The 108,088-nt window shown below is 37.4% G+C and overlaps 9 protein-coding genes and 1 pseudogene across 15 annotated transcripts; 7 read left to right on the top strand and 3 right to left on the bottom strand.

Annotated features, from left to right (window-relative positions):
• The first annotated feature begins 1,579 nt into the window (after positions 1 to 1,579).
• On the top strand, positions 1,580 to 5,006 carry LOC149002986 (uncharacterized). The gene is made up of 2 exons (XM_089138352.1): positions 1,580 to 1,889; positions 2,154 to 5,006. Exon 2 carries the CDS (start codon positions 2,514 to 2,516, stop codon positions 4,821 to 4,823), a length of 2,310 nt encoding a protein of 769 aa, XP_088994478.1. The 5' UTR covers positions 1,580 to 1,889; positions 2,154 to 2,513; the 3' UTR covers positions 4,824 to 5,006.
• A 3,698-nt stretch (positions 5,007 to 8,704) lies between these two features.
• On the top strand, positions 8,705 to 9,484 carry LOC149002985 (agamous-like MADS-box protein AGL61). The gene has a single exon (XM_089138797.1). The coding sequence runs from the start codon at positions 8,774 to 8,776 to the stop codon at positions 9,482 to 9,484; it is 711 nt and encodes a 236-aa protein (XP_088994923.1). The 5' UTR covers positions 8,705 to 8,773.
• Positions 9,485 to 14,191: 4,707 nt separating this feature from the next.
• Positions 14,192 to 16,388, bottom strand: LOC149002984 (uncharacterized). The gene is made up of 2 exons (XM_089138796.1): positions 15,413 to 16,388; positions 14,192 to 15,292 (listed from the first exon to the last, which is right to left on the bottom strand). The coding sequence occupies exons 1-2, from the start codon at positions 16,386 to 16,388 to the stop codon at positions 15,054 to 15,056; spliced, it is 1,215 nt and encodes a 404-aa protein (XP_088994922.1). The 3' UTR covers positions 14,192 to 15,053.
• A 3,268-nt stretch (positions 16,389 to 19,656) lies between these two features.
• On the bottom strand, positions 19,657 to 37,199 carry LOC149002983 (protein NAR1-like). The gene is made up of 11 exons (XM_089136392.1): positions 36,791 to 37,199; positions 36,246 to 36,328; positions 35,283 to 35,436; positions 34,894 to 35,080; positions 34,283 to 34,409; positions 30,113 to 30,293; positions 29,974 to 30,023; positions 29,717 to 29,888; positions 22,672 to 22,798; positions 22,442 to 22,533; positions 19,657 to 20,126 (listed from the first exon to the last, which is right to left on the bottom strand). Exons 1-11 carry the CDS (start codon positions 36,917 to 36,919, stop codon positions 19,974 to 19,976), a joined length of 1,455 nt encoding a protein of 484 aa, XP_088992518.1. The 5' UTR covers positions 36,920 to 37,199; the 3' UTR covers positions 19,657 to 19,973.
• A 1,729-nt stretch (positions 37,200 to 38,928) lies between these two features.
• On the bottom strand, positions 38,929 to 48,285 carry LOC149002982 (OBERON-like protein). The gene is made up of 3 exons (XM_089137212.1): positions 47,967 to 48,285; positions 45,721 to 46,890; positions 38,929 to 39,820 (listed from the first exon to the last, which is right to left on the bottom strand). Exons 2-3 carry the CDS (start codon positions 46,859 to 46,861, stop codon positions 39,339 to 39,341), a joined length of 1,623 nt encoding a protein of 540 aa, XP_088993338.1. The 5' UTR covers positions 46,862 to 46,890; positions 47,967 to 48,285; the 3' UTR covers positions 38,929 to 39,338.
• Positions 48,286 to 51,495: 3,210 nt separating this feature from the next.
• LOC149002981 (uncharacterized) lies at positions 51,496 to 53,681 on the top strand (annotated as a pseudogene).
• A 7,859-nt stretch (positions 53,682 to 61,540) lies between these two features.
• Positions 61,541 to 65,826, top strand: LOC149002980 (TMV resistance protein N-like). The gene is made up of 5 exons (XM_089137576.1): positions 61,541 to 62,275; positions 62,425 to 63,610; positions 63,722 to 64,048; positions 64,145 to 64,780; positions 64,896 to 65,826. The coding sequence occupies exons 1-5, from the start codon at positions 61,776 to 61,778 to the stop codon at positions 65,343 to 65,345; spliced, it is 3,099 nt and encodes a 1,032-aa protein (XP_088993702.1). The 5' UTR covers positions 61,541 to 61,775; the 3' UTR covers positions 65,346 to 65,826.
• A 5,194-nt stretch (positions 65,827 to 71,020) lies between these two features.
• On the top strand, positions 71,021 to 75,596 carry LOC149002979 (TMV resistance protein N-like). Of its 3 annotated transcripts, XM_089138340.1 has the most exons (5): positions 71,021 to 71,673; positions 71,835 to 73,005; positions 73,113 to 73,439; positions 73,536 to 74,876; positions 75,289 to 75,596. In XM_089138340.1, the coding sequence occupies exons 1-4, from the start codon at positions 71,174 to 71,176 to the stop codon at positions 74,151 to 74,153; spliced, it is 2,616 nt and encodes an 871-aa protein (XP_088994466.1). In that variant the 5' UTR covers positions 71,021 to 71,173; the 3' UTR covers positions 74,154 to 74,876; positions 75,289 to 75,596. The 3 variants fall into 3 exon arrangements, with proteins under 3 accessions (XP_088994466.1, XP_088994464.1, XP_088994465.1); XM_089138338.1 differs by having other exon boundaries at positions 73,113 to 74,876; XM_089138339.1 differs by having other exon boundaries at positions 73,113 to 75,596.
• A 7,404-nt stretch (positions 75,597 to 83,000) lies between these two features.
• LOC149002978 (TMV resistance protein N-like) lies at positions 83,001 to 88,534 on the top strand. 4 transcript variants are annotated; one of them, XR_016170266.1, is made up of 5 exons: positions 83,001 to 83,897; positions 84,038 to 85,151; positions 85,232 to 86,287; positions 86,420 to 87,011; positions 88,038 to 88,531. XR_016170266.1 is itself a non-coding variant. In XM_089137575.1 (5 exons), the coding sequence occupies exons 1-5, from the start codon at positions 83,392 to 83,394 to the stop codon at positions 86,867 to 86,869; spliced, it is 3,030 nt and encodes a 1,009-aa protein (XP_088993701.1). In that variant the 5' UTR covers positions 83,002 to 83,391; the 3' UTR covers positions 86,870 to 88,533. The 4 variants fall into 4 exon arrangements, 2 of the variants coding, with proteins under 2 accessions (XP_088993700.1, XP_088993701.1); XR_016170267.1 differs by having other exon boundaries at positions 88,093 to 88,530; XM_089137575.1 differs by having other exon boundaries at positions 83,002 to 83,897; positions 85,232 to 85,555; positions 85,652 to 86,287; positions 86,420 to 88,533.
• Positions 88,535 to 102,004: 13,470 nt separating this feature from the next.
• On the top strand, positions 102,005 to 106,638 carry LOC149002977 (TMV resistance protein N-like). Of its 2 annotated transcripts, XM_089137573.1 has the most exons (5): positions 102,006 to 102,841; positions 103,003 to 104,167; positions 104,283 to 104,600; positions 104,697 to 105,332; positions 105,450 to 106,638. In XM_089137573.1, exons 1-5 carry the CDS (start codon positions 102,342 to 102,344, stop codon positions 105,894 to 105,896), a joined length of 3,066 nt encoding a protein of 1,021 aa, XP_088993699.1. In that variant the 5' UTR covers positions 102,006 to 102,341; the 3' UTR covers positions 105,897 to 106,638. The 2 variants fall into 2 exon arrangements, with proteins under 2 accessions (XP_088993698.1, XP_088993699.1); XM_089137572.1 differs by having other exon boundaries at positions 102,005 to 102,841; positions 104,283 to 105,332.
• The last annotated feature ends 1,450 nt before the right edge of the window (positions 106,639 to 108,088 follow it).

Genomic DNA, 108,088 nt, shown 5'->3' with positions numbered 1-108,088 from the left:
TGATGGAATCAACAAACATGTTGCTCGTTGTTGTTACATGTAAAAAAGTATAACCGTGAAATAACCTTTTGATTCTTTAATTCAAAATATAGAGTGTGTATCTTCTAGTTTCTGTTAGATGAAGAAGAATAATGGAGAGATCAAAATGATAATATAGTGATAAATAATTTTTTCTCCTTCCATGGGTTAATGAGCATGATCATATTGGTAGCCAAGTAGACGAAGTCAATTTCTCGAATGTGATTACAACGATGAATGTGACATCGTTGGACTCAAAAAATTTGCAGATAACACTAAGGTGGTTGTTTTAAGGTTGAAAGATGACATGCGAATAAAAACTCTCTTTGATTGCAATGATGAAGGTGAGATCATGGTACTTAAAAAATTCGTGAATAACACTAAGATGATTGTTTTAAGGTTGAACGTTCAAGTTGATATGGAGATTTCTAATATGGAAGTAAATGAAGATGGATTTTCTGGTAAGAAAAATATTTTACAGAGACAATACATTCAACATACCCTACAACCAAGGAGATAGGGGCCAAAACGACGTGCTTGTCAACGGAAGCACCCTTTGGGTGAGGGCATCAACAAGCATGTTGCTCACGCTTTTTACATATAAAAATGCATAGTAGTACAATCTCTATTTAAGAACAACAATATAGGAAAGAAGATGGCAAATATTGGTAGGAGAAGGCGTATCTCGTTGAATACACTGCACAAGCAACTAATTATTGGTAGCAATAATCACGTCCAGGATGAACTGAGTATGTAACTCCTGTAATGCCCAAGTACGCAAATGGGCTTACCATGAAGAACTCCGCCAACCATATGCGGCTTAAAGAGTGCAAAGAAAGGGTGGCCATTGCTATCGCATCAGGAAAGCACCTACGCCAAATCTCCCATGCATACTATTGAACAGAACTTCTGAAAAACAAACATTCTAGTAAGATGATGCTAATGCAAGCTTTTCAAGAGGAGACATGGATACAATATTTAAAATGCAATCGTGGTCAGCTTGGTCATGAAAGAACAAATCTCACTGTTATCAAAACTAGTAAATATACATTATTCCTGCATGGATTTATTCTTACTTCTCGTAGTTCGAAGAACGTAGCTACTCTTCTGTATAAAAACACTTGACTCCAACATGACTATTACTCCAACATTGACCAAAACTGCTAATATGATCGTCATTAGGATGAGTCTTTAGCTTTTAATGCTTCAACTAACAATCTTTTTTCTTAAGATTGGGTCTGGTTTTAAATGCAGCAAGATTCCAGATAAATAATATTCTTATATTTTCACGCGATCTTATCTTAATAGTTTTTGTTGAGAGACTATTTTGATACGTCGATCGTAGGCCACTGTAATTTCAACTCCTCACGACGATTAATTTTTACATAAAATGGATTATAGTAGATGCACATTGACTAGGTATTCTGCATTGACCATGGGTGAAGAGAAATCACCACCTTTTGATTCATTTTTTTTTCCAAAATTATTTTATTGGTGCTCCTCACATATTAAACGGAACCGTTTCTTTCTTTTCTTTACTTATATTATTACAGTGGTTCAGTGTGGTTCGGTTAACTTTGGTCTGCAACAGTAGTCGACGTCTCTGTGCTGGTCTGACTCCTCACTCCGCCATGGACGAAATCTGAATCACAGAGAGTCTTCACTGCAGGCCAGTTTCCAGCAGGTCTCACTCCGTTGAATTCTTCGTTTTTCTTATTCTCTCTCTTCGTTTCCGTATCACCATCACTTGTTTTACTTCAACAATTTATCCATGTCATCCATATTCGAGGAGCAGATTCTGTGCGTGATCGTGTCTGAATTTGTTAGAACTCCGAAGAGACAATGGAGATGATCGGATCAGAGACTGCACGGTAAAGATTTCCAGTCCATCTGTGTGTGTGTATTTTTTAATTTTTTTAATTTTTTGATTTTTAATTTTTGATATTTAGGGTTGTAATTTTTCTGTCTTCTGAATTTGGGTCGTTTCGGTAGTAGCGGCATTGCTCCCTTCCGGATGATTCGTTTCATTTCCCCCTCCGGTTTCCTAGGGTTTTGATTCATCTGGATTTGTTTCGGCAAAATTAGGGTTTTTCATTTACTAATTATGGTTCAACTGTTTGTTTTTTTGGTATTAGGTATCCGTTGGTGATGAATTAGGTTCTACTAACTTGTAAGTAAAGAGAATCTCCGTAATTTATTGCAGCGATCGGTCAGATTATCCCGGTGGAGAGGTCGTTGGGTTGATCAGCTCGAAGTCAACTTGTTATGGCATTTGGTAATCAAATCCTTCCAGTTGAGAACCTTCCGATTTAAACCCTAATTCCGAAGGTTTCGGTGAGGAAGGATTTGGACAAGATTTGATTTTTATTTCTCCTGATCTTCGTTTATCCATATCTGTTTTCCGACAAGCGAGTGTTTCGGATTGATGACCGAAGACCATTCCGTGGCGATTCGTTGAGAATTGGGTTTCGTGCCATTTCATTTCTGGAGTTTGGATGGATTTCAACATAGAAGAGGCAGTAAAAGCCAAGGAGGCAGCAGAGAAGAAATTTGGCGTTAAGGATTTCGCAGCTGCGAGGGAATACGCAGTTAAAGCTCAGAAGGTGTATCCTGAACTGGAAGGCATTACTCAAATGCTGGCCACCTTTGAAGTTTATGTTGCTTCGCTGGTTAAAAATAATGGAGAAATCGATTATTATTCGGTTCTAGGAGTTAATCCGGTTGCAGATGAAGATACTGTTAGGAAACAGTACAGGAAATTGGCGCTGATTCTTCACCCTGACAAGAATAAAACCGTTGGTGCTGAAGGAGCATTCAAGCTTGTTTCAGAAGCATGGACTATGTTATCTGACTGTGCTAGAAGAGCTTCTTATGATCTCAGAAGAAGCAAGAAATCCTCTACTATGGTCAAAACCACCAAGTCTTCAGTCAAGAACCCCAAGGTTAACGCGCGTTCCAAGTCTTCTAATTCTCGCAACCAATCCAATCTTCAAACTTTCTGGACCATATGCACTACATGCCAGGTGCAGTATGAATATCTCCGTGAGTATGTGGATATGAGACTTTCCTGTAAGAACTGCAAGAACAGCTTTCTGGCTGTAGAAACAGCAAAGCCTCCGGAAAATGTTTCTGTTCGCCCTTTCGGCTCTTGGTCAGTTTCCCCTGAGAAGAAGGCTAATGGGAATCATGGATTAAATGGTGTGACATATTATCCGGCCATGACATATTATCCAGCCAGCAATGTAGTTTTCACCGGAACTGGGGTTCAGGGATTCCATTCTGGAGTGGGTCACCAGTATCCAAATGTGACATACCAGTGGAGTCCTTTTCCTGGAACCCCTGCTGGAGTTGCAGGTGTTCATACACAAATCCCAGTTGCTCCGACTGCGTCTACTTCTTCATCTGCTTCTGCTGTTGTTCAACCCAACGGCAAGAATGTCAAAAGGGATGGAGAGAAGATCAAGGCAGCAGCTAGAGCAGCAGCTGTAGTCAGGGTTGAAAAGGATCATTCTGAGAATGACAACGCAGTGAATATTATTGCTTCCTCTGGGTCCTCTGTTCCTAAAATTTCCAATCAAAATGGTGGGGTTGAGAAAAAAAGGAAGGCAGATGAAGGTACTATGGCAACCAGGTGCAAAGAAAGAAAAAAGACCAGAAAGTTGAGATCAGACAATAAAATGAGCAATGGGGTCGGAAATGGTGTGAAGGATGGCAAGCTCCCTAGCACAGGGGAAGCTCCAGCTAAACGTGTCTCTTCCAGACCTGCTTTTAATGCTGTAGAGCTTCTAGTTCAAAAGGCAAGAACAGAAATCAGAAAAAAGTTGGAAGAGATGAAATCCACCGCCGCCACCACTGAGAAGTTAATGGTTCAAGTGAAAGGCGAAAACCCAGCAGAGAAGCTACCGAGGAAGGTTGATACCAACCAAGCTGGAGGCACTGCTGAGTTGCAGAAGAACGAAAATGGAGCCGTTCAATCGGTCTCTATAATCGTCCCTGATCCTGATTTTCATGACTTCGACAAGGACAGAACAGAGGAATGCTTTAAACCGAAACAGATATGGGCTATTTATGATGGCGAAGACGGCATGCCTCGCTTATACTGCCTGATCCGACAGGTTATATCCGTGAAGCCCTTCAAGATACGAATTACCCACTTGAACTCTAAAACCGATAGTGAATTTGGAACGGTCAATTGGTTGGATTCCGGTTTTGTGAAAACTTGCGGCCACTTCAGGACCTGGGAAACTGAGGATTTGGAACTGGTGAACATGTTCTCTCATGTTCTTCAAGGAGCAAAGGCTGGCAGAGGTGGTTGCATTCGGATTTTCCCTAAGAAAGGAGAAATCTGGGCTATCTACAGGAATTGGTCTCGTGATTGGAACAGAACCACGCCAGACCAGGTGAGGCATCAATACGAGATGGTAGAGGTTCTTGATGACTACAATGAAGATTTTGGAATCTGTGTCACTCCACTCGTTAAGATTGATGGGTTCAAGACAGTATATCAAAAGAACCCAGATCAGAAAGCTGTGCGGTTGATTCCTAGAAAAGAGATGTTGCGGTTTTCGCACCAGGTGCCATCATGGTTGCTGGAAGGAGAAGGGTGTGGTAACCTGCCTGAAGGATGCTTGGAACTTGACCCTGCTGCAACCTCGCTCCCTGTAGAACTGCTTCAAGCTGCAAGAGCGACTGCGAGTGTAACGGAAGCAAAGACCCATGCAGATGATAAACCAGAACTAGCTCTTCCTGATAAAATTTGTGAATTGGGAAGCAGTGTAGCACCAAACAATGGGGAAGTAGTGTAGTACCAAACATATAATTATAGGGTTTTGGTTGATTCATGTATTTGGAAAACCAAAAAGAGAATAAAAGTTGAAACTGATTATTGATTCATCATTCCAAGGCGTCTGGGTTTACTAATGCTTTTCCCGTTTTTTGTTTTGTGTGTCTGTGTTTGGTCCTAAAACAGTAATATTTATGCTTCTTAATCCGGCACTTTGGATAGTTGGATTTTGTCCCGTTTTCAATTGCCCAATGATCTTTGCCTTGAAATAGAACAAATGATTCTTACCAAAAATAAATAAATAGAACAATGATTCAAAACTTTTGGCGGAAGCATAACAAGGGCAGGGCATTCATTGGGTGCGTTGGAAAACTCTTTGTAAGAGGAAACACGAGGGAGTTTGGGATTTAGGGATATCAAGTGTTTCCAGAAAGCTTTGTTGGTAAAACAATGTTGAAGACTCTTCAGTAATCAGGGTTGTTTATGGGCCTAGTTAATATCTGCAAAGTACCTTAGGCATCAGTCCTTTTTGAAGGTTGAAACCTCTAGATATTGTTCCTAGGGCTGGAGGAGTGTTTTAGTTGGTAGATATCTACTAATTCCAGGCCTTAAGTAAGCAAGTGGGGAATGAATCCGGATCCTCCCCCCGTCGGGGTAGCACAGAGTGCTTCCTGAAGGGGTTCTCGACCACACAAAACAGTGGGGCCTACGGATGAAATTTTAAATTTTTTTATGTTTTTTCCAAAAAGTGTTTTTCACCGTGGGCCCCACTGTTTTGTGTGGTCGGGAACCGTCGGGGAGCACACGTCGGGGGAGCTAATTCGGACTCGTGGGGAATAGCCTGGAAGCTCTCATCTACAAGGATCTATGGCTACCCTCTTCCCATGTTAGGGCTGTAATTTTTATTTTTTATTAGACCATGGGTTTAAGTTTAGCTTGAACCATCTTAAACCGGTGTCTATACTACTTGTTCAGGCTATGCTATTTGTACTTGGGTTGGTTCATGTATTTGGGTTAGATTAATTTTTGGGTTCATTTATTACGGGCTCTCTCTCTTATTGTGATCGCCGATGTCGTTCTTTGACTGTAATTTTTGTACACAAATTTGTTAGGTTTCATATCCTCTATTTTAGAGGATTCAACTTCTTTCTTGAGCCCCCAAGATGTAGGTCGCAAGACCAAACTCCATCATCAAATCTCTCACCTCTTATTTGTGGTTTTTTTTTTGTTTTACATAAGGATCAAATCTCTTTGACCTAACATTCCCTTTTCACAAAGTCTACTGCTTCTCTTTGTCAAATGGACCTACAAAAGTGAATCAACTGATTGAGTGGCAGACCATACAATGGAATGTTCCTATGCTTCTGTCTCTATTCTCGGCTCAAGAGGTGGAAACAGATCCGGACATTACCAATTCTTTCATTTGACACTCGAGACCCTTGGGTTTGGAGCAAATCATTAAAAGGAAAACTTGCTATAAAACTTGCATATTTTATGTGCCTCTCCATATCTGATTGCCATGGTAATATTGCTTCTTCATCCTCAGTTTCTTCTCATTTGAAATATATTTGGAACATCCTCACCTTAACCAAGGTTAGGCATTTTATTTGGAAAGTATCTCATGAGGCCTTATCTGTATGTGATATTTTATTTTATAAAAGTTCTCCCCCTCCCCAATATGTCTTTTGTGTGCTTCTTCTAATGAATCTATATGTCGTGCATTGTTCTTTTGTCTTTATGCTAAAGAATGTTGGCAATTATCTCCACTTAGAATTGAAACGTCTGAATTTTTAGGTTCTTCAATAGTGGAGTGAATTTCTTTCATTCATTCTAAGTTTCAAGGATATGAGGAAATGCATGTAGTTGATGTTTTATGGACTACTTTGGTTTTGTGTATTTGGAAATCAATAAACAGTTCTATTTCGGTTCCTAATATTATGAACTGGTTCTCTTCTCAAGTTCCTGAAATTTTGGCTGCAAATTCACACATTGTTGGTACCTCTAAAGAGTTTTTCTTGTAATCCAACTGATAACATCTGTATTGATGATATTTTTCAGGTATACACGGATGGAGCATGGTGCAAATCCTCCCAAAAAGTGGTCGTGAAACCATTTTCTGGGATCCTTTAGGCACCTTTCTAGCTGCTCAAACCAAGTATTGCCATGGTTTCTTGGCCACAACAGTTGAGGTGGAGGCCACTAGGGATGGAGTACTTTTTGCTGTCTTTACATGTTGATAGGCTTGTTTTGTTTTGAGATTGTCAATCACTTGTTACTTCTTTAAATTGTTTTGGTTAGTCCATTGATTGGGCTAATTTGAGTCTTGTGAGAAAAATTCAACGATTTTGCTCTAGTTTTTCTTATATTGAGTTCAGGTCTGTTTAATAGGTCTTCCAATTCCTTTGCAAATACAATTGCTTGTGGAACAAGTCGGTTTGATTTTGATAGGTTTTGGTGGTTTGTCCCACAATGTTTCTTCTGTGAAACCACTCTTTTGCTTCCAGGGAGATTACCCTGGATGTTAATATAATATTTAGTATTTGGGCAAAAAAAAAAATTTATTTTGATCCATGAGTCATTTTTCAAAGAGGTTGGACATTGTATTGACACAAGTCCACAAGCCAAAGAATGGAAATAGGTTATGACAGACTTATCCATCATAGATGTGGCCTTCGGAGCTAAGTGGTTTGCCATGTTATTATCATTCTTGGGACAAAAAAAAAGACTTATCATATAGGGAAAATGAAGTGAATGTGAAATTTTAGAATGAATAATGTTGTTTCTTTCGGACATTCCTAAAGGAGTCTTTGGCGTAGGAATAAATTTTTTCTTTTTAGTGTTATTAATTTATATTTTTGACTTTTTTTTCGGGGTATGAAAATGGGATCACAGACCCAAAGAGAAAAACAAACATTACAAGGACTCAGTCAAAGCATTTGACTTTAAAATTGCCATGAAGTCTTGGGGCGGGTCCTGGAAATTTACCACAGTAATGCCTATTGCAAGCCTCATTATTCATTCTTGAAGCCCAATCTGCTGCTCCATTATCTGCTCTTCCTACATAGGAAAATCTAACATGGCGCCTTGAGCCATTAGTTGCCGAATAGAAATTACTAAGGATTGATATTTCCTTAGATCCATTGCTTGAAATTCAAGCATAGTAACTACCTTTTGAGAATTCGTCTCCATTTGAATTAGCCATGCTCCCATGTCTAGAGCAAATCTTAGTACTTCTTTAATCGCTAGCAATTCTGCTTCCAAAACCTCACACATCCTCTCTTTCTTTGCAAAACCAACTCAAAATTTGCCATCTTGATCACAAATAATAGCCCCCTAACTGGGTAATATTATCCCGAGTGCTCACCGACACATCAGTATTGCACTTGAACCATCATCTACGAGGACACATCCAACCCTGTCGCCTCTTTTCCTGCAACGGGTGGAGAGTAGCTGTTATACTTTACTCCCAAGCGTTCTTTACCATCATATAATACTCTTGTATGATAGTATACCCATTTCCGAGTCTGATATAAGCTTCATCATGAACATCTTTATTCCTCGAACCCCATAAAAAATATACAATACATCTAAATTTTTCCACCCACTCAGTAGCGTTGCATGTCCACCCAAATTCACATTTAGCCATTCATTTTTTACTTTTACTCAAGTAATTTTTGACAGTGTTTAGTACAATTTACACCATCTAATTATATTTACCACGAAAAAAATATATACAAAAACTGTAAAGACAGCTCTCTAATTGAGTTAGTTGAAAAGCAAAGTGTTACCAAATTTGCAAAATTAGAATATTCAAGAGAGAGGAAAATCCAAGATTTGACCGGAAAAAATCTTAAAAGGAAATCCCACTGCAACGGTACTTAAATTCAAGATTCTAGAAAAGCTTCCTCGTGCTTGGTGATTAAAGCTTCTGCAACTTGGCTCCTGTTCCTTTGAAGAAACCATTGCCGCGTTATGGCGGGGAAGAAGGGTAAGGGAAAGCAGAAGATCGAAATCAAGCGCATTCAACACGAAAAACATAGACAGGTTACATTCTCAAAACGACGGAATGGGTTGTTCAACAAGGCAACCGAGCTTAGTATCTTGTGTGGAGCAGAGGTTGCATTGATGGTCTTCTCTCCGGCTGGTAAAATCTATTCTTTCGCTCACCCCTCTGTTCATTCGATGATCAACCGCTACGTCGATGGGGTAGACTCTGTTGTCCCGAACAAAGATGCTGTGATTCCACACGGAGATGATTTTGTCCGAGAACTTAGCCGGCAACTCACCCAAGTAACACAAGAACTCGCAACTGAGAAGAAGAAAGCAGAGACCTTAAATGGGTTGAAGGCAGATCAAGTGCTGGATTGCTGGTGGGAAAAGCCCATTGACGAACATGATGTGGCTGAGTTAAAGAAGTTGATGGTGGCTATGGAAGAGTTTAAGAAGAATGTGAACAGACGTGCTCATGATTTGATGTCCATGGAAGCCTCTTCTTCATCACCTTCACCATCGTTCTCCCCAGTAAATCCTGATCCTCTGGATTTTGTTATCCCTGCCTCAACAGTGTCTGAGGTAAATACTTCATGCGCTGCTCATGATGGATTTCAGATGGATTTTGGTCTTAATGACTTCCAAGGCCTTGACGACTTCGATTCTTGTTCTTGGTCCTCGTTTGAAGAGTAGTTTGAATGTAGCTAGGTTGATTTTTGAAATCAGTAGAGGTAGTCTTCAGGACTTAGCACCATTAGTTTTCAGACTTGTATCCTGGATCTTCTAGCCGGAAACCATTTGTATTTTCTTGCTTCCATCTTTAAATATTTAGTGTCTTTGAAGGAACAAATGGAATTGTGTATACTTTCTGAATTTGTGTTTGTTCTTTTTATGAGTTTTGGGAAAACTAAGACAGATATGTTCTATTTGTTGATGGAAAATAGAATTTTATTAGATTCTTGTACTACTGGCTTGTTGGATTATTGGGCATATTTACTCACTTTTATTGTGTTTATGGTTGCTTGTGATGGTTCGTTGCCTCACATTAAATTTTTGTCATGGAAAACTGAGTTTTATTAGATTCTTGTACGACTCTTTAGCTTAGTTCCTCACATTAATTGTGTTTATGATTGAATATCAGAAGTGGGTTGGCATGTTTTTTTTTCATTGGTTGGTTGGTTGATTGGTTTCACTGATGTATGAAAGAAGAGAGGAATACCAGACCACATACTTGATGGGGGTATTGTTGACATGATCTTGTAAAAGGTTATCATTTATTGGAAATCAATGATATGCATAGCATTCAGGTCTCAACCCTCTTTGGATTGGTAAAACTGCATTCAGGAGCATTTGAGGAGTAAATTAATAATCTCCCCCTCTCTCTCTGCCATCCCATGAAGAAGAAGCATGCAAGTCCAACATCCTTACTTTTTTGTTGCTGAAAACCCTAAACCCAACCCTTTCCCATTCTAAAAGTTTTGCTTCAGATTCTAATTCTAATAATATTGAACTCTGGCCAGATTTTAGTACTTTATTCCTGCCAAACTATGAACTCTTGAATTTTAAGCACAATTCTTAGAACTACAGAAGCATGTTTAGATGTGCATGCTTTGCCCACTAATTCTAGTCCTCAAAATCACAACAGTGAAGTGATCGTATTCATCTTCCTTTTCAAAGCCTTAGAGCTTATACGCATAGATGCAGATTCAGAGCCTAATTAGGCTGTTTGCTCTTGGAATGTATAAATATCCATGTAATATGACAAGATTCAAGCTCTTGTTGCTTTGATTGTATTGCCTTTTGCAGACCGCATCTCACAAGGATTTAAAGCTGCTGCTTTTGTCTTCATGCTTGTTGATCCGCCTAGCTTTCACATTCTGTGATTCTTATCATGCTATTGGTCCTAAAGCTGATAATCTGAGATCTTTTGTCATTCTTCCTGCCCAAGTTTTATGGGCTTCGAGTTGTTGCTATTACTGTTTGTCTTTTCATGGTTGGACTTCTGGTGCTTCTGGTGAATTTTGTCTAAATCAAGAGCTGTGGATCACCAAAAGGAGAATCTTTTCAACATTGATGAGATCTGCTGCTTGAATTGTAAGTTTCTGTCTTATGATGAAGAGAAGATGAGATCAGATGCAAAGCCATCTTCAATAAGGCACACAACAGCGGGTTTTATTGTTGAGGGCCTTTTGGGTTCTTTGTTGATTGCATCATAGTCGTGGTCTTTATACTCTGTTTGACTGGATTAGAATTTTTTAGATTATCTTCTTCTCAAGCAAAAACTAACCAAACTTTCCTTCCCGTCAAGGAATGGGCCTTCCAGGACAGGGAATCATTATATGGTAATGGTTGGATTCCCTGGGAGCAAAAAAAAATGCAACTCATAAACTTACAGGCCAAGTACTGATGTCTTCAATAACCCCTCTCACCCCATAAGGAACAGGGGAGTTGCTGTTCAACATGTTAATCGCTGCTTAGCACTTTATTTGATCATTTTGGTAGCTTTTGCTCTAATCAATGCTTTTTTTTGTTACACTTGGTCAGTTTTAATTTGCCGATGTCTCAAACAAAGAATACATTTTCCGGAGGATAAAAACACTAACATTTCTGTTTGTGGAAGAAAAATCTCAATCTTTCTAAAACAAATGATGCATTTCCTTTCTAAAAATGCTAATAAGATCATATAATCAGACTTTGCATGTTAATGATCAGTTGTAAAGCTCATCTGCTAAGCACTTCTCCTCCTCAAAGAAATGTTGAAGAGGCTGAACTTCCCTCTATAATAGAAAAATACTTTTGGAGGTCAAGTGACCACAGCAGACTGCCTGAAGAAAGGTTTTAAGCAAAGGCACATACTGTCAAAAAGAATAGTGAAACCCTAATAATTCAATTTAGCAAGCCTTGGATTTGCACTGGAGTCAGTTCCAGTTCCTATTCAGTCTGCACTTTGATGATTTAACCTTTCACTTCTACTGTAGAGCATAGAATTTACATGAAAAGGATTAAAATAATCAAATACATTCACATGTTTTGAGTATACCATATTGTAAGCATTTCCAAAGGGTTGGTTGTAGGTCACATTCACCATTAGGTAAGCATTTCCAAACAAAAACCTCATTGTTTTCCACATTCATTAATTGTTTCTTGAATTAGATACATTCCTTTTTAAGTTTTCAGCAGACCTATAAATTTTCTTCCATCCCCAAAAGAATTAGTCCAAATTTCACTGGCATTGTCCGATCTCACCCCAATACACAAAGGGTTGGTTGTAGGTCCAACAGGCCTCTCCTTTCCATCCAATGAACTTTTGTCACAAGCATTCACAACCTTCACATTTGGGACCATCTCTGCACTTCCCCATGCTCTTGCATCCAACCACTTCCCCTTCCACTCCAACCTTCTCTCAAATTCCTCCAACAATGCTGCAGCTCCCATTTTCAGTGGTTGGTTGCCTGATTTCTTGTGATGGTTGGTTTTTAATGGGTTCATTAGATTCTCTCTCAGACACACACACAACTCTGACATCACACAAAGTCCAAAATTCCTTACTTTCCAGCTGAAAAACTCCTAACCCCAACTCTTCCCCATTCTAAAAGTTTTGGTTCAGATTCTAATTCTTATAATTCTGAACTCTGGTCACCGAGTTTCTGCCCAACTATGCTTGAATTTTAAGCATAATTCTTAGAACTACAGAAGCATATATAGATGTGCATGCTGTCACCACTAATTCCAATCCTCAGAACTTAAGAAGTTCAATTTAGTTGCTGAATCAATAGTAGGCTAAAGAATGGAGGTTGAACTTAGAAGAAAAAAATAAGGAAAAAAGAGGAAAAAAATATTATTAGTTGCAAAATGAGAAAGAGAACTTCCAACAGTGGGTGTTGGGTGGGAAAAAAGTTAAATACTATGAAGTACATTATCTCCCCCCCCCCCCCCACCCCAACCCCCTGTTCGTCCAAAATTCTTTTTATAATTTTTTCTTTAAACTCTGAGGATTTGTGTTCTTCCTGAAGATGTTGTTCATCTCTTTTTCAGCTACTCGAGACATTGTTCCTCATCTCTTGCTCTTCTCTATCCACTTATCTGCAAATACGTTGGCAGGGGACTTACTTTTCAGGCATATGAACAGTAAAGGTTTGATTCCATTTCTCTTTTTGATTATTTATGTATAGGGATGAGATTCTATTGTCGATTCTGTTGGTTTATTGTGTTTCACCATCCGTTGCACCAAGGCCCGCCCCTTGATTCTGTTGGTTTATGTAAAATATAAAAACTAAAAACATTGGTCTTGTTTGTGAGTGCCACAGTAAGAAATTGCATTTTACAAGTTCTCAGAGGCTGTGTAATTATTGTACTCTGACATGAACTTCCTAGTGTTCTTGTGGTTTGATTACATCTCTATCACTAAATTCCAACAAATTTTTTGCACATTTAGAAATACCTTCTAATTTGATTATAATAGAATGAGAAATCCCCTTATGGTGTCCTTAACTGCCCTGTATGTTTTTGATCATATACATTCCAGTCTTGAGTCTCTGTTTTCTGTACTAGATACTGAAGTAGAAAAGGGGAAAAAAGATCAAGGAGCAGAAAAGAAAAGCAGGCTTTACTGGTAAACCTATGGGTTTATACAGTGAAGAACATATCCTTCCTGCCAATGCGGTGGTGCCTGTCCCATCTTCCATAGACCCTATTGTTGCAGCATTTTGTCTATAACTCTGTGGGAAAAGATACATTTGAGGTAATGTGATTAACAAGTGTTTTACCACCAAATGATTTTCCCCGGAGCATTAAGATGGCTTTCTAACTTGGTAAATGCTGTTATCCAGGTGTCACTAATAGGAAGTTTATTCTCATCTGCCAATTTCAGTTGAAGAAGGCAGCACAGGCTCAAGAAGGCCTTGAGAGTTGGAAAACATCTGGTTCTTTGGTGTTGATACCTAATGATGCAGAGCTGGTTGTTTGTAATTCGGATGTTATTGTCTGCACCACCTCAATTTCCCAATGAATTAGCTTTTTTGTCTTCAAGTTTCTTCACTAATCATATTTCTGCAAGTCTCTTTCTTTCTGCTTTTGCTTCCTTGTTCATCGAGGAATCTCAAAGCTTTACCGATTGATTTCTAAAACATTGAAGCTAAACAGGAGGAAATTCACAGATTAAGCTCTTTATTATTACTTGAATTTCATTTTTCTCTTTTTTAGTGATTGGACTGTGACTTTTCTGGTTTCAGCAATGGTCGATCTTTCAATCACAACACTCATAGTTCAAGTTTTCGTATGATCATTTAAGATTCTATGTATCGTGATTGCGTGCTTCACCAATCCAACCAAATTTTACCAAAAACTGATTTAACCAGATTGATCTAAGGAAAGAGAGAAATAATTATTTATTTACTTAGGATAAAAAATAATTGCATCATTATCTGATTAATTGAATCATTAATTAATTAATAGAAAATCCTAGCAGTATCCTTCCATAATAACAACTAACTATGTCCAAGACTCAGCTAACCAACATCTTTGTTGCTATAGAATTTGGGGCATGTATATCAATACTGTGTCCATCTCCATTCCAAATTCAAATGTGGATGCGCATGACCAGAATCTACCGAAACACATTTGATTGTTTAGGGCCAAAACATCCATATAATGTATCAGTCTATACGAAGGTTTTGTAAACCATTTAAACAATACAGATACAACTTCTAATCCAATCATGCACAAGAATTTATCCTTGATGTTCCCTAATAAGAGTACATTTAGTAACTCTCTCTATCACAAAATGTTTCCTCATTCTCAAAACATTAATGCCATTAGTTCTCTTGAACCTCAATCATAGTGAGCCAAAGAATGTGTTCGCACTACACAATAATAGGGTTGTCAAGCACCTAGCTAATAAATGTCTATCCCTTTATAGATATCCAACACAAAGTAAATCTGGTTTAGTGATACATATATCCAAGATATACTGAATCAAAAAATCCATGTAAGTTTAGAATGCATCATGAGCATAGTATGCCACACTTAAGGTGTTCTATATCAACAAAAGGAAGAATAAAAGCTTAAGTTTAGCCACAGAGATGTAAGCCACATTTAAGGTGTTCTATATCAACAAAAGGAAAAATAAAGGCCCCAAGTGTAGCCACAGAGATGTAATATACCCATATTAAGAGGCACAGCAAGCAGAATCAAGATGTAAATTTGTTAACTGTAGTATAATATAGACTCCTACATGCCCTCCATCAGTATATACTTGAATCCATCAGCACCTTTGCACCTCCCAGACCTTGTTTGGCTTGTCAAACCTCAGGATCCATTCATCAGTTATGCGCTGAGTCACATGACCCTCCTCTTTGCATCGCTCAGTTGCAATGTTGATCATTGATTCGAGGTCTAATGCCTGCTGCCTGAATGTCCTGCTCTCAAAAGTTGCACGGCTCCTTATCATAGCACGTATACGGGGAAGAGATCTGGTTTTGAACGTCGAAGCATTAACCACTGCTGCAAACCCAGTGAGCATCACTTTAATGTCATCACTGATCTCACTGGTCTGATATTTAAAAGCATTTATCATCCCACTAAAAAGAAGACATTCCAAATCCTCAACAATATAAAACTCACCCCAGTTGTTAAAGATCTTCCCAATTGTCTCCATCGTCATACGCCTATGTGGTTCACTCTCATCTTTAAGCCCTTCAACTATTCTCCATATTGTATCAATGGCACCAATTCTCTTTGCAATCTCCAGAGTTGTATCTACAAGTTGCTTATCATAAATTATATTATCTGCTACCGTCTTTCTAGGCCAGAAGCAAGGAAAGAAGTAGGGCACAATCGTATTACTAATGTAGTAGGCCTCTACTCCTTGTGTGCTCACACATTGCTTCACCACTATCAACACAGTTTTCTTCGTCTCTTCATCAGAAGTTTTAAAACACCGAATAAGCCTGTTCATCAGTTCTTTCGTATTATAATTAGCAGATTTTGCACTCATAAGTGGAATTATAAACCCAACTGCCTTGAAAAAAGGAGCTAATACGTTTTCATTCCAATAGTCTGAGCAAATCCCCTGCCACAAAAGCTTCAACACTGAATGAAAGCTTTCTATTCCATATGGTGCAACTACCTCAGCAAGAGCAGACACAGACAATGCAGTAACTATTTTTACTTCATGATTTTCATCCTTGAGACCCTTTTCTATGATTTCCAAAAGGGAATTAAGATGGGGAAGAACTTCACTTCGCATCAAGATTGCAATCTGCTGCACAATCTTGATTCCTATATAACGAGATTTCGAAGATACCTTACTTCGACAGAAAATTTTCAAGAGGGGAAACAATGTAGGAATTCCCAACGTAGATGCGACAACACCAAAAACCCTGGTGACGATTTCAGTCCAAGATTCATCCTTTTCCTTTTCGATTCTAGCTTCTTGTTCTCGTTTGTCTAAAACCTCCCACTGCCTTCTCGTCCTCTTCTGAATTGAAGGACGTTGCTCTGATTCTGTCCCGATAGCGATTTCTGGTTCTGGTTCTTCAAAGAGGTCGAACCCGCTTCTTCTACGCCTCCTGCTCTTCTGAATTGACTGTTCATCCATCATCATGTTGGGTGTCTTGAATTATTTGGATGTTACTATTTATAGTTTTCGTTAAATAGAATTTAAGTTAATTACAATCACCGGATAAAATCGAAATTAACACTAGAATTAGGGTTTTAAGTTTCCTTATAAATAGTCTCTAAACAATTTAGGTGAATAGGCAAAACCAAGTTGACAACAAGACACTGTAGACAATTACGTATATTTTTTCAGTTTTTTACTTCCCACATGTGAAATATCACTATTTGACCCTTTCAATATTGAGAATAATTTTTAAAAGTAAAATAATGAATATGAATGTCATTCCTAATTAAAATCTAACTCCTCAATCTCTATTTATTTTCTCCTACCACCTCATCTCTCATCTCTTCTTTTCAACTTGTTTATTCTCTTCTTTTCTATAAGCTTAAGAAAAATTTGGAAAAAAAATATTTTCCACAATTAGGTATTCATTTTCTTTCTCAATTTATTTCTCGTTTCTCCTTTTCTCTTTGTTTTGTTATTCTTCTTATTCGATTAATTCTCTATTTCTTTATTTATTTTGTAATTTTTGTTATTTGATAATATATTGTGAATAAAATGTCCATAGTTAGTAGGGTAGCTAACTATCATTGGTTTGCATCTCTTAGCTTAAAAAACAATTTCTTTGATTTGAAATCTTCCTTTACCAAAGAAATTTTTGTTTACATCTAACTTTTATGTATATAATATTTTTGTATTATTACTTTAATTTACTTATATTTATTGAAAAAATATCATTATCAATAATTTACCTATCTTTTTCAAATATAGGTGGACCCCATAAAATATGGTGGGCTTATTCCATAATATAATAAAATAATTCAGAAGTAGAACCCTCAATAGGTGTTATAAGAGTCCAAAATGCAGAAAAGCATTACTTCCCCAACAAAAAGGTTATCTGAACTTTTATTCTTTGCCCCCCAATGTTGAATCCTGGTTTCGCCCCTACTTTAAAGTTTCTATCACATTAATTTTTTCCCCTTTTTTTGGAGAACTCTTTTTCACTTAGAAGAAAAAAAAATCTTCCAAAAAGATTTTTCATCTTGTATTCACAATATCTTCTACTTAGAAGTGGAAAAAACTCGCAACATTTTTTGTTTTTTTTTTAAGAAACTCTCAACATGAATGTCATAAAATATAAAACCAATGATCAGATTGTGGATCATAGCCTTCCATCATACTACATATTTAGAGATCAATAAAATATCTCATCAGTGATTTAATAACTTGGATTTGAACTATAGTAGTATGAATCTTTATTTTTATAACCTGCCAGTATGGGGTCTATAAAACCTTTGAAGGTTATTCCATTGGTAATGACTAACATTTCTTAGTGAAGAAATTACGACCATCCTAGGATTGTTTAATTAGTAAGACCAACGCTTCTTTTATGAAGATATCATTAATTCGACTCCAACTTATAGTATATGTATATCCCCATTGCCCTCCCTCCACCCCCACAAAAAAAAAAAAATTCATGCATTCACCTTTCTAAGAAGGTATATATTATACCCCTCCCCATCCCCAAAAAAAATAACAATAAAAATAAAAATATTCTTACTTACTTTGGAACAGCATTAGCGTTGGAGGTAATTTACACGGCTGGCTTGACTTAGAAAAAATGGAAAAAATCAAAAGAGTATTTAACTATTCCCTGACCCTTGTCGAGGAATAGTTAAATACTCGTATTCAAATTACAGACATCCGTTTAGGAGAACTTATACTTAGCAAATTACTAAAACTCAGAACAGTATTATTCTAAAAAACTTTTTATAGTCAGCCCATAAGTAGAGGTGCAAAATTGACCCACCCACCCTAAGCACCCTAAGCCACCTGAGCCCCATTAGGGCTTAGACTCAAGATTTTAGCCCTGATGGCAGGTTAGGACCAAAATATTATCACCTTGCTTAGGGAAAGGCGGATCTAAGATTACTCTTTGGGCTGCCGGGCCTGTCTCTATCCGTCCTGATGCTTGATCTCAATAAATTAAGAACATGGACAAAGATATGACCGATCAAGGTCAGGGCTATGTATAGGGTCAATCAGGGCTAGGGACAAGGCGAATCAAAGCCAAGGACAGAGCCAAATATATGACCACTCAGGACTAGGGCTAGGAATAGGGCCAAACCAGGGCCATAGACAGCACCAATCAAGCTGAAAATGGACTTCACTTGGCTTCGTGAGGCTTAGAGCCCAAAGACAATAATCATTGACCCTGAATTAGGATCAAAGCGAGAATGGATATAGATTATAAATATAACTGAACTTGAAATTGCAAGAGCCCGACCCGGCCCGACCCTGTTACGGCCCTACCCATAAGCAAATAAACCAAGCTACATAACAAAACTGTCAAAATGATGAAAAAACACACATCAAATATTAGATCTACATGATTCACCTAAAAGCCACACCCATAAGCAAATAACGGTCTTATTCATGAGAAGCATTTACATAGATTTTTCTTTTAATGCCCACTACCATCCTGACACACCAACCATCTTCCTTCACTGGGATTGAGACCCACAGCAAACATGAAGAATACAGCCCTAACTCATTTATTCCCTCCCCCCCCCCCCCCCCCCCCCCCCCCAAAAAAAAAAAAAAAAACACACACACACACACAAAAACCCTATTTACAAAAGAATGAGTGAAGCCCCAACTCCAGCAAAAAAGACCAAAATAACCATCTTGAAACACCCTCAAACCCATCCTCATACACGTTACGCCACAACACACTCTATGACAACATATAAGTGTTGGGGACTTGGAATCTGAAACACCTACGAAAAATCTCAAGATAAGACAAGCCTCCATTGCAAGAAAATTAAAACTGCCGTTCTAACTTAATTGCACGGAGAACCAGGCTAACAAAATCCAATCAGACCGGAGCTTCATAATGGCCTTGCTCATACATTTTGAATAGCTGTTTCAAGATCAAAATGGCATTACGTAAATCTTACTTGATTACTTTTGACAACTGCAGGTATGGAGAAACGGAGCAATCACATCCCATCAGGAAAAAAAAATTACATCCTTGATGCAAATAATTACATCTTATGTACCCAGTTAATGCATAATTTACTCAACAATTAGGTATGCTTGCAGACCCCCTGTGTAGTATCTGAAAAGAACTTGTTCACCGAGGGGAAAGGGAAAAGAAATGTTGGGAGGGGGAGGGGGAGGGGGGAAGGGGGAGGGGAGTTTTGGAGTGGCCGCCACGGCAGCACCTGTTGGGGGGTGGGGGTGGGGGTGGGGGTAGGGGGGTGGTGTATTGTGTATGGGGGCGTGTTCCTTCAAGGGAGGAGATCAGAATATAATCTTAGGACGTGCGTGCTATATACATGAGAAGCAAAAAGACATCTACAAGCATGCATGCATGGACACGATAAACTTCTTCCTCCCTCAAAACTGGATCCTCACCTCCACACAGTGCGAAGGTGCGAATGATATAGCAGGCGATCACACCGTACAACAACAAGAACAGTTTTCCGGGGAACGCACGGTTTGAGACCCAGGTGGTCAAACCATCACCTTGAACAGACATTGGAGGCACCAAAAAATTCCTCACCAGTTATGCAATTCAGCAGTAATGCTTTTTACCAGGGGATGGTATGCCGTGTGTATATGCCTGATTGCCTTCTCTGAACCAGGTTCCCCTAGCCACTCCTCATATAAGTTTTTTATCAGGATATTTTCAAAAGGAGTGGAAACCAATATCTGCAAATTTCATAAGTTCCACGCCAATTAGTTACAGACAATCATGTCATACATACAAATTTTAGAGTAGATGTACACGTGCAGATGCAAATGGAAGAAAATCATAGATGCATGGCTTAGCAAAATAAAAGACATCTGCAGGAAAGCAGTTCAGTATGATAAAAAAAAAACAGCAAGCCAAATAACTTTATGACACGTTTATGGATAACAAATTCGTTTCATATTTATTTATTAATTGAAATGCAGAGAATAGTATAATAGATCCGCTGGGCAGTATCCACAACTAATCCTTCATCTCCCAATTGTATTAGACTTGCAACCATCTTCAAAATCGGTGGTTGGGTCATTTATCGGGATGGCCAACCATAAAACCCCAATCCAAAGGAGAGGGAAAATAGTGGTCAAGATGTGTAGAAGCAATGATGGAAAGGCACAATAGAGCATAACGATCAATCATAGGCTTTTTATAAATGCAACCGTATATTGATTTCTAATTTATGATACACATCGACTCCTTCAGAGGGTAGAAATCCAGTGTCAAACATGTCACAGAGCCTGGTGTAATGCTTTTGGATTTCTTCTGCTCCTAAAATTTATCTATTTTTTCCTTTTTGCTCGTCCCACACTTGCATGACAAAACCATGGATCAACCATTCAGAATAACACTAATTACCCATAACCAAAGAATGAAAGGACAGGGGAAAAAACAATATAACCCACTCTTCACCACCGTCAAGGAATCAACCCAACATGGAAATTAATCCCTGCTGAGACAACCTGCAATGACTGAGCAACCTCTCAAGCCCAATTCATTATGCTCCCCAACTCCACTCCCCCTCATCCATTTGCTTGACAAGAAAAATGGCTACCCATGCTAAGCAAGATGAGGAGGAAGAAGAAAAGAAACCAAAGAGGGAAATAAATAAATGAGAATGAGAATATACATACATATGAACCACTGCTATTCTATCTCACGAAGTCACCCATGTCCCCCCTCTCACTCTGATTCTGCCCTCATCTCAGGCCCCATAACCTCTGCCAAACTATTCTGTCACTTCCAATTCCATCCTGGGTCGACTCCCTCAATCCCACTCCCCCTCACCTCAGGCCCCACAACCTTTGCCAAAACTCTTATGTCACTTTTTATTCCATCCTGGGTTGACTCCCTCAATCCCACTCCGCTTTTCCTTTTGTCTGTGACTTGGTCCTTTCCCGTCCCTGCATCCCACTATCTCTGGCCCCACCTGCCTTAACCTAGAGTGTCTCCCCCTCTTGCTCCTCAAGCCAGCCATTGCTCTTCTCCCCCCCCCCCCCCCAAAGCCTAATCCTTTCGTCAACCTGTGGCCCAACAATTTCCCTCTCTTATGAGGCCAGTCCCTCTCTGATTTATCCCTCTCAAGCCCCTCCATCTCTCCCACCCTCCCATGGTCTTTTCTTTGTTCAACAAGGATGCAATAGAGAGTTTGGCCAAGATTGATACCCTTTCCCCATTATACGCCTTGGAGTTTGATGATTGTAGGAGACGCAACCGCTTCTCCAAAGGCGCTAAAAAGCAGATGGCAGTTTCATTGTCGATTTCAACTTGACAAGAAAGAAGAAGAAAAATAATAAAAAGAAGAACTGATTCTCGTTGTTGCCCAGCCTTGTAGCTATTGATTAGGCTTAGTGCTGTCTTTTGTTTCTCTGTGTTGCAAAGGCCTCACCCTTTACACCGTTGTATTCTTCCCCTTCCCACCCACCCCCTTCCTTCGGTTAATGAATTATTTATTCATCCCAAAAAGAAAAAAGAAGAAGTCCACTACACATGACATGCCTCTATATAGGGGTGCAAAATTGGTTCTGATGGCCCCAACCCACCTTCGATTGCCTTGAGGCTGAACAGCATTTGGGCTCAAAATTATAGCCCTCAGGGGCAGATCAAAGGCAAGCCAGGATTATGTACTTGACTAGGGCCAGACAAAACCTACCATCATGCAGGATATTTTTGGCAAAAGTAGGGTAACAATATGGCATTATGCATTGTTTTACTGTTTTCTGCTCAGGGTCAAGGTCTAGGTTAAGTGTCTAACCTAGCTTGCCCCAGCCCAGTAAGGTCAAATTCAGGCTCAAGGCTGGGTCGGGGTAAAGTTCAAAAGCCCAGCTCATTGTTGCAGTCCTACCCCTATACATGGAGGTGAATATAGACAATTGCAATGATTTATGGGAGTCACATTGAACCAAACAACTCAAGAGAATAATTTCAATAATGACACAAGACTCTTCCACAAAAAGAATAATGATCGAGAAAATCATCTAAATTTCCAAAGGAGACTTACACTTTCCATATATGCTGTTTCTAAAGACTGAACTAAATCCTTTGCAGATTGGCCAGCCCTTGGCTTGATTTGACCTCCACCATTCAAACAACCTATAATTCAAAATGAATGAAAATTATTCTGATGCCTGACTTACTGCTGCTTCAGTCAGGACAGACTCCTTAAATTCACTACCAATCCATACAATACACTAATACAGAGAAAGAAAAGAAGGGGGAAGGAAAGCATACCAGACGGACATGCCATGACCTCCAAAAAGTCATAATCACATTTCCCAATTTTAATTTTTCTGACAATATTTTGCAGGTTCCGGAAGCCATAACAGAGTGCGAATTTCAGCACTGTTTTCCCTTCCACCTGCATGGGATCAATAGAACTAATAAGCAGATACACTTAAGCATCACATAAATGCAACCACGAGGTTTGCATGGTGTAGGCATTTATAGAAAAGCCAAGAAAAGAAGAATAGCTGGTGATTTCAGATGTTTCATAACCCCTAACTTCTCCAGGAATCTAGTCTCACTGGAAATCCTATTTCCTAATCTACTAGAGCTCTATTTAAGTAGAGTTCTGTTTTTTAGTTTCTTTCCAATTTGACCACGTTTATCTGTGCCCTGTTCAGGCTGGATTGGGATTCTATAAGTTGTTTCTTGTTTGTCGGTTCCCTTTATTCTTTTAAGTCGTAGAAAAATTACAAAATGGAGTCAATAGTACATCCTATCTGTTTTTGGGTCATCTTTGTAGTTGTGTTATTCTGAGCTTCATTAAATTTATGTACCAGCCATTAAAGCACATAAGCTTGATAAACTAAAGCTAACTTTTTGCCCCTGATGTTCTGTATGATTCAGAATAGCTTTTGTGAGATGCAGTAGCAAACCTTGGCGAGATGCTCAGGTAGAATTGATGGGATTCCAATCTTGTTCCAAGTAAGATTCTTTGTTCATATCAAGCTTTCTGTCTAACATTCTTCATCAATCTATCTATCATCAAATCAAACAAACCCACCCCAAAATTCTGTTCTTTTCCTGGTTTATACATTTCATTTTCATTCATATTCTAGCATGTGAATATCTGTTTCATACAGCAATTGTTCTCATGACGGATTATCTGTTTCACAGAGTGTGGTTACATCTCAAATTCAGATTCAACTCAAGCAACCAGCACGGTTCTTATCCTCAGTTTCAAGGCCCCATTAGGAAAAACCACGGGTCAAGCTTGATTGGTTCAGATTTTGATGAGTATAAGTCATTTAAGGTGAGCAAAATCTATCACTCTTATCCATAGTTTTCAAGAAATCACCTAGGTGTCCAGGCATTTCTCTTGTGGCTTAGGCGCCTGCCACCACGGGTATTCAGCACAAAAGGCTCCTACTGCTTCAAGCTCTGGAGAGGGGCATAATGCCAGCAGCCTAGTTATTACTAGTACAAACTTTAAAATTCAATAGAACCAAGTAGACTGCTAAAACGCAAGAGTGCAGTTAAAAAAAAATTCTAAAACGAATTTCCATTCAAAGTGACATTGACAGCATTTGTGCACACCCATAAGGTTTGACCAAGAGGCACCTCCTTTCAAAATATATAAGCAAGCTTGAATTTGTAGGAAAGTTGGCTTTGTGCTCTATCTAATATCGATAGAAATATCTGAAAATTATTCAACTAGTCAAATTTCTCACAGAAGAACATGATCATATGTTGTATTACTAAAATATCCATATGATTAAAGCTTATTGCCTAACATGGTATTATAATAGGTTTAGTCAGCATTTGTTTCTCTCTGTGATTGCCAGTTTGAGAGTCGTTCAGGTTTCTAGTTTGAAGAATAGAACCCTGGTTCAATGAAGATGATAAACTATTCACTGAACTACAGTTCCCATGAGGATTTAACATGGAAATAAAAAATAAAAAAATTAATTAGGTTTCAGCTTTCGTTTCTCTTTTTCCCTCTTCTTTTTTTTTTTCTTTTTTTTTTCCTTTGGAAGTTTTGTTGCCAATCTCTTCCACTGAGATCTGTGATTTGTGCAATCTGTGCCAGGTGATGAGCATGGTAATTGCAAAGTTTTGGTACGAAGTTCATCTGCAGATTTTTTTATTGATTGCCTGTTTATTACCGATGGCACTGCTGGTTGCTAGGTTTCAGTGTTTTCTGGATTTGAGTTTCTTGAGTTTTTTTTGAAAGTTTATTCAGATCCCGAGTTCAAGATCTGTTTTCTGGTTTCGTTTTCTTCTGCCATCTTAAGAGTTTCAAGCTGCGATCATTGCAAAGTAAGCTTAGTCCCTTGAATCTGGTTCCAACTGCATTGGAGAAATCACATTTTCACTAAGGAGGCGATGGTTCAAGATCTAACTGCAGTGGACCATCATTGTTGTTCAAAGTCAACATCTTCAAAAGGGAGAGGGGGGAAAAAGAAGAATGCAGGAGAGATTGCAAGTGTCGTCATCTTCGATTTTCAGGTTTGAGGGCATTCAATTTTGGGTTCAGATTTGGATCAGTTTTGGGTTCAATACCTGGTCCATTTTCTAATTCTACTTTCTTTTCTGTTCCTGATTTAGATTTTTTTTATTTTGATTTCTCATCCAGTTTCTCGATTCCTAGACTTACCTTATTTTATGTTTCCATTATTGGAGTGTTTCCTCTAATTTAGGCTTCCAAGTTCACTCTTTGGGTTTAATTTGTGTTACCTTCTGGAGAATTCTCTAATTACATTTATGTCAGTCCCGTTTCATTTTTGGGATATTTGCAGATTTGCCATTCTTTTCCTTTATTTACCAATAACCCCCTGAAAAATTATTACAATGTTGTCATTATCTTAGGCTCTTTTTGGTATCAATTCTCATTATCTATTATGCCTATTTAAAAGAAATAAGTACAAGAATTCATTATTGGTCAAGTTATGAAAAATGGTGTGGTGAATTTTGTCAAAACAAATTATGGAATGAAAAATAAATTTGGTGTCAAAATAAAAAATTGTTAGTAAATAATAGTGAACAAGTGATGAAAGAGGAAAAATATATGTTTTTTATTAAAAATAAATAAAATATGTATTGATTATTTTACCCTCATCTTAACCATAAAATTTTAAGTAAACTTGTGCATAACTGAAGAGAATGAAATTCTCACCATAATTCATAATAGACAAAAAGTTCATTATGGATTTTGAAAGTTTTTCTATTATTTTAAATAAAAATAAAACTGATAATAGATGCCAAACAATTTAAAATAATGAAAAAACCTCATAATTAAGAATGATAATTGATACCAAAAAGAGCCTTAATCTACTATAAGGACAGTTTGGAAATTGTTTCTTGGATTCGAACTTGCTAGAAGAATAAAGATTGCATCTACCATAAAGGGCACATAAGAAATTCTTGTTTGGGATCTTTTTATACTGGATATTGGTTGTCATTGATTGTCCACGTGAGAGGGGGATTAAATACTCTTTATATACCTAGTCAAGATGTGTTGAAGAATATTATTGGTGAAGAACTTTATCCTCCTAAGATGGTATTCTACAACAACACCCATACTACTTTTATCTACCTACTTGCCTACTTGTGGTCCGTAGTAACCTACACTACCTTTTACCTACCTACTTGGTCCGTAGTAACCTACACTACATTTTACCTACCTACTTGGTCCATAGTAACCTATACTACTTTCATCTATCTACTTATCTACTTGCAGTCAGCAGTAAACTATGCTACCTTTTACCTACCTATTTGGTCCATAATAACCTAAACTACTTTTACCTACCTACCTACTTACCTACTTGGTCCATAGTAACCTATACTAACTTTTACTACCTACTTGGTCTGTAGTAACCTATATTGCATTTTACCTACCCATACCTTTGCCTACTATGTTGGCTCCTTGCAAGAGCTTATGTGTGGACATTGAAGCTACAATTTTTTCCTACTAGTATGGGAATTCCTCCCTAGTCCCTACTTCGAACATTTTTTGGATAGTGCCTTCAATGCTGCTATACTTATGGATCGTTGATTGTTCTCATTATTAGATGGGTTGTTCAACATGAAGAATTGAAGTTTTTTTTTTTTAAGTTGATTATCTCATGGATGAAGTACTCTTAGTGTTTATTGGCGTTTTCCATTGCTACACGGTTCAAGATTTATGTTGTTTTTCAAGTTTATCCTCATTGTCCAAGCTAGAGTCTTCTTTGTGTATACTCCAGCTTGATGGAGAGTGTTGAGAATCGGACCGCTTTGGTTGGCAGGAATTGTGGTTGCTGCCTTGGTGCTTAAGTTATTGAGTTTCTAATTTAGAAATGCTGACTTGGTTCACAAGTTTTGAAGAATTTGAGTTTCATACTTTCCTTTCTTGGAAAATGTTCCTTGCTGATTAAGGTTTAGGAGAATTAGAAAGCATAATTTTTATTTTCAACATAATTACTATTTTCATCATAGATTCTATTTTGAACTTTCTTTCTAATTTCATGTACTTTGCTTTTTGGTTCTTCTTATTCTGAATAGATTCATGAATCCATTAGATATACTTTTTTATTTCTTTTTTTAGAGGGCAAAATGGCTTGCTTCTCAACTTGTGATCTAGACTATTGAAATCTATAAATAAGAGGTTGTGATTCTAGGAGTTCTAAGCTAGAATAGCAACTGATTGTTGCTGATTCATCATCTTCTTCTTCTTCTTCTTTGGTTTCTTCTTCATTCTCTTTCAAGTTCAGCTGTTGTTTTGGTTGATTAAGGCTTATTCCCTAACACATGTGATTCTTTAATTTTCTTTTTAACATATACATCAACATAATTTCTACGATGCCATTTTTGCCAAATAAAATGGTTATACTGTAAAAAAGAAAACCATATTGCTTCAGTTGCTTCGCCACCTTGATAAGGGCTGAGATTTTTGCCAAAGACTCTTAACTGTTTCCCCCAAATCACTTCATTAATCACCAGTTTGCATTCTCCTACGCATTCAACTGTTCTACACCTGAGATTCATTAATTAGAGCTTGAAGATAACACAGTTGTTAAGGCAATGCCTAGGTGTCCAAGCGGATGCATAAGGGTCTAAATGACAACCGCTCAAGTAAGGCATGTTGCACTGGTTTAATTGATCTAATAACATGTTCTAGTGCTTATTTATGCCAAATATCACTAGTAACTTTCATAAATAAGACGATACCACCTTTATTTGAGTGCAATAGAACAGTAAAAATAAAATTCCAAAAGGATAGAAGTAAAGCTAGTCCCAACAAGCCCCTTAATTGTCTATATGGATTTGATTATAGACAGCCAAACCAATTCCTATTCTGATCAATGATTAACTAGGACCGGTATAAGGATTATTCAGAAAGCAGTTGATCCAACTTAATTCTCTCTCAAGATAGCCATTGACCAGAAATAGTTGAAGAGTATTTTACCAGATGTTGCAGCCTGCAGGTCCCTGCCAGGCAATTGCATGGAGTTTACTGGATTTTTTTTTTTTTTTTTTGGGGGGGGGGGTGGGTTTAATACACTAAAGAGTTTGTTTCCTTGATTTGGGAGGATTCTTTGAACATATTTGCGTGGGCCACAGGGAAAGCTTGTGTGCGAGAAGTTTGAGTATGCTGAAATTTACAAAATCTTGATATAGTTTCTATTTTCATATTTCTTTGTAATTGCTATGAAGGTGCAAATTAGGCAGCTTTCATGTTTCAGTTTCTCTTTTTGAAAAGTTGTAGTTCTTTCATCATAATAGCAATCTAGAAGTTTTTGGCTTTCCAGTCCCCCATGGATGGAGTGTTACTTTGTAATTGTTACCATGGATAAATTTTCGGCCCAGCAAAAAACCGAAATTTTCAGGTTTCAACCAAAATTTTGGTGGAAACCTAGTACCTTTTTTTTATTTTTTATTTTTAATTACAACCATAGGTTTCAGGTCTTATATGACATCCTTTTCATCTACTATCTTGTCATCTATTTGAAGCATAATAAACACAATGGCACTAGTATTTTACCCCAAAAGACCACTCAAAAGTTATCATATTCAAGTATACTAACAAATGATGGGTTCCTACAAGTAAAAATTGTATTGCATACATGCATAGAATTATTGCCATCCAAATGATTATTGGCCAAAAGATGGCCGTAACACCAGACCATTTGTAATATAATTACGTTCATCTGATAGGGTTTTTCAGACAGCAACATGTTGAGCAACATGTTTTCACTTTTTGTCTTCAATAATTCCAGAAAATTGATTGACTTGATGTGTTGATAGGTTGTCATCATTTTCGTCTACTATTTTTAGCCCCCACAAAAAATTCCTCTACCATCAGATGGCTGGATTGGAGGTTATAAAATATATTTCCTTAACTAATTTATTCTGTTTCAGCTTATTTCTCCCATCCCACACTGGATGATCCTGGATTCTTAGCTGTGTCAGCATAATAATACCTTTTATTGACTAAAATATCAAGCCCATCAATTGGTTTGTTTTGCTGATTTAACTCATTGATATCATGTCCACACATTCTATGGGTTAATTAAATAAAAATAATTCAGCATAGCAAGAACCCCCTTTAACTACATCATCAGTTCTCAGTTCTAGAGAATTGTCAAGCAACTCTTTTGTAATTTGGAAATTTACAGTTGGACTGGTTTCAACATTTATCCTTCATTTCTGCCAATAGAATAAACAGTGTACATTGAATCTCGAAGTGCATATGACAACGTGATCCCCCTAATGAATTCCTTCAATTCCAGCCATCAACTATTCACTGTGATTCCAGTCCGGCACATCCTTTAGGCTTCTGGAAATCCCCCTAATGTCTAAACATAGTAATCCAGGACAAGCTATGCAAGCCAAGATCTAAAAACAGCTTACCACTGGAATCACGTTGGAAGTACTGGAACACTAGTTGTCCATGAAAAGTTAAATGATATTATACATTCTTAGAATAGCAGTTCTGGAGTTATGTTCTGGCCAACATTCCAGAATAGTAAAATTGTGTCCAACTAAGCATGCCCCAGAGCTATATAATAAGGTAAGTGAAATTTTGAATGACTTTGGGATGTAACCTTCTTACTACTTATTTATTTATCCTTATTCAGTGTGATTCTGGAAGTAAGCCACTATAATCCACCCATGTTACTCCTACAATACCGTGTGTTACTGCAAAATATTTACCATCCAAAAGGAAAAAAGAGGGGGGGTGACTAAGGTGGGAAAAAGTGCTCACCCCTGAGAGCTAAGTATCACGCATTAAACCCACTGGTACAGTTCAATGCAATTTCCTAATCTAGAAAGGAAGGAAACAGAAACTTACTTCTAGCTTCACTTCTCGAAAATCTGAATTCCGTACTGTTTTGAAGTCAATAGGACCTTGAATTTCTTTGTTAAAGAGCACTTTAGCAGCATGGCGGAAAATTGTTTCTGCATAACCACCAGAGCTTCCATTGACCCCATAAATACGTCCTTCTTCATCAACATTTGTGAGACTGGATGTAGCATCACAGTACAGCATATTAATTAGTAAATTACAGAGGCATGAAGGGAATTATAACAACATGATGAATTTCTTACAGTCTGTCCAGAGGAAGCTCTTCCAAGGCCTTGAAATCCACAGTTTTTGACTGCAGTAGTAAACAGAAAGGACCATTCAATACCTTCCAAATGTAACATACCATGACACTGGCACATAACAAAGCATAACAAAATTCACCTGCATCAATTCCAAAACCTCTCCAGTTGTCAAAACTGAATCCACCTCTGTAATCCTCAGGCTTGCATCTTCAGGGCCATCTTCTCCTTGAGGCTCCACTGAAAAAATAAAATCATCCCTGGCAGCTTCAAGCTTCTTATCATAACATGGCATCACAGTCACATGGTAGACAGTATGTGGCCTATCAAACATGAATGGGATTGAGTTAGTAAAGAAATATATTCAACTCACCTCAACAAAGATTAATCCAAAATAAATGGGGTAACCAATGTCATCAAGAGAGAATATAAAAGTACCCATTCAGCACAAAGCTGAGCTGTCTATATCAAATTTTAAATTAGCTCACACAGAATATTTGATGTCAGAATATAAAGAGCTAAAAGCAACAGGCAGGAAGTGGATAGTGAGGTGTTCCAAAAGGAAAGCCATCCTACCATAGAACTTTAGTAGGTAACGAGATACATAACAGCATCTACCCAATGATTATGGAAATATTGCATTTATGATGATGGATACTGGAGATTGGTGCCAATAAATCGACATTTATGCAACAGTTGGAATTCAGCTGTTAAAATGAATTTAAAGTCCTTATAGATTGAATAAAGGAGAATAAATATACAGCCAACAAACATGTCTGAAAATATTAGTCCAATAACTTTTGTAGATAAATATAACATAAAATTGGAACCGTTATCTTTAAATAAATAAGATGCTACTGGAGCTACAACTGGCCCACGGACATGTAATTCAGACTCTGAAGCATATTACAACCAAATTATTGGCTGAATGTGACGGGAGTTATTGTGACGGGAGTTATCATCTGCTTCAGCATAACCAGCCAGATGTTCTTTGGAATAGGATAGTCTCGTGAAAATAAACTCCCTTTGATGACTGCTTATGGAAATACCACATCTTGAACTGCAATCACTCCAACGGCCAAAACATCGCTTTCAAAATACTACAATTCCTCAATTCCAGATGGCTCAATATTTTCCAGAAACAGGCAACCTCTTTGGCAAGCAATATGCTATTGCCATAAGCTTCACACTAAAGCTGGCTCACCTCATAAACTGCTAACCAACCCAATGGACCATAGGCCAACCAGGCTGGACCACTCATAATGGGCAGAGAGTTTGTTGGGTCTCTCAAACCCGAAGTCATGGGATCAAAACCATCAATTGTCATTGTCTTATTTGAGTTCCTCAAGCTGACCGATGGGTTAGATTAAAGGTGGAAGAACACTGGCCGCAACACTTGACAAGGAATCTTCAATGGTGTCCACAGAAACAGAAGGTCTGCTGCTTACTTCCAAAGGACTTAACAATCTTATTTACTCTCTAATTTTATTCAATTCTAGATTCTACCATAGTTTCTATTCTGGAACATTGCTAAAATTAAGAATTCTAATTTGATGTACACAAAAAGAAAGGGGGAAAAAAAAGAGAGTTCTAATTCGTGTGCCAGGGAAGGCAAGATATTGCTGCCCTTTTCAGATTATAAACACCAAGCAATACCACAGCCTAGAGTTGGAATACAAGCCAATCTAAGCAACAGCTTCCTAAGCTTAAATTTTAACTAAACTATATTGTTGTACTCTTCCTGTGATGGGAGTATTAATAGGGAGCTTAATCAGCCAAAGGACTTCAAATACAAAACAACGGTATTACCAAGTTAAATATTTACTAAAAGTTAAGACATATTTGTTAGCTATTATTTAGCTAAGAATGAGATAAATAAATTGAACCGAACGCAAATCTCCTACCGAAATCCTAGAAGAGTATGGGTTCCTATTTACTCTTTAACTACCAAGTCATGCAACAAAAGTGATCATATGACCTCTAATCAAACCAAGTAGACTCAAATCCGTGATCATCGTAATTCCCACATTTAGGCCCATATACAAAGTAAACTCATCAGACGAAGACCCAAAAACTTGCATGGACCAATACTAGACTCATTTGAGGAAAATAAACCCAAATTGTTGGTAATTCTGCATCATCCTGAATTTCTGAATCCATCCCTAACCTCCTAGTTCCATAAAACCAAAATTAGACTTGATCCAAGCATCCAAACGACAGCATACATATACATAGTCCCCAGACCCTCCTAACAAACCGTCGGAACCTGATTGCACATTGGCAAGCGAAGAACTAGAATTTCATCATTTTACTTATTTTCACAGCACCCCAGGAAAACCCTAATTTTGCTGAAACTTCAAATTTGACATTCAAACTTATCTATGAAAACCCAAACCTTCACCAATAGACTCCCCTCATTTATTAGTCATAATCCGACCATCAAAAACCTAACTACGACCTAACTATTCAAGGGGACACCACAATGATGTGGAACCATCACCAAATAGGGCTTCCTTAAAAATAGTCTAGGATTGGGTCATATAAGTATTGGGCCTTTGATTCTTTTTGGTTTAATTTGTCAACAGCCAATTTAATGGACCTAAAATATGGGTAGAAAATAGGAAAACGGGATTCATTTCATTAATTTGGTTTAGTGTCTATTGTAAATGTATTTCCTTTATTATTTCAACTTACTAGTCAATCTAGGTTAGTTAATGCATTACAGATTGGGTTAGGCATTTCCTTATTAGCATAGGAGTCTATTTTGGAGTTAATTTATAATTTTGAGTCCTAATTTGAATTTGAAGCTATGCAAGCCCATGTAGCCAATTGCTCAACTGAGCAATGAATTGATGAATTGAATTTTGAGTTTTGTTTATTGCTGCCCATGAGGTACAATGGCATTTGAAACTATTTGAGCTATAAAATATTGATATAGATGCAATTGCACAGTTGAGCCATGAATTGACGAATTGAACTTTGAGTTTTGTTTATTGCTGCTGGTAAGGTACAGTCTATCTTTTATGCAATTTCTGCCGGTAAGGTACAGGTTTTCCCCCCTCTTATCTTCTACCAAGAATATATTTTCTCATTCAATCTGATCTTCAACGGAAGTAAGTTGATTTCCCTTTCTTTTTTTCCCCCTTAAACCCAAGCCATTACAACCAACCTCCAGCCCAAACCTAACCATTACAATCCAATCTGTTTACCCAAAAAAAAAAAAAAAAAAAAAAAAGCCATTACAATCCAATCCAATCCATTAAAAATCCATCATATAGTCCATATTATCATCCCCTTCTCCCAGTCTAGAGTCTACATAAAAAACCATCTGAAAACCAAGGTTCTGAACACCTTTCTTGAATTTCCGTACTCCCCGAAAAAACACAAACTTCCAACTTAGGTCTACATCAATATAACCATTGGAATAATTCCACACAGAGGGATCATCCGTACATACCATTACCTAAGTTGTCCCCAAGTTTTACACTAATCTAATAATTTCTCATACCATATCTCAAGAACCTCCATCCACCTGTATAGCTTACTACTATGAATCTCTCCAAAACTATCCAACCACTATAACATTGTTCTTATGCATCACAATTAAATTTCCCAAAATCTTCCAACTCTAAACACTTACCTTTTGAGATAAGATCCTGGAAAGTTGGCCCTACTTGAAACTCTTCAATTTAGGACTGCATTACACACCCTATTTTGACCTACATAAATTAGGTTGGTTCATAGTAGATCTGGGTTACTGGCTCCTAGTTGATCTCCCATCAATCTACAACTGCACCAAATTATCATATACGAAATTCCCTATTTGATTTGAGTAATTACTCTTTTTGAGCATTTTGCAAAGGAAAAAAGTCTGATGTCAAAACAGATGTTTAGGACCTTCAATCAGATGTGCAAGAGTCTGAATGCAAACATCACATGCTTATGTGATAGAGTGTGCAGTGCGCTCAAAATCTAGGAAAATTTGGTATGTGTTGAGAACACCACAAAAAAAGAAAACCATCAATCACCAATCGTCAAATCCTCTACAGGTAGATCTAATAGTAATAGCTTGATCTAGTTACACGAAGGGGAAAGAAAACAAAACTTGATCTAATACTACTCCACACATTGAGTATAATAAAGGGGCATCTCATAGCTACAAGTGTAACATTAAAAAAAGGGTTCTTGAGAACCTCAAAATACAAAGCCTCCATACAAATTTCCACTCCAGCTGGAAAAACAAGTTTTATCATACAATCTTTTGATAAGAAATTATAGTACATGGAAGGAAGATCGAGGATAAAGAACTAACTTGAAACCCATTTTTTGACAGATGTGATGTTTGATGGCAGCCCCAATTGCTTGTTGAGGACTTTTCACAGAGGAAATATAGGGCAGAATATAAGATCCAAGTGTTTTTTCAGCATAACAAACCCAACCTGAAAGCAAAAATTATCACTACATCAGCATCTCATGACACAAATCAAACATATTCTAAACCTAAAATCATCCACCAAAACCTTAAAATCTGCAAATTTTATTTACTCTCGTTCTACCCACATGAGAATTCAATCAAGTTTAGTGGACAACAAAAACATCACAGTATCTGGACTCGATTCAAAGCCCACCCCAAAATCCCCTCAAACCACTTTGACCAGACATCCCTAGATTCTCTCAACTACTATAAAATTTAGGAACTGAAATTCCTCCATCAAAGTTGGTTCTCTAGGCAGCAACATTCCAGCAACAAGGTTCAAGCCCACCGGAACCTATAATAAACCCTTTGCCCCTTTGAAACCCCATGGTCCCTAAATAGTTCTGTTGATATTAAAAGTCCTAACTTTGGTCTTCAAAACTATTGAAGCTGCATTGGCATCAGCATATCATAGACTAACTGATCAAATAGTAGGACATGGAAGATACCTGGGCAAGCTGAAGAAAGCATTGGGAGGGATGAATTCTGGCCTTCTGCATCAGTTGAATGGCGACGTCTAAATCTTGTAACAAATTCATTACAAGCTTCAACAAGTACTAAATCTCTACTGCAGCCTGTATCAAATACAGCCTTTACACCCAATGACTTGAAGAAATTTGTCAGCTTCCTGAAAACCTTAGAAAAAGAAAAGAACAGGTGTTTTCAGAAGCACACATTTATGATAATCCACACATATCAAGCAACCAACACCACAACCCCTAAAAGAGAGGGGGATGCAAATGTACAATTCAAGGTAAAATGTTCATAAATTCGGATGTATTCTTTGCCACAAAAGCAAAGAAAGCAATGAGATGTAAGCTCTTGCACATCATCTTACCTGGGATGGAGAAAGACCAAAATGAACAGCTAAAGCAGCCCTTGATTGTGGAGAAAGAGAGACAATAACAGCCTTTCCAGAGTCTAGATTAGAAAGGAACTCCTCCAAACTTTGCTTCTCAAGCATCACTGTCTCTGCAGATGTTACGCAGCCACTGCATTACAGAAGAAAATTACTTATCTAACTCAAAATTAGAGGAATATGGTTTTTAAGCTGTATTTAAAGATAAGCAGCTGAAATGGAAGAGGAGGAATGAATAATCTGCAAACCAGCCAGTTAAGAAAAATAGAATATAGGTCATAAAGAGGGGGGAAAACGTTCTGTTTTACAATTTCTTGGGAGATAAGCATCCAGCAACCAGGTGAAATCTTCACTGAGAAGAATACCTCGTGAACAATGGTTCCTTTTGCAATTTGTTGGGGTAATTGGGAGGAAACAGCTATCAGTGAAAGAAATCAGATAGATTTGAGAGGGATGTACAGTTTAGTGCAACTGCTAGTAACAGCTGAAAGTGAAAAGGAATGTGCAGCATTTTCCGATGACCAGGGGCGTGGTTCCCAGCAATGATGTTGTCATGATGCTTTTGATTAACCTTTATCCCATGCTTCAAAATTCCCAAATTCCACAGCACCATTACAGATACATATTTAAGCATCTCCAACATAACTATCAATCACATAATGAGGGTTTCCTAATTTTCAATGTTAAATTTTCACCCGATATAAAAGCATAAACAAAATGCAATACAGTTTCACGATCATGTAGTGTAAAAACTTGTTAAGGATAAAGTAGCCAAGCAGTGGTAAGTTTTAAATCTGGACATATACGCGTAGTTCAATATTATGGACAAAGAACCACCACTTTCGTTCATTAATTTTGAAATAAAACTACAAAATATGCAACAGAGTGCAACAGTCATATTCTTCTGAAAGGATAAAAACGGCAATATCTATGTAACATTACCTGCATGCTAAGCAGTCCCTCAATGAAATTTTAACTGCCTCAGTTTGAGATAATTTGCTTGGAAAAGCAGCGTTCTCTTGGTTCTGTATGATAAGATAAGATTCAAACAACCAAAGAATGTTAACAACAACTATAGAGGGAAGTGATGGATTTGCAATACTTTGCTTTTCGACCAGTTCAACATTGAGCTAAAATAACTTAAGACAAACTAGAAATTTATGAAATCTCCACGTTTAAATTAAAAACTCCGATTAAGCAATCATGGCATACCCACTGAGTTCATATCCTACCCGTAACGCGGAGCATACTGGTTGGGTCCACAATAAAAATTTTAAATTTGGAAATGTAATTAAATATACACTCGAAACATACGAAATTGTACACAAACCTCAGTTCTGAGAATTGACCCCAAAAAAACAATAATAATAATAATTCAAATACATAATCAAACCAACAAAAACAAATAACTCGTTAGCTAGTCAGTCGAATTCCTCCATGGAATTCACCAGAATTGACAGAATAATAAACCGGATTAGAACTGTTACCTCTGCTTTATCCTGCTTCGTCGTCGTGTTTGCCTTGAGACCCTTAAGAGAAACAATGCAAGCTTGCGATGGTGCGATATAGTCATTGAGATCTCCAATCCTCAGAGTTGGGGAGAATCTCTCCGACATTATGAGGTGGGAGAAAGAGATAAATCAGAACTCAGAATCAAAAATATAAGCTCGCAGGTTCTGCTAAGATAACCGATTAGGGTTTCAGAAGCTAGAGAAGAGACGCAAAATTGGACTAGAACAGGTCAGTTCCGTGGAAATTATTTCAGTCTCAACGTAGAGTAGTAGGATTTCTTGAATTCCAACGAGAGACAAGGAGAGAGAGAGACGGTAATTGAAGGCGGTGACTTTAAAGCTTCTCGTTTTTATATTTGGGAAGAGGATCAGTTTTAGGGAGAAAGCCGAGAAGGAAAATCAACGAAAGCAAGTGAGACGAGACCTACTATTTTTAACTTCGTGTCGTTAGAACGTGCAGTGCACGTGTGGACCACGAGAGTCAAATGGTACACCTGGCACATCCACAGCCCTAGAAAAAGTATCAATGAGTTCGAATTTTGGTTCGATAACAAACCGATTTTTTTTGTTCATAGCGGTTCTAACATTTATACATGAGTAAATTACACTAGCACTCCAAAATGGAGGCTTTAAAACACTGACATCCCATGTTTAAAAAACACAAAAAACTCAAAATTAGATTTTTATTGGATATACTTTTCAGATTTATTACTGAATATAATTAAATTACTATTTATTTTTAAAAATATCTCTATAATAAATAATGTCTGAAAGGTTTTCATAGATAATTTGGACGGATATATCCAATAAAAATCAAATTTTGGGGGTCGCTATGCTTTTTAAACATACAATGGGATGTCAGTATTTTAAGGCCTCTATTTTGGGATATCAGTGCAATTTGCTCTTTATATATTTGATTGATAATAATCTAACATTAACTCTCATGGAGAAGGAACCTTTTTAGGGTTACGTACCTCTTTATAAAATCTTAATTCTCATTAATTTGTTATTCAATTTATTGTAGATGCCTGTTGATAGGCTACCTATTTTCAGAGAGTTGATTTTTAAATGTCATGAAACATCCATCTACCACATCGATGGATCATACGTACATTGAAACTATTATTAAATAGAAAAAATATGTTTTGGATTGTTCATACATCAAATTTTAATATTAAACCCAATCGAATCTCCCAGTATATTTACATACCAAGTTTGTTCTTGAGCATCTATATTGATATATTGAAATTACTTTGGTATCTTTCAACTCTAAGCAAAACCAAAGGATATTAAGATCCAGAACTAGATAACTCAAATTTTGTCTTGTGATTTTTGAGAAACAACGACCCAACATTAAGATCCATGGCAGCCAATGATACTCATCTTTTCAATCTTTTGTGGCCATTCATAATAGGTCACATATTCTGGCCATTCATAATAGGTCACATATTCTCAAGAGCCTTGGAGTTTGCAGGGATTTACAAGCTTTTTTGCCATAAAAATGACTGCATGTTCATAACTGAGTTTTTTGAATACCCCAGGGAGGCAAATGCAAAATGTCATTTTGTTTGGATAAAGTCTTAGAGTCTAAATGAAAATTACACAAAAAATTAATACCAACTTCATACATTAATAAGAGTTCAATGCACTTAATTCAAAGTGAACTGAACCAAATCTTAACAAGAAAACACAAGTTTAAATATTTGAAATTCCCCTATCAATGATTTTTAAATAACTAATTATTTCTTAGTTTAAAAATAACTTTTCATTTTTATATTGATTTTGCAAATCTTTCAAGGGAAAAGACGTTAATCATGTTATATTGCTTAGTCAATTCAACCATTCAAATCAGCATGAAACTCACACCATTATGCTTATGAGGAAGGTGAGGTATGTAATCAATCAGCAATGAAGCTAAAATTTCTGATTTGATGCATAGCCAAAAATTGACACTTCAGTTTTTCTCAGATTATTATACTGGACATGGAGAAACAAGAAAATGTGAATTCTCTGAGTACACAATCACAATTACCATCTTCAAGACAGGAATGGAGCTTTTAGTAATTGATGCACAGGGTACTCAGCCAACTCCCCCTTTAGGAAGGCTGTGTCAAGCTTTCTCTGAATAGGTTCTAGGCTTAAAACACATGCTAAAGCCATAAAACAGAGAAGAATATGGATTTTATAATGTGATCAGAGATCCAGAATCGATTCATTGAATGGAAACCAATCACAAACCAGAAGGTGTAGAAGACAAACACAAACACAAACAGAACATCACCCGAATAATTATCATGGACATACAAACAGTACAAGTAGGTGCATTTCCCTTTTTGTTTTGGGAACAGATGTCAGTGGGTTCACAAGCCCAAAAATATCATATTTCATGTCTTGTGCGAACAGAGTACAACATTAATAATATAAAGTTTAAAACTCTTGCAAAGTAAAACTGCTGCTTAAGCATGTCCTGGAACTTGCAAAACATCATCATCTGTGAAGGATCACTACTTCCACCACTACACCGTCATGTCCGAGAACTTTCCTGAAGCTTTATCTTCTCAAACAGGTATTTCTTTTCAGCCTCGGCCTCATGCATACGTTGTTTTAGATACCTGCTACCATAATCCTCTACCTTCTCTGACTTTGCCAGAGCAATCCTTTGAAGTCTCTCAGCCTCTTGCCTTGCCTCATTGGCCTTAAGCTGAAACATGTCAGCTTCCGCCTGCTTCAGCCTCACTATACTCTCCAGTTCATCAATCTGTTGCTTCTGAAGCTGCCTCTTCATATTTAGCTCTGTCAACTCCCTGGCCTTATCCTCAAGTTCCTGATTACATTCTTCAACAGCCAAACTGGCTTTTTTGAAAATCAGAAACTTTTCTTCTGCCACAATTTCCATCTTTCTTATGGCTTCCTGAACTACGTCCGCAATTCGGTTACATGCATCTTGAGGAGCTACCAGACGTGCCCCCTCAGATTCAGGATTCTTTGTTGGGTCCACCTCAAGCTCTGCATGATGATAAAAAGTAAAACTTATAAGAGTCCATAGCAGGGAGAGTAAAGAAACCATACTATAAATTGTCAAAAAAAAAAAAAAAAAAAAAACACTATTCGCTGCTGAAGAACTAAATAAACAATATTGGGCTCAATTCAGAATAAGACTGATGGGTTTCCAATATAAAGATAGCTTTGTAATTACTGAACAAACCTTCTGCCCCACCCAGAATAAGACTGATGGGTTTCCAATATAAAGATAGCTTTGTAATTACTGAACAAACCTTCTGCCCCACCCAGTACCTCTACAATCACAACTGAACAGGAAACTCAAATTGGTGTATCAGGAAACTCAAATTGGTGTATCAAGAAACTACCATATCAGTACAATAAAGCAGATAAGAATCTCAGACAATCTCTAAACATTTCAATAGGGTGACAACAGGATGCCTAAAACTCTGGGAAGGTTGGAAGCAGCCCAACTTGAAAGAAATCCAAAATCTACTGAAGGTTGACATTAGTCAACCAAGGCCAGGCTATGCTTGGTTGTAGGGAAGAATGGATTAGCTAAAAGAAGAAAGCAGAAATCTATCACCTTCCCTTACTACAGCTGATATGGGTAATTTGAATGGCATTGAAAGTATCCTTTCAAATTCAGAGATATCCTCCCCCCACCCCAAAAAAACAAAATCCAAACCTAAAAACCAACCTCCTAGAAAAACAAAACACAATTATCAACAGTCAAATGAAGTATTTAGTAATACGAATGTCCAGAGCACCCTCATCATCTGCATTCTGCTCAGCAGTGTACTCCCTCCTTTGTCCCTCCGGGCTCCGGTCACACAATCACCAAATGTAACGACAACATGGTTAGTGGAAAAGGCATACATCCAAGGTCACTATCTTATAGTTCCACGCCCATGCCGCCTCAAGTGGCTCTCCCTTGGCTTGTCTTGAGTTGGTCCAATTCCCAATTCGGATCTAATACAATCATTCTTTGCTCTACTCCTAGTCTTGTCACACATCCTCCTCAACATCCTAACCTCTACTACACTTATTTTTTAAGGCTCCTCTTGGTTGCCAACATTGCCCCATAGATCATAATCAGTCTGATAAAAGATAACTGTCTTATGGAATTTCCCTTTAAGGCTAAAAGGCAAATGTTTGTCACATAAAACACCAGAAGCCCCTCTCCACTTCATCCGTCCTACCTTAATCTTGTGAGAAGTGCCATCCTGAATCACCTTCTGTACTAATGATAGAGCCCAGGTATATAAAATATTTACCTTGTGGCATCTCTTGAACCCAAGTCTCAATACTTCATCACTTTTCACAGTTTGAATGAAGTAAAACATCATATTGCTCTACTTTGTTCTACTTATCTTCTAACTTTTGATTCAAAATTGATATCCATAACCCAAGTTTGCATTAATCCCTTCTGTTGTCCCACCAATCAAAACCATGTCATCAACGAACAGCTTACAACAAGGTTGGCTTATAAGATCACCCTTCATGAGTGCAAACAAATAAGAGCTTAGAGCTGCACAATTGTAGGTGGGAATTCATTTGATGTGAACAAGGTTGAATTTGATGAATAAAATTATGAGTTTGGAGGCAGGTAATGTCATGGTCTTCTTGGGAGGGCCACAGCAGATTTAAGTGTCCTTCAAGTTCAGCCATCCTTCTTCAATTTTAGCAGTCAATCTTGTAAGTACAGCAGCAGTCCAACCCTAACAGCAGCCTACCTTCAACACCAAGTAAGTATACGCCCCTTCCCTACCCTTAGCCACCCTCCCAAACCTTAAAACCATGACCCTAATGCCCTTATCACAGCCTTTCTAATTTTCTGGAAATTTTCTGCAGGTCTCGGACTTTTTCCTAGACCTAAAAATTCAAGATCAGATCTACGACAATCTAGCCGTTAAATCTGTCCCAAACTTTAGCAACATCATTCCCCTAACCCTAATGACCTTCCTTCCCAGTTTCGATCGATCAACCCAAACTCACTAACCCTAGTTCAACTGAAACTCTCATAACTCCCAAACCCCTCAATTAGACTCTAAACCCTTTTAGGATTAGCATCCCACCCCTTCTCGTACACTTGATCCCAGTCCCAATCAAATCCAAGAATCCCAAACCCTTTAGGACTCTTCAAACACATCCCAATCCGTCTAAGACTGACCTAGACTTATAGACTTAAACCTGAAATTACAAAACAGTAACAACAGCCCCCTTTTAAACCCAACCAAACTCTATAACAGCATAGAATTTCAGTTCTGGAATTAAACTACAGCAACCACCAAGACCCTAAGACCCTTCTATTCAGCCTTTAAAATCCGGAAACCAAATCCTATACTTAATTCCCAGGTCTAAAACCCAATTACAACACAGTGCTAACCCCTTAAAAACCATATCCCTTCAAACCTCAAGCTGACCGAAACCTCCAAAAAGTAACCCTAACCTTTGCCAACCTTGAGACTTGAGAGCTCTTCAATTACAAGCTTCCACAACCCCAGAAGACTGTTGGTTCACAGAAAGATGATCTTGGAGTGAACCCAATCTAGGGCAATAATCCCCAAGTCAAACCCTAGAATCTGGGTTTACATCAACATTACTTTGGCCTTTTGCAGTTCTAACATTTGTCATTGTGGCCTCATACATGCATAGTTGTCAAGGCGTCGTCTAAGCGTCCAGGCAGTCCCTGCCCAGTCAAAGCGACCATCACTTTTTCTGAAGTCAACAAACCAGTCGTTTTGTCACTTAAAGCGTCAATTAAGCATCCAAGCGGGTGCTTTGAACGCCCAACCACTGCTTTATTGGCTTCTTCACCTTTTTTTTTAATCTTCTATAGAAAAATATACCAAATCCATGGTATATAGAATACAATTGTATTGGATTCCAATCTAAAGGGTTGTATTGGTTATTCTAACACAAATAAGTGGCATATGCAATATAATTGTATTAGACTCCAATCTAAAGGGTTTTATTGGTTATTCTAACACAGTGATTGTAGGACAATATACATGGAATCAAATCAAAATAGAGTTGGGTGAAAAGAAAAACGAAGAAAAAAACCCAAACTAAAACACTCCTCACGGTTGTTGAAACAAAAAGAAACCTAGCGTCTCTCTCTCTCTCTCTCATGTCTTCTTCCTCACGCTGCAGCGAAGGCTTCGACTTTTGACATCGCTCTCTCTCCAGTCACCGGCAGTAATTATAACAACGAAAATCACTGCCACTTTCCTTCGGCAACTTATTTTCTCTTCCCCCCCCCTTCTTTTTCCTCTGCCACTTTCATCTTTGCTGATTTCTGGTCGCTGGACTTGCAGGTTTGAGCAGTGAGTTAGTTGGAGAAGAGGAGAAAGTTTTACTGGACTCCTTGTGCAGCTCATTGCCTTGATCTTATGTTGGAGGATATAGGTGACATTAAATCTTAAAAGGTTGTGATAACTAAGGCAAAGAATGTGACTAAGTTCATCTATAGGCACACTCGCCTTTTTGAAGCAATGAGATCCAAAACAAATGACCATGATCTTGTAAGGGCTGGTGTGACAAGATTTGCAACATCAATTTTGACAGTTCAGAGTCTGCTCCAGCATAAGGATGCTTTAAGGGCTCTATCCATTTCTGAAGATTGGAAGAAGTCCCCTTTGGCAAACACAGAGGCAGGAAAGAGAGTAAAAGAAACTATAATTGCTATTGTGTTTTGGAATGGAATGCAAGATTTTTTTTGAGCTATAAAGCCTCTTCTTATGGTCTTAGGAATTGTGGATGGCGATGAGAAGCCTGCTTCGTCTTAAGTTTATGTTGCTATGAGAAAAGCAAAGCAAGCTACAAAGGACAACTTGGGGGCAAAGGAAGATTATGGAAAAAAGTCATACACCTTGTAGATTAACTGTTGGGAGACCCAAATGGACCGTCCTTTATATGTTGTTGCATTCTTTCTTAACCCTAGAATATTTTTCCAGTTTAGTGAAACCATTGATGAGGATGGTCTTGTTTTGTCAGAGGCATAGATGGCTTTTAATGAAGTTATTTTAATGTTAATTCCTGATGTAGAGAGACAAGACAAGATCTGTACCCAAGCTGAAGCTTACAGAGAAGGTCGTCTTTCCTTTTCCATGGCTATGGCAACTAGGCAAAGAGCAATCTCAAGTCCAAGTAAGTAACATCCTATATATTATATAACTTAGTTTTTTTCCTGAATTTTATTTATGTCTTTTTAGTTTCTTGGTGGAAATCACATGTTGGTTCATCTCTTGAGCTTATGAAGGTTGCAATATGCATACTAGGTATATGTTGTTCATCTTTTGCTTGTGAACGCAATTGGAGCATGTTTGAATTTGTAAGTAGTTAGTACTAAGTACTTTCTTTAAAATTTAATCCTTAATACTAGGTATTAGAAATAACATACTACTTACTACATACTATGTTAATGCTTACAAATTCAGATTCACACCACTAGGAGGAATAGGTTGGAACACAAGCGCTTGAATGACCTAGTCTATATTCAATACAATCGGCAGCTTGATGAGAGGTTTAGGCTTTGGTGGCTTGAGAACAGAAATTATGATCCACTAGTGCTTCATGAATTCGATTGGAGTAGTGAGTGGATGGTTGACCTATGATCTAGAGCATCCCAACAAAGATCTTAGATGGAGAGATGTTGATAGAGCAATGGGGGCATCCACAAGTGTTCAAGGCAACCGACCAAGTAGAATAATGACATATCATCGTAGAGGCAGTGGGAGTACTAGCGGCCCTAGTGGGGCAACTAATGTTGATGCTACTGCTGGGGATTCATCAAATGGAGAAGGCGATATGGAGATGGATGTTGAAGATATGTGTGATGATATGGATGTTCCAGATGACTCTAAAGTCAATGCAGTTAGGACATCTACTACTCCAAGACAACCACAGGAGGAAGCAGGATTGCCACCAATATCATTTGATGATGACTTTTGAGTTTTGGTTTTTGATTTTATAACATGTATTTGACTATTTGACTATTTGGAAATTGGAAGTACGAACTTTTGATATCTGGGGGAAGAGACCCAGTAGGGTTGTTTAGTTGTTTTGATATTTTGGTTGTTATACTTTGAAGTTTGATTTGTGACTTTGATGTTGTTATATTTGAAGTTAATGACTACGCTACATTTTACAGTTCAATATATTGACTATATGAATGATTCATTAAGTTTGCAAAATGTTCCATACTAGGAATTTTATGTGAATTTTGATATTTGAATCAAATATAAAAAAATTAACACTAGAACGCTTTGACCGCTTAATCATTGCTTTTTTGGCGCTTTAGTACCTTGGGAACCCTCCATCGCTTTGGTCACTTTGTCCCTTTGACAACCTTGTCTACATGTCCTTCACTATATCAATTTAACTAGTTGAGCTCCCTCTCTTACTTTGAATCTGTCGAATTAGCTCTCTAGGGACTCTATCATATGCCTTTTCTAAATAAATGAAGATCATTTGGAGGTCCTAATATATAAACATACTTCAATGAACGAAAGTAAAACCTACTCAAAATGGTGTTTCTAACCAATCATAGACAAAATAACCAAGTTGACAGCATTTAGTTACTACCAGAAGGGAAAAAAATTTAAACAAACAAATGTTACTTTTTCCATTTGACTCACTCAGCAAATATGTTCCTGTGAAATAAAGATCACAATACCAACTGAAAGGAAGGAGTGAGACTGAGTAGTCCAGTAATTGTGCAAATGGCAACACACAACTCCTCAAAGAACAAAATGACATTTAAGAATTCAAGATATATAACCCAGATCTCCATGAAAAGTTATTTCTTTACATGTTAAGCTTCAGACTGCTAGCATGAGTCAATGAGCAACCGCATGTGGTAGGAAATTGTTTTAAAAAGCAGTTTAAGTGAAATCACATACCTTGGAAAAATAACAACATTACTTTGGATGTTGCTGACTCCGAAGCTCCACTTTTCATCTTCTCTATGAGATCCTGACATTTCCTGAAAAGACTCCTTCCTTTGTGATCCTCACTTCCTCGGAAAATCCTACTAACATAATCAAGTTCCCTCATCAAAGCTTCACGATCCCAGCTGGGTGCACAATGTTGGAATATATCTTTGACCCACCCCAACAACTCAGATGTCCTATTGCAAGCTTGGCACTTAAAAAGCATCTCAGCAAGGTCTGTACTGATCTTAACATGCGGGCCCATACCAATATGCCCATTTCGAATTGCACAGTCTGTATGAGTCCAATGAGAACACAAATCACAACCAACCCAACGACATGTGTTCACCTCGAAATCAAACTTGTTGCAAATAACACACATGCAAAGATTGCAGAAACCATTCCTATTGGAGCATATTTCACAGGTACAATCCTCTGCAGGTAGCTGACTTTGACATGCAATGTTTCTGCATCTCTTGTATGCAAAAACCTCAATGAGAGAAGTCTCCGACAGACTGATATTTGGATGCAGAAATGCCTGAATTCCTGTGTTTATTGCAACAAGAATTTCCAGCTGTACTCGATGTGCTCTGACCAATGTCTTCGTCGTCAAATCATTCCTGCTCTGAACAAGCTTTTGCAGAAACAAAAACTCCTCCCTATGCTCCGAACCCCCATTACCTTCAAGGATACCACGAAGCTCGCTCTTAAGCTCTTCTAGAAACTCATCACGCAAATGAAGCATTTGATCAGAGATAGTCTCAACTCTTTCTCTAGCTATATCACGAAGTGACATCTTGTCTGAAGTAGAGAGCCGACGAATGACTGACTGCCCAGGGTAGTCATTCTCTCCTTCTTTCTCCTTCTCCAGCTTTTTCCCCATTAAGGTATCTGCAGCAGGCCAGGTTTCTTGTGAACTAGCACTCTCCGATGGGGACTCCCGGACCTGCTCTGAATTTGATCCAGGTTCTTGAAGATCAGGGGATCCACCAGCATCCATCGATAAAAGAGATAGGGACGTCTGCAACCCACCAGAATGTGGTTGCCGATGCGGAGGCAGCATTCGCGAAGGGGGCTGATGTTGGAATTCGGCACCCGAAGATACTCCCATCAAACACACGCCCCTACCTAAATCAGTAACTGCAGCAGGAGGAGTTCACCAGTCAATCATCTAATTCTGCTTCGTTAACGTCAAACAAAATGCACATATATATAGTTATAAAAAGGTAAATTTCTTGATGGAAGGAAAATAGTAGGAACAAACACAAATAGTATAAACAGCTCCAGAAGACGCAAACCAACTGGGAAGAAGTGGAGAGAGAGGAAAAGAAGGGTAAAACAGACATTCCAACTCTCTGAAGAACCCAAAAGAAAGTTCAAATCAACACCCCCCACAAAAATTTCTCACCTACTTTATTGTGTGCAGGGATACATAATGAACTCATAAACAAGATAGAATGGAGTATGGGACTTTTTTGGGATGGCAATATCCATTTTGTAAGCACAGGGAAAATAGACACCGATACAATGAAGGAGGCGATGGCGCGAGGCATTATTCAAGGCATGAGCAAAGCAAAGGAGTTAGGAGTACAAATTAAAGAAATTTGGTGCCAGGAAAAAGAACTTCTAGCCATGCTCAAAGGCAGTGACAGCAACTTATGGCCTCTAAAGTTGATACCCATTTTGGTAGAAGTTATTAGTATTGTAAGGAATCTTAAGCTGTGCGAACTCTAATCCCACACCCTTAAGAGATGATTATTAGATCTAATTCCACCTAGTACTGTCAAGAGTAATAATATAGAACTCTCTCCACTTTAAATTGTAAGTGTATGCACTACTTCAACTGAATGAATTTTCTTTTATCATCAAAAAATCAACACCCCAGAAAAAAAATTATTACAAATCGCAAACACCTACTCCAAAATTCTACAGCAAAATATTTCACAAAACCTAAACCAAAAACAGGAGGCATCAAAAGTATATGTATTTAATCAAAAACAATTGGAACCCTAAGGACAAGTTTGTGTAAAAAGAAACAAAGAGAACGTTATTTCATGCTCTATTTAACTGAATTACTCACCGCAAGTCTTCAGCAAACATTGACGCACAGATCGATTAAAGTAGAGAAATTGCTAGGGGAAAAATTACTGAAATTAAACTCTAGTGAATGGAAATAGAGGGGAAAACAAGATTTAAGAGTTTTACTTAAGCTTTACCTGGTTCAGACGAGAGAATATCCCCACCACCAGAAAACCCTAATCCAGCTCCACCGAGACACGATCACACGACCGACGAAAGCAGAGCAAAGAACGGGCTGCAAATTCAAAAACCGATTAGACAGTTGACACAGCAGGTCGCTTAAGCATTGACCAATTATGTACAGAGCAACAAGAACGTTTTTCTTCTACGCCGCGTTTTGAGATCTGACGTGGAACGCTGTTTGGTGTCTTTAGCTATGGAAGTCAATTTCTCGCGAGTTGAGTTTGAATTGGAGTCTTTTTCGTTTTGGCAAAAAAAAAAAGAGTTTGAATTGGAGTCACTACCCAAAAAACTAAAATTTGAAAAATATCGCTAAAATTCGATGTTTTGCTGGCTGCCGAAAAGATGAAAACCCCAGCAAAATATTGCCGATATTTCAGGGTATTTAGGTCAGGTGTCTCTACTCTTTGATCTTCACGAGGCTTCTTCTCCTAAGGTGGGACCATACGTATTTGGCCTTTTGTGGTAAATGGGGTTTAAAACTTTAAATTGATCAATTCAAGCCTGATACCCAAGTTCTCCATGATGTTGGTGGTACTTGGTTCTCGTGCTCAGCAAAGTTTGACTCGTAGCTAACAAATGCAAAGAAAAAAGCTCATCGGCTGCTGATGGTGGAGCTAACTAGAGAAGAGTTCATTGTTAGGTTTATTCTAAGTAATATATGGCTTGAATTAATTACTGGAGGTTAATAATTGATGGGATCTCAACACATCGAGCCAATGCACTACCATTAAATTTGAGATAAGCCAAACCGGTCAATTGTGGAAGTGAACTAGGGTTTCAGATTGCTATAATAAATAGTTATGATGGGAACCCTCCAATCCCTTAAGTTCTTTTGTTCTCTTCTCTCTCCACAAGAAAGATATACGGTATAAAAGACGAGGATGTACGGTAGAAAAGACAAAGAGATTGGAGAAGGCTTCGTCACTTGCAGATTTGACATTCAAAGTTCTGATTAATTTTCTTCAACATATGTTGTATGGTATGTCCAATACTTCCTAAATATCATATTGCATTCTAGTATGTCCAATACTTCATAAATATCATATCACATTCTAATTCTTGCATGGTTTTATTATCGATTAGGGTTTTGAGGAAAACCCTAGATGTTCTAACATTCATCACTTAATGAAATGAAGCAAGACAAGGAAGGAGAAGAAGATAACAGAAAGCTGGTGATCAGAAGTAGCAGCGGTTTAGGGCTTTGGTGTGATCAAAGCCATTTTCTTCTTCTTCTTCTTCTTCTTCTTCTTCTTCTTCCTCTTCTTGATCATAAAAATTGAGAAACGCAAAGGGTTTCTTCCTGTAATATGCTTCGATCTTCTCAATTAGTTTAGGGCTTTGGTGTGATCAACACCATTTTCTTCTTCTTCTTCATTTTCTTGATCAAAAAAATTGAGAAACGAAAAAGAGGGTTCTTCTATAATTTGTTAGTTAATAGAAATTAGGGGTTTCTTCCTGTAGATTTTAGAAATGGAGACGGAGATTCGAATGAAAGAAAGAGATACCCGATGAAGTTTACTATGCCTAATAAGTCGTAAGCAAAATGGTGTGGCCGAAAGGCGCATTGCACTTTTATGGATATCGTGAGGAGTATGGTGAGTATAACTAATTAAGTTAAATATCTATGGGATGAAGCTTTAAAAACATCTCTTTATATCCTTAACTTCCAAATCTGTAATTTTAGCTCCTTTTCAGTCGTAGATTAGTTGTAAACCTAGCTTGAACCATCTTAGAGTTTGGGGTTGTCTTGCAAAAGTAAAGTTGTATAATCCACTATTGGAAAAGTTGAAACTTATAAATATTGGCTGCTATTCTATTTCCTATCCATATCTTGTTTTTATCATCCCTGTAGGGACATCAAAATTGTGAATTCTTAAATAGTTAGTTTTATAGAGTTTGATGTAACCAAGAAGGATAGCTTGTGTTCCTAGACTACATAGTCTATCTGGGGTGAATATGACTATAACATTGGCACTATGATTGACCTCGCTACTTATCACAAACTTGTCTTAAATCCTTAGTTAGATTTGTGATTAGGGAGGGATGTAATATAATTGATGAAACACAATGATGTTTGGGAGCTTGTGAAGTTGCCAAAATTAAGGTTGTAAACCCATTGGTTGTAAGTGGGTAAGACCAACAAGGATTTCTAATGAAAGATCAAGAGGTTTAAAACTAGCTAGATTAATAGCTAGGGGATTTACTAAAAAAGAGGAAGCTGACTAGTGAGATTTTCTCACTTGTCTATTCTAAGAACTCCTTCAAGGTGATTATGACATTAGTAGCTCATTTTGAAGTGGAGTTACACTTGAATGTGAAGACTGTCTTCCTGAATAGAACCTTGATGAGGAAGTCCATATGGTTTAGCCAAAGGGTTTTGTGGTCGATAATTTTGATAATCTTATGTGTGAATTCAATAAGTTTATTTGTGGTCTTAGGTAAGTGTCTAGACAGTAGTACTTAAAATTTGATGGTGTTGTGATTTCATTTGGTTTTGTTAAGAACCTTATAGATCAATATGCATATGATAAGGTCAGTGTGGAGAATTTTATTTATCTCATTCTTTATGTTAATGACATTTTACTTGCTAATAGTGACATTGGCATATTGCGTGGGGACCAAGCAATCGTTATTTGAGAATTTTAAAATGAAAGACCTTATCAATGCATCTTTTGTCTTAGGCATCTGTTGATCTACAAGCATGTTCTTGATGAGCAGCTAGTAAGGTATATAGATTTTTGCCTTTGTTGATTGTCAGGATGATAAAAAGTCCATATTTCTTTGATAATAGGAGGGACAATATCATGAAAAAGTACAAAATAGGGTATGATTACTTCTTTTGTTATGTAGGCAGACTTTATAGCATGCTGTGGGTCAATTACTCAAACAATTTGGCTAAAACATCTCATTAGGTAGTTGACAGTTTTTGACTTTGTGGATAGACTTATCCGGTTGTTCTGTGATAACAATTTTATGTGTTTTTCATTAATAACAATAAAGATATCACAAGTTCTAAACACATGAATGTCAAGTATTTGACCATTAAGAAAAATGTTACACCACAATATAAAATATTGATATAGAGCTTTTCATTTATTGTATACGAAATGGAATATACAAAATTGTGATATTCTGTAACTTTTGAATTATATGATCTTCAGTTGGTATGTTAGGATTTGATTAGGCACTGAGCGTGATTTAGTGCCTTCCAGCACTTCTGAACTGGGCATTTAAGCTTTAATGGCGGCTTGTTCTTGGATTTCTTTTTATTTCTCCCTTCTCAACGGCAAAAAAATCCAATTTTGTTGGAGGCACATCTCTTGTGTAACTGTGTTAGAAGCTGATGCATGACCATCCTCTGCTTTGCTGATTCAGGTTTGAAACTTGGTTTCTTTCTTTCTTTCTTTCGACAGTTCTATCTTTCAGACTGGTTTAGTGTTGAATTGAGCCTCCATTAATTTATTTTCTAAACTCCCCAGAACGAACCGAGAATTTTGTATTTCTTCAGTCATGCCTTGCTTTGTCACCTCAGTGACAAGTCATTCCAATAGAATCTGCAGAAAGGCGTGGTCTTGTTCTCAGTTACTGAACTCTTCTGTGTCATGCTCTGTTGAAACGATAGATTTTCCAGACGAAGGAAATATCCCTAACAATAATGGTTGTCTCCCATCTCAAAACCTAAATTTATGTTACATCAAGTTGCAGCGTGCTATGCAGAGTCGTGCCAAGTTAGGTATTTATGATAAACTTTGCACAACTTAAAACTCATGAGTCTTATAACTGGGAAGCCAACTGTGTAGGATTGTAATTCGTTAATGTACTATTATCTTAAGTCAAAGAATGCCTCAATGCAAAATCTACTTGATCTCTATGATCTAATGAGAGGATTTGGATCTCCTTCTAATGCCTTGACTTACAATACTCTCTTGAATGGATTACTCTCTATGGGCACCTTGCAAAATGCATTTTATTTCACAGAAGAGATGTGTAGAAATGGGTTTATGCCATCTTTCAATCTCTTGTCGAGGTTATTGAAAAAATCTATCGAGTTGGGGAGTTTAATGGGTTCTCCTTAGGTGTTTGAGTTGATGTTGAAATGGGTATTCTCCAACCGAAGCCACTTCACACAGGTTGATTTTTTCCCTAATTGGAGCTCAAAATTTTGATGAGGCATATTTTGTGTATTCTATGCTTTTGGATGAGGGTTTTTTCAATACTTTGTGCACTCACAATTCAGTTCTTTGGGCTTTATGCTAATCTGGCAAGGTTCATATTGCTTTGGAATTTTTTATTCTCTGAAGAAAAAGGGGCTTGTTCATGATGTTTCTTCATATTCAGCATTGGTTCATGGGTTTAGCAGAGACCGGCTGTGGGAAGGAGCTTTTCATGTTTTAAAAGAGATGCAGAAGGAAGGGTGTAAAGCTAATGCCATCACCTATACTAACATCATCAGGTTTCCTTGTGATGATGGGAAGATCGATGAGGCACTTTGCCTTTTTAGTAGAATGGAAAAAGAAGAGTGTGAACAAGATTTGGTCCCATGCAATGTTGTAATTAATCATGCACTTTGTTCCAAAGGTAGAATTACAAAAGCTATTTGATCTCTGTCCTGCTATTGATGGAAAATGGTTATCTCCCTGACCAATTCACCTATACAGCGTTTGCTGCAGGGCTATTAAAAGTAGGAGGAATTGGAATTGCAACTGATTTCTTGTGCAATTCCGTCTCCAGGAGCTGTTTGGTGGATGTTGCTACTTGCAACATCTTTTTCCATTGCTTATGTAAGGAGGCTAAGCCGGAAGAAGCATTATCACTCTTAAACACAATGATGAAGCAAGGTTTTACACCAAATCATGTGACATAACACAATCTTGAATGGATTCTGTAAGGATGGTAATGTGGATAAGCATTGGAGCTCTTTGATCACTTTGAATGGGCTAAGGATGGACCTGACTTGGTTTCCTTTAATACCATTCTGGCCATGCCTTGCAAGCGAGGAGATTCTGCAATGCTTCGAAGGATCTTGAATCGTATGGAATCTGAAGGTTTTACACTTAATATAATTGGTTCAACTTGTCTGATTCAATATTTCAAAGAAAGGACATTCTCTGAGTGTTTAAAGCTTTTGAAGAGTATGATCTGCAATGGCCGTATGCCTACCATATTCACTTACAATGTGATTTTGGACAACCTTTGCAAGAATGGGTCCATTGAAACATTTCATACAATATCCTTCTAAATTCTTTCAAAAAACTAGGAGATGATCTGATGGTAGAAGAGTTGTTATGGGATATGCACAACCAGGGAATACAGCCTGATTTGGATTACTTATGGGTCCTTTATCAATTGCCTTTGTAAAGAAGGGAAGGTATCAGTTGCCCTCTGTCTGAAGGACCGGATGATAGAGGCTGGGCTTAAGCCAACTATCACTTTATACAACATGTTATTGAAATCCATGATTCGAACTGGCAAACTGCAGGAGGTTATCTTGCTATTGAAAGATATGGTTGTAATTGGGGTCGAGCCAGATATGAAATCTGTTGATATTCTAAATCAAGCGATTTCTAAAGGCCAGCTGAAGAGATTCCCTAAGATCATGGAAGCTTTTAAACTTGTGATTAGCAAGGACTACAGCAGAGACACTTAATGTTGGCGAAATAACAGGCTGAAAGACTAACAAATCTGGTCTTTTGTGAAATTTACATTGCTATCACTTCTGCTTTGATGGTCAATTAGATTGGACTGGTCTTAAGAAAGCTTCCCTGTAAAATATTTACATGACAAAAAGCATGACCTATATTCATTCTCTCCTTGGCAGAAAAATTGAATCTAAGGAGTTGGTCTTCTGAATCTCTTAATTCCTTTATATTTGGTCATTTTGTTATCAAATCAAATGACATGACTTACAGTGATGTATGATATCCATACCAAATATTCATGAAGATTTGATAAGTTTAGCTGGTTCTGTTCCAATTATTTTTATCATGATATTAGTGTATGTACAACCGACCTTATACCTTTTCCACAGCATCAAGTAACTTATCTGTGTTGTTCTCCAATGATTTTGTACCAACTCAAAGCTTCTAATTATATTTGCTTCTATATTCTGTATTATCAGGTTGTCCTCCAACTAAGAAGCGCTCCACAAACTGATCCCAATCTTGTTTACCCATTATGATCAATAAACACCTATGCTGTAGAAGAGTTCTTATTGTTTTCGATGTGGTGAAGAATGACACATTTGGATAAATTGGTTGGTGGCGGTGTGGTTTTGTCCAAGAAGTTGAATCATCTTGACAACCCGAGATAAATAATTGTTAACTAAGTTGGATATGGATGAAAAACATAAATATAGAGTTGAGATAATGGATGAAAATGGATCTCTTCGACTTTTCAGCCGTCATGTGTTCAGACAAGATCAACCCATAGAAAGCTATGAGCAGCTCTCAAAAAAATTGTACGTTATGCTAGAGGCCTCCCACTAGCTCTTGTGATTTTGGGTGTTCAAAAGAAGTTTGGTTGACTAGGAGTGTCAATTGGAGAAACCAAGAGTGACAACCATTGACAAGGTCTCGGAAAAACTGAAAGTAAGTTATGATGCACTAGATAAATTTGATCAGAGCGCATTTCTTGATATCTCATGTTTTTTCATTGAATGGAACAAAGACCATGCAAGAACAATTCTAGATGCTTGCTATCCGAGCGCAGAAGTTGCAATTAAAAATTTCAAAGAGAGGTCTTTGGTAACAATTGATGAACATAACATACTACATATGCATGATCTAATAAGAGACGTGAGTGGTGGAATTGTTTGCAATGAATCTCCTAGGAATTATGGAGAATGTAGTAGGGTGTGGAAAAATGATACTCCTTTGATATATTGATAAACCTCATTGTAAGTACTAATAGCATGTACAATTCCATCTCTTCTTATCAATAATACATGATGTTTATTGACACACTAATATGAAAATTCATGGTTGCCTTGTTCCTTTTCTTGTTGATTTTTCTTTGGATAGGGAACATATGCCGTTGAAGGCTTTCAATTATTCCTCTTTGATGACGAAGACAAAGAGTTTGGCCAAAAGATTACTAATGGTTTTTCTAGAATGCCAAATCTAAGATTTCTTCAAATTTCTTGCTTGGATAAAGTTTGCCGATATATGGGGGAACATTCTCTTCAACCAGGAGTTGGTTTAAATTCCCTTTCAAATGTACACTATGATAATTTTTATTTGGGGAACCTCATTATGCAGTGGAGCAATCTCAAACTAATTTGGGGGGGGGGGGGAATCAAGGTATGCCAAATTTATTTGCCAATTTCTATTATATTTATTTGAGTGAATTTTATGATATGCAATTTGTGGAAACTACTTTTATCCTCCAATCTCAAAATGCTGAAGGTATTCAATCTTAGCTTATCTCATTTCTTAACCCAATTAAACGCCGAATGTCTCTGGACTCCAAAATCTTGAAAGATTGTGTCTCCAACGTTGTGAAAGCTTGGTCAAAATCCATGAATCTATTCATTGTCTAAGGGCCTGTTTGGTTACATGAGTCTGAAGATTTCAAATATCTAGAGATTTCAAATCTATGGAGTCATAATTTATAAAATTAACTGTTTGGTTGTGGAATGAAATTTGTGGATTCATCCTAAAAAACTATTTGATTGACGTGATTTTTGTGAATGCGCAAATGTTTAGGTTTTTTATAGTAGCAATGAAATCTTTAAATTTCACCATTTACCCATAAATCTACTAATTCACGTTTTTAGTGTAAAAAGATGAATCTCTAGATTTCATGAATCTAGAGATTTTCACAACCAAATAGGTATAATTTTGAGATTCATGAATCCTAAGAATTCAAATCTCTAGATTCATGTAACCAAACAGGCCCTAAGGAAACTTTAGAATTGCTGAAAGGCTGCAACAGTTTAAGAAATCTTCCACATGGCATCAACAAATTGGAATTGCTTGAAATACTTGATGTTTCTAGTTGGCCGGAAAAAGCCGGAGGGTGGGGAATTGAAACATTTAAGAATGCTTGATTGGAGCGGGGGGGGGTAGGGCTCTGGTTCCGAGTCATGGATCGCCCAAAACAAATTAAGAGCCTCCGAGCTCCATCAGTTTGGTTCTCTGTAAAAGCGCGCCGTTGGAAAGATTACCATACTGGTCAAACTTGAAGCAAATAAGGGAGCTAAACCTTGTGGAAAGTAGAAAGTTGAATGAAATTGAGAGCTTAGAGGGTTTGAAGTTTGCAAAAATTATAAACTTACATGCTTTCATCAAATTGGAAACTTCTGTGAAGAAGAGAATCTTTCAGATTTGCTCGTTTACTCAGACTAAGCTACTTAGCTTTAAAATTGGGAAACCACTTCTCTGACGTCTGATTTGGTTTCATGGACAGGATATATGTACAGAATTTGGAGATAAGCTCTGTGACATCTTTCTTCTTGGGAATGAGGTTCCAAATTGGTTTTGCTTTCAGAGAGATTTGCAGATTACTGTTCAACTTCATAACATGGACGATCAAGATATCCAGTGGAGTTTTGGAAATCAATCACTGCTCAATCTATGGATGTTCATTTGATGCTAGGTATCTATCAAGGTGTCCCCAGAGCTTCATGGCCTTCTTGCAGTCTTTTAATTGATGGTGTCATCTTGTTTTTGGGATCTTTGTCAAGTCTACTTATAGTAAATTCTGCCCTTCATTGGCAAATTCACGCCTTAGCCTTCATTGTCAAAATCACAAAATAGACGAGGACCAACATCTAACAGAATTTGCAATAAGCTCAAATCTGTGAATTTGGTTGAGATGGAATGGCATTTCTTAAATCCATTTTCATGAATTGTTGATGAGTGAGTAAACCATCACCTACAAAGCGTCATAGTAAATTTTCAAGAGCTAACATCTTCTGAAAATTTTAAATAAGTTAATTTGGTCCCAAATCCTTCTTATTATGCTGTCAGATGTATATTTCATTACCATCAAGCAAAATCTTTTGATTCTTTCGTTTTCTTGATATTATATCTGAGAATTATGATTTTATCAAGAACAGTTCTTTTGAGAAAGTTGCCAAAGTTGCCAAAAAGTAAGTGCCGGTTCATTGGGCTTTCCTATAGAGATAGTATACAGAAGTCTTAACAAATTCAATAAAAACTGGCAAACTGAGCTGAGAATCGGTCAACATGATTGTTGTGATTACACCAATGGTAGTTATAATTCCCTTAAAAATCCTGCATTACTAAATTAGCTCTTTAATTGAGACTGTTCAATAGGTTTGTTTTGCCTATGTTGCTGGATAATATTTGTCAGACTCATTTTTTTTTTCTTTTTCCTTTTGGGAGATGGGGGTGGGTGAGTTCTTCAACCTTAACCCCTCTGCCTTTGAAGGTTTGGTTGAGCACCTTAGTGGTGAGGAGAATGTGTTGAAGCTTCTAAGAGGAAACCTGGCTGATTGAGTCTGTGCATTCAGTTTATGTCTGTGCTTATCTAGAACATATATTGCACATCCTGATGCATATGGGGTAGCCCATGAGGTATCTCGGGGTCTCGGACTCGGAATGGGCTGAAATTCGCCATGTTGATCCGAAACAAGTTCGTGGGAAGGACTCAGTGTGTTGCGGTGATGAACGTCCCGAATCGTTTTGAGGGTGTTTTAGGTATTTTACTGTTTTCAGTGGCATTTTTATAATTTTATTATTTTTTAGGGTTTTTTTTTCTGCATTAAAAAGCCATGTTTTGCGCGTCTTTTGGAGAATAGCTGAATATTGTTGTTTCTAAAGAAACTTGTGAGAGACAGAGTTCTTCATTTTCTATTCTACCTTCTGTTTGGTTTTGTTCTTTGTCGTTTCGGCACATCTGTTGCCTGAATTTAAGTTATCCATGCACCTAATGATACAAAGTATGCTTCTATGTATTTGTCATTTTGTCTGTGCAAAAGTTCTGTTATCAGTTATGGATTAAAAAAAAAAAAAAACTGTTCCAAATGAGTCTTAGGGATTGTTTTGTAAGTCTTCAAAACAGGTTAAGAGGATGATTTCTTTACTGTCTCCTAAATGTGAAATTTTTAAGAAGGAACGGATTTTTATTTGCGGCAAATAAAAATCCAAGAAGGAACAGGGCTTGAGGATAAAATAGAAATTCCATTAGTACTGGTAAAATGATCATCTTGTACCAACAATTAACAGCCAGAGAACTTTTTCTGAACCAGTCTACAAGAGAATATCACGAGTTTCACGGAAAATCGAGGGTCTGCATGTGAAAACGAAGACAAAAGGCCAATTGATCGTCTTTTTTTGTAGAATCTCTATTTGCTTTTCTGACCCCAGATTCCATCACTCTAGCAATGAGTCCTACCTTCTATATATCTTTTCACATTGCTTTTTCTCCTGCAATTATAGTGTCTTTTTTTGACTTTGGGGTCGATTACAAAATTTTCCATTTGAAAATCGGATAATGGAGAAGCAACTTCAATAATGCACGCTGATCACTTTCCCTTTTCCTTCTGAGCAACTTCCCTTCTGATCTTTTTTGCATGTATAGCTTCAGCACAGTGGGTCTTGCCTTGCCTCGATCTCTTGAGATCTGTAATTTCTTATTCTTTTTGTCTTGGTAACAGAAAGTCATCGTATTTTTCTGATCTTCTGCTGCATTGTCCATGGCAACCAGCGGTGCCTCGTGTCTTCAGGGGCGGAGTCACGATTGAATATTCGAGAGGCGAAAATGAGATTTTGCTTGGGAGCAGTACTTATGGCACCGCTCCAAGCAGTGCTTACGTGGCACCACTCCAAGTAATGAAGGGTTAGATTTTAATTTGGGTGCTTCGATTAAATCTTGACTGCACATTTTTTTTTTTTTGATACCATTCATTAAATCACTGGTATTGCAAGAGCTCTTTTGGAGAGAAATTGATATCACAAGAACATGGTACCCCAATGTCAACCTCTAGATGTCATTTTTCTCTCGAGACTGCATTTCCTATATCCCTTGAGATGGTCAAATTCAAATTGCTTCTCGTGAATGAATTATCTACTTTGATTGTGTTGGCATATACAATGGGTGCATTTAGGTGTTACAATTGCTGACAATGGCTTTGTAGCAGTGAGATGGAGTTGGTAGATGATTCCTTTTTTATTGTTGAGTTTTTGGCATTGAATGGAATAAGATCCTCAATGCAGATTTCTACGGTGGGGATCTTGTGCGACCAACTGTTCCAAATGAGTCTCAAAGATTATTTTGTAAGTCTTCAAATAACATACAACCTTGACAAACATGAAGGCCTTTATGTCATTATGTGTACCATCCAATCAAGAACTGCTATTCTTTGTACCCAGGATTTGCTCTCGCTGTAATCCTGCATTATCCAAATCTTAACACGAAACCTTATAGGTCTATAAACCACAGAGTGGTCCTGCAAGAACCCTAATATTTAGGAAAGTCACCCCAAAGTTTGGCGATGGAAAACTCTTTGTATTCGTCATTTTTATGGTTTGAGGAACAATAAAATTTGAGGTGTTAGGACCGATCTCTTGTGTGGTGCAATGCTGCTCTCAATGAGTCCAAAGCCTCTATTACTAGGTAGAGGATTGTGCTCCCTCACCCCCTTCAACCACTCATATAGGAGGAAGCCCACTCAAGCATTAACAAGGCAAACTAAATGTGGATTTCTCTTCCTAAATATGTGGTGAAGGAGTATGAGAAGAACAAAATCTTCTACTTGCAAGTAGAGCATCTCAGCTTGTTCGCAACCTAGTGAAGAGCAGAATTTGCAAGAACCCAAAATCGGGGTTGTGGCTTATATAGAAGGGCATGTCTTCTATACTTGCTCCATATTATTTATGTTTCCATTGCTTCTTAATTTGATTAAACAAGTGTAGTAACATTTGCATGGTTTTGGGCATGAATAAAGCATCTAATAGTCCAAGGGTTCGATTCATATTGTTTATCTGCATTCAACTGTAATTAGGACAAAATCTGCAACTGGACCAAAAAGTGGAAACTGCTTTTTTTCTTCTTCAATCGAGCACCACAAAGTATATGATTATTTGGTTATTTGGGATTTGAATTTGTTCAATAACTTTTGCATTAAAAATCAAAGGAAAATTTTCAGTGCTACCTCTTGATGTACCCCCTAATATTAATGCCACCCTTGAGTTATCCAATTTATCAATCACTCTTTGTATTGATATCACATCCTTCATTAAATCACTTTTCACTCACTTTTTTCAATTGTAGTTCCCTAGCCCTTTCCAAGCCTTCTAAGGTCGCATAAACTTCGTCATAGTTTATACATAGCCGTATGAATACCCATAATGAATCCACCACTCCTGTGTTTGCGTCCCCTCCATGGCCTTGGTTTGTGATAGAGCTACTATATAGTGCATTCCAAAAAATCTCCTCCAGTTGAGGCTGTCTAGCTTTTAGACCGATTTGTTTTGTAAATAACAACTCCCTTTGGCATATGCACCTTGTTAACTTGATGCTCTTCAAACGCAGCTCCCATTGTAAATTGTATATCATGCCTTCTACATGTGTTGCAACATCTCTTCACACTTGGTGGAACCCTTTTTTTTTTTTTTGGTTGCCAACCCCGGTTCCAAGGCTTTGTCCTGACTAATCCGGTGTTCGACCCGGGTTGCACACCTGGCTGTGGTGGGTGAGTCTCCCAGCGAGAATTTTTTGCATCCACAAGGTTTCGATACCGAAACCTTGCTTAAGTGGACCAAGTTGCTTACCACTTGAACCAACCCCTGTTGGTTGGAACCCTTTTACTCTTCAACATGTTGTTTATTGGTATTTTTCTCTTAAAGAATCACCAAGCAAACAATGATTGACGTGGCCCTAATTCTGAGTTCCAAACTCACCACTGTCAAAAACCACCGATATTTCTCCAATTGCAGTTCCTCTCACGATTTTCTCCAAGCAAAGTTTTTCAATCTCGAGTGGAATTAGTTACCAAAGATTAAAGAGAGAAGTTCAACAAGTAGAAGACTTGGAATGGGAAAAGAAGGGTCTAGTCAAAAGATGAAGTGAAGAAGGTGCAATAGAATTTTGATGCAAAAATTAGGGGTTCCTTTTTCTTGCTTTCATCGGAGACTATAGCTTGCTCATATCTTTTTCTTGATCACCAAGAAATCAATACGTCCATGTATACATGAACCTGTAAGAAAACTTACTGAAGTGAAAAATGGACCTGGAAGAAATTGAAGAAAACGGGTTAAAGACGGATTTCTTCACCATCTCCTAAATGTGAAATTTTTAAGAAGGAACAGAGTTTGAGGGTAGAATGAGAATTTCGTTAGTATTTTTAATCCATGTATTTGCTAACTAATAAGGGTAAAATCATCCCAAAAATTAACAGCCAAGAAAATGTCAGGAGCTTCAGCTAAAATTGATGGTCTGCATGTGAAAACTGACGAATTTGAATAATTGATCGTCCTTTTTTTACTTTTCTGACCCACCTTCTATCTTTTCACATTACATTTTCTCCTGCAATAGTGTCTTTTGTAGACTTTGGGCGTCAATTACAAAATTTTCTTTTGAATCGGATAATGGAGAAGCAAGTCAAGCAACTTCAACAATGCACGCTGATCACTTTCCCTTTCTCTTCTGAGCAACTTCCCTTCTGATCTTTTGCATATACAGCTTATGCAGAGTGGGTCTTGCCTTTGCATTGATCTCTTGAAATCTGTGTTTTCTACTTCTCTTTATCTTGGTAGCGGAAAGTCATCGTATTTTTCTGATCTTTTGCTGCATTGTCCATGGCGACCAGCGGAGCCTCCTCGTCCTCCTCTGGTAAGTGGAAGCATGATGTCTTCTTGAGTTTTTCTGGGGAGGACACTCGAACTAACTTCACCGATCACCTCTTTCACGCACTCGTCCGAGAAGGTATTCTGACCTTCAGAGACGAAGAAGAGCTGAACAGAGGAGAGGACATTTCTTCAGAACTGATGGCAGCCATCGAAGATTCTAAGGTTGCCATTATCGTCTTCTCTCAGAATTATGCTTCTTCCACCTGGTGCCTTGGTGAGTTGCTGAAGATCCTCGATTGCAAAAGAGACGGCCACATGTTAAAGGTTCTCCCTGTTTTCTACAAGATCGATCCTTCGGATGTCAGGAAACAGAGCAACACTTATTCTCAGGCATTTGAGAAACACGAAGAGCGTTTCCAGAATGAAATCGAGAAGGTGAAGAGGTGGAGGGATGCTCTCACAGAAGCTGCGAATTTGTCAGGGTGGGATCAACGAAAGTTTGCTGATGGGTAAGTCTTTCTTATTAATCAAATCCTTTGGTTAATTCATCCTGTTTTACAGTTGCAGCCTTTGAATCTCTTTTTGTTCTTTCTTTCTTACATTCTTTTGTTATTTGTGTTTTTATATATATGGCTTTTTCATCAACATGCATGATCAGGCATGAAGCGGAACTTATAAAGGACATTGTCGGAGCAGTGTTGGCAATAACAAACCCTACCGGAGGATGTTTGGATGTTGCAAAATTTCCAACTGGACTTCACTCCCACGTAGAGGCCATATGCGGTTTGCTCAATGAAGGCAGATCAGATGCCGTATGTGGTCCGCATGAAAAAAGAAGAAAGATTGAAGGTGGATCAGATGTTGTTCGCACCATAGGAATATATGGCCCCGGAGGAATTGGGAAGACAACCATCGCAAAGGCCGTTTTTAACATCATGTCTAGAAACTTTGATGGTAGTTGCTTTCTTGCTGATGTTAGAGAGGTTTCTAGTCAGCAACAGGGTTCTCTGCATCTGCAAAAACAGCTGCTCTCTAATATCCTGAAACGTGAAGGCATTGAGATTCACAATGAACACCGTGGAATCGATATGATCAATAATCGTCTACGCTGTAAAAGAGTTCTCATTGTTTTTGATGATGTGGTGAAGATAATACATTTGGATAAATTGGTCGGTAATTTTGATTGGTTTTGTCCAGGAACTCGAATCATCTTAACGACTCGAGATGAACATTTGCTGACTGAATTGGATGTGGATGAAAAATATAAATATAGAGTTGAGACAATGGATGAGAAGGAATCTCTTCGACTTTTATGCCGCCATGCCTTCAGACAAGGTGATCCCTTAGAAGGCTATGAGGAGCTCTCAGAGGAAGTGGTACGTTATGCAGGAGGCCTCCCATTAGCTCTCGTGACTTTGGGTTCTATTCTTTACAAAAGAAGTCAAGTTGAGTGGATGTGTCAGTTGAATAAACTAAAAGAGATACCCCATAGTGATGTCTCGGAAAAACTTAAAATAAGTTTTGATGCATTAGATAAGTTTGATCAAAGTGCATTCCTTGATATCTCGTGCTTTTTTGTTGGAGAGGACAAAGACAGGGTGAGTATGATTTTAGATGCTTGCTATCCAAGTGGAGAAGCTGTGATTAAAAATCTCAAAGAGAGGTCTTTGGTAACAGTTGAACATATGACACTTTATATGCCATTTCATATGCGACTTCAGATGCATGATCTAATTAGAGACATGGGTAGGGAAATTGTTTGTAATGAGTCTCTCAAGGATCCAGGAAAGCGTAGTAGAGTGTGGAAAATTGATGAAGTCATTGATACATTGAGAAATCTCACCGTAAGTACTATACTAGCACATAAATTTGCATCTCTTATCATAATACATGATTTCCTTTTCCTTTTTTCCTTTTTTTATTTATTTTATTTATTAATTTATCTCTTTTGTCAGGGAACAAGTACCGTTGAAGGCTTTCAATTGTTAGAAACCCCAAATGGCGTAGACCATGAGTATTTTGGCAAAGTGATTATCAAAGGTGTTTCTAAAATGCCAAATCTAAGATTTCTTCAAGTTAGCAGTTTTATGGTTGGTGCAAGAGGAAACGCTATAGATTGGGAAGAATCTTCCCATGAGGAAGTTATTTTGTTCAAAAACTTAGTTTGGCTCAATTGGTTTGCATTCCCTTTCAATTCTATACCAGATAATTTTCATCTGGGGAACCTAGTTATTCTTGAGATGCGGCGTAACTTTCTTAAACTAACTTGGGAGGGAACCAAGGTATGCCAAATTAATTTTACCGATTTGTGTTATATCTATTTGAGTGAATTTTATGACATGCAATTTGTGGAAACTATTTTTTGTCTTATCTTCCAGAATCTCACAATGTTGAAGGTCCTTGATCTTAGCGAATCTCGTTTCTTAACCCAAACGCCGGATTTCTCTGGACTCCAGAATCTTGAGAGACTTAATCTCGGGGGGTGTAAAAGCTTAGTCGAAATCCATGAATCTATTCATTGCCTAAAGAAACTTGTAGAATTGAGACTACAATGCTGCTTCAATTTAAAAAATCTTCCACATGGTATCAACAAATTGGAATCACTTGAAGTACTTGTTGTTTCTTCTTGTCGTCAACTTGGAAATTTGCCAAGGGAATTCAGGGAATTGAGCCGTTTAAAAGAGCTTGATCTGTCATATTGCAACTGGATAGATGATGGTATAGTTAGTGGTCTTGGGGAGCTTTCCTCGTTGGAGTCATTGAATCTGTGCTTCACCAAATTTAAGTGCCTTCCAATGCTTCCATCAAGTTTGTGTTCTCTTCATGTAAATTCCTGCTACCGCTTGGAAAGATTACCACACTTGTCAAACTTTAAGCAATTAAGGGAGCTAAACCTTGGACAAAGTCCAGCGGTGACTGAAATTGAGGGCTTACAAGGTTTGAGGTCTGCCACAATTATAAACTTACATGCTTGCATCAAATTGGAAACTTCTGTGAAGAAGAGAATCTTTCAGGTTTTCTCTTTTACTCAGACTGGGCTACTAGATTTAAAATTCTGAAACCACTTTTTCTGATGTTTTTAATTAATTATATAAAGAACATGGTAGTCTGATTTGGTTTCATGGACAGGATATATGTGAAGAATTTGGAGGCGATAAGATCTGTGACATCTTTCTTCCTGGGAATGAGATTCCCGATTGGTTTGCATTTCAAAATGATGATTGCCAGGTTATTGCTCAACCTCATAACATGGAGATGCAGCCACAACAAAAAGGGCTGATTATATGCACTACCTTTGAACCACTGTCTGGCATTGTCAGCTGCTCCAACTATCCAAAAGACCGTGTTGAAGTTTTCATTTCTTCAAGGAATTCTACATGGAAGCATGCCCAAAAAACACCCTATAATATATACGGACAAATGATTACTTGGGCGATCAAGATACCAAATAGTGTTTGGAAATCAATCGCTGCTCAATGTCAATATGAAGATGGGGATACACTAACTGTGTCAGCCTCCCGAATTAGTGCATATGGTATGAGAATCCCCGTAAAGCAAATTGGGTTCCATTTTTTCTAAATGTGATACAACAGGTGACTTTTTGGGAAGAGGAATGTTCCAAACCTTAAGCTGAAGAAATTTGGGAGACAAGACAGAGGAAACAGAGTTGTTCTTTGGGAGCACCACTGACAATATCATCAACTTCATGAACATCCTCATATTCTGATTTTACAGCTGTATAATTAAGCTATGGGTTGACCTAGTGTTCCAACTTAATACACTCTATAAATGCAACCTAATGTTCTCTCTTATTTAATTTAATGGTTCATATATATGCTTGCTATCAGTTTGTTCTTAATTAACTTCAAATTTTCTCCTCATTCTCAGATTACATTACCCTATGTCAGCCACTTTCAAACTTCCACTGTCTCTTAGATTCGCAAAAAAAAAGGTTTTATTGCCATAAGATTTGAAATTAACCAAATGAAATCTATTGAGTGCGTTATTCAATTTCAATTTAAAACGTGTAATTTTCTTTCATTTGTTTGTTTTCAGTCACTTAACCATGATTTAACTTTTCATCCACCCCCTCCGCCTCTTCCCAATTGTCTTTGTTTGTTAGAAGATAAATTAGTTGAAAAAAGAAAACCCATATTTGTAAATCGATATGCAATCAGAATCCATCTGACATATATGAATCAAATATATCAATCCTCAAACTGGTGGAATAAAAGTCAGAAACAAAAAACATGTAGGGTCTTTAATGTTATTCTCATATAGGGGTTTCTCCTATACACTCACACTCACATGAGTATGCATGGGGGCAAGGGGACACGATTAGTTGTGGGGTAGAGGATCTGAACTCACATGAGATCTTTGGTCTCCTTTCAGTCCTTTATTGGTGTCCTAAGGATCTGCGGTGCAAAAATTAGCAGATGAGAACAACGCCTTGGCTTGGTCCAATAGGAGGGGAGGGGAAAGGAAGGGCCTCCATAGGGACACAGCTACAGTTTTTCATCTTTGGTGGGATAGTGTTGAAGAATGTTTAAAATTTGCATGTATTATTTTAGTATAATTATATATTTATTTATTCTTTTTCCCTTCTATGCTTTTTGTCATTGGATTTTAGTCCCACGTTGAATAGTGATGAGCCCATCATTTGGTTTATATATAGAAAGCTCATATATATATTATTTACCTTTTGTGGTTAAAGACCGCACTGATGCAATATAGAGCGAATCCAACTTGAACCCTAGTACTGAGCCATGGATATATAGCTTATATATCAATAAATATTAATATATTTATATATGAATTGGGACTTGGACCTTAAGACTCCGGACTTGATCCAAAAAGTCCATTCTTGCTAGGTTAAAAGGTGGAGATGCCATTAGAGAGGTATCCCCACAAAGGGAGGCAACCTTACATTTTCATGCATAGCTTTTGATGTTCTATATAAACCAAGAATCAAGCTCCTTTTTGAATAATTAATTTCCCTCTCTGTCTCTTGCTATTGTGTTTCTATCTAACACAAATCACATCTTGAAGGCTCTTGAAGTAGCCTTTCTAGGGTGCAACCTTAAAGGTTGGGGTTAACTGATCCTGGAGGTGAAGATACACATGAAACTTGTGTTGCACAAGTTAGGACGTCTAAATACGTTAAAAAAAAATACCATTGATATGTTTCAGCTCCATCAAGTTTGTCATTACAGCAATCCTACAAGTGATTGTGCAAAGTTTTCTTCAACAAGTTCTCAACAGAGACGAACCAAAGAAAATAGATAGTTTAAGTCTCGATCTTTTGGGAAAATATGAATGTGGTCTCTTTTGGAGATAAGGGTTGTATTTATTGGGGACTACCCCTCTATTCCTTGATAAATATGCGATGTAATAGAAATGAATCTAGATGTATCTCATCCAACTGACTGCGCCTTCATCAGCTTGAAATTGTAACAGATTCCTTGGATCAGAAAACAACCTACAAATCCAGCAACAAATTGTTGATCTTATATATGGTTAGTTTGAGGCATCCAACCCAATGAGCATTGATTGTCCAACCAGACATTTGGTCTGTTAATCATCAAACAGGTAACATGGATGGCAGAGGAAGAAAATCCTCTACACCTCCAGCCATGGTAAATGTCAGAACTCTGCCTCAGGAACGGGAAAATGTTAGACTAACCCAAAGCAAAGTCTTCCTCGCTGATGTCCACGAAGTCCTTCTCCTTGTAGGATTTCAAGTTTTGGATTGCAACCTCATCAATGGGATCAATTATTCAATTTTTCAGTAGAAGACATTGCTCTGCTCTCTGTTCTCGCTCATGGATATATCCAAGATAATATCAAAAGCTTTCCTGATTAGTTGCTTCCTCATCAACAGTAGAAGACAAAAGACTAATTGATTTTCCTTTTTTTAGAATTTGATTTCTTTTCTCAGCCCAGATTCCACCACACTACCAATGAGTCCCACCTTCTATCCTTTCACATTCCTTTTTCTCCTGCAATTAATTATATTGTCTTTTGTCGACTTTGAGTCGATTACGAAAATTTTAATTTGAATCGGATAATGGAGAAGCAACTTCATCACTTTCCCTTTCCTTTTGATCTTTTGCAAATATAGCTTCTACACAGTGGATCTTATTTAGTGAAACCATCTACTTAAAATATACGAAAGTTAGGCAAGCTCATTGAGTTCTTGTTTTAGACACATTTTTTTCCCTTTCTGTTCTCTCCACTTTAATTTCTCTCTCTGTTCTCTTTTTTCTGTTTCAACGCACATTTGCTCTCTCTCACTCTTTTATTTCTTTTCTTTCTTTTCTTTCGCTTCTCTTTCTTATCTTATCAAGATTAAATATATAAAATAATAATATGAGGAAATCTACTTAGGACTGAGGTAGGATGGGAGAGAACATGCGTCACCTCCTCTCTCTCTCCACGTGTCAATATTATATAAAATAATATTAAATAATTAGTGGACCTATCTTATGGGCTTGCGTACCCACACAAAGATGCGAATATTACTAGCTTCGAGTTCAGCAAATTGCGCTGCGCTCTTTATTATCTTGCCATCAGTTCAGTCTAACTCTGCCGTATAAGAGATCAATGGATGGAAATGTACATAGGCTCAATTATAGATAGGAGTTCCAATATTATTAATTTAAAAATTCTAAGAAATTTAGAATATATTGATATAATATAAAAATAATAATATAATGAAATATAGGACATTATACGTTATGCATAAGAAATTATTCCTAACAACATATAATTTAATACTTCTCTGGCTCTTGACTTGAAGCAACTACAGGACATATTGGATGATCCGCTAGAAATCTAGGAATCAAATCAGTTGTGATGAAAGTGAAAAAATCTAACTTTTTTCAAGAAAAAGAAAATAGTGACTTTGAGCTGGAGAGAACCCTGTTCTTCTCTGCAATTTTGGGAAGAAAAAAAAGAACGCAACAGATGAAATTATTAAGATTCTGGAAATTCGGGTAGAAATTGGATGCAAAAATTAGGATTTTCCTTTTGTTGATTGCTTCCATCCATGGCCTTTCATGCACGTACACCATTCAATTAATCTTCATAACAGAGAAACCAAAAAGTCTATGGATACAGGAATTTGAAAGAAAAAATGACCATTGTAAAAAAAATGGAGTTCGAAGAAATTGAAGAAAACGGGTAAGACGAATCTTCACCATCTCCTAAATGTTAAAATTTTAAGAAGCAATAATAGGGTTTGATGGTAGAATAGGAATTTCATTACTACTTTTAATCTATTTAGTAAGTAAGGGTAAAATGATCATTTTGTCTCAAGAATTTAAATACTAAACTCCTTATGACTCGATTTGTCAGTTTTAAATTTTTAATCGTTCTGTTTTTTTGCAGAACCTTTTTCTTTTTCGCTACCACCACACTAGCAATGAGTCTCAGACTCTCACCTTCTACCTTTCACATGGCGTTCTCCGGCAATTAAACCGTCTTTCTTGACCTTGGGAATCAATACGAATTTCTTATTTGAATCAGATATGCCTGGAGAATCAATTTAGTAATGCATCGCTGAGCGCTTTCCCTTTCCCTTCTCCTTTAAGTATCCATGCACATAATGACACAAAAGTATGCTTCAATGTATTTGTCATTTTGTCTGTGCAGAAGTTCTCAATTATAGGTACGTAATATTTGTTTTGTATCAGATGATATTGTTTTCTAAAAATGAGCAGTTCATGTTTTGTAGTTACAATAAGAAAGTAGTCCTGATCATCACTTGATTGTAACTGCTGATACTATTAACTGCTAGTACTTAGTTGAAGTGCTTGTTTATAATGGCATTGGATTTTTATTATTTAATCTCTTGGGTGGTGCAATGCTGCTCTCAATTACTCTAGAGCTTCTATTTCTGGGTAGAGGATTGTGCTCCCTCACTCCCTTCAACAACTCATATAGGAGGAAGCCCACTTGAGCATTGACAAGGCAAACTAAATGTAGACTCCCCTTCCTAAATATGTGGTGAAAAAGTATGAGAAGAACAAAATCTTCGACTTGCAAGTAGAGCATATTAGCTCGCTCGCAACCTAGTGAAGAGCCGAATTTGCAGGAACCCATAATCGGGGTCGTGGTTTATATGGAAGGGCATGTCTTCTATACTTGCTCCATATTATTTTGTTTCCATTATTATTATTATTTTAATTTGTAAACTAGTGTAGTAACATTTGCATGGTTTTGGGCACAAAAAAAGCATCTATTGTCCAAGGGTTTGATTCATATTGTTTATCTGCATTCAACTATAATTATGACAAAATATACAATTAGACCAAAAAGTGTAAGCTGCTCTCTCTTTTTTTTCTTTTTTTTCTTTTTTCAATTGATTACCAGAAAGCTAGATTATTTGGTTATTTGAGTTTGAATTTATCCGATAACTTATACATTAAAAATTAGAGGAAATTTTTCAGCGCCACCCCTTGAATTAACCCCAACAGCTGTGTTATCCAATTTATCAATCCACTAAATCAACCACTCTTTGTTTTGAAACCATGGCCTCCACTAAATCACTTTTCACTCACACCTTTTTCAATTGTAGTTCCTTAGCCCTTTCGAATAAGCCTTCTAAGGTCGCATAAACTTTCATGTCATAGTTTATACATAGTACCAAGAATACTCAAAATGAATCCACCACTCATGTGATGCTGAAGCAACTCCAGAACGTGTTTGGTGCTCCGCCAGAAATCAGGAGTGAAGTCGGGTGTAATGGAAGTGAAAGGATCCATCTTTTTAACAAAAATAAAATATACAGTGATCTTGGGCTTCGGAGCACCTGATTTGATTTTGCAAATCAAGAAAACACAATATATGAAATTATTAACATACTTATCAAAGCTTATCATCTCTTCCTCACTCTGAGAAGAAAGGAACCGAAGCACTGGAGCAAGACCGTCACGGTTTTCACGATCTTCATTGGGTTCTTTCCAAAGTTCTCCCAAAACTTTTCATAGTCGTAAAGTAAAACAAATAAAAATAAATAGATAGATAAAAAGATAAAATAAAAAACAGAAAGAAATGAAAAACTGATTCCTTTTAGATATTAGAAGATGCTCTCTGTGGAATCTTTTTTGGCTTTTTCTGACCCCAGATTCCACCACACTAGCAATGAATCCCACCTTCTATCTTTTCACATTGCTTTTTCTCCTGCAATTATGGTGTCGATTACAAAATCTCCCATTTAATCGGTAATGGAGAAGCAACTTCAATAATGAACTGATCACTTTCCCTTTCCCTTTTCCCTTCTGATGTTTTGCATTTACAACTTCTGCACGGTGGGTCTTGCCTTGCTTGAAATCTGTGTTTTCTTCTTCTCTTTGTCTTGGTTGCAGAAAGTCATCGTATTTTTCTGACCTTCTGCTGCATTTTCCATGGCGACCAGCAGAGCCTCCTCGTCTTCCTCTGGTAAGTGGAAGTATGATGTCTTCTTGAGTTTTTGTGGGGAGGACACTCGCACTAGCTTCACCGATCATCTCTTTAACGCACTGGTGCGAGAAGGTATTCAGACTTTCAGAGACAACGAAGAGCTAAACAGGGGAGAGGATATCTCTTCAGGACTGGTGGCTGCCATCGAAGATTCTAGGGTTGCCATTATCGTCTTCTCTCAGAACTATGCTTCTTCCACCTGGTGCCTTGGTGAGTTGGTGAAGATACTCGATTGTAGAAATGGTGGCCAAACAGAAAGGGTATTCCCTGTTTTTTACAAGATCGATCCATCGGATGTCAGGAAACAGAGAAAGAGTTATTCTAAGGCATTTAAGACACACGAAAAACGTTTCGAGAAGGAGAAGGAGAAGGTGAAGAGGTGGAGGGGTGCTCTCGCAGAAGCTGCAAATTTGTCAGGGTGGGATCAACGAAAGGTTGCTGATGGGTAAGTAGTCTTTCTTATTAATCAAATCCTTTTGGTTAATTCGTCCTGTTTTACAGTTGCAGCCTTCTGATGTAGTAATCTCTTTTTGTTCTTTCTTTCTTACATACTTTTGGTCTTTGTATTTTTATATATATGGTCTTTTCATCAACATGCATGATCAGGCATGAAGCGGAACTTATAAAGGACATTGTCGAAACAGTGTTGGCAATAACAAACCCTACCGAAGGATGTTTGGATGTTGCAAAATTTCCAACTGGACTTCACTCCCACGTAGATGCCATATGTGATTTGTTGAATGAAGGCAGTTCAAACGCCGTATGTGGTTCGCATAAAAAAAGAAGAAAGAATGAAGGTGGATCAGATGTAGATGTTGTTCGCATCATAGGAATATATGGCCCCGGAGGAATTGGGAAGACAACCATAGCAAAGGCCGTTTTTAATATTATGTCTAGAAACTTTGATGGAAGTTGCTTTCTTGCTGATGTTAGAGAGGTTTCTAGTCAGCAACAGGGTTCTCTGCATCTGCAAAAACAGCTTCTCTCTAACATCTTGAAACGTGAAGGCATAGAGATTCACGATGTACACCAAGGAATCACTATGATCTATGGTCGTATACGCTATAAAAGAGTTCTCATTGTTTTTGATGATGTGGTGAAGATGATACATTTGGATAAATTGGTCGGTAATTTTGATTGGTTTTGTCCAGGAAGTCGAATCATCTTGACGACTCGAGATGAACATTTGCTGACTGAATTAGATGTGGATGAAAAATATAAATATAGAGTTGAGACAATGGATGTGAAGGAATCTCTTCAACTTTTATGCCGCCATGCCTTTAGGCAAGGTGGTCCCTTAGAAGGCTATGAGGAGCTCTCAAAGGAAGTGGTACATTATGCAGGAGGCCTCCCTTTAGCTCTTGTGACTTTGGGTTCTCTTCTGTACAAAAGAAGTCCAATTGAGTGGAAGTGTCAGTTGAAGAAACTGAAAGAGATACCCCTTAGTGATGTCTTGGAAAAACTTAAAATTAGTTATGATGCATTAGATAAGTTTGATCAAAGTGCATTCCTTGATATCTCATGCTTTTTTGTTGGAAAGGACAAAGACTGGGTGAGTATGATTTTAGATGCTTGCTATCCAAGTGGAGAAGCTGTGGTTAAAAATCTCAAAGAGAGGTGTCTGGTCACAATTGATGAATATAACAGACTTCATATGCATGATCTAATTAGAGACATGGGTAGGGAAATTGTTTGTAATGAGTCTCCCAAGAATCCGGGAGAGCGTAGTAGAGTGTGGAAAAATGATGAAGTCATTGATACATTGAGAAATCTCACCGTAAGTACTATACTAGCACATACATTTGCATCTCTTATCATAATACATGATTTCCTTTTCCTTTTATTTATTTATTTATTTATTTATTAATTTATCTCTTTTGCCAGGGAACAAGTACCGTTGAAGGCTTTCAATTGTTACATACCCCAGATGGAGAAGAGCATGAGTATTTTGGCAAAGTGATTATCAAAGGTGTTTCTAAAATGCCAAATCTAAGATTTCTTCAAGTTAGCAGTGGTTCGGTTGATGCAAGAGGAAACACTATAGATTGGGAACAATCTTGTCAAGAGGAAGTGATTTTATTCAAAAACTTAGTTTGCCTCAAATGGTTTGGGTTCCCTTTCAAAACTATACCAGATAATTTCCATCTGGGGAACCTAGTTATTCTTGAGATGCGGTGTAGCGTTCTTGAACTAACTTGGAAGGGAACCAAGGTACGCCAAATTAATTTTGCTGATTTGTGTTATATCTATTTGAGTGAGTTTTATGATATGCAATTTGTGGAAACTACTTTTTGTCTTATCTTCCAGAATCTCACAACGTTGAAGGTCCTCGATCTTAGCCATTCTCATTTCTTAACACAAACGCCGGATTTCTCTGGACTCCCAAATCTTGAGAGATTGAATCTCGAGGGGTGTTCATGCTTGGTCGAAATCCATGAATCTATTCATTGTCTAAAGAAACTTGAAGAATTGAAACTAATAGGCTGCAACAGTTTAAGAAATCTTCCACGCCATATCAACAAATTGGAATCGCTTCAAGTACTTGATGTTTGTTCTTGTTGTCAGCTTGAAAATTTGCCGAAGGGATTCAAGGAATTGAAACGTTTAAAAAAGCTTGATCTGTCAAGTTGCAACTGGATAGATGATGGTATAGCTAGTGGTCTTGGGGAGCTTTCCTCTTTGGAGTCATTGATTCTAAACTACACCGAATTTAAGTGCCTTCCAATGCTTCCGTCAAGTTTGTGTTCTCTTCATGTATCTTTCTGCTCCTGCTTGGAAAGATTACCATACCTGTCAAACTTGAAGCAATTAAGGGAGCTAGACCTTTTTGATACTCCAGAGGTGACTGAAATTGAGGGCTTAGGGGGTTTGAAATCTGCAACAATTATAAACTTATCTGCTTGCATCAAATTGGAAACTTCGTGAAGAAGAGAATCTTTCAGGTTTTCTCTTTTACTCAGACTAGGCTACTAGATTTAAAATTGTGAAACCACTTTCCTAATGTTTTTAATTATATAAAGAACATGGTAGTCTGATTTGGTTTCATGGACAGGATATATGTAAAGAATTTGGAGGCGATAAGATCTGTGACATCTTTCTTCCTGGGAATGAGATTCCCGATTGGTTTGCCTTTCAAAATGATGATTGCCAGGTTATTGCTCAACTTCATAACATGGAGATGCAGCCACAACCAAAAGGGCTCATTATATGCACTACCTTTGAACTAGGCCAGGGTAACTTTTCACATCGCACCAACGTCCGTCATGCAGTCCATGTTGAAGTTGTCAATAATTCAAAGAATTCTACATGGAAGCATGCCCAAGTAACTTGGTTTCATGAAAGGGGAACAATGATTACTTGGATGATCAAGATACCAAATACTGTTTGGAAATCAATCGCTGCTCAATGTCAATATGAATATGGGGATACAGTGACTATTTCAGCCTACCGAATTGATTATGAAGATGTAAGACATCCTGTGGACCAAATTGGGTTTCATTTTTTCTAAACGTGATATAGCAGGTGACTTTTTGGGAAGAGGAATGTTCCAAAATCTTAAGCTAAAGAAATTTGGGTTCCATTTCTCCTGTGCCCACCTCACACAACATGAGTGTTTGTCGGAGGAGGAAGATTCAAAAGCATCGCTTAGTAAGTATTTTTATATTTTGGATAATGTCTTGGATCATTTGGTGAATCCATTTTGTTTAGTTTTCATATAATAAACTTAAAGAATAAATATTTTATTTTTGAAATTAACTAAATGACATCTATTAATTCAGTGCATTATTCCATTTGGAACATGTAATTTTCTTTTGTTTTCAGTCACTTAACCATGATTTAACTTTTCATCCACCTCTCTGCCTTTTCCCAATTGTTGTTGTTTGTTAGAAGATAAAATTAGTTGGAAAAGAAAACCCATATTTGTAAATAGACATGCGATCAGGATCCACCCGACATATATAAAATGTAAGAGGGGTTGTTTTCCAGGTGCAGACAATGTTTTATGAAGTTGTTTTAAAAACTGTCAACAATGGATTGTTGAATATCTGTATAATTGTAGGGACAAAGATTGCATGACATATGGATTTGGAAGTTTTGCTGCTGCATGCCTTTGTCGCCACACCATCTAACCACCGATCTACTGTCGAGGCACTTGCCCATTCAGTGATGGAACCTCTCTGCACGTGTGTCTCTCTGCCCTTGTAGCGTGTCATGGTGGATGCGTCTTTGGTAACTAGCTTCACCGAGCCATGCCTTAGCGTAGAAGACCTTGTCTATTGCATGTATAACAGTTTGATCAATTTCTCACATTGATTTTAGATTTTAGTTCGAACCTTGTGTTTGCATGCAATTTTCTTTTTGTAATTTTTTTTTGGTGTAATTTCTGTATTTTTTTTGAGTGTTTTTTCTATAATCCATTGCAGTTGCTATGAATGAAGTTAAAATAAAAAATAAAAAAATAAAAAGTCTCCTTTGATTCACCACAATTGTGAGGCAGAATATCAGTGGGTTATAATATGAATCGGCATCATGAACTAATGATGCTACCACGCCGCATCAGTTTGGCATCATGTTGATGCTGATCTAGTCTTATGGGAAACTGAAAACAGCACATATTTCTTTACATAAAACAGCCATTGAAGTATTTTTTGTGCTTTTTTCTAATTGCTAATTCTCTGTGTTTATGCTGGTGGGTAGACCTTTCTTTTTCCTTTATTATCTGCATAGCCATTTGATATGTAATATATTTGTGCATATCCTGAATCATCAGAAACAGCACGTTTTGTGGTGCAATTGAGTAGACCTTCTTGATAAATGAGGCCTAGTTCTTCTTTTAATTGCTCTCACAAAGAAACTAAGAAAAAAAAAACAAGCTCCAGACGTCCAGGCTTTATTAGTGTTCTTTCAGTTTTTTTGGTAATGAAACTTTATTGAGAAAGCAAGCAAACAAATTCATGGAACAGGACTGCAACCACTGAATGGAAAAGGACCAAGATGTCAAGCATGCCAATGACACCGCCCTCCAAGCCAAGGAATCCACAACAACATTACTCCATAAGGTCATCAATACATAAAGTATGTGAAGATCCAGCATATCGGTTCTCTGAAAAACCAATCAAAGCTTGATTTTTCATTTGGATTAGCATCCCACTGCATATAATCTGCTCTTGGGAAATAAGGCATAGGGATCTCTAGAATCGCCTTTCCCTCCTCCACAGTGAACAATTCCCATAAAATATATATCTTTAATTGAAGCATGCAAAGAGTGGTCATTCAAATCATAAATAAACTCTACCTTAAAACCAGGGGTTCACATCCTTTACAATTCTCACCCCCTTCAATTCCCTGTAATTCTTATATAGGATTGTGACATGTGACAGTTAATTATCCAAGGGTTAGGATTAAAACCCAATTAGGAACTGAACCTAATAAATCGCTAAATTTTCTCCCAAATTTGCCTCTCCTTTTTTCCTTGCACCAGCAAAACATTAGTAAGGATAATGTGATGCTTCAGTTGTCAGCAACATATCCAAAGCTCGTTCTATTGGGAGAGAAGCCAGCAGCATCATGCCACCTCATTCCTGATCCAGGAAAATGTAAATCTTTTGGCTGACTCTCGAAAATAAAACAAAAATCGAGGATAATAGAAAACTCTCAGTCAAGCCACTGGAAACCAGAGCAGTATCATAAAGAAGATCAATAGTTCTCAATGCATCTTGTTCATCTGGGCAATTCGTTCTTGCAGCCTACATCACATACACAAATTTCAAAGAACATCATTCAAAGACCACAAAGCCATCAAAATTGGGCATGGCAATTGAAGATTTGTCAGCTCATCCTACATTCAAGTTCCTGATGATTGGGTGCTCTGGGTTGATCTCAAAGACCCTCCTTCCTCTCATATAATCCAAGCTAGATGTATCTCCAACTGATTGCGCCTTAATCAGCCTGAAAATTGTAACAGATTCCTTGGATCAGAAAACAACCTACAAATCCAGTAACAAATTGTTGATCTTTTGTTGGGGACTGTCACCTCTCCATGTTGGCTGACCAACCAAACTTCCCAGACACAAGGACACAAGTCACACAAGGTGAGGTGCTCAGACGGCTGGAAATCTGGACACTAGCAACTTTATCTCCCAAACGTTTCTTTCTCCAATCACAAGTTGCGCTAAACTCCTGCTTCAATGCCTTTTCCTTTTCCTCATTCTTGTCACCTGCCCAAGCATTTCCCAAGGGGACGAGGATGTTTAAGAGCAAAATTTATATGAAAGTAGACCACCAGATTCCTCATTAACACACAGACAGTGAGCCAGGATTCAACTTCTAAAATAATATCCTGAGAAAGTCCCAACTCCTGACATCTAAAACAATACTTGAAATCTCTGGATTCATGAATGCAAGATTTATACCCCTTTGTGTTGTAAATATGTTTAAAACTTATTTTATATAAATATTTGTTTTTAATTGTGTCTTTTATCTATGGTTTTATTTAGTTCCACATCGGGTTGAGAGGATCTGAATATATGGTTTATATATAGTATGGGCACATGTATTATTAATTTGCCTGAATCCTATTGTGACCCTGCCATGATTATATAGATATTATATATCTATATGACTTGGGACCTGGGACTTGGGTCGTGGGCTTTGATCCGGAAAGCCCATTTTGTCATGGGCCCTAGTCTGGAGAGCCCAATGCTGGGTGAATACGTGGAATGCCATGAGAAGCACTCTCCTGCAGGGAGGTCAGCTGGACAGGTACCTTCATGAAGGGAGTTGAGTTGAAAGGTACACCCACAACCTTTGGGGCTTTATATAAACTCAGTTTCATGTTCATTATGAACATAGAATTTCTCCTCCTCTTTCTTTCTCTCTCTTCTTGTTGTTGTTCTGCTAGCAGTGAACATTACTTGATACACCTTAAGTAACCTTTCTGGGGTGCAACCTTAAAGGTTAGGCTGACTATTCTTGCGGTGAAGACACTGTAGAACCCGTGTTGCACAAATCAGGGTGTCTAAATACCTTAAAGAAAGTACCTCTGGTACGTTTCAGCTCATTTGACAGTTGTGAGAACAATCGTTCAAGTATATTTGCAGATTCCTCAACAGCGTAACAACACTTTGGTTGTCAAAATCTCTAGATTCATGAAATCTATCGATTCATTATTTTAGGGCCTGTTTGGTTATGCGAATCTAGAGATTTGAAATCTCTGAATTCACAAATGGGAATTTCTTGGTTGTGTGAATCTCTAGATTCATAAAATCTAGAGATTCCTTTTTACCTAAAACGTGAATCGAGTTATGGGTTGGGTGAATCCGGAGATTTCTCCATACTATCAAAGCATTAGTTTGAACCTATTCAATAAATATTTTTTAGGATAATCTGATTTCTTCCAAAATTCAACTAACCACCTTTTCCCTGCCTTGTTTGGTCTTGTTGTCTCTTTTCTCCGCTCGTCCCGCCTTCACTAAAAACGTGAATCTGTAGATTTATGGGTATAGGGTGAAATCCAAAGATTTCAACCTTAGTATAAAAACGCTAAACATTTACGCATTTAGTTAATTTTATAAATTACGACTCCATAGATTTTAAATCTATAGATATTTGAAATCTTCATACTCATGTAATCAAACAGACCCACTATTTTTTGTTAAAGCAAGGTTAGGAATAAATAAGCAAATAAACCAACAAGAGTCATTCACCATTAGATTCCCTAATGTTTGGTTATATGAGTCTGGAGATTTCAAATATCTAGAAATTTCAAATCTATGATTTCAAATCTGTGGAGTCATAATTTATGAAATTAATTGTTTGGTTAACCGAATATGTGGAATGACATATGTGGATTCATTTGTGATTTTTGTAAATGCGCAAATGTTTAGCATTTTTGTAATAGAGACGAAATCTCTGGATTTCACCCCATATCCATAAATCTACATATTCACATTTTTAGTGTAAAAAGATGAATCTCTAGATTTCATGATTCTAGATATTTTCACAACCAAACAGGTATAAATCTCGCATTCATGAATCCAAAGATTTGGGCAAAATCTCTCCGAAATATTGGTGAGATTTTTGCCATTTCAACCTGTTTGCTAGATGGCAAATCGGCGATATATAGTGAAATATCGCTTATTGGTGTCAGTACTTTAAGACATCCATTTTGAAATATTAATACAATTATTTGGTTTATTTTTTTTACCCCACAACACAATTCCCATTTTCTATCTTTTCAAATTTTCACATTACTTTTTCTCCTAAAATTAAACCATCTTTCTTCAATTTGATAATTTAAGAAGTAACTTTATTAATGATGCACACCGACCACTTTCTTACAGTCGTTGGGTCTCGATCAGAACAGATTTCTAATGTTGTTTGAATCGAGGTCAGACTTTCCAAGCCTGTACTTAAAATATAAACAACAAGGATGACTATAAAGATTTTTATTCGATTCACCTAAACTACTCTTTTGTCTTTCTTGCTGCATTGGAATTTTTTTTGGTTATTGTTGCATTGTAATCTCAATATTCTATTGAAGCTCTCCTCCTACTCATAGTACCTCGCGTCAATGGTGGTGTGGGTTACGTGATTTTTGATGAGCAATGATCTATTTTGAAGGCCTTCTCAAAACCCACTGTGTTTGATCATGTTCTTACGGGTGAGGCTTTGGCGGTGAGAGCTGCTCTTTGGTGTGCCCTTCAGATTCATGTATCCAGTGTTGCTGTTTACTCAGATTGCGAGGAATTAATTCATCTTCTATGTAGTCAACCTGCCCTTGTGCCTCCGTTAGAAGTTGCCTCCATTGTGGATGATATTTTGGTATTGTACAAGAAATTTGAGTCTTGCTCTTTCTTGTTTTTCTCTAGGGAGGATAATGGGATTGCCCATTCCCTAACCTAGAAGGCCCTCACTTTGGCAAGGAAGATTGAGTGGTCATATTCTACTATGGGCCTCCAGCCTGTTGGAGGTCCATCCCCTTCTTGCTGTTCGGAATGAAAGCACTCTTTACCGAAAAAGAAAAAAAAAAGAGTACCTCGCGTCGGCCATTTTTTAAGGTGTTGCTGGGGCGACACAACATGCCCCATCGACACGACTTTAACATATTATCGGCGATATGTCGCCGAGAAATCGGCCATATCGCCGACTGTCGACTTATTCGAAGAATCGGGGCGAAGATCCTATCGCACGCCAGAATCCGCCTGTGCTTGGCAGCTCCAAGCCAGAGAGCCAGAGAGGATTCCGAGAGACTGAGGGGTGGATAAGTTGCTTCGATGGAGGGGGTGGCGGTGGACTTGGAGGAGGTGCGGGGACGGGGAGGGAGGAGCTTGTGGAGGTGCAGGTGGAGGTCTGGGCGTCAGTGTCGGTGCTAAACAGGGCTAGAGGAGGCGGAGGGTTTGGTGGTGCCGTGGTGGTGGGGGAGGTGGATTGGGTGGTGGAGTTGGTGGCGCAGTCGATCAGTTGCACTTGTTGGGTTTCTATGGGACAATTCTGCTTTTAGCTAGATACGGATGGGGGAGCCCATCGTATGCATGACCATGGTCGAGCCATGATCTACACCCAACAAATAAACTTCCGTATTTTCGCTGCTTGCCCAAGCCAAACTTTCTTCATTCCCCCCAACAACTACACCGTCTCATCCAGTCATCCTACGTCCTACCTATGGGAACTCACCCTTCACGGCTTCACCCCCACCTCTCACGTCGCTGGCACTGAACTACTGAAGGCTGAAGCATCCTTTGGTCTTTCAAAAGTCGCCTGACATTTCGGCGATTGTTGCCGTGTTGGTGGTGTCGCCACCACCCGACACGGCGACTTCAGTCGATGTGTCGTACCTTGCTTCTACTTGAGTAGTTGAGTACTTGGCTTTTCACTTTGTGCGTTGATGGGCACTTAGATCCTTCGAATATCACTTATCTTTGAGGGGTGGAAATGAATAACTGAAATTCTCGCCTCTGTATTTGTTTAGGGATCTTCAAATCTGTCCAATTACTAATATGATACAAATATGATATATTCCTTTCTTATTGATTATTATCCATCCGATTAAATTACTTACTTAAATTTATTTTCTCATTTTTATAAATTTTTACTTGAGATATGTGACTATTTTTTAATATTTTTCATTAAAATAACTACCAAAGTTGCTAAATTTTTAATTTTCAAACCAAGCCCTCGCAAATAAAGTGCTAAAGATGTTAACAGGTAGTCGAAAACTTGTGTTCGATTTATGTTCATACCAAATTAGAAGAACTTACTTGAGAAAATAATTATCGGATTAACATCCAAATCCGATTGAATCCGTTCGATAACCGATAGAATATCATCCGAATCCGTCCGAGTATAATAAGATGCGATATGGATCAGTGCTATCCGATCTGTTTACACTCCTATTGCCTCCCTTTTTACTTGGCAAAGGTATAAATACCTCATTTCTTAGTTAGTTAACTTTTTCAATTAAATTCTACTTTGATGTTGTTAAGTATTTTTTTAGCCCCGAATAACCCTTAAATAAAATAAGTTTTAGTTTGTACCAAAATTTTTTAGTATTTTAGTTTAAATTCTAAATTAATCTCAATTGTCTTAGTTGTAAATTCCTAAATTACTCAGTACTCTCAATTGTTATTATCGCTAAAACACAAAATATTGTCAATTATTGTTACAATTAAAATTCTAAATTACTCTCAATTATGTCATGCGATGGTATGTTACACCTACCCTAATATATAATATAAGAGTTATCGCGTAAACAATTTTGGACGAACCTCCAATCTTAAAAGAAAATTATAATGCAATGAGTCACAAAAGTAGTTGGCATGTATGACAAATGCAATGACTTATTTATATTGGTTACCATGTGCAACATTGGAAGGACTCCGCACATGATGAGAATTATGAAATCTTATTTAAAAGAAGAAATAAAAAATGGTAGAATTATGAGAGAGATTTCAGTTGATTAAATGAGAAGGATATAAGATGTTGAGCTTTTTACAATGCATGCTGAAAAAGTATCGGCTTATTGCATGTACCTTTTTATGATAAATTCAAAATTACACTTTAGTACAAATATATAATTTGTCTTAGTTGTCAAAGTCATTTGATTGTAAAGATATTCCAAGAGGTTATCTCTTTTGGTAAATATCAATAATTCATAAGTAAAATGTTAAGAATTCAAATTTTCTCAAGATTGGGACTTCGTATTGTATATATGAAAGTTATTCCCTACCTCCAACTTATATATAGAACTACTCCTTAACTTTGATTCTTCAAATTTTCTAGAGTCTTAATTTGATATTCTCTTTTAAGCGTAGAGCTTCAAATTGAAATATATGCAAATCATCTCTCTTAATGTGTAATTAAGCTGCAAACAATCTTGCACGATATATAGGGTTGTTAAATCAAGTGTAAACTTCACATTTAGAATTCTAACCCCTATCAAAGGAAAATGGGAGAAAGGAAGCGTGCTTTGTTTGCCACTAATTTAAATTTGTAAAAGGTAAACTTATTTCTTATAACTAAACAGTCTATTTATATAATTATTTGGCTTTTAGACAACTCTATCAAAACACTTCATATCGTGTTGCATGTAATTTGGCTAATCTCTTGGGGATGCATGTCACCTTTGTTTTGTTGAAAAATATTTTCATCTGAACTCCTTCATGTAAGGAGATTCGCTAAAACATAATTACACTTTTTATGAATATATATTCTAATATTCTAACTCTTTCGTTTCCAAAAAGAAAAAAACTATTTCAAGTCTCTCTCTCTGAAATTCAGACTGAAACAGTGCTATTGGGATTACGAGATATATAATTCAATTTGAATCGTAGTAGACAACGCAACCACCCACCATAGCCTGCTTGGATCCAGCTGTTTCTAATTCTATAATGCATGCACGCTGAGCACTTTCCTTTTACCTTCTGAGCAGCTTCCCTTCTCCATGTGATGTCTGATTGTCTCTTGTAATCTGTGTTTTCCTCTCTGTTTTTGTCTTGCACTTTCCCTTGGGATATTCCTATCTATGTCTTGCAGATATTCTCAATTGCATCGTCTCTTGTAGTCTCTGTTTTTCACTCCTCTTCGCTCTTCGCTCTTCGCTCTTCGCTCTTCGGTAGTAGAAAGTCATCGTCGTCTTTGTGATATCTTTTTCTTAACTTTCTCCATGGCGGCCAAGATGAACTGCGGAGCATCTTCTTCCTCCCGCCAGTGGAAGTATGATGTATTCTTGAGTTTTTGTGGGGAGGACACTCGAACTAACTTCACCGATCACCTCTTTCATGCACTCGTCCGAGAAGGTATTCTGACCTTCAGAGACGAAGAAGAGCTGAACAGAGGAGAGGACATTTCTTCAGAACTGAAGGCAGCCATCAAAGATTCCAGGGTTGCTGTTGTCGTCTTCTCTCAGAATTATGCTTCTTCCACCTGGTGCCTTGGTGAGTTGCTGAAGATCCTCGCTTGCAAAAGAGACGGCCAAATGGAAAAGGTTCTCCCTGTTTTCTACAAGATCGATCCGTCGGATGTCAGGAAACAGAGCAACACTTATTCTCAGGCATTTGAGAAACACGAAGAGCGTTTCCAAAATGAAATCGAGAAGGTGAAAAAGTGGAGGGCTGCTCTCATAGAAGCTGCAAATTTGAAAGGGTGGGATCAACGAAAGGTTGCAGATGGGTAAGTCTTACATATTAGTCAAAAAATCCTTCCTTTTGGTTCATTGAGCACGTACTTTTCTTGTTGTTTTTTTTTTCTTTTGTTCCTTTTTGAATTTATATACATTTATATATGGTTTTTTCATCAACATGCATGATCAGGCATGAAGCAGAACTTATAAAGGACATTGTCGAAGGAGTGTTGGCAATAACAAACCCTATTGGAGGATGTTTGGATGTTGCAAAATTTCCAACTGGACTTCACTCCCACGTAGAGGCCATATGCGGTTTGCTGAATAAAGGCGGATCAGATGTTGTTCGCATCATAGGAATATATGGCCCCGGAGGAATTGGGAAGACAACCATAGCAAAGGCCGTTTTTAACATTATGTCAAGAAACTTTGATGGTAGTTGCTTTCTTGCTAATGTTAGAGAGGTTTCTAGTCAGCAACAGGGTTCTCTGCATCTGCAAAAACAGCTTCTCTCTGACATCTTGAAACGTGAAGGCATAGAGATTCACAATGAACACCAAGGAATCGATATGATCAATAAACGTCTACGCTGTAAAAGAGTTCTTATTGTTTTTGATGATGTGGTGAAGATGATACATTTGGATAAATTGGTCGGTAATTTTGATTGGTTTTGTCCAGGTAGTCGAATCATCTTGACGACTCGAAATGAACATTTGCTGACTGAATTGGATGTGGATGAAAAATGTAAATATATAGTTGAGACAATGGATGAGAAGGAATCTCGTCAACTTTTATGCCGCCATGCCTTTAGGCAAGGTGATCCCTTAGAAGGCTATGAGGAGCTCTCAAAGGAAGTGGTACATTACGCAGGAGGCCTACCATTAGCTCTCGTGACTTTGGGTTCTCTTCTATACAAAAGAAGTCTAGTTGAGTGGAAGTGTCAGTTGAAGAAACTAAAAGAAATACCCCTTAGTGATGTCTTGGAAAAACTTAAAACTAGTTATGATGCATTAGATAAGTTTGACCAAAGTGCATTCCTTGATATCTCATGCTTTTTTGTTGGAAAGGACAAAGATTGGGTGAGTATGCTTTTAGATGCTTGCTATCCAAGTGGAGAAGCTGTGATTAAAAACCTCAAAGAGAGGTGTTTGGTGACAATTGGTGAATACAACAGACTTCATATGCATGATCTAATTAGAGATATGGGTAGGGAAATTGTCTGTAATGAGTCTCCCAAGAATCCGGGAGGGCGTAGTAGAGTGTGGAAATTTGATGAAGCCATTGATACATTGAGAAATCTCACCGTAAGTACTATAGTAGCACATACAACTGTATCTGATGATTTCCTTTCTTTTTTAATTTATTAATTTATCTCTTTTGTCAGGGAACAAGTAGCGTTGAAGGCTTTCAATTGTTCAAACCCCCATATAGCAAAGACCATCAGTATTTCAAAGTGAATATCAAAGGTGTTTCTAAAATGCCAAATCTAAGATTTCTTCATGTTGGTCGTGATGTGCTTGAGGCAAGAGAAAACACTAGAGATTGCGAAGAATCTTGTCAAGAGGAAGTTATTTTATTCAAAAACTTAGTTTTCCTCAATTGGTATGCGCTCCCTTTCAAAAGTATACCAGATAATTTTCATCTAGGGAACCTGGTTATTCTCAAGTTGCAAAGTAGCTTTCTTAATCAAATTTGGGACGGAACCAAGGTACGCCAAATTAATTTTGCCAATTTGTGTTATATCTATTTGAGTGAGTTTTATGATATTCAATTTGTGGGAACTACTTTTTGTCTTATCTTCCAGAATCTCACAATGTTGAAGGTCCTTGATCTTAGCAATTCTAATTTCTTAACCCAAATGCCGGATTTCTCTGGACTCCAGAATCTTGAGAGATTGAATCTCGAGGGGTGTAGAAGCTTGGTCGAAATCCATGAATCTATTCATTGTCTAAAGAAACTTGTAAAATTGAAACTAGGAAGCTGCGTCAATTTAAAAAATCTTCCACGCAGTATCAACAAATTGGAATCGCTTGAAGTACTTGTTGTTTCTTCTTGTTGTCGACTTGAAAATTTTCCAAAGGGATTCGGGGAATTGAAACGTTTAAAAGAGCTTGATCTGTCACATTGTGACTGGATAGGTTATGGTATAGCTGGTGATCTTGGGGAGCTTTCCTCATTGGAGTCATTGAATCTGTGCTTCACCAAATTTAAGTGCCTTCCAATGCTTCCGTCGAGTTTGTGTTCTCTTCGTATATATTCCTGTTGCCGCTTGGAAAGATTACCGTACCTGTCAAACTTGAAGCAATTAAGGGAGCTAGACCTTGCAGCTTGTCCAGAGGTGACTGAAATTGAGGGCCTACAGGGTTTGAGGTCTGCCACAATGATAAACTTAAGTGATTGCATCAAATTGGAAACTTCTGTGAAGAAGAGAATCTTTCAGGTTTTCTCTTTTACTCAGACTAGGCTACTAGATTTTAAAATTGTGAAACCACTTTTCCGATGTTTTTAATTATATAAAGAACATGGTAGTCTGATTTGGTAACATGGTAGTCTGATTTGTTTTCATGGACAGGATATGTGTAAAGAATTTGGAGGCGATAAGATTTTTCACATCTTTCTTCATGGGAATGAGATTCCCAATTGGTTTGCATTTCAAAATAATGATTGCCAGGTTATTGCTCAACCTCATAACATGGAGATGCACCCACAACAAAAAGGGCTCATTATATGCACTACCTTTGAAATGCTGCCTGCCGTTGTCAGCTTCGGCAACTATTCAGCAGACATTGTTGAAGTTTTCATTTCTTCAAGGAATTCTACATGGAAGCATTCCCAAAAACAACCCTATGATAAATACGGACAAATGTTTACTTGGGCGATCAAGATACCAAATAGTGTTTGGAAATCAATTGCTGCTCAATGTCAATATGAATTTGGGGATACACTAACTGTTTCAGCCTTCCAAATTGGATATCATGATATAAGACACCCAGCGGTCCAAATTGGGTTCCATTTTTTCTAAACGTGATACAGAAGGTGTGACTTTCTGGGAAGAGGAATGTTCCAAAACCTAAAGCTGAAGAAATTTGGGTTCCATTTCTCCTGTGCCCACCTCACACAACATGAGTGTTTGTCGAAGGAAGAAGATTCAAAAGCATCGCTTAGTAAGTATTTTATATTTTGGATATTGTTTTGGATCATTTGGTGAATTCATTTTGTTTAGTATTTTTTTTCCATTAAATATTCAGTTATATTAAAGACATTTTGTTTCTCTCTCATAAAGTCCCTTTTGTGCCATAAATTTTTCATCACCTAAATCTCAACATAGACATTAGAGACAGGACAGAGGAAACAGAGTTGTTCTTTGGGAGCACCACTGACGATATCATCTACTTCATGAACATCCTCATATTCTGATTTTACAGCTGTATCATTGTGCTCTATAAATGCCACCTAATGCTCTCTCTCTTATTTAATTTAATGATTCATATATATGCTTCCTATCAGTTTGTTCTTAATTAACTTCAAATTTTCTCCTGATTCTCAGATTACATTACCATATGTCAGCCACTTTCAAACTTCCACTGTCTCTTAGATTCGCAAAAAAAGGTTTTTATTGCCATAAGATTTGAAATTTACCAAATGACTTCTATTGAGTGCGTTATTCAATTTCAATTTAAAACATGTAATTTTCTTTTATTTGCTTGTTTTCAGTCACATAATCATGATTTAACTTTTCATCCACCTCTCCGCCTATTCCCAATTGTATTTGCTTGTTAGAAGATAAATTAGTTGAAAAAAGAAAACTCATATTTGTAAATAGACATGCAATCAGAATCCATCTGACATATATGAATATATCAAATATATCAATCCTCAAACTGGTGGAATAAAAGTCAGAAACAAAAAACATATAGGATCTTCATTGTTATTCTCATTTAGGGGTTTATTGAAAACATAAATTCCAAGCACAATTTGGGTTTGCTTTCTTTCTGCTGCCCACTCTGTTTAGGTTGAAATCTATGGATACCTCTAAGGCTTTATGCCTTCCGCTTGATCTTAAACTGTAAATCTGCTCTACTGATGGCAAATACAATAAAGCATATGTTATTTTTACCTCTATTCTCTAGCTCTTTTCTTTTTCTTTAATTCATTTGTTTTGTGTGGCTTTTCTTTTGTTTCTGGAGTAGAATGAAATCGAAATGCATATCTGTACTACAACCTCACATTCTACCCAAAAAACAGGGACTACAATCCGACATATGCATCTGTAACACCATGATTCTCCAGAGCCAACTTTTCTCCTGGGTGTTGCGTAATCATAAGCCCTCACCATACTTGGATGTCCATTTGATGCATATCAAGATGAGATTGATATTTCTTCCCCCTATGCCCTCACACTCACATGAGTATGGGGGGCATGGGACACGGTCAGTTGTGGGGTAGATGATCTGAACTCATCAAGGTGTCCTCGGAGATCTTTGGTCTCATTTCAGTCCTTTATTGGTGTCCATAGGATCTGCGGTGCAAAAACTAGCAGATGAGAATAAGGCCTTGGCTTGGTCCAATAGGAGGGGAGGGGAAAGGAAGGGCCTCCGTAGGGACACAGCTACAGTTTTTCATCTTTGGTGGGATAGTGTTGAAGAATGTTTAAAATTTGTATGTATTATTTTAGTATAATTATATATTTATTCATTCTTTTTTCCTCCTATGCTTTTTGTCATTGGATTTTAATCCCACGTTGAATAGTGAGGAGCCCATCATTTGGTTTATATATAGAAAGCTCATATATATATATATATATATATATATATCATACTACTATAATAAAAGCATATACTCTACCTTTTTCGCAAATCTTTTTCTGTCCTTTTCTGTCCTTATAATTTTTCTAAATACCATTAATGTTGTACTATTTATTATTTCTTTAGTTATTTTTGCAAGGATAATTTGGACATTATAGTCATGAATTATTATTAATTTATCATCAATTTTAATCCCCTAATTTCTCTCCCAATTTATCTCTCGACCTCTCTCAATCTCTCTCAACTCTGGATCCCCTCAATCTCTCGCCCACACTCTAACTCTCTCTGAATTTCTCTATAAATCAACAATTCGATCTAAACTCTGGTGCCTAATACATTGGTTTCTATAGGTTTCGTGTCGGTCTTGAGCGACACACCGAATTTTCTCCGATATTTCGCGACTTGTCGACGACATATTGAACAATGTGTGAAACAACATATTTGGACTTGCCATCAAACCTAGCATATAAAACTTTTAGCATTTACTGACTTCATGCAATGAAGTACCTGCTTAACTGCAATGATTTTGGTTTAGTATCCATGGTAACTTGATGTGAATTAAATTTAGGGTTTGGCTTGTAGGGATGTCGCCCTGTTCTTTTTTAGACGGGAGGAATGCAGGATTAGGGACAGGATTTTGGAAACTTCCAGGAGGTGGAGCTGATGATGGTCAACAAGTCCGATTGGTTGAGGTTCAGCTGCTTTTGCTGCTGCTTCCCCCAATGGAGAATCTGCCGCCAATTTATGGGACCGCCTCTACGGTATGTCAATCTTTATTATCTGTTCTTCAATCTAGACGAAGCCGAAGGTGGTTTTCTTTTTAATTTTTTTTCCCCTTCCCCTTGCTGGTTATCTTGAGAGGGTTGAGCGGGGGGCTGTTTGGGGCTTGACTTGACTCATGTACTGGTCCTTTCAGATTCTTCCTTGGCAATGCGGATTTTGAATGGGAGGATTCCTGTTCAGTGGATTGTTCTTGGTGTGGTAGATGATGAGATAATGGATGTTTGGGGGTCCTTTGGGAGTATTCGCTTAGATCACTACGAGAGGCGATTTCTGTAGATTTTCTAGCGGGGTTTGGGTCTTCCAGTGACTTCTACCACTTGGTTCTCTTCCTTATGAACTTCTCCATTCATTAGAGAACGATTCTTCAGGGAGGGTCCACTTCTTTGTGCAGCCATTGTATATTACCTGTTATTAGTATTTAATATTAATGAAAAGCATCCTTTAAAAAACAAAATGATGAGATAAACTGGTAACCGTATTTTCCAGCAAAATAAAAATGGTAACCGTATCACAGGGGCAAAATTGGTATTTTAAATTATGACACCATCATTTAACTACATCCTGAACTGTAGGGGGAATTTGTAATTGAATGTTTTCAAAGATAGTAGATGTAATTGGTTGCAAACCCTAGGGGTCTGTATCTAATTTGCTCTTAAATAAAATTTGATTGAAGGAGAAAGAGAGTGGAGTTGGGGGTTTCCAAGATAGGAAGTCCTGCGGTAGCATTGATTTGGCATTCGTAGCCCTGAAATCGCTGTCCGGAAGAATATTGTTGCTTTTTATATCTCTGTGGATATGAGAAGGGTTGGTATAGATATGAAGATAATTAAGCCCCATGGACACATCCAGTGCAATTTGTACCCGTTGTGTCCAGCTTAAAACCTTTGTGTTGCTCATGTTGCCTCGGAGCCAATTACTTAGAAGTCCATTCATGGCATACTCATAAACAAAATACCAATGCCCCTCTCTAAAACACACCCGAAAGCCTGATAATATTGATATGGTTGATCTTGGAGAGTAAATTGATTTCTTTAAAGACATCTCCATTGATCTTTTTAATAGCAGCTAGGTCTCCATTAATGGTTCCATGATAGACAGATCCTAAAAGAATTCTAATTCGATTATATTAATTTTTCACATGATGCCACATGAGATTATACTGCAGACAATATAAATCAATTTTAGATGGAGTTAATACTTTGAAGTGGAGGAAAATAAACTCGCGCTATGAGAAAGTGTATCGTGGCCCACCATTAAATTCCTTGTGTTTACGTTAACATAGAAATGAAAACATATTAAAAATAAGACCTTGCCTTAATGTCTTGGAAAGACATGCTGGTGCTCAACTTATGGATACCGATGTCCTTTGATAAATAATAAATTACTGATAAGGTAACGAAATCTTTGCAATTTTAAGTTCCAACCTAAACTGAGCTTTTGAACCACTAGAGTACAACATCGGTACATACCTTAATTTCCAATATTCAATACTAAGAAGTAAAATATTTTTTAATTAAAAGCATGTAAATATCTATAATGGAGGGAAACAGATTCATCTCAATCTTGTCCTACGAGAATATCTTGAAAGAAAAAGGAGAAAAAGAACAGAGTCTAATAAAGAAACACAATGGGTTGAGGATTCCTAATATGAACATAAGTCATAATAGAATTCAAATAGTAGTATTATATAAGAAAGCTACGACCATGGAAGAAGAGCAGTATTTTATTTCTAGAGTAGAATTTAAGCTCTGACAAATTTGAAGACAGCAAAATTTAAAGACGAAAGGAATTTTCGGATTAAGGTATGAATCCATTTGTTCCACCTCACGCATTAATGCAATTTGTGATTCTCATGTTGAAATTTAGTTAATCTTACTTGTTCGTTGTTATCTTCTCTAAAAGTTGTTTTGTTTTATTTACTTTTACTATGTCTAATCACTCCATTGAACTGAGACTACTTTTAAGAAACTGCAGAATTAAAACATGATAAGATCGACTGGAAATTCAAAATTGAATTTTATTTCGTTATTTTGGGATAAGAAAAGGGGAAAACGGAGATAGAAAGAGGGAAAAGAATTTGAAAAGAACCGGATTGTAGAAATTAACTCTGATATAACTTCGTCGGTTTCACTGAAGATAGTTCTTCATCTGCTGATGCTCCAACACCTTCCTGATTTTGGAATCGTATGTTCCGAAATCTTGTTGTTCGATCGTGCCTTTGGTTTAAAATCCATTGTATTATTCGCTTCCGGACTTGCAATAATTCACCGATAGAGTCGGTGTGTTATAGGAAGTCGAGAGTTGAGAGACAGATCGAGAAACAAACCTAATCTCTTGGAAGAAAGAAGAGAGAGAGTAGAAACAAATCGAGCCATCATTAACAAAGGAGAGAGAGAGAGAGAGAGAGAGAGAGAGAGAGAGAGAGAGAGAGAGAGAGAGAGAGAGAGAGAGAGAGAGAGAGAGGGGGAGGGGCGCACTAACAAGGCTGCTTCGTCTTTCTCATAGTAGTCGAGTCTACCTAAGAAAGGAGAGAGTGGGAGAGAGAGAGATGCCATAAGAGATTGCATCTCTAACCGACTCAAATGGAAGAAAATCGTGGATATTTCTCAGCCATGACCTAGCTTTGTTCTTCAAACCTTGATGCTAAAGGTATTCTAAATCAAAAGAAATTGGCATTTCACTGCATAACATAGTTTAGGAGAAAGAAAAAGCATAAAACTAATAAAAACAATAATTATATTCCTATTTATGTACAAAATTCAGATATATTTGCTTTAATAATAATCCTCTTTATCTCTTTTTGTTTTTAAGTTTTTGAATACTATTTTCTATACTTATTTTCTATGTACTTACTCTCCCTCTCAAAAGTTTCACAGATTATTCATCACCCCAAAACTTGATTGTTTATTTCAATTGTCTTCTTTCTTAATATAAAAATTTTCTTTTTGTTTTTTGACTCGATATCATTTCTCTCTCTCATATGGCAACGTGCATTTGCACGTGTCTTACTTTACTAGTATATATATATATATATATATATATATATATATATATAAAAAAAATATATATAATATATACACAAATATTTAGTAGGTATTTTTCCCCCGCCCCCCCAGGTGTGTTTTTTTTTTTTTGGGGTCAAAGCCGCCCAGGGCCCGAGGGGGGGGGGCCGCCGGCGCCGCGCTTTAGATGTGTGCCGTGTGTCCTTATTTTAAATCATACCCGTTCAATTATTATCTACCTTATTCTTCTTTAAACCGTTAACAATGAAAACGGTTTGGTTGAGTGAACCGACTTGTTCAAACCAAATCGGATCATCTTGTACTCACTTTTTAAAATAACCAAAAAAAAAAAAAAAATCGTAAACCTAAATCGCATCGTCTTCTATCTCGCAGAACTCCGGTGAATGAGTGCGAACACGCGGTGCGATACGAACACAATGACTAGCTATGAACTCGTTCAATGTTTTGTCCTAATCTACTCATTTTTCGATGCCAAAACTTCAACAAGGACCTCAAATTCATTCTCCGTGATGTACTCGACAATTCCAGCATCGAGCGCTAAGCATGCTAGGGTGGTCTCTGTCTCCGGAATACCTCTCATGTGAATGCGTGGAGATTGTCTAATTAATTTTTTCGTTGTTTGTTTAATAGATGACAAGAGAGCGGGTTTCTTCTCTCGGATTCGAGGTTGTCAACGGTAGAGTGAGAAGCGAGCATTTGCATTAATAGAGGGGTTGATTGGGCAAAACCGTTCTTCACATAGACACTCAAGATGATTCCCTCATTTCCGTTCTTCGTGCCATTGCCTATTGATTCTTTCATTGAAGGGTTGGATGATATTTTTATGAGTCACCGATCTTGTTATAGTTCTTCCTTGAGATTGTCGCCGAGGAATTCTTGACTCTCTTGAGATATATTTATTTGTTGATAAGGATTTTCATCGTGTCGTCATGATCGCATTCGTGGAGTCTTCGTTTTGGCCGGCGCGAAGAGGGTAGAGGTGAGAGCCAAGATAAATTCAATTGAAATTACGGTTTTGTTTAGGTTGCATCGATCGGTATATTTCTTCGATCGATTTAGGTTTTCGGTCGAGATAGCAACGATCTGAGATTGAGCGATGCTGATTTGTGTTTTCAAGTTTTTTCTTGTTATTTTAAAAAAGTGAGTACAAGATGATCCGATTTGGTTTGATTTGAACAAGTCGGTTCACTCAACCAAACCGTGTTCATTGTTAACGGTTTAAAGAAGAATATGGTAGATAATGATTGAACGGGTATGATTTAAAATAAGGACACGCGGCACACATCTAGAGCGGCTGCTGGTTGGCCGCTCCTAGGTGCGCCCCAGAAGATTTTGACCCCATTTTTAGTCTAAATAAATGGATACTTTGCATCTGCCTCCCCTGAGGTATCCAACAAGGTCAATTAAGGACAAATTGTGATTTTTATGACCAAAATACCGTTGTATCTATTCTACCTTAAGATTTGCATCATGTCTTTACAAATAAATCCAACGGTGAAAATAAAAAAGAATGGGTATTTGCATCTTATAAATTTATGAATTATTAAATCTTTGAATATAAAATATTTTTATATTTTATATTTTAACGATTTAAAGTTTCTTAAATTTTTTTCCCAATTCCTGCATCTTCGTCATCTTCTTCATCTTCTTTGATCTCTGTTTCTCTCTGTTTCCATAGCTTATAGATCTTTAAACCCCTAAATGTTTCAGCTTCAACCATGAACTTAACTCCCATCCCCACCACTACTGCCACCCACCGCCACCGTCACTGTCACCTCCAAAGCCTAGGAAGCAGAATCAGATTATACACCACCACCACCACCACTACTACCACCGCCACTGCCAGCGCCGCCAACCCAACTTCCAATCCCGATTTACACTGCGGATTGTAAGTCAAGAACACGTCGTTAGAATATTAACAGTCAATGGGGTTGTATGGCAACCATTATGTGCCAAAATTCCCACTTCAGCACATAATCCACTTTTTATACTTCTGTGCTGAAGTAGGCAAAATTGGCACAGAATCTGTTGTGAGATCTTGTATGGTTGGACACAGATGGGCACATTTCTCTGGCCCATCTTGGCACAGAATCTTGTATGGTATGTAACAAAGTCAAAGTGAAAAATGAGCACGTTTTTTTCTTCTTTTTTTTTTAATAAAAAAAATATCACCAAAGGCTCCATCTATTTATAGAAAAATGATTTTCATTATTTGTCAAAAACAAAATTAACAACATGAATCCTAATGGAATCGAACCATCATACCCTAGAAACTTTCTAGGTGCTCTTCCATTTAAGCTAAGGATTCTCACATACAAAAACACATGTTGGATCAATCCAAAAGAGTCCCTATTATGAAAATAGCCATAAAATAAATATTTTTCTTCTATGACAAACATAAGGTTAAGCAAAGAACCTATTTCTAGTCAAAAAAAAAAAATATTATTCTTCAAAGAGGAGAGAATAGCCATGATTTCCAACAACAAACCCAGTTAAGTTGTAAATAATTCATCCACCTCTCTGTCTCTTTATAAATTATACGGCACCTATTATATTTGGAGTGAAACTAGTGACCATCTACTATTGTCTCATAAATTTCAATATTTGATTGTCAGCGATGGTGGGCAATTTTCGGGAAAAAGATGGGTTTTTCCCTTCACCTACCTAGACGTTGGGTATGGCATCAAATGGCAATTAGGTAATTTCATAATCTATTTTAACAATAAATTTAACTGTGTGTAGCTTGTAATTTGCACGTGGATGCTATGTAATTTATGAAACATTAGTGGATAGTCACCAGTTTCACCTCAAATAGAGTAGATGCTATATAATTTACTCCTTTTTCATTTTCTTGATAAAGAAACTTTGAGTAAGAGAAGGAAACAAAAAAAAAAAAAAAAAAAAGAAGGTGGAGTTTTGACGCTAGAAGAAGGGATTTTTAGTTGGGATTTTTGGAGTTTCTTATCAATTGAAATTTCACAAGAGGTAGGTTAAAGGGTATTACTCAAAGATTTTTGCATGAATTTTTAATACCATTAAGTTGGTGTTTTCCACCTGTGATATTGTGGGGTTTTATCCAACAAAGCCTGATGTGGTATCTATAGCTGCAAATGAGAAGTGAATGATTCTATTTTGCTTGAATTTCTCAGGGACCATACCTAACAATGTAACTACTCCATACCTAACGATGTAACCACTCTACCTGGGACTTTTTTTTTACTTCACAAATATACTGAGAAAGGGATATGAGAAAAAGAATATTTGGAATGTGGAAAGATGATGGCGCCATTGATGTATTCAGAAACCTCACTGTAATTACTAATAGAATGTACATAATTCCATCTCCACTTATCATAACACATGATGATAATTGACAAATTAATATGAAAAATACCGCCTTCCTTCTTCCTTATTTCATGTTAATTTCTCTCTTTTGTTAGGGAACAGAGATGCAATTGAAGGCTTTAAATTAGAATGATGGTTTAGCGCAGAGACTATCAATGGTTTATGTAGAATGCCAAATTTAAGATTACTTCAACTTAATAACATGGTTTTCTTGGGACGCATTAAAGATCTGGAAAATTTTCTTCAAGAGGTACTTATTTTGTTCAAAAAATTAGCTTGGCTTCATTGGTGTAGATTCCCATTCAATCGTATACCAAATAACTTTCATCTGGGAACCGCATTATTCTTGATATGCAGAATAGTGATCTCAAACTAATTTGGGAGGGAAACAAGGTAACTGAATTTTATAATATGCAATTTGTGGATGCTAATTTTTGTCTAATCTTCCAGAATCTCATAATGTTGAAGGTACTCGATCTTAGTTGCCAAGCACCGGACTTCTCTGGACTCTAGAATCTTAAGAGTTTGCATCGCAAGTGGTGTGGAAGCTTGTTTGAAATCCATGAATCTATCTATTATCTAAGGACTTGTTTGATTACATGAGTCTGGAGATTTCAAATCTATACAATCATAATTTTTTTAAATTAACTGTTTGGTTAACTTAAATTTGTGGAACTAAATCCATGGATTCATCCTGAAAAACTAATTGGTCGACCTGTTTTTTGTGAATGCGCAAATGTTTAGTTATTGTAAGGGTGAAATCCACCACCCTATACCCATAAATCTATAGATTCATGTTTTTAATGTAAAAAGATGAATCTCTAGATTTCATAAATTCAGGAATTTTCACAACCAAACAGGTAAAAATCTCACAATCATGAATCCAAGATTTATGTAATCAAACAAGCCCTAAAGAAAGGTGTGGAATTGAAATTATATGGGTGCTTTACTTTAAGAAGTCTTTCATGCCGTATCCACAAATTGGAATCGCTTGAAGAACTTGCCGAAGAGATTCGAGCAATTGAAACGTTTAAGAGCCCTTGCTCTGTCAAATTGCAGTTGGACAGATGATGCTATATATCGCTGTGGTCTTGGGGAGCTCTACTCGCTGAAGATATTCAATTTGTGTGGCACCAGATTTAAGAGCCTTCCAATGCTTAACACGATCCCCATGCAACTAGAATTATGAAAAAGGGAAGCTCGAATTACAACTAGATGCCTGCTCAGCTAGAGTTTTAAAGTCCCCACTCATCACTGTAATGACCTGTAAACTTTTGTTTGGTCTTTAATCTTCTCATTCAGATCCCTCCCCTTCTGTGCCTGCCTGAGTCTTAAGGTGTTCCAACAATTTTCTCAAATCATACGAGTTGGATTTTGAGTTTAAATGAAATGAATCTCAACACTTCCACTAAACTACTGATCTTTGTTAAAAAAGATAACGTCAATCAAAGTCAAAGTTCATGTAAGAAATGGAAATGGATGATAAGAACAAAGCTCGGGTAAAACAATGAGAGAGAGACAAGTCGATTACGAAGGGAAGAATTGTTGCAACCCATGAAGAAGGGAGAAGATGATCTCAGCAAAGAAAGGGGTTTCAATATGGGGTTTTTGGAGTTGTTCATCAATTGATTTTCACAAATGAGGCAGATATATGTTAAATGGGTTTTACTAATAAGAGTTCTTCTCAACGGATCTCGTTCGTTCATCTGGGCAATTCCTTCTTGCAGGCTGCATCACATACACAAATTTCAAAGGACATCATTCAAAGACCACGAAGTCATCAAAACTGGGAGCATGTCAATTGAAGATTTGTCAGCTCACCCGATAATATTCAAGTTTTTGATGATTGGGTTCTCTGGGTTGATCTCAAGCACCCTGCTCCTTCCTCTCATATAATCCTAATCCAAGCTAGATGTATCTCCAACTGACTGCACCTTCATCAGCCTGAAAATTGTTACAGATTCCTTGTATCAGAAAAAAAAACCCACAAATCCAGCACCAAATTGTTGATCTTTTGGTTAGTTTGAGGCATCCAACCCAATGAGCATTTATTGTCCAACCATACATTTGATCTGATAATCATCAAACAGGGAACATGGATGGCAGAGGAAGAAAATCCTCTACTCCTCCAGCCATGGTAAATGTCATAACTCTTACCTCAGGAACGGGAAAATGTTAAAACTAACCCAAAGCCAAGACATTGCTCTCTGTTCTCGCTCATGGTTATACCCAAGATCATATCAAAAGCTTTCCTGACCAGTCGCTTCCTCGTGAACAGTAGAAGACAAAAGACTAATTGATTTTCCTGTTTTTAGAATTTTATTTCTTTTCTGATCCCAGATTCCACCACACTAGCAATGAGTCCCACCTTCTATCTTTTCACATTGCTTTTTCTCCTGCAATTATAATGTCTTTTCTTGACTTTGGGGCCGATTACGAAATTTTCCATTTGAATCGGATAATGGAAAAGCAACTTCAATAATGCAAGCTGATCACTTTCCTTTCCCTTTCCCTTGTAATCTTTTGCATATATAATTTCTGCACAGTGGGTCTTATCTGTTTGCTTAGTGAAGCCATTTACTTACAACATACGTAGGTTAGGCAATACTCCTTATAGTTCTTGTTTCGAACACATTTTTTTTTATCCTGATTCAATTAAAGCCCACATTCAATCCTGTGTTTAGAATGATTATTGGCTATTTCAATATATGCGGGAGTAAGCAAAGCTTCCCCTATCTTTCTCTCTCCTTCTCTCTTTTCCTTTTTCCTTTTTCTCTTTTTTCTCCTCTCTCCCCTTTACTTCTCTCTTTTCTCGTTTCCTCTTTGTTCTCTCACTGCTTTTCCCTTTCTGTTGTCTCCTCTTTAATTTCTCTCTCTTCTCTTTCTTGTGTTTCCACGTACATTTGCTCTCTCTCGCTTTTTTATTTCTTTGCTTTGGCTTCTCTTTCTTATCTTATCAAGATTATATATATAAAATAATAATATGAGGAAATCTAGTTACTTGTCACTGCCTCTTTTCTCATTCTATCACATGTATGTGAATTTAAAAGCCACCTCATAATCCTCCACTTAGGAGTTAGGAGTTAGGACTTAGGAGGTGGGATGGGAGAGAGAACATGTGTCACCTCCTCTCTCCAAGTGTCTCTATATATTAATATCTCTGGGTTCAAAAAATTATGCTGATTATTCTCTTGTCATTGGTTCAGTCCAACTGCGTCGTATAAGAGACCAATGGATGGAAATGTGTATCGGCGCAATTATAGATAGGGGTTCAAATAAAATTAATTTAAAAATTCTAAAAATTTTAAAATATATTGGTACAACATTAAAATAATAATATAATGAGATGTAGGACATTACACGCTATGCATAAGACGTTATTCCTAACAGCATATAATTTAATACTTTTTTGGTCTCATGTAAAATTTGCCTTTAGACCAAATGCACATGATATGACAGTAGCTAGTAATTATTCGGGCCATGTAGTTGTTGAGAAGTCTAAAATTACTTCTATCATGCACCTTAAATACACACCGTTGGATTAGAAACTTAATGGTCAAGATTTCACCTCGGCCACTCGTTCCTTCTCTTGGTTTAAAGCAATGAGAAATCTCGGCCACTGAGATTCTAATCTAATGGATCTGAGGAATCACCTGGCTACAAAGCACCTAGTGAGGTCAAAGGAGACAAATCACCTACAACGTCGTACAAGGCTCTCCCACATGTCACAATTCTACCTAAGAATTGCAAGAGATGGGAATTGGTGGGATTTGGATTTCGTCTACCCATCTTCCACCATCCACTCAATTTTATGTTTTACAACCCAGGCACTTTGAGCTCACCTATTGTTAAGTGGATTGTGAGATAAAATTTTGGGTGAAAAGTACACTCCGACGGAGAGTCAGGATCTTGATTGAAGCAACTATAGAACATATTGGATGATCCGCCAGAAATCTAGGAATCAAATCAGTTGTGATGAAAGTGAAAAAATCTACCTTTTTCAAGAAAAAGGAAGTAGTGATCTCGAGCTGGAGAGAACGGCCTCCCCGTGTTGAAAAAAAGCGCGGGGGGATTTTTAAGGTTCGGCCCCGGGGGATGGGGCAACCTGCCTTTTGTTGCTTCCATCCATGGCCTTTCATGCCCCCCCCTTTCCAACCATTTTTCTTTTCTCGGCCACCACACCAGTAATGAGTCTCACGCTCTCACCTTCTACCTTTCATATGGCTTTTCTCCGGCAATTAAACCGTCTTTATTGATCTTGTGATTTGTGAATCGATTAAAAATTTCTTGTTTGAATCAGATGCCTGAGAATCAATTTAGTAATGCATCACTGAGCATTTTTTTCTTTCCCTTCTCCCTAAGTATCCATGTACATAATGATACAAAAGTATGCTTCTATGTATTTGTCATTTTGTTTGTGCAAAAGTTCTCACTTAGGGGTATGTAATATTTGTTTTGTATCAGATGATATTGTTTTCTAAAAATGAGCAGTTCATGTTTTGCAGTTACAATAAGAAGGTAGTCCTGAACATTACTTGATTGTTAACTGATGATACTACTAACGGCTAGTACTTAGTTGAAGTGTTTGTTTATAATGGCATTGGATTTTTATTAGATACAAGACCTTGCCTTCCAACATCCGTTTTCCACCTCTTTTTTAATTTACAGGAACAGAACTATGTGTATTACTGATATCAAAAAATTATGGAACTGTCTTTAGTCTAGAGCCTCTATTCCTGGGTAGAGAGTTGTGATCCCTCACCCCCTTCAACCACTCATATAGGAGGAAGCCCACTAGAGCATTGACAAGGCAAACTGAAAAATCATGAGAAGAGCAAAATCTTCGACTTGCAAGTAGAGCATCTCAGCTCACTCGCAACCTAGTGAAAAGTAGAATTTGCAGGAACCCATAATCGAGGTTGTGGCTTATATGGAAGGGCATGTCTTTTATACTTGCTCCATATTATTATCCAAAAAAAAATATATACTTGCTCCAAATTATTTCTGTTTTTTTTATTTTTTTTATTTTTTTTATTTGTAAACTAGTGTAGTTACATTTGCATGGTTTTGGGCATGAAAAAAGCATCTATTGTCCAAGGGTTTGATTCATATTATTTATCTGCATTCAACTATAATTACGGCAAAATCTGCAATTAGCCAAAAAAGTAGAAGCTTTTTTTTTTTTCAATTTAATACGAGAAAGCTAGATTATTTGGTTATTTGAAGTTTGAACTTATCCGATAACTTATACATTAAAAATTAGAGGAAAATTTTCAGCACCACCCCTTGAGTTACCCCCTAATATTAATGTCACCCCTGCGTTATCCAATTTATCAATCCCACTAAATCAACCACTCTTTGTTTCGATACCACAACCTCCACTAAATCACTTTTCACTCGCACCTTTTTCAATTATAGTTCCCTAGCACTTTCCAAGCCTTCTAAGGTCACATAAACTTCCTTGTCATAGTTTATACATAGTCCCAAGAATACTCAAAATGAATCTACCGCTCTTGTATTGCTGAAGCGACTCCAGAACTTGTCTAGTGTTCTACCAGAAATCAGGAGTAAATTCGGCTGTAATGAAAGTGAAAGGATCCATTTCTTTAGCAAAAATAAAATATATAGTGATCTTGAGCTTTAGAGAGCCTCACTTTTTTTTGCGAGTCAAGAAAACACAATATATGAAATTATTAAGAATTTGGAAGTTCCAATAGAAATTGGATGCAAAAATTAGGGTTTTTTTTTGTTGCTTTCATCAGGGACCTTTTTTGTATGCCATTGCATTTAATTTGGAGATTGCTTGCTCTCATTTTTTTCTTGATCACCAGTCAATACGTCCATGAATCTGTAAGAAAACTTACTGAAGTGAAAAATGGACTTGAAAGAAATTGAAGAAAACGGGTTAAAGACAGATGATTTTGCATCACCATCTCCTAAATGTGAATTTTTAAGAAGGAACAGGGTTTGAGGGTAGAATGAGAATTTCGTTTGTATTTTTACTCCATATATTTGCTACCTAAGGGTAAAATGATCATTTAATATTTTAACTTTTTTTGGTAAAAAAAAAAAAAGTTTTTTTGGACCTATCTACAAGACAATGGCAGGAGCTTTAGCTAAAATCGAGGGTCTGCATGTGAAAACTGACGAATTTGAATATAAGAATCCTCGACAGAAGACAAAAGACTAATTGATAGTCTTTTTTGAGGAATCTTTATTTGCTTTTCTGACCTCAGATTCCACCACACTAGCAAGCAATGAGTCCCACCTTCCATCTTTTCACATTGCTTTTTCTCGTGCAATTATAGTGTCTTTTGTTCACTTTGGGGTCGATTACAAAATTTTCCATTTAAATCGGTAATGGAGAAGCAACTTCACTAATGCACGCTGATCACTTTCCCTTCTGATCTTTTGCATATACATCTTCTGCACAATGGGTCTTGCCTTGCATTGATCTCTTGAAATCTTTGTTTTCTTCCTCTCTTTGTCTTGGTAGCAGAAAGTCATCGTATTTTTCTGATCTTCTGCTGCATTGTCCATGGCGACCAGCGGAGCCTCCTCGTCTTCCTCTAGTAAGTGGAAGTATGATGTCTTCTTGAGTTTTTGTGGGGAGGACACTCGTACTAGCTTCACCGATCATCTCTTTAACGCACTGATCCGAGAAGGTATTCAGACGTTCAGAGACAACGAAGAGCTAAACAGGGGAGAGGATATCTCTTCAAGACTGGAGGCAGCCATCGAAGATTCTAGGGTTGCCATTATCGTCTTCTCTCAAAACTATGCTTTTTCCACCTGGTGTCTTGGTGAGTTGCTGAAGATCCTCAATTCCAAAAGAGATGGCCGAATGGAAAAGGTTCTCCCTGTCTTTTACAAGATCGATCCGTCGGATGTCAGGAAACAGAGTAACACTTATGCTCAGGCATTTATGAGACACGAACAGCGTTTCCAGAATGAGAAGAAGAGGGTGGAGGAGTGGAGGAGTGCTCTAGAAGAAGCTGCGAATTTGTCAGGGTGGGATCAACGAAAGTTTGCTGATGGGTAAGTAGTCTTTCTTAATAATCAAATCCTTTTGGTTAATTCGTCCTGTTTTACATTTGCAGCCCTCTGATGTAGTGATCTCTTTTTGTTCTTTCTTTCTTACATTCTTTTGTTCTTTGTGTTTTTACATATATGGTTTTTTCATCAACATGCATGATCAGGCATGAAGCGGAACTTATAAAGGACATTGTCGGAGCAGTGTTGGCAATAACAAACCCTGCCGGAGGATGTTTGGATGTTGCAAAATTTCCAACTGGACTTCACTCCCACGTAGAGGCCATATGTGGTCTGCTGAATGAAGGCAGGCCAGACGCCGTATGTGGTTTGCATAAAGAAAGAAGAAAGAATGAAGATGGATTAGACGTTGTTCGCACCATAGGAATATATGGCCCTGGTGGAATTGGGAAGACAACTATTGCAAAGGCCGTTTTTAACATTATGTCTAGAAACTTTCATGGTAGTTGCTTTCTTGCTGATGTTAGAGAGGTTTCAAGTCAGCAACAGGGTTCTCTGCATCTGCAAAAACAGCTTCTCTCTGACATCTTGAAACGTGAAGGCATAGAGATTCACAATGAACATCGTGGAATCACTATGATCAATAATCATATACGCTGTAAAAGAGTCCTAATTGTTTTCGATGATGTGATGAAGATGAAACATTTGGATAAATTGGTTGGTGATTTTGATTGGTTTTGTCCAGGAAGTCGAATCATCTTGACGACTCGAGATGAACATTTGCTGACTGAATTGGATGTGGATGAAAAATATAAATATAGAGTTGAGACAATGGATGTGAAGGAATCTCTTCAACTTTTATGCCGCCATGCTTTCAGACAAGATCACCCCTTAGAAGGCTATGAGAAGCTCTCAAAAAAAGTTTTGCATTATGCTGGAGGCCTCCCACTAGCTCTCGTGACTTTGGGTTCTCTTCTATACAAAAGAAGTCCAGTTGAGTGGAACTGTCAGTTGAAGAAACTAAAAGAGATACCCCTTAGTGATGTCTTGGAAAAACTTAAAATTAGTTACGATGCATTAGATAAGTTTGACCAAAGTGCATTCCTTGATATCTCATGCTTTTTTGTTGGAAAGGACAAAGATTGGGTGAGTATGCTTTTAGATGCTTGCTATCTAAGTGGAGAAGCTGTGATTAAAAATCTCAAAGAGAGGTGTTTGGTGACAATTGGTGAATACAACAGACTTCATATGCATGATCTAATTAGAGATATGGGTAGGGAAATTGTCTGTAATGAGTCTCCCAAGAATCTGGGAGGGCGTAGTAGAGTGTGGAAATTTGATGAAGCCATTGATATATTGAGAAATCTCAATGTAAGTACTATACTAGCACATAAATTTTCATCTATTATCATAATACCTAATGATTTCCTTCTTTCCTCTTTTTTTTTTTTTTTTTTTTAACTTAATAATTTATCTCTTTTGTCAGGGAACAAGTACCGTTGAAGGCCTTCAATTGTTAGGAACCCCATATCGCGAAGAGCATGAGTATTCTGACAAAATGATTATCAAAGGTGTTTCTAAAATGCCAAATCTAAGATTTCTTGAAGTTAGATATGTTGCAAGAGGAAACACTATAGATTGGGAACAATCTTGTCAAGAGGAAGTTATTTTATTCAAAAACTTAGTTTGCCTCTATTGGTTTGGGTTCCCTTTCAAAAGTATACCAGATAATTTTCATCTGGGGAACCTAGTTATTCTTGAGATGCAATGTAGTAATCTTGAACTAACTTGGGAGGGAACCAAGGTACGCCAAATTAATTTTGCCAATTTGTGTTATATCTATTTGAGTGAGTTTTATGATATGCAATTTGTGGAAACTACTTTTTGTCTTGTCTTCCAGAATCTCACAATGTTGAAGGTCCTCGATCTTAGCGAATCTCATTCCTTAACCCAAAGGCCGGATTTCTCTAGACTCCGGAATCTTGAGAGCTTGAATCTCAATCGGTGTCCAAGCTTGGTCGAAATTCATGAATCTATTCATTGTCTAAAGAAACTTGTAGAATTGAGACTACGAGTCTGCATCAGTTTACGAAATCTTCCACGCGGCATCAACAAATTGGAATCGCTTGAAGTACTTGATGTTTCTTATTGCTGTAAGCTTGAAAATTTGCCGAAGGGATTCGGGGAATTGAAACGTTTAAAAAAGCTTGAAATGTCAAATTGCAAGTTGATAGATGATGGTATAGCTAGTGATCTTGGGGAGCTTTCCTCGTTGGAGTCATTGAATCTATCCTTCACCAAATTTAAGTGCCTTCCAATGCTTCCATCAAGTTTGTGTTCTCTGAATGTATCTTTCTGCCCCTACTTGGAAAGATTACCATACCTGTCAAACTTGAAGCAATTAAGGGAGCTAGACCTTGTAGCTTGTTCAAAGGTGACTGAAATTGAGGGCTTAGGGGGTTTGAGGTCTGCCACAATGATAAACTTAAGTGATTGCATCAAATTGGAAACTTCTGTGAAGAAGAGAATCTTTCAGGTTTTCTCTTTTACTCAAACTAGGCTACTAGATTTTTAAAATTCTGAAACCACCTTTTCTGATGTTTTTAATTAATTATATAAAGAACATGGTAGTCTGATTTGGTTTCATGGACAGGATATATGTGAAGAATTTGGAGGCGATAAGATCTGTGACATCTTTCTTCCTGGGAATGAGATTCCCGATTGGTTTGCATTTCAAACTGATAATTGCCAGGTTATTGCTCAACCTCATAACATGGAGATGCAGCCACAACAAAAAGGGCTGATTATATGCACTACCTTTGAACCACTGTCTGGCTTTATCAACGCCTCTACAGCAGCAGACCTTGTTGAAGTTTTCATTTCTTCAAGGAATTCTACATGGAAGCATGCCCAAAAACGACTTCATAATAGTGACGGACAAATGATTACTTGGGCGATCAAGATACCAAATAGTGTTTGGAAATCAATCGCTGCTCAATGTCAATATGAATATGGGGATACACTAACTGTTTCAGCCTACCGAATTGGAGCTCATGCTGTAAGACACTCTGCGGTCCAAATTGGGTTCCATTTTTTCTAAACGTGATACAGAAGGTGTGACTTTCTGGGAAGAGGAATGCTCCAAAACCTTAAGCTGAAGAAATCTCCTGTGCCCACCCACCTCACACAACATGAGTGTTTGTCGAAGGAGGAAGATTCAAAAGCATCGCTTAGTAAGTATTTTATATTTTGGATACTGTCTTGGATCATTTGGTGAATTCATTTTGTTTAGTATTTTTTTTTCCATTAAATATTCAGTTATATTGAAGACATTTTGTTTCTCTCTCATAAAGTACCTTTTGTGCCATAAATTTTTCATCATCTAAATCTCAACACAGACATTAGAGACAGGACAGAAGAAACAGAGTTGTTCTTTGGGAGCACCATTACAATATCATCAACTTCATGAACATCCTCATATTCTGATTTTACAGCTGTATAATTAAGCTAGCTATGGGTTGACCTAGTGTTCCAACTTAATACACTCTATAAATGCCACCTAATGCTCTCTCTCTTATTTAATTTAATGATTCATATATATGCTTGCTATCAGTTTGTTCTTAATTAACTTCAAATTTTCTCCTCATTCTCAGATTACATTACCCTATGTCAGCCACTTTCAAACTTCCCCTGTCTCTCAGATTCGCAAAAAAAGGGTTTTATTGCCATAAGATTTGAAATTAACCAAATGATATCTATTGAGTGCGTTATTCAATTTCAATTTAAAACATGTAATTTTCTTTTATTTGTTTGTTTTCAGTCACTTGACCATGATTTAACTTTTCATCCACCCTCTCCGCCTCTTCCCAATTGTATTTGCTTGTTAGAAGATAAATTAGTTGAAAAAAGAAAACCCATATTTGTAAATAGACATGCAATCAGAATCCATCTGACATGTAAATCAAATATATTAGTCCTCAAACTGGTGGAACAAAGTTAAAAACAAAGAACATATAGGATCTTTAATGTTATTCTCATTTAGGGTTTACTGAAAATATAAATTCCAAGCACAATTTGGGTTTGCTTTCTTTCTCCTGCTCACTCTGTTTAGGTTGCAAATTCTGGATACTGCAAAATTTGTATGCCTTCAGCTTGATCTTGAACTGCAAATCTGCTCTACTGATTGCAAATACGATAGAGCCTATCTTATTTTCCCTCTATTCTCCGTTTCTTGTTCATTTTCTTTCTTTTGTTTCCTCTAGCTTTTCTTCTGTTTCTGGAGTAGAATGGGAGTCCAATTCATATCTGTACTACAGCCCAACGTTCTACCAAATAAATTGTAATCCGACACATGCCTCTGTAACACCATAATTCTCTTCTTTTTTTCTGTTTTTTTGGGTATGAACATTGTTATGGGGAAGATCAGGCTTCTCAACTGACCCCGATTCTTTCTGGTTCCGGCCCTCCTTAGCTTCCTGATGACAAAACAAGGGTGAGAGTGGGCCGCCTCTGAGGACGGGAAACCACCTCCAATGATTAAGTCAATCTCAATGAAGGAGTTGGGAATCAATGCTAAGGATTTGTGGAGAAATGTTTCTCATGGAGTTATGAGGGAGAGTAATGGCTGGAGAAGCTCTGGTTATAACTAGGAGTGTTGCCTCTATTTATAACGAACCTGTGACCTTTCCTTGTCTGCGATGGCCGACTGACCCTTCATGATATAGCTCAACGGTGGAGATGGCTTCTATGACCTGGTGACGTCATCCTCTGACGGTTGCAGACCCTAGCTGTGAACACCTTTTGTAATCAAGGAGTCAACTCAAGTATTGGCTTGATGTAATGACAGGCTCCACGTGAACGTTCGGTGGAGACATCTCAAGATACACGCTTCCATGTGTTACACACACTGACACACAGCTTGACAATTTGAAGGAAATGATAATGGATGGTTTCACACACATACATACACACAAACAAAGCCTGACAATTTTAAGCAAATGATGATCGATGGATGGTTTCACCTATTTTTGTTTCTTAGTTGAACGAAACGGATGAATATGAAAGATGCATGGTAAACAAAGCGACAATGCAGTTGAAGCCGTGAAGTTTTTGAATTAATTTGTTTCACCGGAAAACGTCATGCTCCCAAGTCCCAACAATAATTGAGTATATACGGACGACGTTCACTTGACAAAACAAAGCAAGTCATCACGTCACGCAATTTGCAAGCCTAGCTAGTATTGACTAGTATGTATGTGTGCGACGCAGGTCAAATACTGGCTTATAAACCGG

Source organism: Hakea prostrata, chromosome 10 (assembly GCF_041222555.1).
Source record: "Hakea prostrata isolate BN-2017 chromosome 10, UWA_Hpros_2, whole genome shotgun sequence".
Lineage (NCBI taxonomy): Eukaryota > Viridiplantae > Streptophyta > Magnoliopsida > Proteales > Proteaceae > Hakea > Hakea prostrata.
The sequence above is the reverse complement of the archived record's forward strand: the minus strand, read 5'-3'. Positions and strand labels throughout refer to the sequence as shown.

Coding starts and splice junctions, on each gene's coding strand:
- LOC149002986 (XM_089138352.1), top strand. CDS start 2,514: ATGGATTTCAACATAGAAGAGGCAGTAAAAGCCAAGGAGGCAGCAGAG.
- LOC149002985 (XM_089138797.1), top strand. CDS start 8,774: ATGGCGGGGAAGAAGGGTAAGGGAAAGCAGAAGATCGAAATCAAGCGC.
- LOC149002984 (XM_089138796.1), bottom strand. CDS start 16,388: ATGGATGAACAGTCAATTCAGAAGAGCAGGAGGCGTAGAAGAAGCGGG. Junction 15,293..15,412: donor GAAGATCTTTAACAACTGGG/GTGAGTTTTATA, acceptor CTGGGTTTGCAG/CAGTGGTTAATGCTTCGACG.
- LOC149002983 (XM_089136392.1), bottom strand. CDS start 36,919: ATGTCGGAGAGATTCTCCCCAACTCTGAGGATTGGAGATCTCAATGAC. Junction 30,024..30,112: donor AGGTTTTGGAATTGATGCAG/GTGAATTTTGTT, acceptor TTACTACTGCAG/TCAAAAACTGTGGATTTCAA. Junction 22,534..22,671: donor GGTCATGGCATGTCCGTCTG/GTATGCTTTCCT, acceptor TTTGAATTATAG/GTTGTTTGAATGGTGGAGGT.
- LOC149002982 (XM_089137212.1), bottom strand. CDS start 46,861: ATGGGAGTATCTTCGGGTGCCGAATTCCAACATCAGCCCCCTTCGCGA. Junction 39,821..45,720: donor AATGTTGTTATTTTTCCAAG/GTATGTGATTTC, acceptor ATCATCATGCAG/AGCTTGAGGTGGACCCAACA.
- LOC149002980 (XM_089137576.1), top strand. CDS start 61,776: ATGGCGACCAGCGGAGCCTCCTCGTCCTCCTCTGGTAAGTGGAAGCAT. Junction 63,611..63,721: donor ATACATTGAGAAATCTCACC/GTAAGTACTATA, acceptor CTCTTTTGTCAG/GGAACAAGTACCGTTGAAGG. Junction 64,049..64,144: donor TAACTTGGGAGGGAACCAAG/GTATGCCAAATT, acceptor CTTATCTTCCAG/AATCTCACAATGTTGAAGGT.
- LOC149002979 (XM_089138338.1), top strand. CDS start 71,174: ATGGCGACCAGCAGAGCCTCCTCGTCTTCCTCTGGTAAGTGGAAGTAT. Junction 71,674..71,834: donor CAACGAAAGGTTGCTGATGG/GTAAGTAGTCTT, acceptor ATGCATGATCAG/GCATGAAGCGGAACTTATAA. Junction 73,006..73,112: donor ATACATTGAGAAATCTCACC/GTAAGTACTATA, acceptor CTCTTTTGCCAG/GGAACAAGTACCGTTGAAGG.
- LOC149002978 (XM_089137574.1), top strand. CDS start 83,392: ATGGCGGCCAAGATGAACTGCGGAGCATCTTCTTCCTCCCGCCAGTGG. Junction 83,898..84,037: donor CAACGAAAGGTTGCAGATGG/GTAAGTCTTACA, acceptor ATGCATGATCAG/GCATGAAGCAGAACTTATAA. Junction 86,288..86,419: donor TGAAGAAGAGAATCTTTCAG/GTTTTCTCTTTT, acceptor TTTCATGGACAG/GATATGTGTAAAGAATTTGG.
- LOC149002977 (XM_089137572.1), top strand. CDS start 102,342: ATGGCGACCAGCGGAGCCTCCTCGTCTTCCTCTAGTAAGTGGAAGTAT. Junction 104,168..104,282: donor ATATATTGAGAAATCTCAAT/GTAAGTACTATA, acceptor CTCTTTTGTCAG/GGAACAAGTACCGTTGAAGG. Junction 105,333..105,449: donor TGAAGAAGAGAATCTTTCAG/GTTTTCTCTTTT, acceptor TTTCATGGACAG/GATATATGTGAAGAATTTGG.